Consider the following 144179-nt stretch of genomic DNA (forward strand, 5'->3'; position numbering starts at 1 on the left):
TCAATACATCAGGATCCTCTGTGAGCTGTATTACGGATTCACTACCAGGATCTCACCATTCTACAAAGAAGTAATCATTGTTGTAAAGAGAGGGATTCGGCAGGGTGATACCATTTCACCAAAACTCTTCAGTGCCACCCTTGAGAACATCATGCGACGACTGGAATGGGAAGGAATGGGAGTGAAGATAGATGGTCGGCCACTACACCACCTCCACTTTGCTGATGACATTGTTTTAATAACACCAAATATCAGCCAAGCGGCACAAATGCTGGCTGACTTCGACCGTAAGTGTGGAAAGGTCGAACTACAGCTGAATCTTACGAAGACAGTGTTTATGAGAAACAGCCTCATTCCTGACGCTCCATTCGCTCTTAATGGAACGACCATCTCCGAATGCAACAGTTATGTGTACCTAGGTCGAGAAGTTAACATGACAAATGGCCTTGCACCCGAGCTGCGCAGGAGGAAGAGAGCGTCTTGGAACGCCTTCAAGAGCATCGAAGAAATAGCTAAGAGGACGAAGAACCTCCGACTCCGGGCACATCTCTTTGATTCCACTGTTCTTCCTGCATTAACATACGCCTCAGAGACCTGGACCCTACACAAACAGGATGAGAATGCTATTCGGGTCTCCCAAAGAGGAATTGAAAGAGCTATGCTTAGAGTATCACGTTTCACTCAAATGAGAGAAAGAATCCGGAGTTTCGACCTCTGTTGACAATCAAGAATCAGGGACGCTGTCTCGTTTGCCAAGGTGTCAAAAATCAGATGGGCTGGTCACGTAATGAGATTTAGAGACGACCGCTGGATGAGAGCTGTTACGGACTGGATTCCATGGGATGTCAAAAGACCGCGTGGCCACCCACCTACCAGACGGTCAGACTTCTTCATCAAGATCATGAACAATCAGTTTGAGGCTCTTCATGTTCCTAGAACGAACAGACGCCATTGGGCTACACTAGCACGTGACAGGGACAAATGGAGACGTTACTGGCTCCCGCTTGAGCAAATCGACGATTAAGGGGAAGTCAAGTGATCAAGTGATGTATTAGATATAGCTCAGGTAAATTGCACGCCTTTATTGGTCTGTTTGTTGAAGTTCAGGTTTTAAGTCCGTGGTCAACCATTCACATAGCTAGTTCTGTTCAGGACTTTCGTTTCTCACCTATTTTTCCTTCCTCATTGTTTGGAAAGTCTTTGTAACACTCACCACTTCCAGTGTGGCCCATCTTTCCTTATTCACTGATCGCAGCTAAAACTCTTCACTTGTTGTCCCATAATGTTTTTGCTTTTTTTTTTTGGGATATTAACTATACAGACTCTATAGCTCTTGCATATTGAGATATAGATTGGAGAGTACTTTACTTTCTACCAACTATATCACATAAGCTGGGATATAGCTCAGAATTAGAGCACTTGCCTTGTATTCATTAGGCCCTGAGTTTGATCCTCAATGCTGCAAAAACATAAGCATTAACTTGTTGCTACATAGTATCTATGATTACACATGTTAAATATACAGTTTTTTAGAAACCAAGCATTAGAAATAATAATTATTCCTTATTAGTTGATGTAACTGGTTTATTTTTTTCTTATCAAAATATATATGATAGGAACAATTTTTTTCCTAGATGTGCCTGAGAAAAATGACTCAAACTGTACATTGAGAGACATAGATGAGCCCATTTCATGGCAGTTTTATCCATAATCTCTTGGTACCAGAAAATGGGGTTGAAGCGATAGCACAGTGGGTAGGGCATTTGACTTGCAAGCGGCCAACATGGCTGACCTGAATTCAATTCCTCCGCCCCTCTCAGAGAGCCCAGCAAGGTACCGAGAGTATCTCGCCCGCACGGCAAAGTCTGGCAAGCTACTCGTGATATATTCGATATGCCAAACACAGTAACAATTGTCACAATGAAGACAATGACATTCTTGATGAACAACGGGAGGACAGTGACAGTGACCAGAGAATGAATGGATGCCACTCAGTGTGGCAATGGTGTGAGAAGCAGCCTCAAAGGAAGCAGAATCTTGCTGTTCTGTGTGATGGATCCTCCTGTCCCACAATAACAGAGTACACACAGTTCCATACTGTTAAATCTTCAGGGAATGAAATGAGAAGGTTCTGCTGGGACAGGGTTTGGCAGTGGTCAGGCGTTGGAGCCAGGATCCGATGGGCTTTGCTGCTCTGGGTGTGACACAGCTGTGATGGCACAGGTGCAAGCCAGGTGGGACTTGGTGCTCCAGGGTCAGGCATGCTTCCGAAGGGGAAAAGGCCCTCTGGAGGGCAATGCAGCTATACTGGGAGATAGCCCAAACAAGTTCTGGCTGAGAGCAGCACATCATGGTGTAGCCCATGAGTCCCTGTGGGCTCCCACCTGCCCTCATCCCCTTTAAGTGTCCCTGGGGCTCCTTCCCTCTTTGAGGGCAGGTGGCATCCATGCCTGCAGAGCTGGTGGAATAGTCAGCCCCTTTTGGGTAGCAGAATGGTGTCTCAGGTGAACCAGAAACTCTAGAATCTAGGTCATTTTCTCTTTAAAAATAATAATAACACGTCTATCTCAGGCTGATATCCACTATGAGCTTCCTGAGACATTTCCACGCTATTCTGCATCATTTGTACTGAGCCCACTCACCTAACTGGCATGTTGTAGAGGAGAATAAAGCATCGCAGGGACTTTGGCTGTCTTTCCACGTTGTCTCTCTGAATTGCCAAGACTTTATTTCTTTCAGATCAAAAGGCCTTATTTGTTTTGTTTCCTCTGTGCATTTGTTTTTCTGTAGACTCCACTTGAGTGAAATGCTAGGTACCTGGCTGTCTCAGTTTGCACTCCCCACCCTAAGCTCCTGCTCTAGAGCGTTATAAATGGTTTAGCTGACCAGACAGTGAAAATCAGGAGTGGCAGCTTGCCTTACCCTGAAGCTCAGGAGCAGGGCTCTAAAAGATGCAGTTTCTTTTTCTTTCTCTGTTGTTGTTGTTGTTGTTGTTGTTTTGGTTTATGAACCATACTCAGTGGTGCTAAGGGATTCCTTCTGCCTCTGTGCTCAGGGGTCACTCCAGGTGAGGTTTGGGGGACCATTGGGGGTCTGGGGATGAAACCTGGGTTGGCTGCATGCCAGGCAAACACCTGCTGTGCTCTCTCTGTCCCGATGCGGCTCCTTCACTTCTATGTGAGATTTAAAAATAAGCAGGTCAGGTGCACTTAAGTTTTGTTTAGAAGCGGGTGTGCAGGGAGTGGCCTGGTTGAGGTCTGGAGTGAAGTTCCTTGTGTAGGACCATGGAGCCTGCTGGCTGCTTTGAGGACTCTGGTTTCTGCAGAATTCTCAGCAGTTACCAGTCATGACTGTTTGGTGGAGACCCTTGGTGTGGGGGCTTTCACCTGTCTGGCCACCATGCGCCATGGTCCTCACATCTCTTCTGGAGCTGCTCTCATTCCTCCCATTCTATCTCTGACACATCACCTGCATCTGCTAAAAGAGGGTCTGACAGGAGGCAAAACAGAAGCAGTCATTGAGGAGAAAGGAAAAGGGTGTGTGTGTGCAAGGAATTTAGTAAAATAGACTGTTTTAATAAATGGTGTTTGTTAAATTCAATATTCTGTGTGTTAGACTAAATACACTGGGTGTGTGAGAGTGAATAAGCTGACTGTGTATAAGTTAGAAAGACCAAGTTCTGAAAACACCTAAAGAAGCTACTTGGGCTGAAGATCTGGGGTCTTGTTCCCACCTGGAGTCCAGCCTTCTCGTGCATGAGGGTGGCCTGGAGCTGCCTGGGTGCCGAGCAGGGGATGGGGCACTGAACAGAGTGGCCGGCAGGCACAGCAGCAGACCTTGGAGCCTGCACCCTGCATTTGCAGTGACTTCCGCCTTGCTGCCTTGTGGGGCGCCACACCTGAGACCTGAGGCTCCACAAGGCCTGTTTCAGCAGTTGCCAGCACTTTCTGGGTTATTCTACCAGAGGCAGAGCTCACTTTCAGCAGGCTCCGGGGATAGGCTTCAAGTACAGTGTCACGGAATCACCAGACGATCTTGGAACTTGAACGTGTTTTAAATGGTTCTTGTTTCTAAGTCCTCTTTGATAATAACAATAAACTGGAAAAGGTGTGTGTATTTGTGTGTGTGTGTGTGTGTGTGTGTGTGTGTGTGTGTGTATGTGTATGTATGTGTGTGTGATTTCTGTTTTGGTATTTGGGCCACACCTGGTAGTGCTCAGGGCTTACTCCTGGGTCTGTGCTCGGGGATCCCTCCTGGCAGAGATGAGAGAGCATATGAGGTTCCAGGGGGTTGAACCTGGATCAGCTGCGTGCAGGGAAAATGCATTAGGCTCTGTCTTGCCTCTCTGGGCCTGTGATGGGAAAAGGTAAGGATGTTACCCAACATCAGTATGGGTCCAGCGTCTCCCAGAGGGGCTCCGAGGAAAGAATAGGGTCAGGGATGGGATTTGCTGTTGTTTAGGAACTGTTTCATCGGGAGATGCCTGGGAAACTATATTTGCCAACTCGAAGAGGGTAGTGCTGGTGGTTGTGGTAACGGAGTCACTGAGGGCAGAGGACAAAGCCCTGGGGCTCATCTCGAAGCAAATTGTGGGTGCTGATAGGCTGGTGGTGTGGGGACTTGACCAGGTGGCCTGTGAGGGATGGTACGTGCTGTCCACACTGAGCTTGACCCCCTGAAACTCATAAACCGAGACAGACCCATGTCGCCTCAAGAATGAAACGTTTGTTGCAGGCCTTGTCTTTGCTGGGTTTAGAGGCTGAGGATGATGAAGTAGTTGGGTAGGGGACAGGAGCTGTTAGCTTTGTTTGCTGGGGCAGGGGCGGGAGGATCCAGGATGCAGCAGACAAATTCAGTTCTCTGAGCCTGTCGTAGCCTGTGATTGGGCTTCTATGGTGCTGACTTTTGTGGGTCTGTAATCCCGTCTTTGAAATGGGGCTGCCCTTTCCATGAGCTATCTGCTCAGCATCCACCCAATAAGCTATTCTGTCTACTTGCGCAGGCAAAGAGTGAGTGTGTGGCACTTTTTCCAGAAGCTTCCTTTCTAGGGACTTGTGTGCCTCTCGTGCGTGAGACAAAGTCCCTGCAGAGCCAGATGCACCCTGAAACCTGTCCCGGCACAGCATAGGCGGTCAGCTGCTGCCTGGCTCTGCCCTCCTCTGCCCTCCTTTGCCCTCTTCTTCCCAGCTCTGCCAGGCTCCAACAGGCTCTGCCATGCTTTTTACCACACACTCGTTCTTGACATCGGACAAAGAGGAGGTCCGTTCCCCTGCTGGGGGAAGGTGTGCTTTTGTGCCTTGCAGACAGAAGACGGCTTGTGAAAGGGAATGAGGCGATAGTGATCATAGGTTCAGGAAATAGGTCGCTTTAGAGAAGATTAGAACAACACAGATGGTTTATCTTAAGCAAAAGATCCGCTGCTCCCTGCCAGTCTGCAATCGATGGAGACTGCAACTCCTGGCGGGAGGGAGGTGGGCAGGGCACAGCTCTTGGTGCCCCCCCCCCCCCCCCCCCCCCCCCCCCCCGTCCTTTACCTTGCTAGCTCCAGGGTTGGGAGGGAAGTGGAGGGGGAGGGGAAGGAGGAGAAAGAACTTAAACTGTTACTGAAAGATCATCATTGGGTTATTCTAACCAAAGAACCTCACAGATCCTCTAGAAGTTTAGATTTTGTTTAATTAATTTATTTTTTGAGGGGTTATGTTGGGTTATGTTCAGTGATTACTCCTGTCTCTGAAACCAGGGATAACTCTTGGCACTTCTCAAGGGACTAGATGGAGTTTTGGGGATCGAACCTGGGTCTGCTGTGTGCAAGGCAAGCCTCTTAGCTACTGTACTATATCTTTGACCCAAGAAATTCAGACTTTAAGACAAGCAAAACCCCAAATCCAATAATAAAGTTCTTCTAGGCTAGCAATTAATCAAACCAGCCTCAGACACATTAAGAGACAAAGATGAAAGGAATTTCTCATGTAGCCTGTATACTTTGGTCTGGACTAGAGAGCCCCAGTAAGACCAGGAGGACCCACACCCGTGAGACAAGTGTGGGGAGGGAGGGGAGAAGCCACAGGAGGCTAAAGGCCATTTCTGGGTCGGCCCAGGATCTCCCCTCTCTAGGGCAGGACATGTGGTCTCCAAACCAGGCTTCACATGTCTCCGTGAATGGCTCAGGAAACAAGCCTCTTAACAAATAGGTCTATTTTGGGGTGGCAGAATTTTGCACCCATGTATTTTTACAATCATGTACTTAAGAAATGACGCTGGATCATTTCCACTCTGACTTAAATCTCAGCAATCCAAACAAAACTGCACACTTTCTGAGACTCTTCACACAGGCCCACCACCCAATTTAATGCAGCAGGTAGAGTTATTTGTATCAGACAGGAAGATGCTGATGGATGAACTCGTGTGAGATCTGTTCTTCATTTGTCAGGAAATAAATCCATAGATCCCATATTTACTGCATCCCGATGATCCCTAAGTTATTAACCACTTTACCTGACCCATCATTAACAATATTTATTCTTCTTTACACCAGGCATAGATCACCTTCCACATGCAGGGATCCTGTATGATTTCCCCAGAGGTGGCATGGTAGTTTCTGGGATGTAAACTATTGCTTTTGTGGAAAACTCACCCAGGCAGTAACTCAGGCCAAGCGCTGTATTTTCAGTGAAAGATCTATAATAATACATGTGCGATGAATTGAAGCGATAGATTGCCTTGTAGAGCTGATTATCCCTCGGGAATTTGTGTCTGAAACTTTATTATCATGTCTCATCCCAGGGTCTTGAAACTTGGCTCTTGTCAAGCTTCTTTGAGAGACCCTGTCACTGTGTGGCACATCACGGCTTCCAAATCACTTCCAAGTGCCTTGAACCATTTGTAATACTGTACTGGGAAAGAGGATTTATAAATTAGGTTAGGCTCCTACTGCCTAACTGGACCCTCATGCTAATGAGCTCGAGCTCAGAAATCTGCTGGGAAATATTCTTCTCTATCCATGGAAATAAACATTTGACATGCTCCTGATGTATGTGAGGGAGAAGAGCTGCCTGCCGAGCATTGGTGGTTGTTGCTGGATACAGGGTAGGAAACTTCGTCTTCTGCTGCTGCAAGCCTCTAATACTTCTTGTTGGTCTAACTGCACGCTTACATAGCAACTACTTTTAAGAGAATACTTTTAAAAAGATCTATAATTCTGCCATTTTTTGGGGGGAGGATAGTATTGGGAGAGAAAAAAGTAAAGCATGTCTGGACTATTCTGCTCAATTTTGAGTTTAAGCTAGATATGTGTGCATGTATAACACCCATCAAGGTCCCCATCTATTTGTAATGCTGTACATCCCCAGAGACGCATATATATATGATACACACTTCTGGACACCTCTAGTTAGAGGTGGATTAAGAGTTCACCTGTGCCTGCATGTGTCTTGTTGTTGAACTCAGTGGTGGCAAACCGCTGAGTTAGGCCCTGATCTGGGTCCTGAGCTCAGAGCTCAAATCTGAGCATGTCTCAGTCAGGGAAGCCTGGAGAGCAGGGGCTGCCTTACAGGAGAGAGTTCCTGGGGCAACAGACCTTCCAGGGCTGTGGATCTCCCTCCTCAACATCCATCATGTCACACCCTGAGGACTGAAGTGTGGCTTCCTCCCATTGTGGGGACCCCACGAGAGAGACAAGGGCTGTTGAATTCCAGGCCTCTGAGGTGCTATGAAAGGTTTCACTTGCCAAGTCTCTCCTTACCATCCCCTATTGTTTAGGAAACTATTTTAGGTATCAAATCAAACTGGCTCACAGCCATGGGCTTCTGTAATTTGTGTTCTATTATTAGCTGGGCCACTTACAGTGCCGACAATGGTATAAGCACCTGGAATAGAACCTTCAGGAGTCTCTGAATTCATAATCATCTTCTTCTTCTTCTTCTTCTTCTTCTTCTTCTTCTTCTTCTTCTTCTTCTTCTTCTTCTTCTTCTTCCTCCTCCTCCTCCTCCTCCTCCTCCTCCTCCTCCTCCTCCTCCTCCTCGCGGTGCTAGGGGGACCACATGGGATGCTGGGAATTGAACCTGGGTCAGCTTCGTGCAAGACAAATGCCCTACCTGCTGTGCACTCGCTCCAGCCCAAATTCATAATCTTTTTATTTCTTTTTGTAAAAAACCCGTGCCCTCAGCAGCTCTACAGCCCCGGCCGGATTCCAGACAGAACCAACATCTACTTCTAGGGCAAAGGAGAGTGAGACGTGCCAAAAGAGGGTGAAGAAAATAGCAAAATAAACGCACAGAGCGCCAGCTCATGGTGTCCTGTGGCAGCTGGTACTGTGTGGCCTCCGTCCTTCCTGCAGCAGGAAGCTCCCAAGGGCAGGAAGTGGAATCACTCCCAGAGAGTGTGGCGGCTTCGGGCCCCAAACGGAAACAAAGTGCACTGAAAAGGGCCATGATGGGAACTAAAACCCCATGATTCACTCCGAACTGGAATCCCCCCAGGCCTCACTCCTTTTCGCCACCATTCGTCACCCCTTTGCTGCTAGGGCTGTCTCACGCGTTGCCTCCCTAACTCAGATGGCACCACTGACACTTTGGGGTTATTCAATAATGGAACTAGCCAGGGAATCGGATTTCAGATGATGTATTTCAGGAGTGAAAAGGGGAAAAAAATCTTCCGAGAAAGGCTGGTTTAGTTTAATTTCATTCACCGTGAGCATTTTCCCAAAGCCAAGCAGAATCGGAGAGCAAGTGGGCTAAATTACTGCTGGTGCGTCAGTAAGGAGCTGGTTGTGCACACACCCGTTATTTTATTTATTACAACTTAGGGCATTGCAGTGGCTTTGAAATTTATGGTATTGATGTAAAAACTGCTGCCCCTTCATGACCAATTGCTGTCACCTTCCACCACCTCCCCCCGTCACTCTTGGGCCACTAAAATGCCCAGCACCCTCTACCATTGTCCCCACTGCCCCCACCCTAGCCTCCTCTTACTCTGCTCTTTGGTCCTGTTTTAATTCCAGTACCAATGGTGTTCACTGTGCATTACTGCCATGATCCATAGGTGAGTGACAACGTCCAGCATTTGCCCTTTGTTCTCTGACTTATTTTGCCCAATATGACACTCTGTCAGGCCATCCACGTTTTTTTTTTCCTTTCTAAGAACTGGCAAAGCTATTGAAGGAAGCTCAGAATATGCCAACTAGCCAAGTCCCTGTGCCTTTGAGTCTCTAGATTTCCAAGTGGATTAGCATGGGATGAGGGAAGCAGGACAAGATGTGGGGTCTCAGAGAGTGGGGAGTGCAGAGCTGCTAGCAGGGGGCATCTGGCTGGGGAGGGGCGTCCTGCAGGGGCCCAGGAGACTCTGCCAGGAAGTGGCTTGAGGGACCTGTTCCGAGGGGCTCGACAGCGGCTGTGAGCCAGACTCTGAACTCCTTTCCCCAGGGAGCACCTAGCTGCTAGGGTGGTGGGTTTGTGTGCAAAAGACGAAGTGGCCCTGTCTCTTGGGGTCTCCCAGTCTTCTTCCTGTCCCCTTGTGCATCTTCATCAGCCCACAGCACCACCCACATGGTCTGCCCTTGCTCATCGCTGCCTCCTCAAGCTGGCCTGGATGCCAGCCACAGCCACTATGACTCCCGTGCCTGTAGATCAATCACAGGCAAAGGAAGTGGTGGACACTGAGATATTCTATCGGGTGGAATGATTGCATGGTGCAAACCTGGAGTAGGTGGTGCTATGACAGAGTATCTAGCCTCTGAAATCAGTTCTGACAACGGTTCGTGGATCGCCTTGCTGGTCGGCTTGGGTGTTCTTGTGTCACCACAGCTGCACAGTGAGTGCCTGGGAATGGGGACAGATTCAGGGAAGACCCGCTGGGGTAAGGAATCTTGCCTCCTTCACTGCAGGGCTCAGTTCACTGCTGGAGCGAGGCACTTATGGGATGCAGCAGGGCTTGCTTCTACCCTGGAACTCAGCTCTGCTGCTTCCTTACCTGGTTTTAGGGTGTGGGAAGAGGAGACAGCTGAGAGAACAAAATTGTTAGGGCCCTCATACCCCTACTGCTCCCTGAAAATAAGGCGTTTGCAAGGTCTTTCCTGAAGAGGATATAACAGCCTCAAACATTTAGAAGTCGCTCTTTGGGAAAGTGTACACTGGCAGGAAGCCCTGGACAGATGCACGTAGGTATCTGACTGAGACCAAGGCTGCCCTGTGACCTTTGACTCCCAAAGGAGAGCTTGGTGACACCCACAGTGTCTGGGCTCCCACAGGGTTGGTGGTGAGGGCTGGGGTGCCCATGGGACAGCCAGCACCCTGGCCCATGGCCGGCCCACATGGACAGGCAGGTGGTTGACTTCCCCAGGCCTAGAGCGCAGAGAAGGGGTGAGGTGATCCGGGCAGCCTCGTCGGATTTGTCTTGTCCGGCTGCTTTCTTCACGGGGAGCTGGAGCTAGTGCTGCCGGGTGCAGGGTGCAGGACAGGCCTGGACCAGGAGGAAGGTCCATGCTAAGGCTCAGCATCACACTCGCATCCCCTCAGCTGTGCCCACACCATCCACCCGCCTCCTTCCTCCTCCAGGGACTGGCAGTGGCACTGATAATCTAAAATCAATTAAAAATACATTATGGATAGGGTTGGCGTGAGGAGTAATTGCCGTTGTAATGATGTTTGGTCACAGCGCTGTAAGCTTGCTTTCCTGAGAACACACCTGTTTCATCAGATGCACAAGAGAGGTGGCGGCTGTGGGCGTAGAGCCTCCCAGAGTTTCTGCAGAGTCCTCCAAGACTGATCTCTCCGACCAGGGAGACTATCCTCCACTAGGAACTTGGGTGTCTCTCTACACCTCTGTGCTTTTCCCAGACTGTTGATTCTTTCTTCGGAGGTGGCTTGAGTGATTTCCTGGGCTTAATTGGCAAGAATTCGCTGGGAGCATGCAGTTCAAGGAGAGGGAGAAGCAGAGTGGGGGATGGGCTTGGGGGAGGATGTCCCCAGAGGTCAGAGGGTGTGAGGGGACAGTTAAGCACCCCCTGAATGATACTCACTAGGACTCAGGAGAGGCACAGATGGGCTCAGTGCCCAGAAACTTCCTGGCTCAGGGTGAGCCTCTGGGATCTCTGAGTTGCAAACTCAAAACCGCATTTTGCATTTGAATGGAGACTCATCCTTCCTTTCCACTCATCGAAGCAATATTTATTGGCCATCTATAAAGTGTCTGGTGGACATTGTTATTTTGGGATTCTCCTCATGGTACCAGCAGTAATAGAGTAAAATCATCTCATACAAAAATCATCTCACTCTTTCTGAAAATGAGCATGATCAACGCCAAGTAAAAATCAATCATATGTTCCAGTGGGTGCTAACTAGAGTTGGCTGTTGTGATGAGAGCATCTTTATTTCGGCTTTATGAAAGTGAAGTGAGCTTAGGGTGATTTTGCACGAAGACTCAGATTCTCCTTCTTCTCACCATGCTTTCCCTATTGCACCCGATGTGAGTTACTCTATATGGAGGTTTTCAGGAGGCAATTAGAGGAGGAATGTGGATACTTTGGGAGCAGGCGATTTCTACACATGGGTATCTTTTCTGCTTTTAGTACCTTTAGGGTTAGTTTATATTGAGATGTAGTTGATTAGCTGCCAGCCTAGCTAGGGCCTCTGGCCCTTACCCAGTGGCAGTTCCTGTCCTGTGGTGGGAGCGCTTCCCTTCTAAGCTCCTAGCAGCTTGGAAGTGGACAATTTCACATTGCTGTCTATGATCTCTGTGCTGGGCATTGGCGGTGCTGGGCTCATTTCTCTGTTATTCACATTTAATTTTTAGTGTAGGAGCTATTTTGTTGGACTCTCAGTCAGAATCGTAGGGATGCTTTGTGTGAGACCAGGCAAGGTTCATTGTCATGTTCATTGTCACTGCTCATTGTCTCTGTTGGAGTAGGGATTTCTGGTTATGAATAAGTGTTCACAAATGAGGGTGCACAGGCTGGCACTGAAATGCCAATTAATTTCTCTAGGAAAAAATCTCTTTGCTTTGATTGACCTCCCAAATGGAAGACAAAAACAAACCTCTAGTGTTTAAATGAAATATTTCTACTTTTTTTTATCTTCTGCAAGAATGCATTTGGGGAATGACTAAAGTCTTCAGGAGACTGTTCTTGCTCTGGAGCTTTGTGAATCTCTCTGATCAAACCAAATGGTTGGTTTTCACACATTTTATTAATGTGCTTGCTACATCTCTTTGAGTAAGTGTAATCAAGGAAGTACCTTGGGTATTGGATTTCTTTTGAAACCATTTAAATAAATAAATCTTTTCAGTGATTGGATTTATCTAAACCATTTAAAAAAGTACTTGTGCCCTTAGGTCAAAGACTTAAAAACCAATTGCTTCACATCTGGTCAATATATAATTTATCTTAGAATCTTTAAGGGAGAAACTGGACTCTCAGTGGGGAGGAAGAGAACTGGACCCTTCCAGGAAATTTTAGGAAAGATTTCATGCAAATCTTAACCGTCTTGTAAGCATGTTGTAAATCATGTGGAAAACTGGGGAAGAACCTCTTCCCCAATTACAAAGAGCTAATTTTAAATCTAAAGCCAGTCTACTGTACTTCTGAGTTAATTTTTAGTTTTTTGTAAGGTTAGCACACTTGCTTTGGAAGGGAAAAAAAGAGAGTGCGGCTACGATGGAAAATGTCCTGCTCTGCTGAATATGCATCTGTGATGGTACTGCAGAATCTGATGGTGACATGGTGTCTGGAGTCACTGAAATAGTATTATTCGAGCCTGCAGCTGTCCAGCATTAAGTACGAACATTTCATGGTGATGCCTGGGTGTCTTAAAACCAGTGAGGAACCTCAGTGTGGTGTGGTAAAGTTTGAAGAAATGACAAAACATACATCAGATATGGGCGGACCCACTCCAGGACCCACCAAGTTTTTGTGCAGTGAACTGAATAACCACGAAGTTGGCTGGAACTTGAATATGCTCACTTCTGCCCACTATGACCTGCTGAACGCGGCTGACTGCCTTCCCTTGGAAGTGCGAGTCAGTCGTGTTTTGGAACATTTGTAGAGCCTGTCTGGGAAGTGTCACATGTAGAAGCCAGCCGTGCTGGTTCTTTCTGCACTATTGAACCTTGGCACGTGTAATGCAGGTACTTGTTTAGAAGACAAATAAATGTCTTGTTGGACAAGAGATTTCTGTGGTTTGTCTTTCTCTCAGGTCAGTTTCAATCCAAGAGTTTCTGTTTTGAGATTAACTACAACTCAGTTTATGGTAGCTCACATTAACATTTAGGTGTATGTTGGCTTTGAGAGAGAACTGAAACATTCAAGAGATACTGAAAGGTATTGTAGTCATAATAGAATTGCAATATGTTATCTCAGTTTTAAAGAGCAGAAGCTCAGATTACAAAGATATGTATCAAACAGGGAATGAAAATTTAGCTTACAGTATAAATGAGGACACATATAAGCATGTATTAATTTATGATTCTGATAAAATTTCATGAAACATTTTCTTAATGGGTTTGTATCATGAAAGTGGAAAACTAATTTTAAATTTTTGTGTTTTACAAAGAAGAAAACCATTGAACTTGTGTTCAGTTGTAAATACTTGAAGTCTATAATTTATTTAGGATTATCCACTTTGTATTTCTTCCATTTTGCAGACTTGGTGAGTTGTGAGAAAGGTGAAGCATTATCACCTAAGCCTTGCAATATGGAGTTTGACCAAGTTTTCAAGCTTTATATTTCTGAGATAAAAGTCAGATGGACAAGGGTGGCCATCAAATCTTTGGGGTCCAGAGCACAGGGGTGAACAGCGGCCACAGCCACTGTCAGGAGAGGGGCCGGAGGCTTGCTTGCTCAGCAGCGATACCCAGCTCATGTGGGCAAGGACCAGAGTAACCAGAACGGGGCACCAGACTACAGGACAGCAAAGGGAGGAGAATCTTCTGATTATGATCAAGAAATGTTTTGTAATTTTCAGCATCAGGCTGGTTCTTCAGTGACAGCACACTCTTGCTATTGACTGAATGGATTCCCTTGTTATCAGAAGACTAAGGTGGAGTTGGATTAGGCTCCTAAAATAAATAATCAGTAATCATCTGGGTGGACTGATAGCCAAACTGCTAGTCTCCCGCTCCCTGGCACTCAGGGCCTGCTGCACTTGTCACCAAATGAGGCCGAGCAATTGCGTTTGCCCCAACTTTGGGCTCTAGGGAGCAAGTGCTCTTCTGTTGAGCAGAGTCAAGTGCTTCCTGCAAGCCAGGTTGAGTTCCTTCTTGCTGAGGCTACCTGTGCTGGATGTACCTATAAATAGCTCTGTCATTTGTAAAGGGTCTGACTAGTCTCTAAAGTCATTGAACAATGAAATCAAATTAGTTCCATCTATTAATGCAGTAGTATAATGGAAAGAAAATGGTCTTTGTTAATCAGTAATCTTAGATTAGAATTCAGACTTAGCTCCTTGCTGGCTTTATGGCTTTGACCAAATTACTTAAACTCTCTGAGCAGCAGCTTTGTCATGTATAAAATGGGAATTATAATACTTAACAGCTGCGTTAGCAGGACAAAATGAGATGAAATAATGCGAGAAGGGTCGATAGCAATGTTAGCTACTCACCAGGTACTAGACAGATGTTGTTTTGCTTTTCTTTGTGTGATGCTAGACCCCCAAACTTAAGTATACCTGCACACACACACATGCTCGCTGTTTGACTAAACTTTCTTCGGGTAAGTAAGTTGAAGTGATTAAATTGACTTGCTATGAGAACAAGCTCAGTAATTTTCCTTTGTGTGGAAATTAACCAGTTGTACTAATCTCAAATGGATTTGATATTGCTTCATTTAAAATTTTACACTAGCAAATGGAATGAATATAATATATTGCATTAACTTATGCTTTCTCATGAACCCTCCTTTATATCACTTGATATTGCTTGATATCCTGTTACTCATCGATTTGCTCGAGCGGGTGCCAGTAACTTCTCCATTCATCCCTGTTGCGTGCTAGCATAGCCCAATAGCATCTGTTCGTTCTAGGAACATGAAGAGCCTCAAACCAATCGTTCAGGGTCTTGACAAAGAAGTCTGACCATCTCGTGGGTGGGCGTCCACGCAATCTTTCGATGTCCCGTGGAATCCAGTCGGTAATAGCTCTAGTCCAGCGGTTGTCTCTAAATCTCATTACATGTACAGCCCATCTGATTTTCGATGCCTTGCAAACGAGACAGCGTCCCTGATTCTTGAGCATTGATGGAGGTCGGAACTCCGGATTCTATCTCTCATTTGAGTGAAGCGTGATACTCCAAGCATAGCTCTTTCGATTCCTCTTTGAGAGACCCAAATAGCGTTCTCATCCTGTTTTCGTAGGGCCCAGGTCTCTGAGGCATATGTTAATGCAGGAAGAACAGTGGAATCAAAGAGATGTGCTTGGAGCTGGAGATTCTTTGTCCTCTTAGTTATTTCTTCGACACACTTGAAGGCATTCCAAGGTGCTCTCTTCCTCCTGCGCAACTCAGGTGCCAGGTCATTCATCATGTTGAATTCTCGACCTAGGTATACATAACAGTTGCATTCGGAGATGGTCGTTCTGTTGAGAGTGAATGGAACGTCAGGAACAAGACTGTTTCTCATGAACATTGTCTTTGCAAGATTCAGCTGTAATCCAACCTTTCCACACTCATGGTAGAAGTTGCTCAGCATTTGTGTCGCTTGGCTGATGTTTGGTTTTATTAGAACGATGTCATCAGCAAAGCAGAGGTAGTGTAGTTGCGGACCATCTATCTTCACTCCCATTCCTTCCCATTCCAGTCGTCACATGATGTTCTCGAGGGTGGCACTGAAGAGTTTTGGTGAAATAGTATCACCTTACTGAACCCCTGTCTTGACATCGATGATCACTTCTTTGTAGAATGGTGAGATCCTGGTAGTGAATCCGTAACACAGCTCACGGAGAATCCTGATGTATTGAGTTTGAATGCCCTGATTGGCTAGGGCTTCTATGACCACTTCAGTCTCAACAGAATCAAAGCCTTCTTTAAATCAATAAACGTTAGACAGAGCAGCGTCTTTTTTTAAATTTTTAAAAAAATTTTATTAGTGAAACACCATGAGGTACAGTTTTAGACTTACACATTTTTGTGCTTAGGTTTCGATTATACAATGATCAAATACCCATCCCTCCACCAGTGCCCATTTTCCACCACCATGGATCCTAGTATCCCTCCCACCCCCATCCCCCCATTCCACCCTGCCTCTGTGGCAGGGCATATCCTTTTGTTTTCTCTCTCCTTTTGGGTGTTGCGGTCTACAAAAGAGGCATTGAGTGGCAATCATGTTCGGTCCATAGTCTACTTTCAACATGCATCTCCCATCCTGGGAGGATCCTCCCAACACCTTTATTTGGTGCTCCCTTTTCTATCTGAGCTGCCCTTTCCTCTAGAATGCCGGGCTGGCCTCTAAGCCATGGAGTAATCCTACTTGTACTGATCTCGGCTATTCTTGGGTATTAATTAATCAGAGCTGCATCTTGAACTCCTGAGAAACCTCAATGAGCTTGATTGTCATGTGGATATGGTTGATGGTGCTGAATCCTTTTCAGAACCCGGCTTGCTCTCATGGTTGTCCTTCATCTAGTGTTCTGCCAATCCTATTCAGGATGACTCGAGTGAACAGCCTGTAGATGACAGACAATAGGCAGATTGGGCGATAGTTGCCAATATCGTGGATGTCTCCCTTCTTGTATAATAGTACAGTCCTGCTGGTTTTCCATTGGGATGGAACCTTGCATTCAGACAGGTAGTGTGTGAAGAGCTGAGCCAGTCTATTGATGAGTACTGACGGTAGGTTCTTCAGGTGTTCAGGTCTGACCTTGTCTGGACCAGGTGCTCTTTGTTTCTTTACCGAAGAGATGGCATGTTGGATTTCTGAAGGGAGAACGTTGGGAATGACATATCCATCCTGCGTGGTTCGGGACTGGGCCTTCCAGTAGCTAGACAGTTACACCCACCAACTGCCGTGTAACTCCAACAACGGCCGGGATCCAGAGATTATAACACCAAGCTCCCGGAAGAGAACAAAGCAGAGTCCCTACCTCCATGCCTGACTGTTCTCACCAGGGCCCGACAGCTGAAGACCTCCGGGACCCAGCCAAAGCCATGCTAAGACCACTCTCCACATGCTTGGATGAGCCTCATGCATAAAGGAACCGGCAGAGGAACCCAGGTGTGCGGGACCCGGGCTGAGATCTCCAAGCCTGCACGGTTCCGGACTGGGCCTTCCAGTAGCTAGGCAGTTACACCCACCAACTGCTGTGTAACCCCAACAATGGCCAGGATCCAGAGATTATAACACCAAGTGGCCGCGCGACTTCTTATTCTCTAATTCTCACCCTCAGAGAACCAAGCAGGCTATCGAGAGTATCATACCAGCACATATTCCTGAATTCGAACACCTGTAAAGTTTATTTATGTTTTCAGGCTACCAAAAATATCCCACCCACACGGCAGAGCCTGGCAAGCTATCCGTGGTGTATTCGATATGCCAAATCCAGTAAAAAAAATGAATCTCATTCCCATGACCCTGAATATGGCAGAGTTGAGAAGGATGTGGAAAGAGAAAAAATTATAAAATCTCAAGGCCAAGCTAGACTGCCAAAATGAAGAAAGACAAAAATGTCTGTACTTTCAATGCACGTACTCTGGCATCTGATACATCCATCAAGGACCTGATGGTACAAGCACGAAAGATCAAGTACGACATCATTGGTCTGACCGAGACAAGAAGGCATCAATCACATCACGCCTTTTTCAACACTGGAAAAGAACTGTTCCTTGGAACATGTGACAAAAGAGGTGTGGTGGTGTTGGTGTCCTTGTCAACACAAACTTAGCCATGAGCATTGATTCATTCGAATGCCTAACAACCCGAATCGGATGATTACAGTTGAATACATGTGGCTCACTGCCAGCAGTTTCTATCTTCGTTGTCTACGCACCAACATTCAATTATGATGAAGGAGAAATTGACAAGTTCTACATGGAGCTGGAGAAATTCTATAAAGAAGACCACACCTTCTACAAGATCATTGTCAGTGATTTTAATGCCAAGATAAGACCGAGAAGATCAGCAGAAGAACTCCACATCGGGACCCATGGCCTAGAATGGAACGAACAGGGTGACAGACTGTCTGAGTTCATCATGTAGACCAAGACCATTCATGGTAATTCACAGTTCCAGAAGGCTGAATCTAAACGTTGGACATGGGAGTCTCCCGGTAGACGGTTCCACAACAAAATAGACCACATCATATTCAATTGACGGTTTTGCCTGACTGATTTTGCTGTTATCCCAAAATTCCAAATGGGATTGGACCACCATATCCTTTGTGCAAAATTCTATTTCACAGAGCAGGGAGAAAGGGCTGCAAAGTTTAAGAAGAGAACTCCCAGAACGACCACCAACTGGGAGCTCTTTGGCTCTGTTGTGGCAACATGGGAAGATGCTGTCATTGATAACATTGATGAGAAATACGATCAACTGGTTCAGCACCTCCATGATTGTGCGAGGAACGCCAAGAGAGAGATAACCACAAAAAAAACGCCTGTCTTCGAACACTCTTGAGCTCATTCACCAACATGACTTGGCGCATGCCTCAGGCAACCGCAAGTGCACGTCAGAGCTCGCAAAACAGTGCAGAAACACGATCAAGGAAGACCTCAAATACAGAAGAGCAGCAGTGCTGGTAGATGCGGCAGAAGCCTAGAAAAGCATTTGTAATGCCCGCCTGTCCTTCACCAACTACAAGACCAAGGTGATTGCCCTCTGATGTCCTGATGGATCTATCACATCTTCCAGAAGGGCAATGGAGAAGATTATTCATGACTTCTACTCAGATCTCTTTAATAGCCACGTCCACTTGCCCACATACCAAATTCCTCCTTTATATAACAAATTTTATCAGTTCAGAGAGAAACTACCTTTCTAAAATGGGAGTCCTATCCAAATTGTAGGCAGCTTTTTAGTGTCATGTATATATATTTTCAATTTTTCCAGGGAAGAAGTACTCCATGTGGGACTCAAGAGCTCTAGTGATTCCTAACAATTCCCAGCAACCCAGCCAGCAGGTCAGGGCCTGAGGGTGCTGGTCAGGCCCTGCCCTGCGAGGGTGGCTAGGCCACACCCATTGGTACAGGAGACCATGTTGATGCTGGGGTGGTGGGGGGGCACATGGTCCAAAAGGAATCAGACTGGAGTTTTCTGCATTGTCTGAGCTCAGGAACTCTGAGTTGGGTAACCCCTGAAATGTGACCATCTTGCTACCATTGTGCTCCCAGGGGCTTCCAGGAACCTAAGACAGTTTCTGTTGCGATTTCCTATAATAGTGAAGAAAGTCAACACTGGCCTTTCCAGCAGGAGACGAAGAGTGCACCCTCACCTCCCGTTTCCAGAGCTGTTTGGAAACATGGTGGGGTTGATTTAATTAACTGCTTAGTGGTAGAGATGGCACCCAGCAGTGGTGGTAGCATGGTATTTGTGATGAAACATGGCGTGGGAGATAAGGCAGCACATGGCAGGTGGCATGGCTGGTGATGTGGCAGGTTTGTGCCTTCCTCAAGAATTCACATATGGCAAGAAGACTGTAGGGCTCTTGATGTCCAGACTATCAAGATATCACAGAGAGTCGCCTTCCCCCCCCCCCCCCCACCCCGCCCCGTGTCCCTATGCTATGGCTGTGCTGTGCTCAGTGGATATAAAAGGCTGGACTGGTAAGTCTACTGGGAATGGTGTTCACTCACCTTCCACTTCCATGCTTGGTAACTGATTCAGTGCCTTTTTGGCTTGCCTTGCTTTGTTGTCATTTTTCATGGTTTCCTATCAGCATTTCCCCCCTTCCCCTCTTATTTTTGTTTTGTTTTGTTTCAGTTTTGTGGACACAGCTGGCAGTATTCAGGTCTTCAGTATTCAGTATTCTGTATTCTGTATTCAGTATTCTGTATTCTGGCTCTGTGCTTAGGAATCACTCCTGAATAGGGATCACATATAGTGCTGGGGATCGAATCTGGGTCTGCCACGTGCAAGGCAAGTGCATTTTCTGCTATAGTATCTCTGGACTTTTTCTTATTTTAATGCTAAAGAAACGTGTGTATGTGTGTATGTGTGTGTGTGTGTCTGACCCAGACTGTTTATAGTTACCTCAATTTTAACTTCATATAAAAGTATATTAAAATTATAATAAAGAAATATAGATCTTTATGCCTATGATTTCATTCTAACTTCATAAATCTGGAAATTTTTATCAGAAATCTGAATGTCTAATTAAAATACAGCTTGCAAATTAAACTATGCTTTAAATCTATTCCCATCCAGAAGTTCACTAAAATCATATATAAATATTTTACCTTCTAACATAATGTTTAATTCTTCATAAAAATCCTTTTGTATGCTTGATAGGACAGACTGACAAAGCTATGAGGCAAAATTTTAATTACTTAATTATGAGTAAATTCCCAAATTAAACTTGCAATGAACCAGGTTCTTTTAAATATTCTAAGGTTTGAATCCTCTTAGGATTTAATCTTCATATCACAAGTTTCCAATTGCAAATTTCAATTGTGAGGGTAATTTTCAGATTACTTAGTGTGCCTGAGACTCTTCATGTAGTCAACAAGGCAATTAGCACCAGTGAGTTTGTGTGCAGTTATGGGAGAGTGTGATTCTCGGTAGCTTGATCTACACCCGCAGCATGATCTTCCTTGCTTCTCCACTTTGGAGGGAGGGAACTGGACACCTTGGGAAGGAGGACCTTAGCTCAAAAGGCTGTGTACAGAGTCCTCACTGGCCCCAGTCCTGGCTCTGTCTTCTACAATGGTGGTGTGGGGGGTTGGACCTGGGTCAGTTGCATGCAAAGCAGAGCTCGCTGTGTGCCGTCTTCCCACGGCCATGCCCCATTTCCTGTTCACTGACACTGAGGTTGGCCAGGATACTTCAACACCAGCCCCACTGGTCCTGCTGGTCCTGCTCATTTCCTTCCAACTAAACTTTGCTAAGCTGCAGTTCTGAGCTGAATACAGACTCCCTTCACCTCATCTGGGGGACTTGGTCACAAGAATTCATTGTACATTGCCCCTACCCCAGCTCCACTTAGCATCCAGTTACGGAGCAAGATGTATACTAATCCCTTTGAGGCCGGTGTAGCTGCCCTCCAGCTGCGTGTTGCTCTCTCTTTCCTTAATCTGACACTTTTCATTCCCTTGCTTTTCAGAATGCATCATTAGATCCACGTCCACCAAATATCATGCCCTCTGCATGTCTTCCACTCCATAGATGACTCTGTACGCATTCTTTGGGACTTATTTTTTTTTCATTCATAATTATCTTCTTGAAACTCATCCATGTAAATGCCGGTAGCTATAGCACATTCATTTGCAAATGCCAAATTGTTTTTGAAACTGATTTTGCCAGTCCCATTTCCACCACTTATGTATGACTTCCCTTTGCTCCATATGCTCGCAATATTTTTATTGTCAGACTTGAACATTTTTGCCAATTTAGAGGTTGTAAAATATCTCATGGTGATTGTACTTTGTAATTTTCTTAACAAATGAAATCAAACATGTTTCAAAAGCCTTGTTCGGCCAGTCATATGCTCTCTTCTATGAAATGTCTGCTATTTTCTTCTTAACATTCTGAGTTAATAACAGATTTGATTCATTCTATATACTCATGGCTGTTTTTACTGCAAATATTTTCTCTGGTTTTATTAATGGAGTTTGATTATTTTTCAGGTGTCATTTGAACAGACTTAAGTTTTACTAATGTGGTTAAACTCATGTTCCTCCCATTTTTTAATTAAAATAAATGTTTAATTTTTTTGGTTTGGGGGCCACACCAGGGGATGTGTGGGGTTACTCCTGGCTCTGCACTCAGAAATCACTCCTGACAGTGCTCCGGGACCATATGGATACCGGGGATTGAACCTGGCCAACTGCATTCAAGGTACACACCCTACCTGCTATACCAGCCTCACATTTTACTAAACAAATAAACAAACAGGCAAAAATTGGGTCTGGAGTGTTTGGGTCATGCCTGGTGATTGTACTTTGTAAGTTTCTTAATTAATGAAATCATTAGCTAAGTTCAGGGTTTACTCTTTGTTCTGAGCTCAGGAAAATTGGGTCTGGAGTGTTACTCTTGGTGGGAGTTCGGCGACTGAATCCTAGTTGGCCGTGTGCAAGGTAAATGCCCTACCAGCTGTGCTATCTCTTTGGCTCTACCCTCTGATTTCTTTTATAAAGCTAGAAAGACATGCATGCAAAGACCTCTCTGGAATCAGCTGAGTGGATGAGGTGAGTTTGGTTTCACAGGGTGAGAGCATGAGAGCACAGGCCAACAATCAAGATATTATACAATAGTGTCCTGGCTGTGTGTAAGACACTGCACACTGAGAACGTGCAGTCACTGTTAAAGAATGACACTAGTTTCCCAAATGAAGAGAGATAGGAGCTGGGAACTTAGATTAGTAATGGAGCCTTTGCCTGAGGACCCAGGCTCCATCCCTGCATCTCTCTCCTCCCCCATCCCTGCACACACGCAAGAGAGAGGCTCAGTCTTCAGCACATAGGCCATCTCCTCCCCAAGGTCGGGGCATCATCAGAGACAATGCAATGAGGAGCATCTTTCAAGAACGAGAAGGTAAGGCATCATACTGGGCCACCGAGAGAGCAAGCCTTCTAGGGGGAAGCAGGGTGGCCACAGCATCTGGGATAGGGAAGGTTTGTTTGCTCAAGAAGAGATAGAAAATCAGAGTGAAAAGTTGCCTTCCCGCCTTCTTCCTGCGGGAATGGCTTGATGATGTACGTCGCCCTCCTGGGAGGCAAGGGATAAATCCTGTGAGCGAGTGAGCTAAACTTAGCACTGGGAGTACAATGCCTTCCTTCCCATTTTACTCCACAGAAAGGATGGGACAATGAGGTGTCACTCCTGGCCCGGGTGACAGGCATGCTTTTAGCTAGCTGGGAGGATGAGTGCTCTGAAGGGACCTTGATCCAAAGTGAAAATAACATCCTTCTACCTCAATATTTTTATTCTTAAAGAGTTCAGAATTGATTTAAGTACAGTCATCGATTGAAATAAATCATTTTAAGACAGAGTGCAGAGAGAAGTATTTAAATTGGGGAGATGGGAATGGTTCCCAGATTTTTAACTTTCTTGAAACTGAAAGGGTCAGATCCCAAGAGACCGACTTCCAGCACTCTCATTGCATGTGACTTTTTCAGATTATGAGAAGGCAGAATTTCTTGTTCCGGAACTCATACCTAAGGGCAGGTTAGAGGACAGTTTATTCCTGGCAACTTTTAATGATTAGTAGGAAATGTGAATGCCCCGCTTTCCCACACCTTAATTGTCTGCTACTTTAGGGCGCTTCTTTCATAGTACTTTCTGTGAGATTTTCAGGTCCCTGAGACTGGGGCACTTCCTCGGTCACCTGGGGAGGCTAATTACCAACTTTCTGAAGCCACAGGATGGGGTCTGGGGCTTCTGTCAGAAGGTGGGGATGGGAAGCAGGAGTGCAAGAGTAGATGCAGGTACTGCCTCTCCTGAGGAGGGGCTCCAGGTGGGATCCCAGAGGCAGATCTCAGCCAGCTGGGACTCTCACTCATGTTCCCTAGGTGGGATTCCACATTCAGATCTCAGACAGATGGGGCTCTCATTCCGTGCTCTCTAGGCTGGATTCCATATTTGGACCTCAGCAGCTGGGGCATGCTCCCTATGTGAGATCCCAGATTCAGATATCAGTGAATTGGTGCTCTCTGTGCTCCCTGGGTAGTATCCAGATTCAGATCTCAGCCAGCTGGGGCTCTCCATGCTCTCTAGGTGGGATCCCAAATTCAGATCTCAGCCAGCTGGGGCTCTCATTCTGTGCTGCCTAGGTGGGACTCCACATTCCTATCTCAAGCAGCTGGGGCTCTGATTCCGTGTTCTGCACACCAAAGATAGGAGGAGAGCACTGTGACATGAGACTCGCTTCTCCCCATCCCAGCAGTGCAGACCTGCAAGGAGTGGGTCTGTCTGACCACTTCAGGGAGATGCATTTGTCAGAGCAGCTCTTTTTCCTGACACAGCTCTGGTCCAATTTTGAGATTGTAGAAGTCTTAATATTCTTAAAAAATGTTTGAGAATTTCAAATGTTTGGCTTGGTTGGTGTAGCTACTATATTTTCCATAATAAAAGGCTAAAGGTGGGAAAGTCTGGGATTCCTGTACACTCATTAGCATCCTTTTTTTGTTTTCTTTTGCTGGTGGGTGGCTCCCCAGCTGTGCTCTGGAGTTCTGAGTGTTCTTGACACTCACCAACGGCCAGGAGTGAGGGCTGCTGGGGCCCTGTAATGCTGGGGATGCCGGACCAGCTCCACGGACCTTATAGTGTCGAGACCCAACCCAACTGGCCATTTCAAGATAAGGCCTCCATCCCTGCACTGTCTCTCTGGCTTGAAATATGTAAAGACACGCCTAAGTCCTTCCGTGCTTCCTAAATAACATACTTTTGAAAAAAATTGATTATTTTCCAACACAGAAAAAAAAAACTACTGAGGAGAATAGATAATTTTATTCTCTTGTCAACATTTTATACTTTTGCCAATTAATTGTATCACTAGATTCTGTTTTAATTGAATTTTGCAAAAAAAATCCTATGTCTCATGTATATGTATATGTATCTGAACCAGAGAGGAGCCTTTGATAGTCTATTCAGATAATTTTGGAAATATTTCTTTGACTATGGAATCTGAAAGCATCAATATTTCATACTCTGCTCTATAAAATATCAATCTTGTCTTATAATTTGACTAGATATTTTATTTATGCTGGATTTTGAAAGAGAATGCTATATCTTTGGGAAAACATTGATTGGCAGACCTGAATGGAATTTCTAATGCAAAATATTTAATTAGGCAATAATGAAAAATTACAGGTATTATTTCATTTTTCTCCCTTCTCAAAGAATCTATGAATCCAAAGAAAATGCTTAGAAATGGAAGCTGTTAGACATGAAGTGAAGAGACAGTTTGGACTGGATTGGCCAGGCCACTTGGGGAGGGTGAAACTCATCAGCTGAGGGTAGAGCCAGAGGGAAGGGGATCAGCATGGCCAAGTGGTCAAGCAGAGTCCAAAGTGAGGCAGATGCTGAGGGAGGGTGTTCCCGGGGCCCGTGGGAGTCGAGGGCATATCCCTGGGCTGACCTGGGCATGCTTCAGGAACTGCTCAGCTGGGGTAGAGCTAGTGTGGCCCCCACTAGCTAGAAGGAAAGCCTTGGTGTTACGGGCTTGGGTCAAGGATTCAAAACTCATGGCCTCACAAAAAAGAATCAAATACTTATTTGGTTTCACCTAAGGATGCTTAAAAGGAGACCTGAGAAATCCCTGCTGTTTCTGGCAAGCTGTGTCCAAGAATGAAGTTCAAGCTGACCCTATAACTATAAAAGCATTTCACAAAGTAAAAATCAGAAAGTTGCATACACATCAACACAAAATTACTAAGTTGGTAAAGAAATAGGGAGAGAATAAAATCTTTCATGAGGGGAATGAAAGGCAATTAATTGAGGCAGAGTCCGTAATCTCATACAGGATGAGATTAGTAAACAAGGCAATTGCAACAGTTATTATAACTCTATAGAGTCATTAAGCCAAAGGAGAAAATGGACTATCAGAAACATAGATGATATTATAAATTTATTTTTATTAAAGATTTTTAAAGTTGAATCACAGTGAGATACACAGTTACATGGTTGTTTGTGATTGGGTTTCAGTTATATAATAATCCAACACTCAACCAGAAGGTATTTTTTTTAAACAATGATGTTAAACTCTGAACAATAAAGACCAAGTGTTAGAGATGAAAATAGCACTCACCACAGTAAGTGGCAGATCACACGTGACACAACTGCAGGGACGAAACAAAGGAAATGAAAAGCAAAACAGAAATGAGAAGACAGTCAGTGAACTGTTGGCTTAATCAATGTGTGGACAGAGGTCTCAGGTCAAGAAGTCAAAGGAAGCTTCAGAAAAATTAAGGAATGATGGGGCTCACTGATTTCCAAAGCTGACAAAATCACAAAACCGCAGATACAGGAAACTTAGTGAATTTCCGAGTGTGGACGTGTGTGTATATGTGCACACACACGTACGCATGCACATGCACACATATGCACACACATACACTTTTCAGGCACACAAATGAAGGAAAACACAAGAAAGCACAATATGAACAAGTTGCTTCAAGTCAGGATAAAGAGGAAGATTGTAAAACATATGGCATAAAATTACCTTGTTTACTGAGGCAACAATAATCCCCTAATAGCATATTTCTTGCTTGAAACAATGAAAATCCAATGGCATAGAATAAACTAAAAGTCAATCCTCAATTCTTTACTCAATGAAATGGGTTTTTCAAGAATGAAAGACAAATACTTTCCCAGAGATAAAACAACAACAACAACAACAACAACAAAAAATGCAGAGATCACTCACAAGTAGCTCTTAGCTAGGATGGAAGCCTGAGCCAGACAGGAGGGTGGGTGAGAATCCCAGGCAGAGAGAGGTGTGGGGAGTCTGGGGAGGTCAGGAATATGCAGAGAGGATGCCTTCATTTTATGGTTTATAATTATAATAGATTATTTAAATAAAAATATGATTATCGTGCTAGTCAATGTGCGATGCATGTACAATTTACCACATGCCAGGATAAAGATCAGAAGGGGAAAAATGGAAGATCACCGTCATGTATGGCTTCATGTTATACCCAAAGTGTCATCATGACACTTTTTGGTAGATCCTGATGAGTTAAATATCTCAAGTATCTCAACCCTAGCCCCCAATGGGCATCCCCAAGTTAATGGTTCCTGTCAATTACTTTATGTGGGATAGTTTAATATTTGCTATTTAGCAATTCTTAATTTATACATTTCCCCCCTCAGAAATGATGATTTTCCCCTCTTCTGCTATTGCCACTAAACATGTTTTTTTTTTCCATAATCGACTGTGTGGTCCTCCTTGGGCTCAGTGGGAAGGAGGCCACAGGGCTTCATCGATTCTCCAAACTCCTTCCATGAGCTGCATCTGGAGACCTGATTCTCTGCCCTTTGCCAGTCTGACACTGTGCCCAATGTCCTAATGTGCCCACTATATATCTTTGGGGATGAAAACACTGTTTTCCTGCTTCTGTATTGTCAGGCCAGATCATCACCCGGTGGGTTAAACCTCTAGGCTGCATCTGGGTGTCCACGTGCCTCTCGCTTGAGTTATCGAGGGTTTAAATGCCCGCTGAAACATCTCGGTCATTTTGACAAGTTGAGTGCTACCGGAGCTCATTGTTAAAAAAGATTTTAAAAATACAAAAACAAAGATTTTTGAGGATCTAAAAAAAGTATTTCAAGTTGCAAGTTTAAATAAGTATCAATCACCAAGATATGTGATATTTATTTTTTCATCCCCTCTCTTAGTCTCTGATTTTTCAGGAATTTATAAATATGATTAGGTGGTTTGTGTCTGTGTCAGAGATCAGGCATGATGGACCCGGTAGAGATGCCTGTGGCCCCACCATCCATCAGACCAGGGCCAGCTCACGAATGGGAGGTTGTGAGAATAGTTGCTGGGTTCATTAGTGATTCTCTTGTTCTGCTTGTATTTCAAATACAAAGCTTTGCTCTATCTATATTTTCTTATCTTGCTTTTAAGAACTTCTAGTGAGTTCTACTCTAAAATAGTGCATTTATATCTCCCCCATGATTAAGGTGACACTTGCATACTGATGACCAGTTTCAGGGACTCTCCTTCAGAATCTGAGATCCGAGAAGAAACAAAGCGAGTTGAATTCCGAGGAGAAACTCACAGAGCAGAACTCCTGTGTGATCTGGACGATTTGGGGAAGACTTAAGCTCTGTCCCTCCCAGTGTTTTCCAGTAAAATCTGACAGGCCGGGGTCATCAGAATAGGAATGCTGGTGGTGCTGACCACCAGAGCTGTGGGTCAGTCCTCGATACCCCCTGCCCGCGCCTTGTCTGCTCCATGCACCCAGGATCAGCATTGCTGTGCGTGAAAGCAAGAGAATGACAGAGTGAAAGCGAGAGCAAGAGAGAGGAGAGAGAGAGAGAGAGAGAGAGAGAGAGAGAGAGAGAGAGAGAGAGAGAGAGAGAGAGAGAAGAGAGAAAGTGAGAGAGAGGAGAGAGAAGGAGAAAGAGACTTTTGGCATAGAAAAGGTAATGTCTGCAACGCCTGCATTGGAGCAAGACTGGGAGGTTCCTGAGCTTACTTGGTTGGACATATGACTCTCTGCTAGATATTTCTTTACCTTTGCTCCATAGTTCCAAAGGGATAGGGCCAGGGGCTGGAGTGATAGCACAGCAGGTAGGGCGTTTGCCTTGCACGTGGCCTGACCCGGGTTTGATTCCCAGCATCCCATATGGTCCCCCGAGCATGGCCAGGAGTAATTCCTGAGTGCATGAACCAGGAGTAACCCCTGTGCATCGCTGGGTGTGACCCCCCAAAATGGCAAAAAACAAACAAACAAACAAACAAAAAACCAAAGGGATGGGGCTAAGGGACACGTATGGGCCTGCGAGGTCCTGAGCAGGACTGTCCCTCATTCTGTCCTCCAGAATCTGCAGCCGTGGAACTTCGCTCTCTCTTCCAAGAACAGCTGATGTCAGGCCTTTTCTCCTTGAGGAATTTTTGTCTTTAAATCCATTTGTTCTCCAGCCAAGGGGAATCTGTTCTCTGGCTGTGAGGTGGTCTGTCAGGTCAGGGGCTGCCCTCCGAGTGGAGGCTGATTTTTGGTCCCCAAGACGCAGCCTCCAGCTGTCCTAGTGCCACAACCTCAAAACAACACATCCTTAGCCAGATTAGGCGCTAATAATGTCAGTAATCCATTTGTGGTGCTGAACCCTAAATCTGCCAACTCTGTGGGCCTGTGAGGAAGCAGTAGCCACTGCCTTCTGAGAGTGGAGTCGGGCCCGAGCTCTTCCACGCCTCTCTGCACCCTAGCGAGGCCCCTTGTCCCCGTCCCCACCAGGAAGCCAGGTATATTGACTAATATACCAAAAGACGGAAACATGACCAGTGTCAAGGGCAGCCTGGTTAAGGAGCTGAAGAGAGTGTCCTAGCAGCTGAACGTTATTTTAATACGTAATCACACATGCTGTTACTCGTGGTCTGTTGAGTCTTTGAGGCTCTGACAGGAATATCGAATGACCAGCAGTTCTGAAAGCATTTGTTAACTCTGTAAGCCTCCCTCTGCCCCATTCCCACCCATCTGTGCTGGCGCCTCTGGCCTAAGACTGCCTCCTTCGCCCTTACCCCTCTGAGACAGTCAGAGCCAGCATTGGAGTGCCTTGTCTAAACCCCTGCCCGCTCCTTTGCCCAGCATCGTCCTCCCTCCTGCCTTCTCAGACTCTTTGCTATAGACAAGTCCCCACAGCCACTCTCATATCTGACTGAAGCAACTCCGTCACCTGATTTTTCATTCTGCTGCAAAACCCACATGCTCCCCTGTGATGCTGCGGTGTTTGGGAAGAACCCTGGAAAAGTTTCCTGGCTCTGAATTTGGGAATCTGTCCTGGAGCTGCTTCTCCTTTCTGCCCTCACTTCTGCAGTGGTGCCTGGATCTCATCCCTTCCACAAGCCGCAAGCAGGGGCTCCCTCCCTCCCTCCCTCCCTCCCTCCCTCCCTCCCTCCCTCCCTCCCTCCCTCCCTCCCTCCCTCCCTTCTTTCCCTTCCCTTCCTTTTTCCCTTCCTTCTTTCCTTCCTTCCTCCCCTCTCCCTCCCTCCTTTACCCTCCCTCCCCCATTCCTTCCTCCTTCCCTCCTTCCTCCCTTCTTCCATCCCTTCCTCCTTCCCTCCTTCCTTCCTTCTTCCTTCCTTCCTTCCTTCCTTCCTTCCTTCCTCCCTCCCTCCCTCCTTCCTTCCTTGCTTCCTCCCTCCCTCCATCCTTCCCTTCCTTTTCCTTCCTTCCTTCCTTCCTTCCTTCCTTCCTTCCTTTCTTCCTTCCTTCCTTCCTTCCTTCCTTCCTTCCCTCCATCTCTCCGTCCTTCCTTCCTTCCCTCTTTCCTTCTCTCCCTCCTTCCTTCTCTCTCTCTTCTCTTCCCTCATTCCCTCCCTCCTTCCCTCCCTCCCTCCCTTCCTTCCTTCCTTCCTTCCTTCCTTCCTTCCTTCCTTCCTTCCTTCCTTCTTCCCTTTCTCCCTCTTTACTTCCCTCCGTCTTTCCCTCCCTCCCTCCTTCCCTCCCTCCCTCCCTCCTTCCTTCCTTCCTTCCTTCCTTCCTTCCTTCCTTCCTCCCTCCCTCCCTCCCTCCCTCCCTCCCTCCCTCCCTTCCTTCCTTCCTTCCTTCCTTCCTTCTTTCCTCCCTCCCCCTCCCTCCTTCCCTCCCTCCCTCCTTTCCTTCCTTCTCAAGCCCTTCCTGGGATTCTAATGGGAGTTGTTAGAGAGGGCGTCAGCTGCATGTGGGCATGCTGAGTGCAGAGCTTCTGACTGCAGCCAGGGGACAAGCAGAGAAATGGACACTTCCTGCTTTTGCGCAGGATGCCAACTCCTGGAGTTCTTGGAGTCCTGCCACAGCGATGTCAGCTCCACAGTTCTCAGAGTCAGCACTATAGGTGGGCCCACCTTTCCAAGCTGAAGGAAAGCTTTGTGTGTTTTTCCTGGTGCCTCACCGTGAGAGAAGTCGTGATGGTGTTTAGAATGAGGCACCAGTGCTGTGTTTTTACAAAACTGTGCTGCAGTCAGCTTGGCCAGACAGCGGATGCTTGTGACACGGGGTCCCTGGCATCAGTGTGCTGGCGGGCCCCAGAGGTGGCTCTGTCTGTGGGGACTCTGCTGTGGGGAAACCATGTGCGTCACAGGCATTTCATGGCCCATGTTAGCTATGGGCATTTTGGGGTCATCCAGGCTTCCCCCCCGCTCCTGCCCGATCACACCTGGCTGATCACACCTGACCACAGCAGCGCCCTGAGCAAAGCGGGGGGAGGGGGGATCTGTCTGTGAGAAGACAAGACTTAGGTGGAAGGAAACGGTGCTCTCCTATTCGTCTCTGTGGATTTACTTTTCCTACAGTGTCTTTCCTAAACAAAGCACTCAGCATATAATGCTCTTGGACTAATAAACTTTTTAAAAATTGAAAAGAAGAGCCCGAGAGGTAGAAAAGTGGATATCGCATTTGCCTTTCATGTGACTGACTATATTTGACCCTCAACATTGCAAAGGGTCCCCAGAGAACCACTAGGAGTAAGCCCTGAGCACCCCCAGGTTTGGCCCCCAAACAAACAAAATTTGAAAAGGGTCATGGAAGAAACAGAATTCACTCTATTTTCCCTTTCTATTAGTGTGGGATGAAGAAATTAACCTTATAATGGACTTGAGTAAGTTGCTGTGCTATGCCCTTTTGTGTTACAAAAATTATCTGTTACATAGGAGGTTAGCAAGTGTCTGATTGTGAGTCTTGCTAAATTAAATTTAGGAAACTTCAAGGAATTTGTTTTTATAAGCTACATTGTGCTAGAAAGCATGGTAAATATCAAACAAAGCTTGGTAAACTCAACATAAACCAGAAGCTGAATCCTACTCATTCACATTGCTTTCCGTCATGATTCTTGCAGAAAGAAAACTGTTCTTTGGCACAGTTAGCTCTAAACAATGATATCAAATTAAATGTTGTATCGAATGTTATGTTGTATAGCTCTGAGGATGATAAGAGGAAAGCATTAAAATTCTAATAATTTGTCCATGGTCATTGCTGAAAATTACATCTCAGATCAAATTTCCAATTTCTGTACAAAACAATTTCACTATGTAAAGAAATAACAACCCCCCTAACTTAAGAACAGGCAGGATTACTATTGTCTTCTTTGAAGATATGAAATATTTTAGATTTTATAATGCAGAGATCAAAATTGTTTGGTTAAGGAGCTCAATTTGTCAAGTGAGCAAGTCCCTCCCTGTCATTAAAAAGGCATTAAAGCGTAAGACGTCGGACATGAGCTAATTTGATAAAAGCCACGAAAGATACTGGACTCCTTCATTTTACTCCATGTCATCAAAACAGGGATTTAATCAGCTTCATAGAGCTCAACTGAGCCAATACCAAGTATCATTGATTATAATCTCCACAGAATGGTAATGGCAGTCATTTCTTACCCTATTGGCAGGCACAATTGCAGTTTCTCTCCGTCTCAGACCACTTACCTCCCAAAATGAGCAATTGTTAATGGAACCAGATCATTAGTTCCCACTGCACTGATTTCCAAAGTCATTGCCCTGGCACACCCACCTCAAGGGATGGAGAATATTCCAGGGCAGCTTCTTTGGGTGCATGAGGGGGAACACTGGGTCTGATTTGATCAATAGCTCCATGGGGAGGATGAGGAATAACCTCGTGGAAAATGCTGAACTCTGTGCTGGGGAAACTCATACTGAGAATCACAAGGCAAGTTCACAACTGCCTGCATCACAGGAGAAAATTTGAATTCCTTGAGGTAAGACAAAATATTAAGAATAATTAGACAGCAAAAGTGAATGATTTTATTGAGCACAACTGTGTTCCAGTCACAACTGTGTTCAACGATCTGATGGTTTGCATTTAGGGCTTTGATAAACTGTTCGGCGACACTATGAGTTAATACATTACTACTCATTAACACTCTGAGTTAATGCATTACTTCTCATTTAAAGGAACGGGGCCCAAAGGCAATGGCTTGCTTATCCAAGATCTCAATTATGTGCAATAAGAAGTGTGAACCCCACAATCCTGACTGGCCAAGAGGCCACTCTTGGTGTCTAGTCATGCCTATATTTCATCCTCTGTGTGTGTGTGTGCATGTGTGCGTGTGCATATGCGTGTGTGTGTGCACGTGTGCACGTGCATACATCTTGTTGATTTGCTGTTATTGATTATGGATGCAGCTGTGTAGCTGTGTGTCTCATCTGACATTGTCTTCTGTAAGACTGAAAATGAGCTCATGTGGAGACTCCCTATTTTTTTTTAAAGGATATGGCTGAAAAAAAATTAATGAATGTGTGGCTTCTAGTAGCCAGCAAGAAAACAGATATTATAGGACTTTCCTGGGATACAAAATAAATCCAGGAGAGTCAGAGAAAATATGACATGTGCTATTTTTTCAGGACATCTGTATATTGTATTGCTAACTTAATTGTGCTCTTAAATAGGCTACTAATTGCACTTCATATACACTTTCCATGTGTTCCTGAAAGTCATGAGTTATGTAAATTGTGATAAATTTAGTCTCATGAATATACAGAAAGAACCTTTTGGTGAAGTCTTTTGTTGGATGCAAACTCTTACATTTATTATGATTTCTTCTGTAGGCCACGACTTTGTTCTTAGTGAAGTATAATTAGCTGTATAAAACTACATATATTTTCTGAGTGAAAGAAAGTGTTACGGATTAAAAAGAAGGAAAGAACAAGCGACACAATGAAAATGAGTAGTATTGAGAGATTACACACACATATACACTCCATGTCCACCACTGTCTTACTCTTTTTGGAACTCAGAGTGTGGGTGGTAACCAGCTACAGGCAGATGAGAACACACCCATGCACACACACACACATGCACACACATACACACAACTGAGGAAAGGGAAAAGAAATAAATAAATGGAGGTAAAAATACAGATACAGAGAAATAAATCTTCGCCTATAACACTGGACTTTAAAAAGTAATTTTATTGAGTAATGCTGGTTTATAAGGCTGCATATGTTTGGGGGAGTAAGGTTACCACATATAACCCACACAAAAGTGCCCTTTTCCTTCTTCCTCAGTCCACTGGGCCCCTCCTTCTCTCATCTCTCCAGTGTCCATCCTTGGTCACCCCAGCTCTGAGGTAAGAGCTAACTGCCACAGAGTTCTCAGGAAAGTTGCCAAAGCAAGAATGAAATGTTGGTGAGTTAACTCTTCATCATATGCACATGCCCACAAAACAACAAAATCTTTTTTTAAAAATTTTTTTATATTTTTATTAGTGAAACACCATGAGGTACAGTTGTAGACTTACAAATTTTTGTGCTTGGGTTTCGATTATATAATGATCAAATACCCATCCCTCCATCAGTGCCCATTTTCCACCACCACGGATCCCAGTATCCCTCCCGCCCCCATTCCCCCATCCCACCCTGCCTCTGTGGCAGGGCATTCCCTTTTGTTTTCTCTCTCCTTTTGGGTGTTGTGGTCTACAAAAGAGGCATTGAGTGGCAATCATGTTTGGTCCATAGTCTACTTTCAACATTCATCTCCCATCCTGAGAGGATCCTCCAAACACCCTTTATTTGGTTCTCCCTTCTCTATCTGAGCTTCCCTTTCCCCTAAAATGCCCGGCTGGCCTCTAAGCCATGGAATAACCCTGCTGATACTGATCTCGGCTGTTGTTGGGTATTAATCTCCTATTTTGTTCCTTTATGTCCCCCAGATGAATGCGATCTTTTTATGTCTATCCCTCTCTTTCTGACTCATTTCGCTTAGCATGATACTTTCCATGTAGTACCACTTGTATGTAAATTTCATGACTTCATCTTTTCTGACAGCTACATAGTACTCCATTGTGTAGATGTACCAAAGTTTCTTTAACCAGTCATCTGTTCTTGGGCACTCAGGTTTTTTCCAGATTCTGGCTATTGTAAAGAGTGCTGCAATGAACAAACAAGTGCAGATGTCACTTCGACTACACATTTTTGCCTCTCTGGGATATATTCCCAGGAGTGGTATTGCTGGGTCAAATGGGAGCTCAATTTCTATTTTTTTTCAGAATCGTCCATACTATTTACCAAAATGGCTGAACCAGTCGGCATTCCCAGAAGCAGTGAAGGAGGGTCCCTTTCTCGCCACATCCGCGCCAGCATCGGTTGCTTTTGTTCTTTTGGATGTGGGCCAGTTTCTGAGGCGTGAGATGGTATCTCATTGTGGTTTTGATCTGCATCTCCTTGATCATTAATGATGTAGAGCATTTTCTCATGTGCTTTTTTGCCATTTGGATTTCTTCTTTGAGAAAGTTTCTGTTCATTTCATTGCCCCATTTTTTGACGGGGTTGGATGTTTTCTTCTTGTGGAGTTCAACCAGTACTTTGTATATCCTTGATATCAACCCCTTGTCAGATGTGTATTCGGTGAATATCCTTTCCCATTCTGTAGACTGTCTTTGTATTTTGGTCACTGTTTCTTTTGAGGTGCAGAAGGTTATTAGTTTAAGATAGTCCCATTTATCTATCTCTGTTTTCACTTGCTCGGCCAGAGGCGTGGCATCTTTGAAAATACCATTAACTTCAATGTCATGGAGGGTTTTGCCAATTTTGTCTTCAATGTACCTTATGGTTTCCGGTCTGATGTTGAGGTGTTTAATCCATTTTGATCTTACTTTTGTACATGGTGTTAGGCAGAGTTCTGAGCCCATTTTTTTTTCATGTAGCCATCCAGTTTTGCCAGCACAATTTGTTAAGGAGGATTTCTTTACTCCACTTCACATTTCTTGCACCTTTATCAAAGATTAGATGATCGTATGATTGAGGGGAGATGTCAGTGTATTCAACCCTGTTCCACTGGTCTGTAGCTCTGCCTTTGTTCCAGTACCATGCTGTTTTAATTATTACTGCTTTATAGTAGAGTTTGAAGTTAGGGAGGTTGATTCCTCCCATTTTCTTTTCCCCAAGAATTTCTTTAGCTATTCGTGGGGGCTTATTGTTCCATATGAAATTCAGGAGTGTTAGCTCCATTTCTATGAAGAATGTCATGGGTATCCTTATAGGGATTGCATTGAATTTGTACAATGCTTTGGGAAGTATTGCCATTTTGACAATGTTAACTCTCCCTACCCATGAGCAGGGGATATCTTTCCATTTTCTCATGTCTTCTTTTATTTCCTAAAGTAGCATTTTGTAATTTTCTTTGTACAGGTCCTTTACTTCCTTAGTTAAGCTGATTCCTAGGTACTTGATTTTCTGGGGCACAATTGTGAATGGGATTGTTTTTTTCATGTCGCTTTCTTCTCTCTTCAGCTGATCTTCTCGGTCCTATCGTGGCATTAAAATCACCTACAATGATCTTGTAGAAGGTGTGGTCTTCTTTATAGAACTTCTCCAGCTCCATGTAGAACTTCTCAATTTCTCTTTCATCATAACGAGATGTTGGTGCATAGACAATGAAGATAGAAACTGGCGGCAGTGAGCCACATCTATTCAAATGTAAATGTCCGATTTGTGTTGTTAAGCATTCGAATGAATCAATGCTCATGGCCAAGTTTGTGTTGACAAGGACACCGACGCCTCCGACACCTCTTTTATTGCATGTTCCGAGGAACAATTCTTCTCCAGTGTCGAAAACGGCACGGTGAGATTCGTGCCTTCTTGTCTCGGTCAGACCAATGATGTCGTACTTGATCTTTCGCGCTTGTACCATCAGGTCCTCGATGGATGCATCAGATGCTAGCGTACGTGCATTGAAAGTACAGATGATCATTTTTGTCTTCCTTCGTTGTGGCAGCCTAGTTCATCCTTGAGATTTTGTCGGCCTCTCCTTTCTCATCCTTCTCAGTGCTGCCATGTCGGTGAAGTCTTCAGGGTCAGGTGAATGAGACCCATTGTAATTACTGGTTTTGGAATATCGAATACACAACGGATAGCTTGCCAGGTTCTGCCGTGTGGGCGGAATACTCTCGGTAGCTTGCCACCTGAAGAACTTCACATCGGGACCAATGGCTTAGAATGGAACGAACAGGGTGAGAGACTGTCTGAGTTCATCATGTCGATCAAGACCATTCATGGTAACTCACAGTTCCAGAAGGCAGAATCTAAACGTTGGACATGGGAGTCTCCCGGTGGACAATTCCACAATGAAATAGACCACATCATATTCAATCAACGGTTTTGCCTGACTGATGTCACTGTTGTCCCAAAATTCCGAACGGGATCGGACCACCATCTCCTTCGTGCAAAATTCTACTTCACAGAGTGGGGAGAAAGGGCTGCAAAGTTTAAAAAAAGAACTCCCAGAACGACCACCAACTGGGAGCTCTTTGGCACTATTGCAGCAACATGGGAATATACCACTGTTGACCACATTGATGAGGAATACGATTGACTGGTTCAGCACCTCCATGATTGTGCGAGGAACGCCACGAGAGAGATAGCCACAAAAAAACACTTGTCTTTGAAAACTCTTGAGCTTATTCGCCAACGTGGTTTGGCGCATGCCTCAGGCAACCACAAGCTAACGTCCAAGCACGCAAAGCAGTGCAGAGATGCGATCAAGGAAGACCTCAAAGAGAGAAGAGCAGAAGTGCTTGTAGATGTGGCAGAAGCCGGGAAAAGCATTCGTAACGCCCACCTGTCCTTCGCCAACTACAAGACCAATATGACTGCCCTCTGACGTCCTGATGGATCTATCACATCCTCCAGAATGGCAATGGAGAAGATTATTCATGACTTCTACTCAGATCTCTTCAATAGCCATGTCCACTTGCCTACATACCAAATTCCACAGGATGGATATTTCGTTCCCAACATTCTCCCTTCTGAAATCCAACACGCCATTTTGTCGGTAAAGAAACGAACAGCACCTGGCCCAGACAAGGTCAGACCTGAACACCTGAAGAACCTGCCGTCAGTACTCATCAATACACTGGCTCGGCTCTTCACACGCTACCTGTCTGAATGCAAGGTTCCGTCCCAGTGGAAAACCAGCAGGACTGTACTACTGTTCAAGAAGGGAGACATACATGACATTGGCAACTATTGCCTGATCTGCCTATTGTCTGTCATCTACAAATTGTTCACTCGAGTCATCCTAAATAGGATTGGCAGAACACAAGATGAAGGACAACCATGCGAGCAAGCTGGGTTCTGCAAAGGATTCAGCACCATCGACCATATCCACACAATAACCAAACTCATTGAGGTTTCTCGGGAGTTCAAGATGCCACTCTGTTTAACGTTCATTGATTTAAAGAAGGCCTTTGATTCTGTTGAGACGGAAGCGGTCACTGAAGCCCTAGCCAATCAGGGCATTCAAGCCCAATACATCAAGATCCTCTGTGAGCTATATTGCGGATTCACTACCAGGATCTCACCATTCTACAAAGAAGTGATCGTTGATGTCAAGAGAGGGGTGCGGCAGGGTGATACCATTTCACCGAAACTCTTCAGTGCCACCCTCGAGAACATCATGCGATGACTGGAATGGGAAGGAATGGGAGTGAAGATAGATGGTCAGCAACTACACCACCTCCGCTTTCCCGATGACATTGTTTTAATAACACCAAACATCAGCCAAGTGGCACAAATGCTGGCCGACTTTGACCGTGAGTGTGGAAAGGTAGGACTACAGCTGAATCTTTCGAAGACGATGTTTATGAGAAACAGCCTCGTTCCTGACACCCTATTCGCGCTCAATGGAATGACCATCTCCGAATGCAACAGCTATGTGTACCTAGGTAGAGAAGTCAACATGACAAATGACCTGGCACCCGAGCTGTGCAGGATGAAGAGAGCGTCTTGGACCGCCTTCAAGAACATCGAAGAAATAGCTAAGAGGACGAAGAACCTCCGGCTCTGGGCACATCTCTTTAATTCCACTGTTCTTCCTACATTAACCTACGCCTCAGAGACCTGGGCCCTATGCAAACAGGATGAGAACACTATTCGGGTCTCCCAAAGAGGAATTGAAAGAGCTATGCTTGGAATATCAAGTTTCACTCAAATGAGAGAAAGAATCCAGAGTTTCGACCTCTGTTGATGATCAAAAATCAGGGGCGCTGTCTCTTTTGCCAAGATGTCAAAAATCAGATGGACTGGTCACGTAATGAGATTTAAAGACGACTGCTGGACTAGAGCTGTTACCGACTGGATTCCACGGGATGTCAAAAGACCGCGTGGCCGCCCACCTACCAGATGGTCAGACTTCTTTATCAAGATCATGAACGATCGGTTTGAGCCTCTTCATGTTCCCAGAGCGAACAGACGCCATTGGGCTACACTAGCACGCGACAGGGACAAATGGAGACGTTACTGGTGCCCGCTCGAGCAAATCGACGATTAACGGGAAGTTAAGTGATTAAGTGATTCTTCTCTCTCACTGTTTGCGTATAGGAAAGCATGGATTTTTCGATATTGATTTTATATCCTGCAACTTTACTATACAAGCCTATTGTTTCTAGGAGTTTCTTGGTGGAGGTTATAGGGTTCTCTATGTATAGTATCATATCATCTGAGAATAGTGAGAGCTTGATTTCTTCCTTTCCTACCTGAATGCCCTTAATATATTTTTCTTGCCTAATCGCTATTGCATGTACTTCCAGTATAGTACTGGAAGCAGTGGAGAGAGTGGGGATCCTTGTCTTGTCCCTGATCTTAGAGGGAAGGCTCTCAGTTTTTCCCCATTGAGAATGATGCTTGCTGTAGGCTTGTGGTTCATTTCATTTTTTCATTTCATCATCCTGTTATTCGTCGATTGCCTCGAGCAGGCCCCAGTAACGTCTCTTTCATCCTAACCCTGAGATTATATTCAAGGCTCTTTAAGAGAATGAGACCCATCATTGTTACTGGTATTTGGCATATTTGGTACGCCACGGGGAGTTTGCCAGACTCTGCCCTGTGGGCAGGCTACATTTGATAGTCTGCAAGTTTGTCCAAAGTAGGAATGAGATAATAAGATGTCATAAAAAGATGTCCTGATAAGATGTCGCACGGCTGCGAATGCGGCCGCATGGTTCTGGGATCTGGATTTTTATAGTCTCTGTAGGCTTGTGGTAGATAGCTTTAACTATGTTGAGGAAAGTCCCCCCTATACCCTTTTAAAACAACAAAATACTGTCTTCTACACATATTAGAAATTAAGACAAATACTGGACTTGGTGAAAATATTCCACCTTGTGTTCCCTGGGATAGGGAGCTCCTCTGTTCCCATTCACTGATTAGCTGGCTTCAGCCTCGTCCATCTTTTTGAGTGCTGTCTCTCCCACTGCTGCTACACTGTGTCTGATGCCTACCCTCAGAGAGAAGAAAATTCTTTCTGAATTTATTTCCTAGCTATTGGCACTTTTACCTTGTCACTACTTGCACTGTCAAGATGTTCCGTTTGGGATACAGGAACAGTTTCTGTGCCAGGGCCAGGCAGGCAGGTGGCAGGAAGTGGGTTCACCAGTCAGGGAGGCAGGCAACAGGAAGTGGGTGCATCAGCTGGAGAGGTGGGTGGCAGAAGTGAGTGCCTCCCATCTGGCATCTCTGTGATTGGACAGATATGTCTGGGCATATCAGGGAAGAATTGTGTAGCACATGGCAAGAAGAGGAACCAGGCACGAAGAGTGAGTATAGGGAACCAGCAGGGTTCAGAGTCACCGACTTGTTGGTGTTTAAGAAAGTCACCAGCCAACACCCTGGGGTGTCCTGGGTGCCCCTGAAATGTCTGAATGGCCAGAACGGCAGGCGTGTGTCAGATGGACCTTGTGTGTGTTTCTGTTCATCCATCTTTTCAGCAAATATAATTTGGATTGTGTAATCCAGATCAAACAACCCCTTGCCTCAAGGGACCCTATGGGGAATAGAAAAGTTCAGACACAGGCACCCCAAAATGAAGGACTCAAATGTGTGAGCCTCGAATCACTGGCTTTAGAAACAGGCTTTCAAGTTCTCTTCTGAGCTGCCTGCCCTATGCTCAAGAGTGAGGGCCCATCGACGTGCTTCTGAGTTTAATATCATTCTCTGGGGAAATGCCAAATTCATCCAAATGCCTCCTTCCTCCTGCTTTGTGGAGGAGCCGTGCTGACATTAGTACCCCAAGAGCATGGGCTAGCAATTAGCAGAGCTAAGATCAGGAATAATTAAGTGCCAGCAGGCGGCAGAGGTGATGCATGCTGCCAGTTCAAAGGAGAAAAAGGCATTTGATCGACACACAGGCAGTACTAAGCATGTGCTGATTAATTTCGAAGGCTGGACTCTTAATTTCCCGCTTGCCATCATGGTTATGCCAAGTTCAGTATTATATGCGGCATGTTTCCTTTTAGGTGATTTAGTAGGGGATGAACTTCTCTTATATTTTTCAATCACTAGAAGCTCCAATCATCATTATCCCCAACACATCCTCATTTCAACATTAGACTCAGTCATTCTGCATAATTAGAAGGTCCAGATTCTACACAGTCACATAGCACATGTCAATGACAAATACAAATAAGATCATTTTTTCTCTAGAGCTCATCTCTATTGGATAAGATGATGGAATACCAGATTGTTTTCACTGGGTTTATAAAGTCAATATCCTCGATAGCTTAATAGATTTAAAGCAGATGCATGGGGCAGCGTTACTAACACAGATCCTGGCCCTCCAGGCCTCTTTCCATGGAATGTACGAGATCATGGGGAAAAAAGCTTGTGGCACTTTGTGCTCCCAGCATCCAGACCTAGATTTCGATATTCAGCCCTGACCATTTACAAGTAGTAATGTGAGTTTCTGAACTGCTTAAATGAGTGTATGTGTATATATATGAGTGTGAGTATGTATATGATTGTGTGCTCATATTCTTATGTGTGTGTCAATGTATGTGTATATGAGTGTATATATGAATGCATGTGACTGCATCCAAATGTGTTTGACCATGTGTATGCATATGTGTGTGAGTGTGTGGATATGAACACGAGTGTAAGTGTGATTGGGGATGTGACAGGTGTTAGGGTCCTGTGTGCAGTGGGGGAGGGTCCAACTATCATTCTGTGGGAACCTGTGTGTCTTCTTGAATAGAACAATTCGTCTCAGTCCCATCTGAGCATCTTGGCAAACTGAGATCCCAGGCATGGACAGGATGAATCTGGATAGTAAAGTTTCTTTTTGTTTTAAGCTGGAAATGTAGCACGCACAGGGTCCTTAGGCCATGGCACCAGCGACTGGCATTTTTATAAGCCCCAATACTATTTTCTCTTGCATTCACCTAGTTACACATAGCAGGGGCAAAATGTGGTTGGGGTGGGAGGGCGCCTGGCTCCCATGAGCTCCTCTGCTCACGACAGTGTATGCTCTGAGGCTCCTTGAACTCCCGCTCGCCTTCCCGCTCAGCACAGGTCTATCTCCTGGGCACACACATTAACACATTAGTTAAGCACGGATTGCAATGTAATGGGCCCAGGTATATCCTCCAATGATGCCATCAATCTTTCTTGTGGAGGGAACAGGCTGCATGACGTGGAAAATCTCCAAGGGAGACTCAGCACTCATCCTCCTTTGTACAAGGGCCAATCAGATAGATGGATGGAGGAGGAGAACAAAGGGGGAAGAGGACTGGAAATGGGGGCTGGACAAAACCTCTGCAGGAGGGGGTGCTGGAGGGAAGGGAAGAGGCAGAGGGAGGGTGAGGCTGGAGGACAGAGGGAAGGAGAGGGGTGGAACTGGAGAGGGCCTGAGGGAAACAGTGGGTGAGAAGGGGTGAGTGCACGGAACTGCTCCTGCTGTCTTCAAGGCATGGGGATGACCAGTAGGCCACGGAAGAGGACCTGAGTCAGACTGTCAGCCAGTGGCTCTGACGTGCCCCCTCTTCTGAAGCAGATAAGTGACATGGGCCTTTAAGAGTCACACAGCAGGAAAGCTGGGGACTGTGATTGGTGGGAATCATCCATGAAATAAGGAAGGATCACTGCTAGCTCACCAGGTCATGAGCTGGGAGGTGTATTCTTCCTGTCCTCTAGGTTGTATTTGTTCTGGAGATGTGCCTGAAGCTGCTAGTGCCGAGAGCTAGGGAGCCTGGGGCACCCCTGTCCTGGGGGGGGGTGGTGTAGGAGAGGGAGCCAATCACTGAATCTACTCTTGTGAAAGCAGAGGGTGGGACCCTCTACTCTGCAGCCCTGTGCGACTCTTCACAGTTGTGTGTGTAGGTCTCTACAGAGCTATTGCTTTCATTGTGACTTTAATTGTAAACAAAGCAAGGGCCCAGGAAAACAACCCCTGGGTAAAAAGATTTTCAGATCTAGGAGAGCAATTAAATTAGTCACAAGAATGAGCAGGAGGCAGAGTCTCTTCCTGCTGTTGCTCTTCCCATCCCTGGCCTGACTGGGAACTTTTTCTGGCCTCCGGCAGTGCTTCTTCTCTTCACTGTCCATTTTTCTCTGTGCCTGGACTTGAAAGCCAGAATTGTTTCTATTATTTATTTTTGGTTCTGTTTCCTTGCATCAGTGGGCATGTAATTTCGTGGATAACTGATGTGCAGGGGATACAGGAAACAAAACCGGGGCATAAATTGTAGAAAATAAGCTTTTTAAGGCCAGGTACGTTTGACAGATTTATTTTACCTGTGGACTGCAGAGAAATTCCTAGTCACCTATTATTGGCCTTATTCCATAGTTCGGACGTGTCTCTGCTGACCGTAACACTGATATCATGGTGTTTTGAGGGGCATGAGGGGCCCTCTAAGCCGTGCTTTAGGAGGTCCAGAGACTCTTCCAGGCAATTCTTGGCCAGCAGGGCTGTGGCTGAGTGCAGTGCTGCTGGAGGCATGCTTTAGGAGACCCTCAGGGTTCTGGGAATGGCTAGGGCCAAGCCCATCATGCTCAGGGGACCAGGCAGTTCTGGAGGTGGAATGGGGTCATCTGCGTGCGCAGCCAGGCCTTAGTCCCTGCACTCTTCCTGGTGCCTGGCTGTCCCTGCTTGTTAGGAGCCAAGGTGGCATTTGCTATGCCCACTCAGCATGGATCTCCACCTCATCAGTGTGACTCGCTAGTTTTTACCCTGAAACTGTAAGAAGGAGAAGAGATTCGGAATGGAGCCATTAACAGCGATTAGAATTCTGTCAAACTGAAATTTCACATAGGAAGATAATGTGACTTGTGAAGCAGAAAGGGAGACATCTTGGGGAGAATTGGTAATGGATTTGCTTTTTGGGGTCTTGGGGAGGAGCAGCCCTGGAAAGAACAGAAGGAGGGCAAGTTCAAACCTGAGGCAGGAGCTGGCAAAAGTTTTCTCCTGGAACTCAGCAGAACTGTTCACAAACCCTCGTTGTCCCACAGAGCTGGTTTCCACTCCCTTGTCTCCAGTCACGCACACATTGGGCATCAGCACACAGAGGAGGCAAAAGGAGCCCTCAGCCTCCTTCCTGCAGCCCAGCGTTCCAGCCACTTCTGTGCATGTCTTGCCTTGAGTCGGGTCGTGAGTGAAGCAGGCTCACCAGCATGCGGAGAGGGTTCTGTGTCAGCACCTCTTCCTGTCTAGCTCCCGTGACTGAGTGTCTTAAAGGCTCTGTGGAAAAGACCTGGAAAATTCCTCCAGAGTGCAGAGCATGAGAACATATGATTGGCTGGAAGTCAGGGGGGTGTTAGAAGCACTGGGTGTGGCAGCAAGTAATGGATGTACTTCTCTAAAGAGTGATAGTACCAGGGTATGTGGTACTAATGCCACTAGAAGGTACCAGACTCAGGGCTGGAGGGGAGGACATTCTTCCTCCTTTTGTGGGAGGGGAACCACGTCAGGGAGGAGTCTGCTGACAAAAGTGAGTGGTGGTTTGTTTTGGCTTGTGAAGTTAGTCTGCAGCTGTCCACCTCTGGCGGAGTCCCTGGGAGCGAGCTCTGGTCTTGGGTGGATCCCTGGGTCTGGGCCTCAGGCTCCAAGGTCACCCATTTCTGGTTCAGTTATTGAGGTCTGCAGAAAGACCTCCTCACTCATTACCGTGTGAGTTTGGTGGGAGGGGGGTACCCATGGTTTTCACGGCTGTTGGCTGGTGAGCTGCATTTCTGGTCACCCCCACCCACAAGCGGCCAGTTGTGCACTGGAATCTCATCTGCTCCCACAGCAGCTCTCAAGGGCTGGCTTCGGGGTCTCGTCCTCTCTCAGCTAATCAGCCCCATCCTGGGCTACCAACAGCACAATGACTACTCTGTTAGGCAAGAGAGTACTTTGAGGGCTGACCCTCAGCTCAGATCCATTTTTGTGGCTCGTGGTATCCGGTTTGTATCCTGGTCCTTGCCTCCTGATTTAACCAGACACTGCCTTGATCACTGAAGAATTTTCATTTCTCAGTTTTGTGAAATTTATGACCACCAGATAATCAGTTGTCTGGGATTTTTGGCTGCAGACAAAAAGTGCTGTAAGTTCTGTTTTTTTTAAGTTCTGTTTTTTTTTAACCTCTGAATCAGATCAGGCAAGCAGCTGCCTCATTCTTAAAGAAGTTACTGAATTCTGCAAGAAATAGCCTGCTTTGCTGAACTGCATGTACACTCATGCACACATGCATGCATGCATACAAACATTTCTACTGAGTGTCTACATGTTTTTCCATGATACGTGTTTTGAGGTGAAATATTAGATGTGTTTTGCAATCACGCAATAAGAATGTTGAGACGTGAAGTCTGCATGGTAGAGAGGGACTTGTCCTAATCTAAGCAAACATGTAAAGCATGGCACATGGTACGAGACTGTTGGTTTGTTCTCTTCAGCTTAGCTCAGGGATGGAATAATCTTTCCTTACTCACTGTGTGTGGGAACAGACCCTTCCAGTGTATTTCTGAGTCCTTCCCCTCCTGTGGTGACTGTAAGGAAAGGCATAACCTCCCCTTAGAGAAGTGTTTATGGCTCTAAGTGCTTAGGAGCCATTCACTGTCATTTTCATCTCAAACTCTCTGACTCCTCCAGATCTCTGGGGGAGCCTCAACTGTAGTGTCTGCCCAGTGGAGAAGCTGTCTCCAGTCCCAACACAGACCAGCAGTGCTGTTCCACTGCAGTGGGAGTAACCCAGGGTGCCCCCACCCCCTCCCACATCCTGCAGAACAGAATCATCAAAGCCAGGGCAGCAACATATACCAGTGACAGCCAGACACAGGCAGGCTTGGGTGCGGCTTTCTGGGCAGGAACGGCCAGTCAGGACCACCATCCAAACCTTCTCTGGCGGTAAGAATGTTCTTCTGTCATTTATTCTCTTATAATAGATATCTGGGTTTAAAATAAAATTACAACATGTCCTGGGGAACATCTCTCATAGGAAAGTTTTGTCTAGCCCACGGTCTGAAGCACATACAAAAATGTCTCGTGTGGGTGATGGAAAGAAAGGCCTCCACGCTCCAATTCACCTCCTCCCTTCAAAGGCCTCGTTCTGTCTTTCTCTCTTTCTTTCTTTTTTTATTGAATCACTGTGAGATATAGTTACAAAACTTTCATGTTTGAGTTTCAGTCATAGAATGATCGAACACCCATCCCTCAGCCAGTGCCCATTCTCCACCTCTAATGTCCCCAGTATGCCCCCCCACTCCAGCCCTCCCCCTGATTCTATGGCAGAAAGTTTTCAAAGGCCTCTTTCTCCTACAGAGTATGAACCCAGTTTTATTTGAGTTGGAGCCTCTTAGGCTTAGCAGTGACACAGGAAATACAAAATTCTTTGGCCCAATTTCGTATTCCTCTAAAAGGCATATAGCATGAGTAAAAGTTTAAAGAAAGCATATTAAAAATTTGCTTTTAAACCAGGTTGATTTTCCCACGAATGATGGAATGGGAGCGATGGATGTGATGTAATACTGGGATCACCCAAGAAAACTCACCCGGGATAGCCTGTGTCCACAGCACGGTGAACAGCATCGGGGACACGGTCATGCTCTCCCCGGGCTCATCCTGATGTGATCTTGCTAGGGCGGAAACGAGCCAGGAGGGAACATTTGGATCTTCAATCTGATTGGTTGTTATGTGGGAACTCTGATGGTTGGAGTAACCAATCAGATCACTTGGTTTTCAATCCCTAGTTAGTATCTAGCACAACCAATCAGACAACAGATTTGGGGCTTCCCTGGGGTCTATAACCATCGGTCCTGTGTTCCTGGCTTTATGGATCCAGAAGAGGATGAAGATACTAGAGAAGTTTGTGTGTAGGGAAGTTGCTGGGCAGGAGGAGGTGCCAGGGCTGGGTGCTGATCGCTTGTGAGCTGTGAGCAAAGATCCCTAACAACAAAGACATCCAGGGCCAGAAGCTGGACATTTTATCCTTTACTATCTGTAAGGATACCCCCTCACTCCCCGTGCTCTTTACCTATATAGGGGTCGCTCAGGGTGGCCTGTGTTACAAGACCATGGTACATGCTAATTACGTGGGCCATAGGGGTTCACATCATCCTTATAAAAATGTTGCAAATACTTGTAAGAGGGTAAATGTTCAAACTCCATGTGATTAAATTGGGTGAATCAAAATACCAGATGCTATTTTGGTCTTCCGCAGCACCAAGGGTTTATTATTGCTCCTGACACACACAACAGCTGCAAAGATAATTTTTATGTTCATTATATTTACTATGTTACTGGGAGGATGAGAAGCCCCCGAAGTACATCTTAAAAGGTTTTATGACTCTCTAAAAGACTCTGCCGCTTTAAACCCCATTAGTGGAGCCAGCTCTTTGGATTCCTAATGATTTTCTCAGGGAGGTGTGGAGGGGGCAGGAGTGACCCGGTGACCTGTGTCCTACACAACTTACCAGCGTGTGCTGGGGTGTCCAAGGGAGAAGGGCTAGGGGACAGGAACCTAGGTGGGATAGTTGTCATTCTGCAGTGTCCCTGTGTTTTCACTCTGAAATATGCTGAATGTGAGGGAGCTCTGTCCACCAGGGATGGTGGGACAGAGGGGCACATCTGGCTGGATCTAAGGCTGTCCCTGGGTGGAGGCCACTGTTGGTCCTGTGTGGTTTACAGTAGGTCTTTCTGAGCTCAGAATACTTTCCTTCCACTGTCCTGCAGCAGTCAGTATGTGTTCAAAATGAAAGAACCTTCTGTACCTATTAGAGACACAGTTCAACACATTTTAAATTTGGATGATTTAGGTTATAAATCATACAAAACTTACAGTCTTGTTTCTCTGTGCATTTAATTTTTTCTATGTGGTGTATTTAGTATGAGACATAAAATTTAATAGTTTTATTAATTTATTATTTTGATCAATAGTATTTCAATACTATTATTTTATATGACAATGTTAAATCTATTATTTAATATTCTTAGCTGTTAAAAAATAAAATTAATTTATTAATGCATATAATAAATGAATAAAAATTTAATGTACTTGAAGAAATTTAATGTACATAATCTTTTCCACTTGAATTATTTTGCAAGCCTGCAGTTAGAAAGATAAATAAGGAAACTTGGTAACATGCTTGAGTCTGAGAATCCTTTAATTGTAGAATCCAGAAGAGACCTAGCAAAACACCCATGTCTACAGAAATGATTGGCATGAGATGGATGTGTGGAAACTCTAAAGCATCATTGTGCATTTTGATGTAACGGCTATCATGATTTACCAGAGGGAAGAATTTCCTGGGAAAATGGACTGATTTTCCCTGAATGGTTCCAGCTTTTTAGAATCCTTGCCTACTAGCTGCATTTAGCTACAAGAAGATCTTTTGAAGAACAAGGCTACTTCTAACATAGGGAAAGCACAGGTGGGCTGGGTGGACGCAGAGAGACAGGATAACTGCAACAGCATGTAGCTGACTCTGGCTAGATCCTCAGGACTGCATGCAGTCAGTCCTGAGGGCAGAACCAGGAGTAAACCCTGAGCATGGCCTGGTGTGACCCCAACCCCCTTGATGATGATGATGGTGGTGGTGGTGATGGTGATGTTGATGGTGATGATGATGGTGGTGACGATGATGATGATGGTGATGATGCTGATACTGATGCTGATGTAGAAGGCACAGTGGCAGCGGTATAGCAGGAAGCAGACCCCACTGCCTTTTCCTGGGGAGAAACAGACAAGAAGAGGTGTGGTGCTGAGTCAGAGGGAATGAGGAGGTTCAGTGCACTGGTGCTATGACCCAAAGGAGGAAAGTTGTAGATTCATCTTCAGGACCAGTCTATGCTAACTAAGAACACAAAGCATTGAGAAAGACAGTATTATCTGGGGGCTGTGTGTTCAGGGGCCTATGTGGAAGGGCCTGGATCCCCCATGATGTCCCTGTTCCTGCCCAGTTCCTGCCCATGAGGCTGCTGTCTCAACCACCCAAGAAGCCAAGAGAACCGGCACATACAGTGTTTAACTTGAGAGCCTGTGCCTTCACCCAAACCCAGACACTGGTTGAAAGGATATTTGAAACACAAGGAAATAAAATATTCCCAGTGGAAAATTCTGGTTTCAAAATAAAATGAAAAACAACAGTTGTTTTCTCCTTAGCAAGTTCCATTGTGTGAAGACCATCAGGGGGGTTATAGGAAAGAAAGTGTTTTCTGCAATCTTAGCTGTAGTTCCCCAGGCTGTGCAGAGATGTCACTGCAGACAGTTTTCTTCACTGTGGTGTGAGCTGAAAGCCTGAGCAGGATGGTGTTCTCCAGCCACAGAGAGGACGGGCCCTGAAGCATGGATGGAGGCATGATGTTCTTGGGAAGAACCTCAAATGCATAGCTCTTAAAATAACTACATGTATTCAGTTGGCAATAAAATCAAGCACAATGCTGATGCATTCACAGGAAGAAATGAACCAACTCATTCCCTGGAGCTATACTACTTTGCAGAGAGTTCTTTGAGGAGTCCAAGTTTTCTAAGAGGAATCTGAATTCTTTTGTCTTTCTATTAATATCTCATTGTACCTTCTGCAACCTTCACATTTACTTTATTCATATCTTTTTTTTTTGTGGGTCTTAAAATAGGCTATGATGCAGCCAGCTGTTCAAGAAAGCAAAGAGGGGAAAACGCAAACTCAGGAAAGCACAATGCCTGCTTAGATTTTTGCATAGTTGCTATACTAATCAATATCACAGTAATTAAAATCACTTGTGATTAATGGCCTCGCCTTTTAACAGGCTCTGTGGTCTGCAAAAGCATCTCACACTTTCTGTTGTCTAGCCTGCCTTTTGCCCTTAATTTCCATCGAAACCACTTTTGTCTGTGGGAGAATATCTTACCTGCAGATGGCAAGAGAAGATCTTGTCTTGAAAATGCAGACTGAATTGGAAGGACATGGACTAGAAGGAAACTGCCTCTGCCCGCCCGTGCCACACAGAGGGTCGCTGCGGGCAGGGGGTTGCCAGTCTGTGTGGGTGCTCCACCAGGCAGGGAGGCCCACAATGATATTACCTCCTAATTAAAGGCTGTGAGACATTTGTTTTGGGGTGTGTGGATGCCCAGGGGTCCACCAGCAATTCTGAGCTCAGTGGACTGCCGAGGGCTCAGTGCCAGGTCTGAGGAAGCCCACTGTGGTGACCTCGTGGGACTGGGGATTATCCGGGTGAGTGCGGGGGACCTTCCATGCTTTGTGACGCTTGGGGAAACCGTGTGCACTGGACACTAAGCCCAGATGTGGGTGTAGCAGGTGGCACCTGAGCCTCTGCATTATCTTCTGGCTCTAGATTGGAGACTTCCACTCTCGAGTTGCAGACCTGGAATGTAGACAAATGTAATGTGAGAAATTCGCATTTTAGCCACCCATCCAAAAAAATGGGCTGGTCTTTTTGGGAGACAATTTCTTTATGGAGGCTGTAAGACCAGGCACTCCTGGCAGTCATTGACATGAGCCCCAGTGCTTGCCTTCTCCTTGGACACCATGCTATGTTACTAATATCTCTTCATCTGTCATACGTTTTCAACAAAGTGTTTTGTATTAACAACTGAAGAGAAGGGAACAAAGATGAAGGTATTTTGAGGCTTTCCTATCAGTACTTCATCAAAAAATCCTCCATTAAGAATCTAAATTTTTAATTTTAGATACAGCACGTCTCAGGCATGAATATCAATGAATAGTCAACTCAGTCCATTTTAATTTTATTCTTTGATTTGCACATTACTTTTCAGGCTGTGGTATTCTCTCTTTGGATTTTCTTTGAAATGTTGTTTCAACATAACATGAGGCTGACACCTAAGGATAGTAGATACATGGGACAGGAGGATTGCTCCATAGCTGGAAGCCTGCCTCATGAGCAAAGGGGAGAAGACAGCTGGAATAGAGAAGGAATAACTAAGAAAATGATGGCTTGAGGAACTGGTCAGGATGGGAGATGTGTGCTGAAAGTAGATAAAGGACCAAACATGATAACCTCTCAGTGTCTGTATTGTAAACCATGATGTCCAAAAGTAGAGCAAGAGTATGGGGAATATTGTCTGCCATGGAGGCAGGGGGAGGGTGGGAGAGGGGGCATATACCAGGGATATTGGTTGTGGGGAATGTGCACTGGTGGAAGGAGGGTGTTTGATTATTGTGTGATTGTAACCCAAACATGAAAGCTTTTAACTATCTCACGGTGATTCAATAAAATTTAAAAAAAAGTTCAAGGCAAAATAAAAAAAAATGTTTCAGAAGACAACAGAAATGGTGTCACCCTAGAGCTTAATTAAGATGCTCTGGATAATTTGCTAGAGGATTTTTATGCTTTCAGATCAGTCCTGTGAAGTATGATAGGTTATCCCTTTGAATAAACATGCATTTCATCCATTGCTTCACCCACCAAGTGTCTGCAGACCTTCTTTTCTTCTTTAAGTCGTTGATTCCATTGATTCTGACTCAGAGAAATGGAGCTGAGACCCTCCTTTGAGGCAGAGCTGGAAAGAGCTCTTGCCCTGGATGGCTCTGCCAGTGTCTCTGGGCAGGGAGTGCATCTCAGCATTGCTGGGAAGTTGGAGCATCTACTTGCAGGTGATGATGCATTCAAGGCAGGGGCTAGAATTGGCTCAGGGAGAGATTATGACTTTATACTTGATAACTGCTGCATGTTTGTGCAAGATAGAGTGTGAACCTCTTGGAGACTTGGGGCATGAATTCCTGCTCTTTGCTAGGTTCTGTTGATAAACCAAACTATTTGGTGTATATTAAGTGGTTTCCTGGAAAGTTTTTGAAATGAACATTGAGATAATTTGCAAGGGGTGTCTTCCTGGGCAAGAGAACCTGACAAATACTTATTGGCGAGGGTGTTTCCATTGTCAAGGCACACGATCATTGGCTAGAAATGCCATGGCCTGGATGGTACAAGGCCAAAATAAACAGCAGCAAAAAAGACCATTCAGATAAGTCATTTAGAAAATAAGATCAATAACATTAAGGATAAAGACAAATATAGCAATGTGTGTCGTTTATCTAAATGGCACGAAGAAAGCCGTAGCTACAGATGCCATCCATGTTGCCTCATTCTGCGTTTGGGATTCTACCCGCGTTTCCATTCTACACACTTGAAGCTCCACTTCCAGCACAGCTTCTGTGCCTCCTGGCACGTGCCACCTCTGACTCGAAAAATGCCTCCTGGGAAACACAGAGAATGCGGGCCTGGCTTTAATGCATTTCCTTCTCTCTAGATCCTGGATGAATAGAAATAGAGCTCTCTTTTCCCAGAATAGACAGTCTCTCTTGCCACCCCGATGATGTGATCGGCAGGCAAATGGAGACGCTATAATGATTTCATGCCATTTTCCCAGTGCAAGGCTGGATGTAGAAATGCTCTCCGAGTCAGCTTCCTCCTCTCCCAGTGTCTGGCTTGAGAAACTGACTGCTGAATTCTCTGCACGTTTCTCTTTCTCTGTTTAGCGGTTGGTGCTAGCCCCCAAGTCAGTCTCTCCCAGTACTGGACAGTCTAGCTGATCAGCGACAAGGGAGCTGCTCCATCTGACCCCCAGAGATCTCTGGGGTCTTCACAGGAACACCTTGCATGTGTGAGCCAGCCAGCAGAGTGGTGATCCTGTCCGTTTGCAAGGGAGAATTGCTTTGAAGGCTAAGGGAGCCTTGGGGGAGCAGATCCCACTGAAACTCCAGCCAATCCTCCTCCTCAGCCTTCTCATGGCCTGAACTCACATATCTGTGGGGCATTTCCATGAGACAAGCCACTAACTCTACTGGATGCTTACATCAGTTTTGATGGAATATTTATGAGGACAAAATAAAATAATATGATTCCAAATGCTTTCAGCCATACCGAACATAAACTAGAGGCAACGGATATATTTGTTTCCTTTTAAAATTCTTTCCTGGATGCTATTCTTCATTTGAATGGAGACTATGATATTTCTTCATGCTAACTTAGCCCACTAAAACAGCACACGTATTACAACATGAACCTTTGTCTCTATAGGGAATTAAATCACTTGAGTACAACTTGAAATCCATTTTCCCAACTGTCTTATTTACATGAAAGAAGCTGATCATGAAAGAACCTGAAGATCAGAAAGTAAATTGATCACTGATATAAAAATAACCGAGTCTGATGTAGGAATTGGATTTCGGTCTCCTGCCCCAAGAATGAATGTCATTTCCATTATGTCATGCCAGTTCTAATATGGTTCCCTTTGACATACCAATGTGCTTTTCTTTATTTTCTTGCTGTGTTTCTTTCATAATCATTTCCAACCTTTCCTCATAGACAAAGATCAAAGTTAACTCCTCTCTTCTGTGTCCCAGGCAGGGCCCCTGAGAACACGGCGTGCCTCTGTCTGTGTGCTCACGAGCACCAAGCTTCCTGGGCAGGCAGCAGCAACAGGAAATCAGGGGCTCAGGAGAGGGCTGCAGGAGGACAGCTGTGACTTGTAGGTTACAGACCAGGATCTATCCAATGAAGGCCCAGAGAGCTACACCCCAAGCCTCAGGAATCTGGGGGTGCCTGTTGAAGCACACTCATGAGTTCACAGCTAGGAAGTTATATTGAGATTGGTGTGCAGAGTTTTCCTTGAGATTTCATGGTGTGGACATGGTTGGTTGAATCCTTGGCCATGTGAATGAACTCAGGTCCAGAGGCTGAACTCATACCTAGTGGCCCTGAGGCCCAATATCCCTTCCCATGGCTCAACCTTTTGGCATGTTCAGCCTTGTCATGCTCTGCAATTAAATCCAGCTGCTCCTGGGGGCAACTATGAACAGGGGGTTCGTTACCATGAGGAAATCCTGAACACTCCAAAGCCATTTTGCAGGACCTGGGCACAAAGACCAGAGAGTTTCCTTGTGTGTTACGAGGAGACTGGGATTGGGGGTGTTTCAAGGAAAGAAAAAAAGATTTGATGAGAGTGCAAGTGGGTAGCCTGGAGAATGTGGTCACTTCCCCTTGGCACAGATATCCATGAGGCCAGGGGCTCCTGCTATGACTTCTGTGCTTGCAATCAGTTATGACTATTACATAGTAGAAATTTATAGGAAAAATAAGATTGGACAGGCACGCAAATAATTTGTGAGACTTTTTGTTGGTAGTCACTTGATAACTTGACACCCCGTTACTCATCGATTTGCTCAAGTGGGTGCCAGTAATGTCTTCATTCGACCCCGTGGCATGCTAGTGTAGCCCAATGGCGTCTGCTCGCTCTAGGAACATGAAGAGCCTCAAACTGATCATTCAGGGTCTTGACAAAGAAGTCTGAACATCTTGTAGGTGGTTGGCCATGCGATATTTTGACATCCCGTGGAATCCAGTCTGTAACGGCTCTAGTCCAGCAGTTGTCTCCAAATCACATAACATGTCCAGTCCATCTTTCGACGCCTTGGCAAACAAGACAGCATCCCTGATTCTTGATTGGTGACGAAGGTCAGAACTCCGGATTCTTTCTCTCACTTGATTGAAGCATGATACTCCAAGTATAGCTCTTTCGATTCCTCTTTGGGAGACCTGAATAGCGTTCTCATTCTGTTTTCATAGGGCCCAGGTCTCTGAAGTGTATGTTAATGCAGAAGAATAGTGGAATTGAAGAGATGTGCCTAGAGCCAGAAGCTTCATCCTCTTAGCTACTTCTTTGATGCTCTTGAAGGCATTCCAAGCTTCTCTCTTCCTCCGGCGCAACTCAGGTGCCAGGTCATTCGTCATGTTGACTTCTCGACCTAGGTACACATAACTGTTGTGTTCAGAGATATTTATTCCATTGAGAGTGAATGGAACGTCAGGAACGAGACCGTTTCTCATAAACATTGTCTTCGTGAGATTCAGCTGTAGTTCGACCTTTCCACACTCATGGTTGAAGTCAGCCAGCATTTGTGCCACTTGGCTAATGTTTGGTGTTATTAGAATGATGTCATCAGCAAAGTGGAGATGGTATAGTTGCCGACCGTCTATGTTCACTCCCATTCCTTCCCATTCCAGTCCTTGCATGATGTTCTTGAGGGTGGCACTGAAGAGTTTCGGTGAAATGGTATCACCCTGCTGAACCCCTCTCTTGATATGGATGATCACTTCCTTGTAGAATGGTGAGATCCTGGTAGTGAATCTGTAATACAGCTCACGGAGGATCCTGATGTATTGAGTTTGAAGGCCTTGTTTGGCTAGGGCTTCGATGACCGCTTCAGTCTCTACAGAATCAAAAGCCTTCTTTAAATCAATGAACGTTAGGTGGAGCGGCATCTTGAACTCCCGAGAAACCTCAATGAGCTTGGTTACCGTGTGGATATGGTCCATCGTGCTGAATCCTTTTTGGAACCTGGCTTGCTCTCATGGTTGTCCTTCATCTAGTGTCCTGCCAATCCTATTCATGATGACTCGAGTGAACTGCTTGTCGATGACAGACAAGCTGTTGTTGGTAGTAGTCCCAGGAATATTCCAGAAAGAGGAAAACAGAATGAACACACATACAAGATCTAATAGATCTAATGATTTAATGCTTTGCTAGTTCTAGGCCCGCTTTTATAGTAAGGATGCCTCTAGATTCCTGGAAAGTGGAAAGATTCAAAGTCAAAGGAAAAGAAAAGAAAAGACCAATCTGTCTCAAGAAGTTTGGGAAATTTTATGAAGTGCACTCGAATTTCCAGTTCTCTTAAACTGGAACTTTTACTCTCTCTGGACTAGATCTGGGCTTGATTGTAATTAATATTTATATAGAAAGGGTTTTAAGTTGAACAAAGAAAAGTAAGTGAACTTTGTTCCAAGAATGGGAAAATTTCCTGTCGTTTCCCTATTATTCGGGTAGAGTACCAGACGGAATTACTTGATGAGAACTATAGAATGGTTAGTGGGAAAAACAAGAAAATTAAGCATTAAGCTTATCTCTGTGTTTCTGCTTCTAACTCTTCCATGTCTATCCTGGAACCCCAATTCACTTCTGAACAGGAGTCTTGTGATTTTCTACCCCAAATATTGAATAATTACTCCCCACGTCCCCACAACACATCAGCATTTCAGTTGAGTGTATACAATTATATTGATTCATTACAGCCATGGCAGAAAAATGAGATCAGGGTTCCTCAAGACAAATGACATAGCAGATTACCTCAGAAACAAAGAAAACTTTTTTTCTGCAGATTACCATGCAGAAAAGACAAGAAAGTTCCCCTTGGAATGGTGACACCGTAACTAGGAAAAAAAAAAGCCAGGAAATTGCCAGTTCAGCTCTTCACTGTACTTGGAGGTACCTCATTAGAATTTGGGAAGTGGTGTCAGGGAGATTGTACAGTCAGTAAGGTGCTTGCCTGTATGTGGCTTATACAGGTTCGATCCCCTGCACCCTTTATGGTCCCCTAAGCACCGCCAGGAGTGATTCCTGAGCACAGAGCTAGGAGTAACCCCTGAGCATTGCCTGGGGTGGCCCCAAACAAAAAAAAAATAGAATCTGGGAAGTTCTTGAGGAGCTCAGACTTGAGTAGAACATATGAAGGATGCAATTTATGGCACCAGAGACATTTGGTGAAAATATAGTGGGGGTGGCAGCTGAACCCTGGGAAAGTGAGAGCCAATCACTGTCCCTCAGCTGACCCTGGAGTGACTGGGCAGTGGTGCTCACATCAGCTGAGACTGAGGACTGGGAGAGAAGAGAGAGGCCATGGTTGACCACATGTGAGAACCGCAGGACCCCAGGATGACCAGGACATGGTGATGCCCAAAGTAGGAGGTGAGGGGGTGACTTGGCTGAGGAACGGTAGATTTATGTCCCCTGGAGCAATAATTACTGCAATTTCTGGCACCAATGATTCCCCATAAATCTAGTTTCCTCTGCACACTTCTGCCTGCTGAGACCCCCCGTATCCCTTGTAGTTTCTTCTCGGGGAAGCATCATTTATGCCGTAGCTGGTAGCTTTTCCTGTGGGAGAGGCCTCTTCTTGCACTGTTTCCTGGTAACACGGGCCCACAGAGATGGCATTTGCTTTCCTTCTGCACCTCTTCTGTTTGATTTTCTTTCTTTCTTTTTTTTTCCTGAGTGGATTGGGTTGGGTGAGTTTGGGCTAAACCCGATGGTGCTCAAGGCTTAGTCCTGGTAGTGCGTGGGGGACCATACATATTGCAGTGGGTCAAACTGGGCAAATGCTTGACCCACTGTGCTCTCTCTCGGCCCCTTGCTCTGTGGCTTCTTTTTGGACAAACTAAGAGGCAGGGCATTGTGGAAGTTCCCATGCGGAAATGTCTGATAAGCTTGGTGCTCTGGATTTGAAGAGAGATTCTTTAGCTCTGAGGCCCAGAGAGTTTCAATGAGCACTGGTTAAAAATGGAATGTGAGCACCTGGTGTCTTGCAATTTTGCATTCTTCTCATGGTTCTTAAATGAAAGGCCAATCAAATGGGATGGTCTGCACTTCAAGGGGATGCTCTCTGGCTGGACACACTCTCTCTGAGCCAACCTTGATTTCCCTCTGCATGGATTATTGTAATGTTGGTATATCTTCCCATAATATTAGACCTCACTTCTCCTGAAAGTACCCCTCAAGCAAATACATGAGCCTGGACCCCCTACTTGGTTCCAGGTCCACCTTCTCTGACACCTCTTCAGGCACTGAATGCCTTACATCAGTCTTTATCTGTGTCTGCATTTTCTAGCTACTGCTGTGTGCTCCATTTCAAGAAGTATGTGGTGATGTTCACAACATTTTTGTTCTCTTGTAAGGCATTAGGTCTGATGGTCTGATAGCCACTTTACTGCTGATGCAAGTGTGAGTGGTCATGCTTACGATCTCACAAGTGTACCTTATCTGCAGAGAGGACCAGTGGGGTGTTTCCAAACATGTGCTCAAATGTCCATATCAGTACCATGTAAAACTTAGAAATGCTGGCAATAACATGTCACTCCTCTCCTTGCCTTAGAGACATGTTGGGACTGTCAGCAGTCTTCCTGGCCTAATCTCCCTTCCTGAGCAGTAACTCAGGCCACTGACCACCCCACCGTGCTTCAGAAGGTGCTTTGCCTGTAAGCCTGAAAGTCCCCTAAAGTCCCCTGAACGCCCCCTGTAAGACTGTATTTATCATTGGTGATCAGAGTCAGGGCAGGAATGCCTGGGAACTGCAGGGGCGGAGGGGAGTGGGTGGTGTCAGGATGGAGGCTTTGGGGGGCAGGGAGCTCAGCTGTGGCCCCACCTGGCCCTCCAGGTGCTTCCTTAAATGGCTTCATCAGGTGCTCACTCAGCAGAGTGTTGGTGCAGGGGAGTGTGACTTTTTTTTATAGTACACGTCTTTTTATTTTATTTTATTTTTTTAATTGGAATGTGACTTTTGTTGTGTGAATTCAGTCAGGCTGCTCAGGTCCACAACCCAGCAGGGAGATGGGGACATGAGGGAGGGAAAATTAGCTTCACAATAGAGAAGGAGAAAGGAGTAGGAAGAAACCACTGCTTCTCCACATTCTGTCTCTCACATTCCAATACTTTCTCCAATCTTGCCAAGTCAGAGTGTGAACTGGTGCTCCGGGTAATGAGATGCTGGATTCAATGGGCCTGAGCTTTCTGCTAGCTGAAATTCCTCAGCATTTACAGCAAGGAGGTACATGGATCAGACTTTATCCTAAGGCTGGGGTAGGCCTTACGTGAGGAGAATGATGCTGTGTGTTCGAGATCTGAGCCCTTCTGAGTAACTCTTTCCTTGCATCACAAAGAAAGGGAAAAAAGAAAAGCAAATCGTTCCCAGCTTTTATCTAAAAGTATCTTTAGATCAAGATCAGCTTCTGTAAAGTCTTAGAGATGCCAAGCAGAGATGTGACACTCTTCAGTACGTGGATGGGGGAACAGCTCTGTGTGCGCTGCTGAGTGCTATTTGGACAATAGCGTCTGTGCTGGGAATTTCCTTTATATCCGTGTGTCTGGGAAGCAGGGTGGAGTGGCCTCTCACGGTACCTGCCCAGCTGGCGTTTATCGAACAAAAACTGAATGAGAGTGACAAGAGATGCCCTTGGCAGACACAGAGGCAGAGATTCAGTCAGGGCTGGGGGAAACCCATGAGGGTGGATTTGTCCTTTCACTACACTGCAGTGTGCGTGGAGCAGCATTCCACATGAGCGTGCAGGGTGGGGTATGTGCATGCCAGGAGGAGATGAGAGACCCCAGTGGAGGGCAGCCGGGCTATTGCAGCGAGCCAGAGTAGGTAGACTGAGGAGCATCTCAGCCTCATGCCCTTCACCATCTCCTAGACACCGTTTCCCAAGCTTAGGGCCCTCTCATGGGCAGAGGTGATACGATATTCTTCAGACGGACAATTGTCACATCCTCAGGGTTAATTAGTGCCTTTGTCCCAGTACCGTATTCTGACCTTTTTCTGGGGAAGTGTTCCGGCCTCTCAGCGGAGGGTCGGCAGTGGTTTGAGAACAGAGATCACCTCAACTGCTCATGCATCCATCTCCTCCCAGCATCTGGCCACGTTTTAGTCAGCTGAGTACAGCAGGGACCTCCTCTACCTGCTTGTTTCTGTCTGTTTCCCAGGGACATTTTTATCTCCACTGGTCACAGTTGATATTAACTGAGCCCAGATTTGTGTTCAAAAGCTGTCATCTGTGTTTCTGCGTGTACACGGTACTTCCTTTATGGAATTTGGGTGCCCACACTGCTGCAGCGTTGTCTGTTTAGACTTTGGGAACACCAGCATAGCCTCTCCTGATGTGGCACAGGGACTCTTTCAGAGCTGCACCCTGGCCTCTGGCAAGCGGCAGCCTCCCATGCTCTGCTCCAGCATCCCACCTTGACATCCCAGTTCTTGGCTTTGAGACCCTTCAGCAGAGCTTTGAGAAGGTGCCTCTGAGGACACACCCTGTCAGCCCCCTTGGGGGAAGGAGGCCTGGCAGAGACAGGCGGGGGTGGGGGGTGGGGGGGGTACGGGGAGGCTGCTCTCAAGAGACTCACCCTGGCAGTGAGTAAGCAACAGGCAGAGACACTTTGAAGGTGTGAAAACACTCTGCGGGGATCCTTGGAATGTCCCAGCAGAGCTTGTTCCCTTGGAAAGTGCTCTGTTCCCGGAAGCTCCCTGTCTCTTCAGCTACCCCACCTGTGGGCCAGCACTAACCAACCACCCCGTGTCTAAGCAATGGCTCCCAGCCTTAGAGATGCCCCTTCTTAATCTGGTGGCTGTGGGGGGTGGGGTGGTCCCAGCTGACCCTCAGGGACTCCTGGGCTTTTGTGTTCCAGCAGTTTCTGACTGTTAATGCTCTGGGTTGTCTGGGTGTTGAGAAGGCCCCGAGGACACAGGGGGTCCCCCTTCTGCTGCTCCGTCCCCTTGGGACACGTTCCCCTTCACCTTGTGAGAGGTTCTTAGGACAGTCCTATCCAGGGCCTGAGAGACAGCACAGCAGCTGGGGAGCTCGCCTGTGTGCAGCAGTCTTGGTTTCATCCCCGGCACCACCTATGACCCCCGAGTCCCGCCAGGAAGTGATTCCTTAGCATATAGTCAGGAGGAAGCCCTGGGCGTGGCGGTGTGTGCCTCCCAAACAAAACAACAGCATCAACAATAGCAGCTCTTTCTAGAAGTGATGATCTGCCTGGTATGGGAGTCATTGGCAGGAACCCACATCTGAGCCCCTGGCATCTGTTCCTGCCAGAAGATGTCAGTTTCCTGGGCATGCATGTCCATCAGATCTTTCTGTCTACTCTCAGCCCAGCACATGCAGAACCATGTGCAAACACATGGCAGAAACCACGATGCCATGCCTGTGCCTCCAGCTGACACACCCACACACTTGTATCACCCTTGTGTGTGTGTTTGTGTGTAACACCACACTGGGTGATACTCAGTGCTCATTCCTGGCTCTGCACTCAAGAATCACTCCTGGAGGGCTCCAGGGACCAGAGGGGGACCTGGGGATGGAACCCGGGTCAGGCACTGGCAAGACAAATGCTCCGCCCATTTTGTATCTTTAAAAAAAAATTAAAGATTTTTATCCAATCACCGTGAGATATACAGTTCCAAGTTTTTTCATGTTGGCGTTTCAGTCACACAAAGTCCCAATATCCATCCCTTCACCAACTGCACATTTCCTGCCACAAATGTCCCCAGTTCTCCTCCTCCCCTTCTCCCCCACCATTTCATATCTTAATTTCTGCTTCAACATCAATAACTGATTTCTTGAATTTGCACCTATAAGAGTGCTCTTGATCCTTGTAAGAATAAGAGTTCTAGGATTGTTTTACTCTATGACTGAAATTTGCCAGGGTCACTCTCACCAGTCCAGAATGTTTCTGGGGAGGTCATTGCCTCACTCCTCCAGAACAAGAAGCTCTACACCAAAGAGCACATTACTGAGGGCAGTTATTTTTCTTCCCTTATTGCTTATAATGTTCTCCTGAAAGTAATTATATTTGTTTCTGATTTTCTTCCACTTCTTCATTCACTTTTCCCCCCATAATTATATACTATTTTTAATACACAGTACATTTATGCTTCAAAAGCCCCCAAATATCTCTACTATTATATAAAATTTTCTTCTAAAGGATATTTTAACCATGATATTCAAAATCTGTAGTTCATGCATTGATTTTGCTATATAAAATAGTTAATAAATTTGAGATTGTTGATTGCAAGTCACATTATTATACATTGTAATAGTTCTAATGAAAAGAACCATCCATGTATAATCTCTGAGTGACTTCTGCTACCTGGCTTGGCCTCATTGTTCTTTATACTGAAATATATCACATGAATTTTGCTAGAATGTTTGCAGATTTTCCCAACTCCTTCCTTTAGATGAAATATCTAATCAAAACTTTTAACACAATACTCTTGTGTTAAATATATAGCCTTTGATTATTAGTCATGGGAACGTTTTTACTAAGTGTAAATGTTACAAAGCAATAAACTTCCATTTCACTTTATCCTGGACAGATTATAAAGTCTTCAGGCAGCTTGAAATCGTCCACAGTTCATTATTGAGACTCAGTCTTTGTTTAATTGGTTCCGTTTCTCCTTTGCTTTTATACAGACACATTTTATTGCTTTCTGGCTGCAAACATTTTCAATAACTCACCGTGGCTAACAGCTTTAAATTCTGAGGTTTGTATGGCCAGCTATTAGTTGCCTTTGGGGTGTGGGATCTCCCAAGCAGTGCTCATGAGGCTTCAGGTGCCTCCCTGAGATTGTGAGGTATATGGGTTCGATGCATGGAATCGAACCCGGGTACACTGCATGCAAGTCAGCAGTGAGTGGTAACCTCTGACTGTCTTTGTGTCTCATTTGCTGAATATTTTGCTCATTTTTGTTTGGGGTCTCTCCCCATGGGACCCAGGGCTCAGTACTCAGGGCTCCATCCTGTCAGTCCTTGTGGGACTTCACAAGGTGCTGGGATTGACTTGGGTTGGTTACATTCAAGACAAGTGCCTTACCTCCTGCACTGTATCTTGGCTCCTCCATTCACTGAATATTTTAAAGATTTGTCACTAAAAATTTCCCTTTTAATAAAATGCGTCTAATATGTTGAATAGTTAATTACATCTTGGCGTTAGCCCCATTGTGGAACACCCAGGTTGATCTAAACAGTAGTTATGTAAATAAAAAAAAAACTAATTCTGTTTGCATGTTTGTTTAGCTTTTTACTTTGTACAATTCATCAGTCTGAAGTGAGACTTGTTTACCCATCTGTATAATTGCTTTAAGTATTCTTACTTATGTTTTAACTTTAAAACTTCCTGATGAGGGATGGATACCGGGACTGAAAAGCACTGTGAATGGAATGCGGTTGCCCCTTCTTCCCACTTATGAGCGGAATTGACATGGGTCTCCCCACCCTTCTGTCTCTCTGGAGAGGCATCTTTAGGCCATGTATGTGTGTGTCTTGCTTTCTTTCCCCAAGTACATGCAATTTCTTCTTTGTGGAGGATGTCAGTCATTGATTCCATTTCCATGTCAGTTCACGTTTGATGCTCCTTTTCCATGACTTTATTTCCTCTCTCCAACCTCGGTACACCCCTGGCAGAGGAGAGAGTCATTCTGTGATGTGCCCTGGACTGGTTCCTGTTTCTCTTGCAGCCCAAAGCTCTGAGGGGGGCAGGGGGGCAGGCGGGATGGGGGAGGGAGAGAGATGCTGCAGGCTCCAAGTGTCTCTTCCTTCCCACAGGCTGCGCCTGGTGGGGGGAGCTGGTCTGCTCCTGGAGGGCAAATTGTGGACTCTGTTCCTTACGACAGCTCAGAAAAGACCAGAACATGATGGGACAGTACAACATTGACGGGAGATGAACTTTGCTTGTCTAGAATTCTTGTTCAGGCAGTGTTGGTCACTCGCCAGTGACCAATGACTGATCATATCTCTTCCTGAAAGATGCTCTCTCTCCCCCTCCCCCTCCCTCTTTCTCTCTCTCTCTCTCCCTCTCTCTTTCTCTTTCTCCCTTTCTATCTCTCTCTCACCCTCGCTCTCTCCCCACCCCCAAACATGCACACAGATTTTCCTTGAGAAGATGCGAGACCACAGGCTATATAGGTGCTGCAAAGACCTCACACAGAGCCCTCTTTTGTGGATGACTCTGACCACTTTCCCTAGAAAAGTCCCTCCCCCTCACCCCACATATTTCGATGGGTTGCCAACATAGCCCGCGGTCTGTGTCTCAGACCCTCTACGTGGAGGTCAATGGCCCCCGCTCCCTTCACACTGCATTTCTGGACCCAGCAAAATTTTCATTGGTAATCAGGATCTTCATGTTTCTTGAAGCAAATGGAAGGGTTGATTCCTTATATCTGAGTTTCCAAATTTTCAGGATAATTTAAAAGGTAGCAGGTTAAGTGAAATTAGTCTTAGAGAAAAGGACAAATACTGGGTGATCTCACTCAGGTGGACATTAGGACAGGGCCAGGGAACAGACCACATCGAATGGTGACAAGCCTGTCCTCATGACAGCAGGAGGACAGATGGTCATTAAGATGGAACCAGAGGTAACATAAGTTCAGTGGTGGACAGCCGCGGGCACTTCAATGGTGGAGGCTGCAGTAAAATTGTGCACCGATACCATATGCTTTGATACAATAAAAAAAATCCAAAATTTGCCAACGGTGGCTGGCATCCTCCAGAGGTCGTTGGACAGTCAGGTTTGGGCCTGCAGTAATGAGACATTCGGGCCCTCACAGGATGGAAGTGGAGCTGGATCTTTCCTCCCTGACCCAATCAGACCCCGAGTTGCCGCCCACAAATGGCCTCTCTGGCTCCTGATCAAGCTGCTTAACGGCCATGATCCCAGAGACTCAGGAACAAACCTCAGAGCCCAGCAGGTTTTGGCAGAAATCCCTCCAGATTTAATTGTTAAAATTTCAGAATTCCAAAATCACGCAGCCACTACTGTGGCCACGTGAAATCATATGTTATTCATAATCAGCAAAGAAAACAAATTGTCTATGGTTTCCTTTTTGGCAGATCTGAGTGTTGGGGTAGTAAAATCCCAAATAATAATGGTGGGTCTGGTGTCTAAAAATTAAATGTAATCAAAGTAGAGAGAGAGTAATGTGGAGAACATCTGCCCCACAGGTAGGGGGAGGGTGTGGGATGGGGAGTATACTGGGGTTTTTGGTGGTGGGAAATGGGCACTGGTGAAGGGATGGGTTTCATCATTGTATGACCAAGATGTAAACCTGAAAGCTTTGTACCTGCTCTCATGGTGATTCAATAAATAAATTTATAAAAAAGAAAAAATAAAATCTGCTAAAGATTTCAGGGAAATATGGCATTTTGGAGTCATCAAGGAATTTTTAAGCAAGAAAAATAAAGTATCTTCAGGGGAGAAAAATTTTTGGCTCTACATACCCTGGACAATGGCACCCTTTTCCCAGGGCCTGACCCCTGCTGTGGACACAGAAGGGAATTGGGGAGAATGTGTTTGCAGCTTTGACCATCTGCAGGTGGGGCTCCCGGGAGCAGGGGTGGGTGGGGTGTAGGGAGTACTATCCTCCGGGAAAGGAGATGAATCAGAGCGACCAGTGGGGACACAATGTTCAGTGTCAGCTAACAAGAGCATCAGTGTTTGGTCTCCTTGGGAATATAATTTGATTAATCCAATCTAAGCCTTAACGGTGGCTACCTGGCTCTGTAAACATGCAGCTTGCTGAATCGTCATTTGAAGTCCATTAACTCCACAGACTGTCAGGAGGAAGGTAGGTGATGAGTTTGCAGGAATGTGCCCGGAATTGAAGGGTCAGCTCGTGAATTAGGGGGTGGGGGAGCTGGCACCCTCCTCCCGGAGGTCTTGGGTGGGGCAGCTGGCCCTGGTCTCCTCTGCGTGTCCATCATTCCTGCCCCCTGGGAGAGCAAGGGGCAGGTCTGGATTTGGTCCCGCTGGCAAAGATGCTGACTCCACACTAGAATCTGAATACATGAATAGGAAATGGGCCCAGTTGGCAAAAGCCATTAGAAATCTTGAGTACCTGATTTCTTCTTCTTTTCAGATCTTCTCTGCTCTTGAGATGAAAGTGGTCTTCCATGGCACCCCAAACCCAGTTGCACAAAGGAGCCTGTAAGGTCCTAGGATCGAGCCATCATGGGTGACGGGGACACTCAGTGTCCCTTCCAGCCCTCGGGCAGGCTCTCATGCAGTTTTCCTGGGGCCCAGAAACTCGGGGTGACCTTAGGACCAGATTTGAGCACTTGGGTCAGAGAGAGGACCACTGGGTGCCTCTAAAGACAAGGGTGGCCCCCTTCATCTGCCAACTGGCCAGCTGGCATGGCTGGACCCTTCTGGGAGGACAGAGTACAGAGCTGGAAGCATCCAGTCCTGGGGGCATAGACAGCCCCCTTTCTGTAGCTGCCACTGGGCAGCTGATTAGGGAGAAAGTGAGATCCAGATCATGACCCTGGTCAGTGAGGAAGGGCTGAAGCTCCAGCCTATAGGTCAGTTTCCTCCTCTTCTTATACAGTGCAGGAGCTGGTCATTCAAAGTGGGGGACTTGGGGCGGGTGGAAGATAGTACAGCAGACCAGGTTTGAACCCCACCCCCGGTCTGTTCCCCAGTATACCACCAAGAGATATCCCCGAGTGATCCTTGCACACAGGGTTTCTGAGCACCACTGGGTGAGGTCCCAAGCACATGAAGCCCAATAAACAAATTAAAGTGGAGAAATTGGAGAGGTTAGTGAAAGGGACATGCCAGGGTCTCTCAGTGTCTGGAGCCACACTGCGGGGGAGGTTTAGACATTATTTCCTTTCAGTGGTGCTAAGGAGCAGAGATTTTGCAGACTGGATCCAGTTCATTCTAGCTGCTGACGGTGCTCTGCAGCACGGAGCACTGTGACTTGGATCCACATGGCCTGGGAGCAAGGTAGCTTCTCCAAAACCCTAGAGTCCACGCTGGAGTTTGTCTGTGTCTTGCTACCCACCACTGGCATCACTTTCTGGCGCTGCCCCCTGCCCTGCATGTGGAATACCCAAAGTCCAGGGACCTCAGGACAGTGGGCGCCAAGTCTCACTGTAGACATACCCTCAGCAACTGCTGGCCCCTGGCTTTCACCTCATGTTCCTCATCATTATTCCCCAGGTCTGTCTGTTCGGTCCCATCTTCCAAGACAGCCTGAAGTCCACTTCTCATGGCCTCCACTCTGTCACCCATCTGGGAAAGGGCGGCAGCCTCTGCGACCCGGAAACAAAGTGGGCATCGCACTCTGGGCACACGTCTGGACTGCCCTCACTGTCTCTCAGGCAGCACCTGCCAGTAGTTTGGATATTTGTGACCTCCCATTGTTTTCTTTGCCAAATGAATGCAAGTTTTGTTCTTATTCTTATTTTTACCTCTTTGGCTGTGATCATTTGTCATCAGATTTTTTTTTTCAGAATAAAAGTGTGATTGCTGCATGGGGTATATGGATAAAGTGTGCCATGGGTCCGACTTCAATAATTATGAAGTGACTTTCTAGCTGTGGGGAGCTGAGGGAGATGCTGCAGTTCCAGATGTGATGATCCAGTATCTATTGTTCACTTTCCCTTTCTACCTGGGCTTTCCTGGAGTCAAGGCTTCCCAAACTCTCCCAAGAGTCTCCCTGTTAATATTGAAACCTATTTTCTCCTCCACCTCTGGCGTTCTCTGCTGGGGATATCTTGGAATGAATCTATTTGTGAGCTGGACAGGTTGCTGGTGCTCAAAAGGTTCCATTTCATCATCTGCCACTGAAGATTCCAGCACAAAGAGACTGTAAAGTTCAGTGGGCCTCTAAGTCGAGACCCCTGTGCTGCTCGCTGATGGACACTGTGCTCTGGGGGGTGGGAGGGTCAGGGCAGTAAAGACCCCACCTGTACTTTGTGCTGAAAGTGCTGATTGTTGATTATGGCATAGAGACTTCCACTTCAGAGGAGAGAGAAAGTGTTCGGACCCCCGGAGAGAAGCTGTTATAAATTAGGAAGATTATTACAACGATGACTTTTAAAAATGTGATTGATAGGGAAGTGAGCATTTTATGAGGCTCGACTGGAGAGAGCTCAGTGCAGCTTAGGGTCTCTGACAGGGCATGCCTCTTCAGGAGTCCCCCGAGTGTTCTCTCAGGGTCTCTGCCAGGGCATGCTTCTTCAGGAGCGACCCCGAGTGATTTCTTAGGGTTTCTGACAGGGCATGCCTCTTTTAAGTGTGACTGAGTGATCTCCCAGAGTCTCTGCCAGGGCTTGCCTCTTCAGGAGTGACCCTGACAGGGCATGCCTCTTTTAGGTGTGACTCTGAATGATCTCCCAGAGTCTCTGCCAGGGCATGCCTCTTCAGGAGTGACCCTGAGAGATTTCTCAGGGTCTCTGACAGGGCATGCCTCTTCAGGAGGCACCCTGAGTGATCTCTCAGGATGATGAATGGTGTGATGTGTGACTCTCCTCTTTTTAGGAGAGTCCCTGCACACCAAGACCACAATAGCATCATTCAATATGTACAAGGATTTATATGCAAATTAATAAAAAAAGCTTCTTTTTAAAAAAAAACTTATGACTTTGTTATTTGTTGAAAGTCAACTTGAAGTTTCCTTCTAGCTCTGCTTTTGTAAAAATGCAGAGAACCTCTCCAGTAACTTTTCTAGAAAATTTATGACTCAAAGTTTCTTTTCTAACACAAGGGAAGCTCAATCACACAGTTCTGAGTGCTCATGACTTTCTGGTAGTTTAACAAGACTTAGTAGCAAAATTGTAATGCCCAGAAATCAGGACAAAAGGGACACTTTCCCTGTGCCCAGTGTAATTATTGAGTCTTAGGGAAATAAATCTGGGGAACCTCTGACACGGTGCTCAGGACTCCTGCCACTGAGATCAGCAGTTCAGTGCATCATCAGGACCAGGATTACTTGGGCCATGTTGGTGGTGCTTGAGGGTTTCCTGGGCCAGGCCCAGTGGTGCTTGGGGGGCCAGGTGGTGCCAGGGATCCGTCCAGGTTCAGGTTGGTGCTGCCTCCCCATTTGCTGACTGAATCCTCCACAGACAATTCATCATGCAACTTCCTTCTCCAGGCTGAGCCCCAGCTATGCTGAGAGGTTTGTTTGCCACACTTGGGAATGCGGGCAGGAGAGGAAAGTGCTGAGTCCCAGGCACACAGAATTGGGATGGAATTCACACTCCCCGTGGATTTCCTCTATCCCAAGTCCATGGGGTAAAGTTAAGAGGCCCCAGGTAGACATTTACTGCAGCTCACAGAATTTTCACCCCATTAGATGTCCACAAGTCCACATAGGTGGGGGGGGGGGCGACTTTATGTGTCTTAGAGAGTAAAAACCCACTAACAACTAACAAAAAAACCCAACGAGGAACAGTGGAGTGTGTCTCTGTGCTGAGGAAGGATGGTCTCGGCCCCAGCCTAGCCCTGGGCCACAGTCCACGCCCCAGCGGGCCTGGCAGTGGTTGTGCAGGAGAGCCAGGTAACCATGGAGAATTATTTCTGAAGAGCTACATAAAAGCTATAGTCTCTTAAAAGGGTGTTCTTATTTGTTTAGGAGAAAGAGGAAAACTATTTAAAATCACACCAAATCTTGTTTTCTTGTGCTCTCAGACTCTGGTGAGGATAACCAGACATGGGTACTCTTGACACTAAAGACCTATCCAGAAAAATCTGCTAAGAACGGAGGACCCTGTGGCATGTTCTCAAACCCCACAGGAGTCCTCTGAAAGTCGAAGAGAAGCAAACAGCTCAGAGCATTACCAAGCTTCCCTTTCAGGTCTGAAAGCATAGACGCTCCAGGCTGAGGCATTCACAGGGCAGCCCATCTCTGCATCTGTCATTAAGAAGGGCTTCCAAATGACAGTTCCCTGGGGAAAAAAATGATCCCTAAATATTTCCCATCAGTAAAGCGATTGCCAAGCCTACTGCATTGCCTGTTCCCCATCGTCCGCTGTAGCTGGGCTTAGTGCTGTCCAGCTAGATACCCATGGTTTGAATTCTACACAGTGGGGGCTTGAATTATAGCTATTTCTGTTTCATGTGTTTTAAAAATATCCGAAGATTCAAGGGCCAGAAGGATAGTGGAGCAGATAGGCTGTTTGCCTTGCATGTTGCTGAGCCAGGGTTGATCCCTGGTACCCAAGATGGGCCCCTGAGCCCTGCTAGGAATGATCCCTGGGTGCAGAATTGGGAGTAAGCCCCGAAGACCACTGGACATGTCCCCAAAGCCAAAAAGAAAGAGAACTTTTCTAAAGGTTCTGTAAGTGGTGCATGCAGTGCCTTTATAAGCATAGATTCACATGTGAAAATCCAGTGGGACTGGACCACAGATTTGGTGCGGCCCATGTTTCTTATTTTAGTCTTGAGGGATGGCCTGAGTGGTTCTGGGCCCCCGTAGCGCAGAGCACATGGGCCACAGATGCCTGCTCTGCCTCCCTTTGCTCCTCAGCCCCGACTTTTTCTTAGTCCTCTCACAGGCTGTGTCATGCTCCCAGGGTGCCTCAGGTTTCTGTGGGGTGCAGCAGTTTGCGCTCCAGACCCGAAGCATTTGGAATGCAAACATCTAACGTTGTCCACCAGTGGCACCTTCCGCTGCCAAACTCTGGTTTCTGTCCGGAGCAGCTCAGAAACACTACCTGAAGCTTCTGTGAATGGCGTTTTTGTGGCCTGGGGGATCCCAGTGAGGGAGCGCAGAGAGACAGGGTTGAAAACTGGCTTCACAAGATAGCAGATGGGAACCTTCAAGGGTGTTGATTCAAGTTGGAAAATTGATAGACTAGAAATAATGGCTTTAATTTGGAGTAACATAAAAATCAGTTTAAATAGCAGCAGGGGGAAAACTTTTAAAGAAGAGCTGGTTTTAAGAACCACCAGGGACCAGAATAACCCCCAAGTCTGTGGAAACAAATAAATGAACTTCCACTCTTAATCAAATCAGATATTAACAAATACATTTTAAAGGTGATTTAGGGGCACATGAATCATTGAAAACCCTGTTGAAAATAGGAAAACACAGAACCAAATATAGATGACTTGAACCACCAGCTAAGTCAGTTTTATTTGTTTATAAATTATAAGAATACCAAATTAGTTTCAGAAAGGCATCCTATTTTTTAAAGTACAAGCATAAAAATTTCAAACATAATTATGAAAGAATCGTTCAATGATTGTGAGTATATAGATCAGTTAGATTTATAAATTCAAATAAAATTTTAGATTTAAAATTCTAGCTTAAAATATATAAATTCTATGGGCTGGAGAGAGAGTACATGGATTAAGGCACTTGCCTTGACTCCAGCCAACCCCAGTTCAATCCCTGTGAGAGATTAAAGAGCCCCGTCCGGTGCAGACAGAGGGACAGACACATAAAATGAAGGAAACAAGAGAAGTTTATTGGAGTGGGCTCCCGGACGGAACTCTACAGACCTCGGATGACCAGGGTAGAGCTGAGCTCTGGAGAGACTAAGGGGGCTTTTAAGTTGTCTTGGGCTAGCAAAGGAAATAGAGACCGGTGGAATCGGTGCACTTGGTCTAGCCTGTTATCTGTGGAGAGTGAATGTGAGAAAGCATGGATTCAGCCTCGTGGCTCCCTGTCACAAGCTGGACCATAAATCCTGTCCTCTGCTCTGGGGACAGGGCAGTTCTTGATTCTGAGAATGTCATTTCATCTGCCAGCTGCCATTCGGTCCTGAGAAAACCTTACAACTGGCACCATATATGAACCCTGAGCACAGCCAGGAGTGATCCCTGAACACTGCCAGGAGTGATCCCTGAGCACAACCAAAAATGATCCTGAATACCTAAGCACAACTGAGAAAGTTAGTGGTACAGTTGTGCATCTCTTCGAAGTTTGAGGCCATACCTCCCCCACCACTAAGCGTATCCCCCAACCCCTCCATCCCTTTGCCCATTCTCCACCACCCTCCAGCCACTGTAGCTGTGGCTGGCTCTAAGGGGCAGTGGCCAACTCTAAGGGGCAGTGACTGGCTCTATGAGACTGTCTGTATCCAATAGTCTGTCCTGTGCTTTCTTCCCGGGCCCTGAGCATGGGCCCTCCAGTATTTCTTCTGCTCCTGCAGGACACGGTTTAAGCCAGTCCCACACAAGTCTGTTTTGTGCCTGGGCCTACCCCACCAACACCCTCTGTTTCCCAAACACCGTGGCCATCTGAGGTTTTCTCACATCACTGCCTGTCTTTCTGTTGTGTATGTTGAGCACCCCCATTTTTCTGCCCCCCAAGCTTCTCTCATTGTTGTTGTTGCTTATTTTTTAGTTTTTGGGCCACCCCCGGTGGTGCTCAGGGCTCACTCCTGGTGGGGCTCAGAGGACCATGTGGGGTGCTGAGGATTGGCCTTAAGTCGGCTGCATGCATGCAAACACCTCACCTGCAGTATCTCTCAGGAACAGGATCTCCTTCATGAAGACCAACCTAGACACCCCGTACAGAATCCTTCCTCTGCCAAGGGGACAGGAAACAGTAAAGCACACACAGCACAAGGCAGGGAGCTGCTGGGGGTGTGGTGATCAGGTCACCAGGATGAGGCTAGTGGCCTCGGGTAGGTTTCCGGGCAGGCATTTAGGGGCCCTGGTCAGGGTCATTTGGTCACTCCATACCACTTTCTCCAGAGCCACCTGCAGCAATGCCCTGAGGAAATGGATGAGGGCACATTCCGGTGAGACAGCCCTTGGTCCACTCCCCACCACTCCCTCACAGGGGACACACAGCCCCCAGCGGTCCCCTGACATTGGCAAGTGGACATGCTTGCACTGGCGACAGGTCCACGATGGCCGGCAGCCCACGGGGCCAGACAGTCCAGTTCAGGGTCAGGTTAGCTGAAATGCAAGCTGTCAGGGGTGGCACCAGATGCCGTGACCTGTTCCCAGGAGAGCTGGGATCAGCCTTAATTGGTCTTGAAAAGATGATCCCATTTCAGAGAGCTGCGACTTTCTCTCCTAACAGCGGGGAGACTTTATTCCTATTGACCCCAGCCTTTGACTGTGTTGGCTCCTGCTTGTATCTGCTCACAGAAATAAGTGCAGGTGAGCACGACTTGTGCCATGGAATCAAAGGACAGGGGAGGGCACTGAACACGCCCCGTGTGCTCGCCCTTCGGCTGTCTGCTCTGCGCACGTGCATTTGCTTGTCATCGCCCATAGACCTGGCACCATTTCACTAGGACATGGATATTCCCATTGACCCTCTCTTATGCTCAAGCATTTTATTTCACTGGATAGTTTACCCTCTGGTTGTCCAAGCCTGGGGCTTACTCACAGGAGCACAGATGCAAATATATTCATTGTTAGGAAGAAACCTCAGCCACATGGGCTGTGGATGGTTAATTGAGCAGCTTCAGGGATGCTGACGGTGCAGTGATGACACTGCGTTTGCTTCCTTACCCCCAGGACCCCGATTTTGATGGATATTTCCAAGACTTTATATGTTACAGAGGTAGCACTTTGGTCTCTGCTGCCTTTCGGAGAAAGGTCTGGTTGTATGAAATTCTCTTCTCTTTGGAAGAGAAAATGGAGGCTGATTTGAGGAAACGGATGAGGGCAAGTTCCAGTGAGGCAGCCCTTGGCCCACTCCCCACCACTCCCTCCCAGGGGACACACAGCCCATGTGTATCTCTTGAGAGAGGAGCATAGGAATGAGGGGAGCTCCGGTCCCCTGGGTGCTCGTCTTAGCGGGACACGAGCACAAACGTCTGGAGCCCATCTTTTTAAAAGAGTTCCATGATCACCCACAAAATTAGAGACACCTCTGTATCTAGAAGCATACCCCGGGCACTCTACACTCCTGGACCCCCTCGGTATTTATCCCTAGGCCCCTGACATGTCATGCCCTCCCCAAAATTGTCTCTCACTTGTCTTTTGCACGTGTCCATGCTCAGATTCAGGCCGGAACTGTGGGGTTTGTCCCCACAATAGAAAATGGCATTAGGATTCACTTCCCATTGCTGTGGATCTGTATGTGTGGAGAAACTCTGCAGGACCATAAATGGGGGTGCACATCGTTCTCAACGAAACCGGATTTCACAAAACATTAAAGCCCAGAGGACTTGTGCGCAGGACAGAACCTGGAGGGATAAGGTCCGAGGCAAACCTGCTCAGGTGAATGAAAACTGTACCTCATGGTGTTTCACTAACGAAAATTTTTAAAAAATGTAAATGATGGAGAATGGGCACTGGTGGAGGGATTGGTACTGGAACATTGTATAACTGAAACCCAAGCACAAAAATTTGTAAGTCTACAAGTGGTGTTTCACTAATAAAAATTAAAAAAAAAAAACTGGCTTTGACCTTGTCCCTTGACAGTCAAGGGTTGGGGTCTACACTGTGAAAGTCGGGAGCAAAGGGCGGAGCCCTGGGAGTCATGGGAGGGAAGGATGTCGGGAAGGGGCCACGGCTGGGGTAAAGTTGGCAGAGGTGGGGCTGGTGCCTGGCCCTAGTGCTGTCCTGACCTTCCCCAAAGCCTGCAGATGGGGCAAGGGCGCCCTTCTGTCCAAGGGCACTCAGGAAGCAGGCTTCCAGCCCCCGGGGTGGGTGAAAAGGCCTCTCATTCTTTACTTTTGAGATTAACGTGTGCGTGCATGCGTGCGTGTGTGTGTGTGTGTTCTCAGCGTTTCTGCACACCCCCAAAAATTCAGTTCACAGGTGAGAGTGACAAGTGTGGGGACACTGTAGAGCCCGTCCTGGCCAGCAGGTGGCAGCCCTGCTCTGCAGCCGGACACAGGGAGGCCCTGGGAGTGAGAGGCTTGAGGGGCAGGGGGTGGGGGTTGGTTCAGGGCCCAGAGCTAGAACCACCCCCTCCCCCCAGGCAGGACTTTCTCGATGGTGCCACTCACGTGCTGGTTGAAATATAGCACCCGGAGAGAAGAGGCAGTCCTGCTGGGTGTGGCCGCAGCTGGGGGCTCAGGGCTTGGGGGCAGAAGCCTTTCCCCCCTCTCCAGACGAGTGGCATCACTCGGGGTTTAAACTCCGCACAGCCCGCCCTAGAATCTTGTGGGGCAGTGCCCCACGCTGCTGTGTGTGCTGGCAGGTGCCACTGCCTTCTGCTTCTCCCCTCCAGTGAGGCTGGTGAGTACCCTGGAGAGACTCGCCAGGTAGGTGGGATGTGGTCTGGGTTGCAGTGGTGGGTGGGAATGCCTCGGGGTGTTTGCTCAGCCGAGACCCCTCGCTGTGTCATACACACAAGGAAACACAGAAGTGAGCGTTTAACGCCCCCAAGACCCCAGCCACTGCGGAGCTTGGTTGTCCAGCCTTGGCAGGACCCAGCCCATTCGCTGAGGACACTGCAGGGGCAAGGGAGGGCTCAAGTTGGCAGAGGCGAGTCCCCTGGGACTCTGTGGGGTGAGGCCATGCAGGGAAGGGAGCCTGAGAGGCCTGGCCTGAGGAATATGGTTCTGCCCAGTCTGGGGGCAGCTCCAGTGTGCCCGTCCAATCATTAGTGCTCGTTGGGAATGGGAGCAGGATTTGGGCAGAAACAGCACTCCAAGAACCTGGACAGGCAGTGGATTCGACATTGGTTGGGTGCGTGGGGCGCCATGTCCTTAGTTGGTGGTGCTCCTTAGAAGGTGCTTCTGGGTTGGGGGCCTGGCGGGGGCCTGCAGCGTCTTCATTGCCTGCAGAAGTGGAGGTGTGGTCCCCCTGGGCACCGTCTCTGGCTCCAGAAACGGGCACAGTTCTTGCCTGCCTCTCCCCCACCCTCCTACACCCTCCCTCGGTATTTATCCAGCACTGCATGAGGGATGGCAGCTGCTGGGGGTGAGGAGGGGCCAGCTTCTGGTCCATTGCAGACGGAAGGCAGTCCCAGAGCGTTCTGGAAAGAACCACACTTCCGCTCGTGAAGTGTTTCCTTAGAGTTCATGCTTCCAGTTCTGCGCCCACCTTGGGTTGTCATTGGCAGGAGGGTTCTAGCTGTGTCTACCTCACATCCTCGGCAGGCTGAGGTCCTGCTGGTGCCTCCCGCGCCCCGTGCATCAGTGAGCAGAGGTGTCAGCTGTGTGCCAGTGTGTCAGTGTGGCAGGTCTTCTGAGTATTTGCCACCCAACGGGCTGTTCAGTCTACACTGTCCTTAAGAAACATGAGTCTTGCACCATTGGCCACTTTGGGACCTACCAAATGTACTGTTCCAGTTTTTGATGGGTTGATCCCAAGAGCCCAACTCTCTGGCATTTCTGAGGACTAGACCCAAACCCAAACTGGTGTCAGCTTTAGATATTTGAGTCCACTGAGACAACAAATAAGAGGCCCTTAAGCACTGGAACTGTGCCTCAGAGCAAACACTTCCCAAGTTCAGCAGTGACCCCTGGTTCTGCATGAAGAAATGAGGCTCTATGTTGTGACCGGGGGGGCACACAGAACAGTTTCCTGTGGAAAGTCCCCTGGACCTGGCTCTTCCTTTGAGACCAGCTGGCGGTATCAAAGTTGTGCGGATGTTGCAGATGCTGAGGTGAGTGGTCAGAGGTGGGACCCAGAGGAGCACATAGATCGCTGCTTGCTGAGTCTGTCCCTGGGTCACCCCTGCAGACACGGCTTTGAACTGGTGGTGTCTCCACAGAGGTGAATGCATCGGCAGAATGGAGAGCCGGTGAATCTCCCACAGAGACCTTGGAAACACGGAAGCTCCCAAGGACAGAGTGGCCCATCCTTGGCCTCGGGGTTTCTGCACGTTTCTGATGGTCATGGTGGGGAAAGCCTCAACCTTCCTTTAAGAAGCGGGGAGGGAAACTTCACTGTTGTGCTCCCCAGGAAGAACGATTCACAGTGTGTGGAGGAAGAGAGAGAGTTGCTGCCGGCTGAGTGTTGCACTCTGGGGGCCCTGCCTGCTCTTAGGCCGGTGTGGGCAGGTGGCTCAGGCTTACCTCTCCCTCTCAGCCACCCAGCAGAGGTGGCCAAACGGGGACGCATGCATGCTCTGAGCCTGTGTGAGATATCTGTGGGTCACTCAGCACGGTGAGTGCCTATGCTCAGTAGGAAATGTCAGCTGTGACATGAAAGTTGCGTGAGTATCTCGGTTGCATTTGTGTCCCCAAATCTGAGCTGAGAAAGTGAGTCTCAGGAGAGGCATTCCTGCCACCACCGGCCCATGTTTCTCCTCTCTGGTGACTCAATGATTCAGGGTGGGGAAGGCCAGTCTTTGAGAACTTTGGTGGGTGCATGGGGCGCCATGCCGCACGCAGTGCTGCAGAAACGCTTGGTCTCTGAGGGTCTCTGGCAGTATTTCAGGGGCAGACAGTAGTTGCATGGTCAGAGGGTCTCTTCAATGGTGATAATATTAGTCCTACGGAGCCAGCGAGGGCCCCTGGACAGCGCCTCAGGCCTAGTGTCCCTCCTCCCCCCTCTGCTTTAGAAATAGGAAACTTCTCAACATTTAGAAAGGACAGTGTCATAAGTTATGGCAAAGAAATGGTCAGAGGTCAGCATGAGGGAGAGGCATTTAAAGCTGATGGAGAAAACTCCTTGAAAGAGATGACAGCAATGCTCATTTAATCAATCAATCAATTTATAGATCTTCAGTTGGCTTTGTTGGGAAGTTTTCAAGAAGACAGATTTAGTCCCTAGTATCATGGAGACTCTATCTTAGAAGACTCGAAAGATGCATGGAGTTTGTTAAAAACAAAACAAAACAAAACAAAACAAAACAAAACAAAACAAAAGAGCTCTAGGCCGAAAGAGGGACTGTGGGTTCCAACAAATCTGCAGCGCTCAGGTTTGGGAGCAAACTGGAGACAGGGATCTGCTTTCATTGCTGATTTGCGGGTTTCATCCTTATTCCTAATGTTTGTGTCCCCAGAGGTAGCAGTTTTTATTTGTGTTTTGTATTTGGGCTACACCAAGTTGTGCTCAGGGCTCGTTCCTGGTTCTCCTCTGAGGGGTCATTCCTGGTGGGTCCTGGTGACCATCTGGGGGTTCTGGGGGGTTGTACCCAGGTCAGCTGCATGCAAGGCAAGTGTCCTGCCTGCTGTACTGTCTCTCTGGTCCCTACGAGCATCAGTTCTTCCTGCAATTTTTAATTCAGGAACAAAGGAGGCTGGTGGGAACAAGGTGAAGGCAGGTGAAGAATGTGTGCCCGAAATCTAAGTGACCAATTTAGGGTGATGAGGTTTATTTATGTGTATTCAGCAATGAAAAAGTAAAGCACTGGGCAGGTGCCGGAAACTGCGTGTGTGTAACAGGAGAGATAAGCTGTTCCTGTGGGGACTGTCAGTGTGGGCATAGACACTTCCATTGACAACAGAGAATCCTAGGCGAGGAGCTGGCGAGAAGATGGAATTGAGCAGGAAATGATCGAGGAGCAATCACAGGTGGGAGGATTTGATATGTTTCTTGTTTTCTTTTTAAGAGACTGGTATGTGACCTAGGAAATTTAACCAGGTGTGTTAAAATTGACCATCTGGTCTTTATTCATGAGCCTGGCCCTGCCATCCCTTCCGGTTTCTCCTGGATTCTGGTGTTGGAAGCACCTCAGAATGGATTGGAGGCGGCTCCCTGGATGGCCACTCTGTTCTCATCTTTACCAAGCTGCTCTCTGTTCTCACCCTCCCTAACGCTGTAGTGGTAAGAAACAAACCCCCAGAGTCGGCCAGACGGGGGCTCGGCCATTTCTCACGGAAATGGCTGGTGACCCAATATTCTTGCTCTCCACTGATGATGGGTAGCAATTTGGAGTGAAAAAAAAAATCCTATTACTGTGGCCCAGCTCCCAGTAGAAGCATTATGCCCAGCTGGCCCGACTTGTGTGACAGATTCTGTACATACCATGCTGCTCGCTGCCAGGGGCTGACTGGTTAGAGAGTTTCTGTTCTTTTCCTTCACAAACTGAACTTTGCTCATCATACGTGTGTTCCTACACAGGACACACAGATGAGTGGGTTCACATACACGTAAGTGATCGAAATGGTGACCCTTTTTCACATTCTGTGTTTTATTTAACCCAGAACGAAATGAAATGGTGTCCATAGTAAGGCAGCATCTTTGTATACATTTTTATGAACATTTAAAAGCTATTTCTTTGAGGTCTGTCTGAGAAAAATATTTCTTTCGAGAGAAACTACAGCGAGTAGGGTGTTTGCCTCTCATGCAGCCAACCAGTTGGATCCTCGGCATTCCATTTGGTCTCTGAGCACTGTCAGAAGTAATTCCTGAGTGCAGAACCAGGAGAAAACTTGAGCATTGCCAAATGTGGCCCAATAAATTAAAAAAAATTTTAATGTAATTGCTGATGAGGGAAAATATTAGCAACATGAACAGCCCACACAGATGAACTGAATAGTTTCCTTGAACCCATGGTGAGAACTGCAGGATTTAAATAGCAAAAATTTATAAAAAATTCTTCAGTAAAAAGTTCTTTTCATTAAAAGTACACATACATGATAAATGCATTTCATATATATAAAACATATTTTTGTGAAGTATATATATACACATATATATTTCAAAAATTTCACTGACACAGCTGCTACCTTAGAAGATTGTTTCTTGAGGGTACGAAGTGATAGCTCAGCAGGTGAGCATTGGTTTGCTCTGCATGTGGCTGCCTGGAGTCCATCACTGGCATCCCATATGGTCTCCCAAGCTTGCCAGCAGTGATTCCTGGCACAGAGCTAGGAGTAACCACTGAGTACCATCAGGCATGAGCCAACAACATATGTGTGTGTATGGGCGCATACATGTGCGCGCGCGCGCGCGCACACACACACACACACACACACACACACACACACACACACACCCACACCCCAAACCCAAGAAGATTGTTTCTTGAAATTTTTCGGACAAGCATTATTGCTGGAGCCTGTGTATTCTACAGCCAAGGGTCATTCACTTCTAAGCCATAGCAGTTAAGGATAAACCTGGTGCTTCCCCTTTACACTATAGCTCTTAGGTATTCTGTGTACACGAGTGGCACACACAGCGAGACAGAAGGGTTGGCGCCGTTAATATTTGTACTAAGACAAAAGGCCCCCACAGATGGACCCTTCTCATGAAGTGCCCCAATGTGTGTGAAGAACTCTGTTTACCAGGAAGCTGAGTGCAGCGTCTGCGACGTCGGGCCTATGGATGGTATTTAGGGTGGTCATAGGCCCCGAGAGCTGGGGATTGTTTCTGAGCACTCTTCAGTTTCTCAAGGGGTCTGTGAGAAAGAAAAGCCAGGCTAGAGCCTAAGGAAGACCACCTCCCCCCCGCAAGCACCCTCCTTGCCCCGGATCGCCCTTCTGCTTGCCATCTCTGCAGCTCTGCCTCCGCTGTCTTCAGCATTGTCTGGTAACAGTATGATCGGGACATAATCCAGATTTGTCTGGTTATTTGGGGTGTTCCTAAATTTGGGGTGTGTGTTTATGTTTTGTATACTCAGGCAGGCTTTTTGACCTGTATTTTGTGGGGGGGGGTGATATTCACGGCTTCAAGTACGAGAACTTTGCTCCTGAACATCTGGATGCATTTCACTGCTAGTTGTCATGTGGGATAAAATTTAATTTTTCTAAATAAATGATTTTTCTTTTTTAACATAAAATGAATTATATGATAGCTGAGAATTTATACCATTTGTACTAACTATGAAGATTAACGTTTCCATACTGAATTTCATTTGGTTTGGCTTTTTATGGGATTATCATGATTGATTTCTTTATGTTAGACATAAAATCAGGAAAAAAGGTAAGGAATTACAAAGTCCATCATCTATAATCTAATTGGAAACTTTTTTTTATTGTTGATTTATAGATGCGTTTGTAAGTACCAGTCAACTTTTGCACAGTCTGGTCCAATATATCTTTGATAGGGGTAAATTGCATCTGCAATTTATTAATCTCTGATAATTTTCCATCATATTTGGAAGCTATACATCCTATTCTTGCACTAAACATTTGACTCTAAAGTAGTATTTATTCAGTAAATGTAAATAGCCTTCTAAAAATTCAAGAGAATGTTGACATAGAAGTATAAAGAAACTAGTACAGCGCCTGGGATCGATATGTTTAAGCAACTGGTTCTAGCATCGTACTGAACCACAGCGGCCAGAGAGCAGCAGGGTAGAAACATTAGTGCTGACCTTGGGGCCACTGTGGAGTGTCAGAATGTGAGAACACCCTGCTGGCCCAGAGCCATCGTTGTCCCCTGTGCCTCTCTGGGGCTCACTCATTTCCTGATGACCTTGAGCTGCCGGGGGCTCAGTATCATGGCATGGAGCACCATGGTGTTGACAGAGATGCTCCTGTGTGTATGCGTTGGGGAGGGGAGCAGGAGGGAGTGCTCAGGGGGCAGTGCTCAGGGACCTGACCATCTAGCTACACCAGAGGACTCAGTTTCGCTTGAATAGGAATGCGCTGCTTGGGCCCAGGGGTGCTCGGGGATGACAGGGCAGCCTGGCGGTGCTTATTCTGCCTCCAGGTCTACACCCAACGGAGTTTGCGGGATCGTGTGGTGTTAGAGATTAAACTGAGACCCCCTGTGCCTGCAAGGCACGAGCCCCTGACCCTGGGGATACTGTTCTAGCCCTGAGTCATTGCTCTTCCAAGGAGGGGTGGAGAGAAATGACTCCAGCCTTCGTGTCGCACCACCTTAATAAGTACAAGGGACATGTCCGATCTGTTCCTTGCTTCCTGTCTGAGTTTCACAGTGTCAGGCTTCCTGGGGGCAGCGTTGAGAAATGCTAAGGAACAGAAAATGAAGTTTACATCGGCTGTGACACTTGGCTTCCGTGACTAGGGAAACATCACTGTGAAAACCCCAGTTTTGATGATTTTAAAGTGATGTTTTCAAATGGGTCACAGCTCAGATGCCTCATTCCTCTGAGGCCCACAACAGCTCACGAACCCCTCCAAGTCCTGGGAATGCCCCCGACACCATGTCACTGGAGAGGTTTGAGTCTCTAACCTTTGCTTTGATCAGAGTGGTGGGCTGTCAGCGATTCCACATGGCTTGAGAACCAAGTGTGCAGGGGCATATTAACCCCAATCATCCTTCCTTTGCTCGCCTTTCCAGAGGACTGTGAAGAGGACACAATTGCAGGTCTCTTGAGCCTGAGTATGTCAGCAATTGGGACAAGAGATGAATGCACTCCTGCCTCAAGCACACACCAGCCTTCGCCGGCAGCTTGTTCTGGTGTGGCAATTAACAGAAAATGAGAGCACGTGATGGGTGGGGCGTTGAATGAAATATGCCTGGTGTCATTTATACCCTGCTGGGACAGACAGGGCCTGGGAATGGGAGTTAGGGTGGTCGCATTCTGGAGAAGACCTAACAGAGAAGAAGACCGCTGGATGGTGTGGGAACCACTTAGTGCATATGCTGTTAGGAACAGCTCACCCAAGAGCATGCAGGTGGTAGTATTGCCATGACACTGTTTGGGCATCATTTCACACTTGAGCCAAGAGAGACAAGACGGAGAAGAGTTAAGTGTTCTTTCACAAATACCCAGGTAAGGGGGAGGACTGGCTGAGGGCTCAGGAAGGCTGAGACCCCTGCTTTCCTCACCTCAACTTTTTCTGAAAAGGATCAAAGACAATGGTTCTAGGCCTGGTTTGTGCTACTCTCTGTTAGAATGACCCAGAGGCAACTAGGACTCGAACTAGCAGCCTTGTCTTGTGATAATCTGTCACTTCCCAGACAGGTAGCATTGTTCACCATCTCAGAGCTGGGGTTTGTGGAGACCCTGCTGAAATCCATGGCCACCAACAACTGGAGCAGTGTTGAACACTTTTTGTGGATGAAGAAGATGAAGTAGAAATTCAGGATGGGCTTATCCCTGAGCTGTCTGATTTCCATCAGTTGGTCCTTTTCTTTCTTGTTTCCATGGATACCAAAACATTAGTTTAAAGGATCAACTGAGCCTTGATCAGGATGACTAAGAAGGACTCAGATAATTTAAAACACACATCCTTAATACTAAAGGACAGAGGGTAGAAGAGTTGTCCCGGCTACCCACCCTCACAGGGAATCAGAGTGAGCTCTAGCTCCATCTCAGGGGCCTGGCAGCCACAGCCTCCCTTGAGTTCTGAGTTATCCTCTGACTTCCCCAAGTCAGGTATGCAACTGGAAATGCCCACACCAACGGCTCTCTGCAGCCTATACTTGAGTTAAAACCAGAAATGGTAAACTTTATTGGCAAAACAGAAAGCTAGAGTGATAAGTCACCAGCCTTCCAGAATGACAGTTCTCCGCTGAGCTTTTAGATGGCATTCTATAAATAAAAGATAGGACTTGTGAAGGCTTAAAGGCTAAGAGGAAAACTCCTGTTGCTAGGGACACTTGGTGAGGACAGCAATGGAGAGCCAGAGATTAACTGTCCAGCTGAGCCAGCAGGGAGAGGACCCAAATGGAGAGTGCTTCCCAGTAGCCCACCCTGCAATTATCCTTTCTACTCTGGCCTGCCTTTGCTCAAAGCTATCCATCAAACCCCAATTTTAAACTTAGGGGATAGGTTTCCTTTGAATGTGGGTGTCACTAATCCACTACAACTCCTGCCACCTTGTCATTCTTCTAAATCAAAATCCCATCTCCACGTTGCTGCCTTCACCATCTCATCAGGATCCCTGATGGGTTTTGCTTTTAGTGAGCTAGTACCTAGAGCCTATGGAGAAAATACTTAGTTATTTAGTTTGAAAATAGAATCTGGTCATCAGATTGGTTATAGTGACCATAGCAAACTTGTTTCCAGCAGAGGAAAACTAAGTTGTTCTAAATCCACAGTCAAAATTTGTTTCACCAGATCCCAGTTGAACTTGGAGGTGGTGTCCTGGGAGCCTAGGATCTCAAAAGTGTTAGATATATTGTGTGTAAAATCAAAGGAGGGCTCACTCAAGTCACCACTGACCCCCTTAAACCATTTGTCACACTGCCTCAAGGCTGTGTCCATAAGGAAGGTCAACGTGTTCATTTTTCTATTTCTCACTGATTCACATTTCATAGATCAAGAGTGTAGACAGTTGTGCCTGTATTTGTTGTTGCTGGCCATGATCCTAGGACTGTCTCAGGGCTGTAGGGACAGAGGCTCCTGGTCCCAAGTCTCCATCTCAGCAATAGGGCTTCGTTCCTGCTGCATCCCACCTGTGGTTGGATCTCTTTGACTTTCCTTCCTGTTCTTAGCTGAGAAAACCTTTGAGCTATGGAGGGCTCCCATGCTTGGATGGGTCTATCCAGAAAGCCTCTCTTCTGCCATGTGACGTGATTTCATGATGCTCAAGCTATTTTTTTTCCATCATGTTGTACAAGGTTCCACTTGTATTTCAAGGGAGATCAAACCCAGGTGAAAGACATTGATGTCATTCTTAGAATTTTACCTTTCTCTTGCATCTCCAAGAGTCCCACCTGATGTATAGCTGGTGGTCCACACCCAGCCCAGCCCCATCTCTCTAAATGGACGATTGGAAGACAGAGACACCTTTTATGTCCATGGTTGTGGTCACACCACATCAGCAAAGTGAATTGGGTGCAATGAAAACTATCTCACCAAGGAACTGAAAGAGTTTCACTATACTTCCCTCCAGAAACAGAAATATAGCTCTCTTGTCCTTCATACAAAACCTTTTATTTTTATAGGAAAAATAAACAAGGTGTCATATATATAGAAGTTACTTATGTTTGGCGAAAAATAACAACACCCACACCACAGCCTAGGAGATTGCTTTGTTCGGCAGCTCATTAACTGAATTGTCTTCCCACACTTTATCATTTCATGCCCAAGAATGTACCCTGTGCCTCTCCTCTTAATAATGTTTATTTCACAGCAGCTGACACCAGTTTAGGCTTCAGCGGAACCCCTGTTCACTCTGAGAGACAGAATGTTCGCATTCACAGGATAGATAAGACAGAGAGCTGCACAATTACACCCCCAGGCTTCACTTCAGGCCCACATAATTCTCACAAATCTTCAACCATGAGCTACAGAGCAAGTCCTGGTGTTTCACTCTTAGCAGCTCAGGGTGAAACCAGGCCTTGGGTTGACTCCCTGTTAAAAGGAAACACAGGGGGGCAGCTACAGGAAATGCTTTGAGGCATACCCAAGCAAGGGAGCCACGTGGCCATGTGAGGGGTGATTCTTTATCCCAACAAGGGAGACACGTGACCACATGAGGAGTAATCCTCTATCTGCAAGTGACATGCTTAAGAGGAGAAACTGCAGGTAAAGACCTCAGGATTAATATAGATAAACTAAGGATTCAGAAAGTCCATTGATCATAGTATTTGGGCCCAAAGTACCTAGAATGACTGTTTTTAAATATGGCAGATATGTGGTTAAGTTTTAGATGTTTTTGGTAAAAGAAAGTCATCCAGATGATGTCCCCAGAATCCCAGGCTTTGCATCCATTGGAAGCTGAAGTGACTGTCCTGATGCACTACTAGGCATAAGGCCTGCATCTCTGGGCTGTATCCTGGGCTTCCTTCCATCAGATCGAGGCTCAGTGCTGTTGGAGGGTGACCAGTTATGGGTCTTTGTTGGTCATCACAACCCCAAAGTGAAAGCGGACTGCGATTCATATGTAGTTTCCCAATCGATCTCATTTGTCGCCGTCCTGCTTGTTGCATAGAACTCCAATATAGATTTATGATATATTCTTCTACAAATATGCTACAATATAGAAATAGGATTCTTTGAATAAAGTTTTTCCCCCTTTTTGTGAGAGTTTTAAAACATTTATGAGGAGTAATGCATATAATATACTATTTTAAGGGCATACCAGCTGTTCTTCACATGGAGTGTCTATAAATACATATTTTTAGTATGAATTCAAATGCTTTATTATGTCTGGTAAAAATTAAGGAGATAATTTGGGAAGCTGGTTTATAGCTAAGGGAGGTAGGCTGCGTGTGGTATTGTGTTTAATATGTAACATTCGATGATCTCTGGAGTTTATTTTTACAATATTCCTCTACTAAATAAGCAAGAGATGCAAATGATAAAATTATTTGCAGGTTGATGACTGTGATGCTTATTTAATTTGATACGCTATAGAGTTTGAAAGTTCCCAAAATGATTTCTCACATGGTGATGCCCTAGCTAGCAGGTGTGTGGTTCAGCCATGACTCACCTTCCACCACACCCTTCCCACCAAGCCTTCTCCCCACTATGGTGGTTCTGATGAAATAGTCAGGTGAGCCTGGTGCACTGTGGTATGTGCCATGCTTCAGACTAATGCCAGCTCTCTGGCCCATTTCAATGTGCATTATGTATGTTTATAGATGTAAGTACACTTTACATGGAGATTTTCTGTAAAAAAATAAAGACATCTAAATATAAACAGCAATATCTCATACATTTATGTTTATGGAGTGATTTTATGATGTAAAGTACATTTTTAAAAAAAACACTGGTAAATAGAAAACAATTTGTTTCCTTGTGAGAAGAACACTTAGGGTTTCCTAACAAAAATGATAATCTCCCTTTTCTGTTCTACAAGTGAGAGGATCACTGTCACTGTCACTGTTCTCCCGTTGTTCATCAATTTGCTTGAGCGGGCCCACTGTGAGACTGTTACTGTGAGACTGTTGTTACTGTGAGACTGTTGTTACTGTGTTTGGCATATTTAATACGTCATAGGTAGCTTGCCAGGCTTTGCCGTGTGGGTGAGATACTCTCAGTAGCTTGCCGGGCTCTCCGAGAGGGGCAGAGGAATCGAACTCGAAGGAATCAAGCTATATATATATATATATATATATGTATATATATATATCACTTAATCACTTAATCACTTTATCCCCGTTATTCATCGATTTACTCGAGCGGGTGCCAGTAATGTCTCCATTCATCCCGGTTGCGTGCTAGTGTAGCCCAATGGTATCTGTTCATTCTAGGAACATGCAGAGTCTTAAACCGATCATTCAAGGTCTTGATGAAGAAGTCTGACCACCTTGTAGGTGGGCATCCACGTGATCTTTTGATGTCCCGTAGAATCCAATCAGTAATGGCTCTAGTCCAGCGGTTGTCTGTAAACCTCATTATGTGTCCAGCCCATCTGATTTTTGATGTCTTGGCAAATGAGACAGTGTCCCTGATTTTTGAGTGTTGACAAAGATCAGAACTCCGGATTCTATCTCTCATTTGAGTGAATCGTGATATTCCAAGCATAGCTCTTTCGATTCCTCTTTGAGTGACCCGTATAGTGTTCTCATCCTGTTTTCGTAGGGTCCAGGTCTCTGAGGCATATGTTAATGCAGGAAGAACAGTGGAATCAAAGAGATGTGCTCATAGCTGGAGGTTCTTTTTCCTTTTAGTTATTTCTTCAACGTTCTTGAAGGCATTCCAAGCCGCTCTCTTCCTCCTGCGCAACTCAGGTGCCAGGTCATTCATCATGTTGATTTCTCGACCTACGTATATATAACTGTTGCATTCGGAGATGGTGGTTCCGTTGAGAGCGAATGGAGCGTCAGGAACAAGGCTGTTTCTCATAAACATTGTCTTCTTGAGATTCAGCTGTAGTTCGACCTTTCCACATTCACGGTCAAAGTCGTTCAGCATTTGTGCCGCTTGCTTGGCTGATGTTTGGTGTTATTAGAACGATGTCATCAGCAAAGTGGAGGTGGTGTAGTTGCCGACCATTTATCTTCACTCCCATTCCTTCCCATTCCAGTCGTCGCATGATGTTCTCGAGGGTGGCACTGAAGAGTTTTGGTGAAATGGCCGAACCCCTGCCGAACCCCTCTCTTGATATGGATGATTACTTCTTTGTAGAATGGTGAGATCTTGGTGGTGAATCCGCAATAGAGCTCACGAAGGATCCTGATGTATTGAGTTTGTACGCCCTGATTGGCTAGGGCTTCAATGACTGCTTCCGTCTCAACAGAATCAAAGGCCTTCTTTAAATCAATGAACGTTAGACAGAGCGGCATCTTGAACTCCCGAGAAACCTCAATGAGCTTGGTTATCGTGTGGATATGGTCGATGGTATTGAATCCTTTTCGGAATCCGGCTTGTTCACATGGTTGTCCTTCATCTAGTGTTCTGCTAATCCTATTCAGGATGACTCGAGTGAACAGTTTGTAGACGACAGACAATAGGCAGATTGGGCGATAGTTGCCAATGTCGTGGATGTCTCCCTTCTTGTATAGTAGTACAGTCCTGCTGGTTTTCCATTGGGATGGAACCTTGCATTCAGACAGGTAGCGTGTGAAGAACCGAGCCAATGTATTGATGAGTACTGATGGTAAGTTCTTCAGGTGTTCAGGTCTGATCTTGTCTGGTCCAGGTGCTCTTTGTTTCTTTACCTACGAGATGGCATGTTGGATTTCGGAAGGGAGAACATTGGGAACGACATATCCATCATGTGGTATGTGGGCAAGTGGACGTGGCTATTAAAGAGATCTGAGTAGAAGTCATGAATAATCTTCTCCATTGCCCTTCTGGAAGATGTGATAGATCCATCATGATGTCGGAGGGCAGTCATCTTGGTTTTGTAGTTGGTGAAGGACAGGTGGGCATTACGAATGCTTTTCCCAGCTTCTGCCACATCTACCAGTACTGCTGCTCTCCTGTTTTTGAGGTCATCCTTGATGGCTTCTCTGCACTGTTTTGCCAGTTCGGATGTTCGCTTGTGGTTGCCTGAGGCATGTGCCAAGCCACGTTGGCAAATAAGTTCAAGAGTGTTCGAAGAAAGGTGTTTTTTTGTGGTTATCTCTCTCTTGGCATTCCTTGCACAATCATGGAGGTGCTGAATCATTCGATTGTATTCCTCATCAATGTTGTCAATGATGGCATCTTCCCATGTTGCCGCAACAGAGCCAAAGAGCTCCCAGTTGGTGGTCGTTCTGGGAGTCCTCTTCTTAAACCTTGCATTCTTTTCTCCTCGTTCTGTGAGGTAGAATTTTGCACAAAGAAGACGGTGGTCTGATAACGTTTGGAATTTTGGGACAACAGCAACATCGGTTAGGCAAAACCGCCGATTGAATATGATGTGGTCTATTTCATTGTGGAACCGTCCATCGGGAGACTCCCATGTCCAACGTTTAGATTCAGCCTTTTGGAACTGTGAGTTACCATGGAAGGTTTTGGTTGACATGATGAACTCAGACAGTCTGTCACCCTGTTCGTTCCATTCTAGGCCATGGGTCCTGATGTGGAGTTCATCGACTGATCTTCTCGGTCCTATCTTGGCATTAAAATCACCAACAATGATCTTGTAGAAGGTGTGATCTTCTTTATAGAACTTCTCCAGCTCCATGTAGAACTTCTCAGTTTCTCTTTCACCATAACTGGATGTTGGTGCATAGACAACAAAGATAGAAACTGCCGGTAGTGAGCCACATCTATTCAAGTGTAATCGTCCGATTCGGGTTGTTAGGCATTCGAATGAGTCAATGCTCGTGGCTAAGTTTGTGTTGACAAGGATACCGACACCACCGATGCCTCTTTTATCACATGTTCCAAGGAACAGTTCTTCTCCAGTGTCGAAAATGGCATGATGTGATTGATGTCTTCTCATTTCGGTCAGACCAATGATGTTGTACTTGATCTTTCGTGCTTGTACCATAAGGTCTTCAATGGATGCAGCAGATGCCAGTGTACGAGCATTAAAAGTACAGACAATCATTTTTGATTTTCTTCGTTTTGGCATTATATATATATATATATATGTATATTTACATCGCATTCAGATGGGAGTTGGTCCAGCATTTGAAGATCACTTCAACCTATGGGAGGATGAGGAAGTGAGAGCAGAGTTGGGGATCAAGAAGCCTGGGGTGTCACAAGGTCATTACTAGAGTAACCGGTGGAGACGGGGATGCAATGTGGAGGACGAGTGGGAAGGGTGGCTGTGCAGAGGCTGCTGGATGATCAGGAAGGAATGCCCACAATGTCCACAGGACTCATGTACAAGATCACAGCTTTTTGGTTCTTCACAAGTTTGTCCATCACTTGAAATGATGTCCTCACGTCATTTTCATTGAGGTCCTGGATGGTAGACCTGGTGAGCCCTTCCTGTCTCACAGACGGGGAGTGAAAGTGACTTTCCCGGCCTTCTCTGCTCTCTCTCTGTTGGTATCGTCCAGGTGTAAACAAGTTGACGTGGTCTGAAACCTAGGGAGATCACTTCATTTCTAAGTTATTTTTGACCCACCACTGGTACTGAGTTAGATTTCAATTTTTCAAATTTCCATTTTTCCTTTTGAGGATATAATTTTTCTAGCAGTGTCTATATCAGGTAATTCAAGGCACAAAATTACTTCATTATTACAGAAATGTGTCTCTTTGGGCAAAGGGAGTGGAACTAAACAAGATGAGAGGAGGGCTTCAGGGAGAGCACCATCAGATGAGGAGAACAGTGGGGCTCAGAATGCTAAGGGAGGACCTTAGCAGGGGTGACCAAAGAATATCAAAGAATATCATGGGAATGGCAGGAAGAAATTACTCTTCTAGCTTGAGTGGTTGGACTGTGGCAGCGCATTGCAGGAGAAAGTCAAGATGATTGAAAACAGAAGGATAAATATACTCCTCACTCAGAGCCTGCAGAGTTGCTGGAGCCTGGAGGCAGTCCTGGCCGACCACATATCCATCAAAGGCTTTATCCGAACACCAGACACACCAAGGTCAGGACAACAAGGAAACATCACACAGCCATGCCAGCATCCGCAGTGATGGATGACTTAATTATCCTGCTCCCCAGATGAGTGAAGAGTGGAACCATTTCCAGGAGATGTTTTGGAGTCCCTGAGTTGACAATGCCTAGTTAAGTGGGGGATATTTCAACCATAATCTGATAAGATAAAAACATTTCAAACACCTACAAAGCGTCAATGGTTTGCCCTTAGCCAGCTGTCCCATGGTTTGACAAGGAGCTAGTATTGAGACAAGACAGCTGCTTGTAAGTGGATGCCATAGGAATCTGTTTGGAAATGTGTTCAGAGAGAGATTTGTTATTTGCCTCTGCAGAAATTTCCTCAGAAGTTTGCAGGGAGGCTTGGCTGTTTGCATTCCTTGCCCAAAGCACCCCTCTGCACTCCCACAACTGCTCATTGCTGGTTCTGGGCATTCGAAACAATGGAAGACAGACTTAAAAGTCAGAAGTGCCAATTAGCTCTCAATAAAAGCAGATATGCTGCATTAAAATTGAGACATACCTGTGCCATGACTCAGAAGGGGTGGGTAGTTGGCATTTCTAGATTAGAATTTTATGTTTAGTTGTAACCACAACTTTCATATACTCACACAGCCACACTACCCATGGTCTTTGTGCCCTTGTTTCTCCTCTACCCTTAATAGGGAGGTAGATGGGGGAGAGAGCTGCAAATTTTACACACAGACACATTTCAAGCACAGCGCTTAGAGATTCTTGTCTCTGTAAATCTGTAGATGCTTGTAGTGAATTTATGGTCAGTAGCCTGAGAAACGCCCACATTTCCTGGGATTTTTAACCCCCCCCCAACAAATCATCATGTTAAACAGAAACCTTCGGCGAATTTGGGAGCATCCTAGGCTGGACCCTCCCCACCAGCCCGAGCTTTAGGCTGTGTCTGGCGACTGGATTCAGCTTCATGCTGTATCCCCTACCGACAGATCAAATGTTTACTTAAATATAAACCCCAACATGCCTCCATTGGGGGGTGGATAGGTGTGGTAATAATCTTAATCCTATAGACAAAGTGGTAAAGCTAAAATTTTGATTAAGAATTTGACCCAGCAATACAGCGACTTGGGAATATAGCATGGGGGCTTTGACACAGTGGAAACACCATCTGCATTTCTAAGCTCATGGCACAAGAAGCAGAATCTGGAAACAACCAAGTGCCCGAGAATAGACGACTGAATAAAGAAGCTGTGGTACATCTACACAATGGAATATTATGAGGTTCTTAGGGAAAAAATGAAGTAATGAAATTTGCCTATAAATGGAAGGATATGGAGAGTATCATGCTGAGTGAAATGAGTCAGAAGGAGAGGGACAGATAAAGAATGACTGCACTAATTTGTGGGGTATAAAAAGCAGCGTGAGACTAATAGCCAAGGCCAAGGAAAATAGGGTTCAGGAGGACTGGTCAATAGTTGGAATCTACCACAAATATGTGTGGAGTGAAAGGTTGGAAGATAGAGAATGGACCAGTATGACAATAATAGTGGGAAATGGTCACTTTGGACAAGAACTGAGTACAGTATCTATATTGAAAACCAAAAAGCAGAGAGAGAGAGAGAGAGAGAGACAGAGACAGAGACAGAGACAGACAAAGACAGACAAACAGAGAATGGGGGAGTTGGCGATGGGTGGGAGGAAAACTGGGGACACTGGTCCTGGGAAATAATGAATAACTTTGTAATGGTCTATCAATAAAAAAATAAAAAGAAATTTGGTTAAGAAATAAGACTGAGAGTTTCAATTCACCATTGAATTCTGAGTGTTTTTTCAGTAAAGTGTATATGATGCATATAGCATTGTGAAAGTAGAAGGTGCACAGGGCGTTAGTTTGATACATTAGATGTCAGAATGAGGCTCATTGTATGAGAATCAGCATACCAGAATTCTATCCCTTTTCAAAATTATTTCTTCTTAGTGATTAGAGTAAGTTCTAGTCTCCTAGCATGTTTGATTATAAATCCAGATTTTTACATATGGCCCCCTTACAAAGCATTAATTCTCGGTGATTTACTTTTTACCCATTGCAACTTTGCATACCACCTGTCTTCTTCAACGCTGTCCCCTGGCAACCAACATTTCAGTCTTTATGAACTTGGCTGTTTTAGATTCCATGTGCTAGGGAAATTTTTTTCTTCCTCTGTCTTTCTCTACTTCGTATAATATTCTGAGCTTCCATCCATATTACAACTGTCCTTCTAGAACTGTATGAAACAATAATGATACTGCATCTTCTTAATCCATTTATTTATGGATGGGATCACGGAATCATGGAATTACGGTCCTCCCGTTGTTCATCGATTTGCTCAAGCGGGCCCAGTAACGTCTCCATCATGAGACTTGTTGTTACTGTGTTTGGCAAATCGAGTACGTCACAGGTAGCTTGCCAGGCTCTGATGTGCGGGCGAGATACTCTCAGTAGCATGCCGGGCTCTCAGAGAGGGGCGGAGGAATCGATCTCGAGTTGGCCATGTTGGCTGCGTGCAAGGCAAATGCCTACCGCTGTGTTATCGCTCCAGCCCTCGGAGAGCCCAGCAAGCTACCGAGAGTATCTCGTCCGCACGGCAGAGCCTGGCAAGCTACCCATTACGTATTCGATATGCCAAACACAGTAACAACAAGTCTCATGATGGAGACATTACTGGGCCCGCTCGAGCATGGATGGGATAAAAAATTTTAATCCACTTTTTCATTTCCTGTGTTTTGGTTGTAGAGCTTAAACTGTTTATATTTAGAGTAATTGCTGATAAGGATGGACTTGTGTCATTTCTCTCTTTGTCTTCTGTAAGCTCAGCAGATTGTTTGCTCTCTTTTCCACCTTATTTTGTCTTTCATGTTTGGTTGATATTTTGGTAGTGAAACATTTAAATTCCTTCTCTACTTCCATTTACATGTGTTTTACAGCTGTTTCTATATGGTCACTATTGGGGTTATCTTAATATCTTAAATGTACTGTGTTCATTTGAATTTATAGCAGAGAAACTTCAGTAGTGTGGAGCCCTCTGCCCCTTTACGGGGTCTTCCTTCCTTTTAATTTTGATACCCCCCAAATTGACATCTTTATGTGGTGTGTGCCCAAGTATAATAGCACTGTATCACTGTCCTCCCGTTGTTCATCGATTTGCTCGAGTGGATACCAATAACGTCTCCATGGCGAGACTTATTTTTACTGTTTTTGCCATATTGAATACGCCACGGGTATCTTTCCAGGCTCTTCCATGTGGGCGGAATACTCTTGGTAGCTTGTCAGGCTCTCTGAGAGGGATGGAGGAATCGAACCCGGGTGAGCTGCGTGGCAGGCAAACACCCTACCCGCTGTGCTATCGCTCCAGCCCAAGTATAATAGTTCTTTTAAATTTTATAAATTCTTTAATCATTTAAATTGAGTAGTTTCATTTACTACTCATTTTCATTTGCTACAAAATCATTTCAACTTGGTCATTACAAACCAGTGATGAGAGATTTCTTCATGATTAGAAACAGTGGTTTAAAGCTGGTGAGATGAGGCGGTTACCTTGCCCATGGCCCTTTGTTCTATCCTTTGCACCAAATGTGGTCTCCTAAGCACTAGCAGGAATGTTCCCCGGGTACCGGGATATGGTGCTCAAAAAACAATGACAACAAAACCCAGTTGTCTATGTATGAACATATGTCAGAGATTAATGTGCATATTAACCAATGTCTCAGGGACTCAGTGAGAGTTGCATCTCCTCTCCTGTGGTCACTGTCTGTGTTCCATATGCTCCTGGGTGTCCTCAACTGTACCCTGAAAGCCAGGGGATGGTGAGGAAGCCTTCCAGTCTTCAGTGCAGTTAATAGCTGTGCTTGCCTGTCCTAGATCTTTTGCCTCTAGAACCCCTAAGGTATAAATTGTGGTTAGTTTAGATACCCATCTGGTACTTCACCAATATGAGACACATCTTGGTCAATTTTGACACTGTTTCTTCATACTGTTTTAGTTTTTCCTTTCTGTTGTGTCTTGGCATGACTTTTGTGGTTAGTTGAACCCCAGATGTACTATATTTATTTAGTTCTAAGGACTGAGGCGAGGGTGGGGTGATAGTAGGAGGACTTGGATACCTGGCTTGCACCTGAAGTCTGTGGTCTGCCTGGTGGGTGATCTGTTTTGTGTCTGCTGTGATGGCCAGGGTCAACATGTTTTTCTTAGACAGAATGTGCTTCTCACAAAATTTTTTTTTCATCTTTAAAAATTTTTTTAATAGTGAGACATCACGAGGTACAGTTGCAGACTTACAAATTTTTGTGCTTGGGTTTCTATTATACAATGATCAAATACCCATCCCTCCACTGGTGCTCATTTCTCACCACCACGGATCCCAGTATCCCTCCCACCCCAGCCCCCTCATCCCACCCTGCCTCTGTGGCAGGGCATTCCCTTTTGTTCTCTCTCTCTTATTGGGTATTGTGGTTTGCAAAAGAGGCAATGGGTGACAAACATGTTTAGTCTACAGTCTACTTTCCGCATGCTTTTCCCATCCTGGGAGGATCCTCCCAACACCTTTATTTGCTCTTCCCTTTTTTATCTGAGCTCCCTTTTCCCCTAGTATGAGTGGTTGGCCTCCAAGCCATGGAGTAAAATTCCTGGTACTAATCTCAGCCATTCTTGGGTGTTAGTCTCCTATTTTGTTACTTTATGTTCCCCAGATGAATGCAATCTTTCTATGTCTATCCCTTACTTTCTGAGTCATTTCGCTTAACATGATACTTTCCATGTAGTACCACTTGTATGTAAATTTTGTGACTTCCTCTTTTCTAACAGCTACAAAGTACTCCATTGTGTAAATGTACCAAAGTTTCTTTAACCAGTCATCTGTTCTCAGGCACTCAGGTTTTTTCCAGATTCTGGCTATTGTAAAGAGTGCTGCAATAAATAGACAATTGCAGATGCCACTTCAACTATACTTTTTTGCCTCTTTGGGATATATTCCCAGGAGTGGTATTGCTGGATCAAATGGGAGCACAATTTCTGTTTTTTTGAGAATCGTCCATACTGTTTTCAAAAGGGCTGAACTAGTCAGCATTCCCACCAACAGTGAAGGAGTGTCCCTTTCTCACCACATCTGCGCCAGCACTGGTTGCTTTTGTTCTTGTGGATATGGGCCAGTCTCTGTGGTGTGAAGTGATATCTCATTGTGGTTTTGATCTGCATCTCCCGGATGATTAATGATGTGGAACATTTTCTCATGTGCCTTTAAGCCATTCAGATTTCTTCTTTGTGAAAGTTTCTATTCATTTCGTCTCCCCATTTTTTGATGGGGTTGAATGTTTTCTTTTTGTGAAGTTCAACCAGTACTTTGTATATCCTTGACATTAACCTCTTATCAGATGGGTATTTGGCAAATATTCTTTCCCATTCTGTAGACTGTCTTTGTATTTTGGTCACTGTTTCTTTTGAGGTGCAGAAGCTTCTTAGTTTAAGATAGTCCCATTTGTCTATCTCTGTTTTCACTTGCTTGGCCAGCGGTGTGATATCTTTGAAGACACCATTAGCTTCTATGTCATGGAGGGTTTTGCCAACTTTTTCCTCAATGTACCTTATAGATTCCGGGCTGATGTTGAGGTCTTTAATCCACTTAGAACTTACTTTTGTACATGGAGTTATGCAGAGATCTGAGCCCATTTTTAAGTATATAGCCATCCAGTTTTGCCAGCATAATTTGTTAAAGAGGCTTTCCCTGCTCCACTTCACTTTTCTTGCCCCCTTATCGAAGATTAGATGGTCGTTTGCTTGGGGGGAGATGTCAGTATATTCAACCCTGTTCCATTGGTCTACAGCTCTGCCTTTGTTCCAGTACCATGCTGTTTTAATTATTACTGCCTTGTAGTACAGTTTGAAGTTAGGGAGGTTGATTCCTCCCATTTCCTTTTTCCCAAGAATTGCTTTAGCTATTCGTGGGGGCTTATTGTTCCATATAAATTTCAGGAGTGTTTGCTCCAATTCTTTGAAGAATGTCATGTGTATCCGAATAGGGATTGTGTTGAATTTATGCAGTGCTTTGGGAAGTATTGACATTTTGACAATGTTAATTCTCCCGATCCATGAACAGGGGATATTTTTCCATTTCCTCTTATCCTCTCTTATTTCCTGAAGTAGCGTTTTATAGTTTTCTCTGTACAGATCCTTTACTTCCTTAGTTAAGGTGATTCCTAGGTACTTGATTTTCTGGGGCACAATTGTGAATGGGATTGTTTTCTTCATGTCACTTTCTTCTCTTTCACTATTCGCATATAGGAAAGCCGTGGACTTTTGGGTATTGATTTTATAGCCTGCAACTTTACTATATAAGCCTATTGTTTCTAGAAGTTTCTTGGTAGAGGTTTTAGGATTCTCTAAGTATAGTATCATATCATTTGCGAATAGTGAGAGCTTGATTTCTTCCTTTCCTACCTGGATGCCCCTAATATCTTTTTCTTGCCTAATCGCTATTGCAAGTACTTCCAGTACGATATTTAACAGCAGTGGAGAGAGTGGACATCCTTGTCTCATCCCTGATCTTAGAGGGAAGGCTCTCAGTTTTTCGTCATTGAGGACAATGCTTGCTGTAGGCTTGTGGTAGATGGCTTTAACTATATTGAGGAAAGTCCCCTCTATCCCCATTTTGGCTAGGGTTTTCATCATAAATGGGTGGTGGATCTTGTCAAATGCTTTCTCTGCATCTATTGATATGATCATATGATTTTTATCTTTTCTTTTGTTGATACCACAGCGGGTAGGGCGTTCGCCTTACAAGCGGCCAACATGGCCGACCCGAGTTCGATTCCTCCGCCCCTCTTGGAGAGCCCAGCAAGCTACCGAGAGTATTCGATATGCCAGACACAGTAACAACAAAGTCTCCAATGGAGACGTTACTGGGCCCGCTCGAGCAAATCGACGATCAATGGGAGGGCCTTTACCTTTACCTTTACCTTTTGTTGATATGGTGGATTATGTTGATTGATTTCTGAGTGTTAAACCAGCCTTGCATCCCCGGGATGAATCCTACGTGGTCATGGTGTATGATCTTTTTGATGAGTAGTTGAATTCTATTTGCTAGTATTTTGTTGAGAATCTTCGCATCTGTGTTCATCAGGGATATTGGCCTGTAGTTTTCTTTTATTGTGGTGTCTTTGTTTCCTTTTGGTATTAGAGAGACATGGGCTTCATAGAAACTGTTTGGGAGAGTTTCCATTTTTTTAATTTCCTGGAAAAGCTTGAGAAGGACTGGCAGTAGGTCCTCTTTAAATGTTTGGAAAAATTTGCTAGTGAATCCATCTGGACCTGGGCTTTTGTTTTTGGGAAGACTTTTGATTACAGTTTCTATTTCGTTGATGTTAATAGGTCTATTCAGACACTCCAGATCTTCTTGATTCAGCTTTGGGAGATTATAGGAGTCCAGGAATTTGTGCATTTCTTCTAGGTTCTCTTGTTTCGTGGCATAGAGACTTTCAAAGTAGTCTCTGATGATCTTTTGGATTTCTTTGGTTTCTGTTGTGATATCCCCCTTCTCATTTCTGATTCGGTTTATTAGGGTTCTCTCTCTCTGTTTCTTTGTGAGTGTTGCTAGTAGTTTATCTATCTTGTTTATTTTCTCGAAGAACCAGCTCTTGGTTTCATTGTTCATTCAGATTGTTTCTTTGGTTTCCATGTCATTGATTTCTGCTCTAAGTTTTATGATCTCTTTCCTTCTGCCTGATTTAGGCTCTTTCTGTTGAAGCTTTTCTAAGGTCTTGAGCTCTGAGGTCAAGTTGTTTATGTGCATCCTTTCTACAGACCTAAGATATGCTTGCAGAGCTATAAATTTTCCCCTTAATACAGCTTTCGCTGCATCCCATAGGTTCTGGTAGCTCGTGTCTTCATTCTCATTTGTTTCCAGGTATCTTGATTTCATCCTTGACTTCATTCCTGACCCACTCGTTGTTCAGCATTGAGTTGTTTAATTTCCAGGTGTTTGATTTGGTTCTCTGTGTCTATGTGTGATTCACTTCTATCCTCAGTGCATCATGGTCTGAAAAGATGGCTGATACTATCTTCCTGATTCTGTTGAGGTATGTTTTGTGTTCTAGCACATGGTCTATTTTGGAAAATGTTCCGTGTGTACTGGAGAAGAATGTGTATTCTTTCTTTTTGGGGTGTAAAGCCTTGTATAGGTCTATAAGCCCTCTCTCTTCTATTTCTTCTTTCAAAGGCAATGATTACTTGCTGGGTTTTGTTCTTGTTGATCTGTCCAGAGGTGATAGGGCGATGTTGAAGTCTCCAAGTACTATTGTGTTGCTTGCAATGTCCTCCTTAAAATCTGTTAGCAGTTGTTTTAAATATTTAGCTGTTCCCTAATTAGGTGCGTATACATTTAAGAGTGTGATTTCTTCCTGTTTTACGTCTTCTCACAAATTTTTAAGTATTGATATTATCTCACTGGTTTCTTTTGGATATCTTGTTAAATTATGTAATGGGTCACATTAAATAATTATATGATTAAATCTTAGTCCTTTGGGCACCACATCCTGGCTGTGTCTGTCTCATTATCCCCATTCTTCAGGAAGACTTGGGCAAGTCAGGTGGGGTTGGGTCAGTTTCTTCTTCTGGATCAGTTCCTTATTCCAGGTCAGATAAAGCCTTGTTTGAATTATTCCTGGCTCTCAGGTATTAGTAGAAGATTGTATTGCCCTAATTTTGTCTTAGCGAGGAAGATCAAACTTTATTTTTCAGAATTCATAAATTCACTTTTGTATTGATAGCATTAGCAATTGGTAGTCAATCAGTAATAAGTTTTAGCATACATGATTTTACATGTAATTTCCACATAAGATATTGTCAGGTGAAAGTAAATATTTTGATAGATAATATTATAACAGAAGCATTAATGTAGGGAGTAAATCAAAGAGAATATGTACAACATGAACGAAGACTCTTCTGTGACCTTCCAGCTTTCAGATTTCTCTAAATAATTAAATTGATGCAAATTGCAAAGTAAGGAAAATGAATTGTTTTCATCAGGATAAAAAAGCACTGACCTGATCAGAGATATGATGTATTATCTCCTAAGAATCTCTTCTTATGAGTCATATTAGCAAAGACAAGACAGTTTTCTGGTCAAATGCTTTTCCTGTTTTCTTTTTTTAATTTTTTTTTTTACTTCATTCCTGCTAAGAAATATAAATCAAAAGTTAATTTTTTACCAGAACGTATATTATGATTTGGAGAGATCATTTCTAATTTTCCTTGACATTTCTCTTTTCTTTTTGTGTACTTAATATCATTTTTCATAATTGCTTTTGATTCTATAGCTTTGATGTGATTGTAATGACAACTCAGGATTTCTTTCATTCTCTCTCACACGCAAACCATGTCTTTGTGCTGTGTTCAGAATCTTTGTTACATTAGGAGGGCCCCTACTTTACTCATAAAAGTTTTATATCATATTGGCATTTGCTTTCACTAATATGACAAAAACCTCATTAGCCGAGACTCTGACTAGCTTTTCACTATGGAAAATAGTTTCTTTATTTTATGTTAACAGTGTAATATGAAATAATAATTGACTACATAAAATCTATGCAAATGCCCTGCCGGATCCCTGGAGTTCAGAAATTTAGGTGCCGTCTCTGCTCTCCTTTCCATGAGATTTGGGAATGACATCAGTGACAGGACAGCAAGTAAGCACCACAGTTGCACACCAGATATTGTCTCTACCTTCTCTGCCATCTTGAAGTGCTGTCCTTCTGGACCCTCATGTTTGTTTATAGATGCGGTGGATAGTTTGTTCATAGATGTGTAAATTTCTGAAAAACACAAATTCACATTTAGGTGCTGATTTAGTAAGGCCTTTTGAAAGTTTGCTTCTGTTTGCTACACCATTAATAAAAACACATAGGGAAAGAAATGTTCACTCACCTGAATTGTCTGGAATTGAGACTATTGCCTTCAAGGGGATGCTAAAAGGGGAAAAAGCTCCGATTCATTTATACAAATCACCCACTGATAAAAGATAACATCTATGTGACTTGTTTTATTGGTTCTCACATACCTGCAGAGGAGCAATTATTTTTAGGTAACTCAAAAGAATAAATAATTCCATTTAAAAACTGAGTGTACAAAAGAAGCACAAAGACAAAGGCCATCAGACACTAAAAGCTAAGTGTCTGAGTCAATATATCTTGAGTTAGTTCCCATGGTGATCACTAATTCAAGCTGGATGTGGTCTGGCTCTGTCTCTTTACCTATCTCACCTATGGAATGTAGATAATATTATGTTTGCACGATCGGAGTTGCTATTAGAATGAAATGAGATTGCACATGTAACATCATTCATAGATTGCCTGGTATTAAAAAAAAGTTGTAAATAAGTATTTTACCCTTGGTAATTTTACCAACTGCTAGATCAATATATTTCAGGGTTGAGATGACCCTTCTAGAGATTATCTAGTTCTATATTCTAATCCTTGATTAGATGTTTAATGTGCTTGCTTGTGTACTTAGTAATAATATTGAGTAGGGAAGACATATAATTTTCAATGTAATTTATGTTTATACTTGTACTGAAAATGTACTTCGAACTATTTCTATACAGACATATTTTCTTAAAACTTTTGTTTATGCAGGTACAAAAAAAGCCAGCTGGAAATTTAATGGCATAATTAAGTTCATGCCCAAAGATGGGAGAATCAGGGAGTCAGTAAGATAAATCCTAGCCAAGGGCAGGTGTAAACGAACTTTTGGAACCTGGGAAGAAAGGAAGAAAAGGGAGAAAAAAAGCGATTTTCTCTGTCTTTTGTTCTATATTGGTTCCCCAAGGGATGGAATGATGTTTATCCTCCTTAGGGGAGGAAAATAATGTTTAATCTGGGTTTACTGGGGCCATCAAGTTAACACCCAATCCATCTCAAAGGAATGATGCTTTATAACTTCGAGGAATACCAGGAACTGCCCCCAGAGTGGATGTGATGAGAGGGCAGAATAAGGTCGCTTCTCACTGTCTTAGGGATACGGGGCTGGATGCCTCCACGCTTCATTTCCTTTCTTCAGTCGCTTGACCCTGAGCTTAACACTCAAGTTTATGACTGAGTGAAGGGAAGCAGCCAGCTTCCTTTTTCATAGGTTAAGAAGTCCCAGAAGGACACAGACATCCCTGATCAAAAACGGGTGGCACCTCTGACAAAACATGGGGAGACGTCTTTGGGAGCCATCATCACACAACACAAATCTCAGAGCTGTGAGAAGTACAGGCGACTGTCATTTTAGCTAAATAGAGCATCATTTTAAAGTCACTTGCGTTTCAAACTTTGCATGGAATACATCCCTTCAAAACATATTAATTTCAGTGATAAATCCCTGCGTGGAAGTTGATAATAGTGTATGTTGTCCCCTCATGAATATAATATGCAAAAATAGATGTCATAATTTTCTCTTTAGCCATGCATAAGCCTTTATTACAATAACCCCAAATTTTAATTTAGACTTTTTTACATAACATATTTAAATTTGCGAATGAAATATCTGCATTTTAATTATAAAACTTAATTTAATTAAGTCATCCATCTGATAAGAGTATGTTTACAGATTTATACATATTCAAGTAACATCCAAACTGATGGGATGGGTACACTAAGTTTTCACCTGGCTTCTTCTATTCTTGGCTTTCAGAAGTTAATCACTTAATCACTTAACTTCCTGTTAGTCGTCGATTTGCTCGAGCGGGCGCCAGTAACGTCTCCATTTGTCCCTGTCACGTGCTAGTGTAGCCCAATGGCATCTGTTCGCTCTGGGAACATGAAGAGCCTCAAACTGATCGTTCATGATCTTGATGAAGAAGTCTGACCATCTGTTAGGTAGGCGGCCACACGGTCTTTTGACATCCCATGGAATCCAGTTGGTAACAGCTCTAGTCCAGCAGTCATCTTTAAATCTCATTACGTGGCCAGGCCATCTGATTTTTGACACCTTGGCAAATGAGACAGCGTCCCTGATTCTTGATCGTCGACAGATGTCAGAACTCTGGATTCTTTCTCTCATTTGAGTGAAACGTGATATTCCAAGCATAGCTCTTTCAATTCTTCTTTGGGAGACCCGAATAGCATTCTCATCCTGTTTGCGTAGGGCCCAGGTCTCTGAGGCACATGTTAATGCAGGAAGAACAGTGGAATCAAAGAGATGTGACCGGAGCCGGAGGTTCTTCATCCTCTTAGCTATTTCTTCGACGTTCTTGAAGGCGTTCCAAGCCGCTCTCTTCCTCCTGTGCAGCTCGGGTGCCAGGTCATTTGTCATGTTGACTTCTCGACCTAGGTACACATAGCTGTTGCATTCGGAGATGGTCGTTCCGTTGAAAGCAAATGGGGCATCAGGAACGAGGCTATTTCTCATAAACATTGTCTTTTAGATTCAGCTGTAGTCCTACCTTTCCACACTCACGGTCAAAGTCGGCCAGCATTTGTGCCGCTTGGCTGATATTTGGTGTTATTAAAACAATGTCATCAGCAAAGTGGAGGTGGTGTAGTTGCCGACCATCTATCTTCACTCCCATTCCTTCCCATTCCAGTCGTCACATGATGTTCTCGAGGGTGGCACTGAAGAGTTTCGGTGAAATGGTATCATCCTGCGGAACCCCTCTCTTGACATCAATGATTACTTCTTTGTAGAATGGTGAGATCCTGGTAGTGAATCCGCAGTTCAGCTCACGGAGGATCTTGATGTATTGGGCTTGAATGCCCTGATTGGCTAGGGCTTCAATGACCGCTTCCGTCTAAACAGAATCAAAGGCCTTCTTTAAATCAATGAACGTTAAACAGAGCGACATCTTGAACTCCTGAGAAACCTCAATGAGCTTGGTTATCGTGTGGATATGGTCAATGGTGCTGAATCCTTTGCAGAACCCGGCTTGCTCGCGTGGTTGTCCTTCATCTAGTGTTCTGCCAATCCTATTTAGGATGACTCGAGTGAACAACTTGTAGATGACAGACAATAGGCAGATCAGGCGATAGTTGCCAATGTCATGGATGTCTCCCTTCTTGAACAGTAGTACGGTCCTGCTGGTTTTCCATTGGGACGGAACGTTGCTTTCAGACAGGTAGCGTGAGAAGAGCCGAGCCAGTGTATTGATGAGTACTGACGGCAGGTTCTTCAGGTGTTCAGGTCTGACTTTGTCTAGGCCAGGTGCTGTTAGTTTCTTTACCGACGAAATGGCGTGTCGGATTTCGGAAGGGAGAACGTTGAGAACGACATATCCATCCTGTGGAATTTGGTATGTCGGCAAGTGGATATGGCTATCGAAGAGATTTGAGTAGAAGTCATGGATAATTTTCTCCATTGCCGTTCTGGAGGATGTGATAGATCCATCAGGACTTTGGAGGGCAGTCATCTTGGTCTTGTAGTTAGCAAAGTACAGGTGGGCGTTATGAATACTTTTCCTGGCTTCTGCCGCATCTACCAGCACTTCTGCTCTTCTCTCTTTGAGGTCTTCCTTGATCGCATCTCTGCATTTCTTTGTGAGCTCGGACGTTAGCTTGCGGTTGCCTGAGGCATGCACCAAACCACGCTGGCGAATATGCTCAAGAGTTTTCGAAGACAGGCGTTTTTTTGTGGCTATCTCTCTCTTGGCGTTCCTCGCACATTCATGGAGGTGCTGTCCCAGTCGATCATATTCCTCGTCAATGTTGTCAACAATGGCATCTTCGCATGTTGCCGCAATAGTGCCAAAGAGCTCCCAGTTGGTGGTCATTCTGGGAGTTCTCTTTTTAAACTTTTCATCCCTTTCTCCCCGCTCTGTGTAGTAGAATTTTGCACGAAGGAGACGGTGGTCCGATCCCGTTCAGAATTTTGGGACAACAGCGACATCGATCAGGCAAAACCGTTGATTGAATATGATGTGGTCTATTTCATTGTGGAATCGTCCACCGGGAGACTCCCATGTCCAATGTTTAGATTCTGCCTTCTGGAACTGTGAGTTACCATGGATGGTCTTGGTCAACATGATGAACTCAGACAGTCTCTCACCCTGTTCGTTCCATTCTAGGCCATGGGTCCCGATGTGACGTTCTTCAGCTGATCTTCTCGGTCCTATCTTGGCATTAAAATCACCCACAATGGACTCTTTATTTCCTGTTCTTTGTATTGGATCCTGAGTGTCCTGGATCCATTTTTCCTCCTTCTCCATTATCCCTCATTTTAGAGGAGATCATACTCCACTAACATCCACCAATGGCGCTGTCAGGTGTTTTAAGGCAGTTTTGAGTAGACTATTCGAAAGAACTCGTTGTAAGGATCCTATGGCGTGGTTCATCATAGTGCCTCTGTATTCATCAGAACTGAAGGTATAAAGAACCAGGAGGAACAGAATCTTTGAAATTAGAAAAGGACTTGATTACTACACCATATAAAGCTGCATGCCTGATTATATAACTTGATTCTTCACCACCTCATCTAGGTCAGCACAGCTGCCGGCTCACGACCCTGGGACCTCCATCTTTCCCTGCAGGACCCCAGGTGTCCCCCGAGATGCCTGAAGAGAAGCAGTTTTGAGCGGCTGCCCTGCCCTCTTCACTCCTGACGGCGGTGCCCATCTCATCCCAAACCCAGGGTTTTGTAGAGGCGTGGCCTCCTCAAAAGTGGGCGTGGCCTCAAAAGTGGGCGTGGCTTAATTTCCAGTGGGCCAACGCTCACGCGGCCGCAGGTTGTTTTTCCATACTAAGGAAACTAGTCCCCAAGGAATCTAGTTCCCAACCTACTCAGCAATATGAAGAAACAAAGAAAATCTCCAACACAAGGGGAGAACAACGAAAACAATCTAGACCATTCTGTCAATACAGCTCACCTAAGGGACCTCTCTGATATAGAATTCAGATACGAAGTCATCAAGATGTTCAATCAACTCAATGAAACAGTCAGACAGACAGCCAGTAACACCACAGAAAAAATCGACAAATTACGAGAAGAAATGAGGGCAGAAATGTCATGATTAAAAGATTCCATAGATGAAATGAGAAACTCAGTTTCTTCTCTTAAAAATAGAATGACCGTAGCTGAAGAGAGATTCAGTGACCTGGAAGATCAGCTGCAACAAGCCAACACGCAACAACAAACAGTGGCAAGGGACCTCAAAATGGCTCTACAGAGAATCAGAGTCCTAGCAGATGATTCCAAGAGGAACAATATTAGAATCATGGGACTACCTGAACCTCAGGGAAACAATCCCAACGAAAAAAACACCGTCAAACAAATCATTGCTGAAAACTTCCCAGAGCTGCACAATGCAGCCATTCAGGTTCAAGGAGCCTGAAGGGTGCCAGCTAAAAGAGACCCCAACAAAAACACTCCAAAACATATCATAGTTAGAATGATTGATACTGCCGATAGAGACACAATACTGCAAGCAGCAAGAGCAAAGAAGGAAATCACATACAAAGGAGCATCCCTTAGATTCACAGCAGACCTATCAGAGGAAACCCTACAAGCCCGAAGGCAGTGGCGAGATATAGTCAAAAAACTCACGGAAATGAATGCTTCCCCAAGAATACTCTACCCGGCTAAACTCTCCCTCAAAATCGAAGGAACAGTACACTATTTTATAGATAAACAGCAGCTCAGGAACTTCATAGACTCAAAACCAAATCTAAAGCAAGGCCTAAAGGGGCTACTATAAGAAAAGACAAACCCTACAACCACAACACACCCGCACAGAAAGATGACACAAAACCCCATAACCATTCTCTCTCTCAATGTCAACGGTCTAAATTCACCTGTTAAGAGACACAGAGTGGCAAAATGGATACAGAGACAGAACCCAATATTCTGCTGCCTACAAGAAACTCACCTCAACAGCCAGAGCAAACACAGACTCAAAGTCAAAGGATGGAAAACAATCCTGCAAGCACACAACTCCCTCAAAAAAGCTGGGGTGGCCATACTAGTATCTGACAACATTAATTTCACCTTGAAAAAGATTAGAAGGGACAGTGAAGGCTATTTTCTCTTCATCAAGGGATACGTACAACAGGAAGAAATCACACTCTTAAATGTATACGCACCTAATGAGGGAACAGCTAAATATTTAAAACAACTGCTAACAGATTTTAAGGAGAACATCACTACCAACACAATAGTACTTGGAGACTTCAACATCGCCTTATCACCTCTGGATAGATCAACAAGAACAAAACCCAGCAAGGAATTATTGGCTTTGAAAGAAGTAATAGAAGAGAAAGGGCTTATGGACTTATACAGGGCTTTAACCCCCAAAAAGAAAGAATACACATTCTTCTCCAGTGCGCACGGAACATTTTCCAAAATAGACCATGTGCTAGGACACAAAACATACCTCAACAGAATCAAGAAGATAGAAATAGTATCAGCCATCTTTTCAGAACATGATGCACTGAGGATAGAAGTGAATCACACAAAGACACGGAGAACCAAATCAAACACCTGGAAATTAAACAACTCGATGCTGAACAATGAGTGGGTCAGGAACGAAGTCAAGGATGAAATCAAAAGATACCTGGAAACAAATGAGAATGAAGACACAAACTACCAGAACTTATGGGATGCAGCGAAAGCTGTATTAAGGGGAAAATTTATAGCTCTGCAAGCATATCTTAAGTCGATAGAAACGATGCACATAAACAATTTGACCTCACAGCTCAAGACCTTAGAAAAGGATCAACAGAAAGAGCCTAAATCAGGCAGAAGGAAAGAGATCATAAAACTTAGAGCAGAAATCAACAAAATGGAAAACAAAGAAACAATCCAAAAGATCAATGAAACCAAGAGCTGGTTCTTCGAGAAAATAAATAAGATAGATAAACCACTAGCAACACTCACAAAGAAACAGAGAGAGAGAACCCTAATACATCGAATCAGAAATAAGAATGGGGATATCACAACAGAAACTAAAGAAATTCAAGAGATCATCAGAGACTACTTTGAAAGTCTCTATGCCACGAAACACGAGAACCTGGAAGAAATGGATAAATTCCTGGATTCCTACCATCTCCCAAAGCTGAATCAAGAAGATATAGAGTACCTGAATAGACCTATTCACATCAAGGAAATTGAAACTGTAATCAAAAGTCTTCCCAAAAACAAAAGCCCAGGCCCAGACGGATTTACTAGCGAATTTTTCCAAACATTTAAAGAGGACGTATTGCCAATTCTTCTCAAACTTTTCCAGGAAATTGAAAAAACAGAAACTCTCCCAAACAGCTTCTATGAAGCCCATATCTCTCTAATACCAAAAGGAAACAAAGACACCACAAGAAAAGAAAACTACAGGCCAATATCCCTGATGAACACGGATGCGAAGATTCTCAACAAAATACTAGCCAATAGAATACAACAACTCATCAAAAAGATCATACATCATGACCAAGTGGGATTCATCCCAGGGATGCAAGGATGGTTCAACATTCGGAAATCAATCAACATAATCCATCATATCAACAAAAGAAAAGATAAAAATCATATGATCATATCAATAGACGCAGAGAAAGCTTTTGACAAGATCCAGCACCCATTCATGATGAAAACCCTTGCCAAAATGGGGATAGAGGGAACTTTCCTCAATATAGTTAAAGCCATCTACCACAAACCTACAGCAAACATCATCCTCAATGGGGAAAAACTGAGACCCTTCCCCCTAAGGTCAGGGACGAGACAAGGATGCCCACTCTCTCCACTACTGTTCAATATAGTACTGGAAGTACTTGCAATAGCGATTAGGCAAGAAAAAGATATTAAGGGCATCCAGATAGGGAAAGAAGAAATTAAGCTCTCACTATTCACAGATGACATGATACTATACTTAGAGAACCCTAAAACCTCTACCAAGAAACTCCTAGAAACAATAGGCTTGTATAGTAAAGTGGCAGGCTATAAAATCAATACCCAAAAATCCATGGCATTCCTATACGCAAATAGTGAAAGAGAAGAAAGTGACATCAAGAAAACAATCCCATTCACAATTGTGCCCCAGAAAATCAAGTATCTAGGAATCAGCTTAACTAAGGAAGTAAAGGACCTGTACAAAGAAAACTACAAAACGCTACTTCAGGAAATAAAAGAGGACACGAGGAAATGGAAAAATATCCCCTGTTCATGGATGGGGAGAATCAACATCATCAAAATGGCAATACTTCCCAAAGCACTGTACAAATTCAATGCAATCCCTATAAGGATACCCATGACATTCTTCAAAGAAATGGAGCAAACACTCCTGAAATTTATATGGAACAATAAGCCCCCACGAATAGCTAAAGCAATTCTTGGGAAAAAGAAAATGGGAGGAATCAACCTCCCTAACTTCAAACTCTACTACAAGGCAGTAATAATTAAAACAGCATGGTACTGGAACAAAAGCAGAGCTGCAGACCAATGGAACAGAGTTGAATATACTGACATTTCCTCCCAAACATATAATCATCTAATTTTTGATAAGGGGGCAAGAAAAGTGAAATGGAGCAGGGAAAGCCTCTTCAATAAACTGTGCTGGCAAAATTGGACGGCTACATGCAAAAAAGTGGGCTCAGATCTCTGTCTAACACCATGCACAAATGTAAGATCAAAATGGATTTATGACCTCAACATCAGACCAGAATCCATAATGTTTATTGAAGACAAAGTCGGCAAAACTCTCCATGATATTGAAGCTAATGGTATCTTCAAAGATGTCACGCCACTGGCCGAGCAAGTGAAAACAGAGATAGACAAATGGGACTATCTTAAACTAAGAAGCTTCTGCACCTCAAAAGAAACATTGACCAAAATACAAAGACAGCCTACAGAATGGGAAAGGATATTCACCAAGTACACATCTGACAAGGGGTTGATATCAAGGATATACAAGGTACTGGTTAAACTCCACAAGAAGAAATCACCCAACCCCATCAAAAAATGGGGTGAGGAAATGAACAGAAACTTTCGCAAAGAAGAAATTCGAATGGCAAAAAGGCACATGAGAAAATGCTCTACATCACTAATCATCAGAGAGATGCAGATCAAAACCACAATGAGATATCATTTCACACCACAGAGACTGGCCCACATCCACAAGAACAAAAGCAACTGGTGCTGGCGCAGATGTGGCGAGAAAGGGACCCTCCTTCACTGCTGGTGAAAATGCCGGCTGGTCCAACCCTTTTGGAAAACAGTATGGACGACTCTCAAAAAATTAGAATTTGATCTGCCATTTGACCCAGCTATAGCACTCCTGGGAATATATCCCAGAGAGGCAAAAAGGTATAGTCGAAGTGACATCTTCAATTGTTTGTTCATTGCAGCACTCTTTACAATAGCCAGAATCTGGAAAAAACCTGAGTGCCCAAGAACAGATGACTGGTTAAAGAAACTTTGGTACATTTACACAATGGAGTACTATGTAGCTGTTAGAAAAGATGAAGTTATGAAATTTACATACAAGTGGTACTACATGGAAAGTATCATGTTAAGCGAAATGAGTCAGAAAGAGCGGGATAGACACAGAAAGATTGCATTCATCTGGGGAACATAAAGCAACAAAAAGGGAGATTAACACCCAGGAATGGCTGAGATTAGTACCAGGAATTTTGCTCCATTAAAGAAGGCCAGCCACAGGCTCTAGGTGAAAAGGAAGCTCAGATAGAGAAGAGAGTACCAAATGAAGGGTGTTGTGAGGGCCCTCCCAGGGTGGGAGAAGCATGCTAAAAGTGGCCGATAGACCAAACATGATTGCCACTCAAAGCCTCTCTTGCAAAACACAGTACCCAAAAGAAGAGAGAGAGAACAAGGGGGAATACCCTGCCACAGAGGCAGGATGGGAGGGGGGGATGAGGGGTGGGGGGGGATGCTGGGACCCGTGGGGATGGATGACGGGCACTGGTGGAGGGATGGGCACTTGATCAATGTATAACTGAAACCCAGGCACAAAATTTGTAAGCCTATAACTGTACCTCATGGTTTTTCACTAATAAAAAAATAAAATAAAATAAAGAAAAAAAAATAAAAAAAATCACCCACAATGATCTTGTAGAAGGTGTGGTCTTCTTTATAGAACTTCTCCAGCTCCATGTAGAACTTCTCAATTTCTCTTTCATCATAACGAGATGTTGGTGCGTAGACAATGAAGATAGAAACTGCTGGCAGTGAGCCACATCTATTCAAATGTAAACGTCCGATTTGTGTTGTTAAGCATTCGAATGAATCAATGCTCATGGCCAAGTTTGTGTTGACAAGGACACAGATGCCTCCGACACCTCTTTTATTGCCTGTTCCGAGGAACAATTCTTCTCCAGTGTCGAAAACGGCATGGTGAGATTCGTGTCTTCTTGTCTCGGTCAGACCAATGATGTCGTACTTGATCTTTCGCGCTTGTACCATCAGGTCCTCGATGGATGCATCTGATGCTAGCGTACGTGCATTGAAAGTACAGACGATCATTTTTGTCTTCCTTCGTTGTGGCAGCCTAGTTCGGCCCTGAGATTTTGTTAGCCTCTCCTTTCTCATCCTTCTCAGTGCTGCCATGTCGGTGAAGCCTTCAGGGTCAGGTGAATGAGACCAGTTGTAGTTACTGATAGTTCAGAAGTTAGTTTTGATATATAATAGCAAAGAGGATTGTGAACCATGCATCGTGTAGTGGAGAAAATAATCACAATCTATCTTCCATTGCTCACAGTTGTCTTAAATTCCACATCTTCAGAGAGGTGCTGAAGTGAAGCGTGGTAATACCAAGTCAGGAAACTGGCCTCAAAGTTGAGTCTTTGCTCATCTACTTGTTTCTGAAAAGCCCAGAGCATGTCTATCTTTTCAAGTTGAATGATTTTTCTAAAATATACCTTAAATCACATTTAATAGTAAAAAAGGGGGTACTTGTATAATAACCCCCTATTATTGATTATAACAAAGTCAACTATGAAATTCCATTAAGAATTTCTGGCATAAGATGAATATTTAAAACATTTTACATATAGTATCAGAGAAAACTTTTATAACAAACTGGTGAAGTAGACATTGTCATTGATCTCATTTTTTCTTCATTGAAAACACAAAGGAGGGGGCTGGAGGAATAGCACAGCGGGTAGGGTGGACCCAAAAGGCAAAAAAAAAAAAAAAATCCCACAAAGGAAACATGAAAATTTCCCAAGTTCTGACTAGTTGTAAGCGAGTAGGGATACAGCTACTTCCATGTAGACCGATTTGCCCCAATTTGGGAATTTTGAACTAGAGAAAAGTTTAAAATGCATTTATAGAAATTGGCGACATTAAGTATAATTGGTGGAAAATAAAAATAGGGCCTGTAATTCAAAGAGTTTAATAAACAATTGTGATGCTTGGTTTTCATGTTGATTTTGTGTTAATGTGCTCACTTTTCTACATTGCAGCATTTTAATAGAATGCACTGCTTAAAGGTGTTGTTTGTTGATTAAAATGACTTAATGAGGGCAATGCATAAACATGAATGTTTCCACTCCAAATCTGATCCTATATAATAGGCTAAAAATAAGTTGACTTTTGTTTAAAGCTCCAAGCCCTTGCTTGACAGTGAGGTAGAATTCTCATTTCTTAAAACTTTACGGAGGTGGACTTCAGTTGCAGTAACTAGACAGCCTCCCACAAAAAGCAGTCCCACGAAGACCAGAATATGAAGTGCAGATAAGCTTCTGCACTTCAGCCAGTTTCTCTCAAGCATGCAAGAGGACAATGTGAGAAAACAGGTCACTCGCCTCAACTGCTGCCAGTGGACCTGAGGAAAGCAGATTTCCTGTTGGGATGCCAGTAGATAGACTTGGGGACTCATCATGTGTGTGACATTGTAGGGAGCCAAAGTCAGTGGCTTCCTACCAATGAGAAATAAAGGCCACTGGATAAACTCAGTTTATGACATAGAACACTGTCCTCTCAGGGAGAAATTACCCTAGAAATTGGAAACTTTTAAATTTAACTTCAATGTTTAATAGGGATGATCTGGCATTATGCATTATTACTAAACATGTAGAGCAAATATGCATAGAATATGCATTTTCATTACATTAGGTCTGATACAGAAAAATAAAATGAATGAAGCTGGTGTTGTATAATCTACCATTTTACATTGACTTTCTGAAGTTAATTCAAAGTAAATGTTACTCTCCATTGCCACCGTAAGCTTTTAAAAAAATTTTTTTATTTATTTATTTATTTGTATTTTTTTTTATTAGTGAGACATCATGAGGTACAGTTGTAGACTTACAAATTTTTGTGCTTGGGTTTCAATTATACAATGATCAAATACCCTTCCCTCCACCAGTGCCCATTTCCCACCACCAGTATCCCTCCCACCCACCATCCCCCCCCATCCCACCCTGCCTCTGTGGCAGGGCATTCCCTTTTGTTCTCTCTCTCTTATTGGGTGTTGTGGTTTACAAAAGAGGCAATGGATGACAATCATGTTTGGTCTATAGTCTACTTTCAGCATGTTTCTCCCATCCTGGGAGGATCCTCCCAACACCTTTATTTGGTGTTCCCTTCTCTATCTGAGCTCCCTTTTCCCCTAGCATGTGTGGTTGGCCTCCAAGCCATAGAATAAAATTCCTGGTACTAATCTCGGCCTTTCTTGGGTGTTAGTCTCCTATTTTGTTACTTTAGGTTCCCCAGATGAATGCAATCTTTCTATGTCTATCCCTTTCTTTCTGAGTCATTTCACTTAACATGATACTTTCCATGTAGTACCACTTGTATGTAAATTTCATGACTTCGTCTTTTCTAACAGCTACATAGTACTCCGTTGTGTAAATGTACCAAAGTTTCTTTAACCAGTCATCTGTTTTCAGGCACTCAGGTTTTTTCCAGATTCTGGCTATTGTAAAGAGTGTTGCAATGAACAAACAATAATTTTTTAAATTTAATTTTAATTTTTTATTTATATAAAGTTGTTCACAATAATGTATTGAATTCAATATTCTGATACCAATCCCACCACCATTACACCTTCTCAGCACCAATATTTCAAATTTTCCCAACTACCACCCAAGCCTGTCCCAATAGCAGGCCCTAAATAATTTATTTTGTACTGCTTGTTATAAATAATCTGCTAATAATTATCAAAAAAAGTTTCCTTAGAAGAAAGTCTGTAAAGATTGTTATATCTCAGCCTGGAGCCATAAAGTCCTTGTACAAGAGATTTACTAACATGCTATTACAGATTGAAGCTTGTGTGCATATATATATATACACATACATATATATATACACAGAATATATATATATATATATTAATTGAGAACAGTTGTCTTCTACTTTACACTCCATCCAATGTGGTGTGCTACTTCTAGTGTATCAGTGGTGTAGAGTATGAGATGTCTCCAGGAGTTCTAAATAGGGTGATACAGCTGGAGGTAAATTTTTAACTGGATGGTGACTTTGGGGTCTGGAGGCATCTCTACAGCTTATTCCTCTTTTCAGTCTGGATTATTAAACCATATGAGCCCATTAAATAAGCTCATATGGTTTCAGAGGCAGTTCGTGGACGTCACTGCCAGGTGCCAGGAAAAACAGGGTGATGGGGGGGCGGGGAAGTTGCTCATCCTGACTCTGGGGGAGCTTAGAGATTTCGATCAAAAACCTGCATATGTGAGATTTTCAGCAGATTCACTCATGGATGATGCTTGTCTGAGCCTGTGGAGATTGACTGTGAGCGTAGCAGTGATTGGGCTCTGGAGGTTTATTCGCTGCCAGGATTCTCTTGGGGCAGGTGAGTCCCACCACGTGCCCGGCTCTGGGCTGCCCCAGATGTGAGGCTCAACCTGGGCGAGGTCTGGAGGCATCTCTAGGGGCTATGGTTCTCATCTTCAAGAAATACTCCACACGAGTCCAGACTTTGGCTGCTGCTTCTCTCCCCTCCTCCTCAATGCTCTCACCTGACTTCCCAGATTCCCACAGAGAAGTGCACTGGCTTTGATTCTGCAGTGCTGACTCGCCCTCATGAACAGTTGTAGTAGAATGCTCAGATCATGCATGTACTAGATCTAGACCCTCTGTCTTCTTCCTTCACACTAACAGCATGGCCCCTTCAACCTGATTGTGACAGGGCCCCGGCCCTCACTGCTCTTCCTCATGTTGGGGTATGACATTGCAGGGACTCACATCAGTGTAGCTGCACTGTGTCCACTTCTCCCATCTTTGGTCTCAGGGTTCCTAGACACCAACATTCCGGCTCAGCTCTAAGGGATGACGGGTGATCTTCTCAGCCCACTTAACCTCTCTCACCTTGAAAACGAAAAAAAGCAAATTGGGGGCTATCGACCTAGATAAACCGTGCCTTTATCCTGTGTTCTGTTTCTCCAGGGAAACACGAGGGGAGGGCAGCTGGGTCAGGAGGCGTCTGTGCCCTTCACACGAATGCTGAGTGTCTCCTCTGCTATCCTCTGCTCAACTAACAGCACTCTCTTGAACATGGCATGGGGGTAGGCTGCTTGCTTGTTTTTTAGCCTCATTTTCTCTCAGTTTCACATTTGTTACTATCTGGGTATCAGCAGATTTTGATGAGTTTCTGCAGAGTATTTTGATGAGTTTCTGTAGAGTTAGTGCAGGTCACTAAACGCCCAGGAGTCATGGCTCATTGGGGATGTGCCATTTGGGGGTTTCTTGAGAAGCTGTAGAGAATGTCACCAAGTCACAGCAATGGCCCTTGCAGGGAGTGTCTGGACACAATTTACCAACCATACACCCGCTGTGGGCTCTCTTGCAGCCTTTGTGTTTCCCAGAGTCCTAGGTTAGCAGCAGGCATCAGCCTGCGGTGAAGGGAAACACACAGCCCTGTAAGGGACACTTTTTGTGCCTCCCCCTGAGCCACGCCTCTCTCAGAATAATGAGAAGTCTACGGAAACTGAGAGAGGTGTGGGCAAGAACCCAGATGACTCCAGAGAACCTCTGATCCGATGGCTGACTCCCCCTCCAGCAGGTGCCAAACTCAGTTTAGGTTTAGCTGAAGAATCACGGGACCTGGCAATGTCTGCCAGAGGGAAGACAAGAAACAGTGTGCAGTGAGTGGATGGTGTGTGGAGGGAGCGGTTGCTGTGGTTGCATCTGCTCATCACTTCTAATAGCTGAGGTCAGTCCGTGTCCTGGGTGCTCTATTCAAAGGTCCCCAACTTCAAGAAGCTCAAAATGTCAGTCTTATTATTTCTATTTTCGCTCACTTTTTTTCTCTGGCACGGGGCAAGGAAAAAGTGTCTTTAATAAATCTCCCTGAAGAGACTAATTGGAAAGCGGGACGTGCTTGAATCCAACCTGTGTCATGGGCGCCTTGGGGAAGACTTTGATTTCTGTAAAGATGGGCCCCCCTATGGGAGACTGTGTGGCAGGACCAAAGTTTCTGATAAACAGTTTTTCTCCGGTGCCACTGCGGTGATCAGTGGCGGAAGCAGGAGTGAGAGGGTGCACCAAGGGGTGCTGGGTGAGCATCTACTGCCATCCTGTATACGGTTCCGAACAGAAATCTCCCTGCTCACTCCCTAACAATGCATGAAGTTGGCCAGCAGCTGTAGCTCAGGCATGGTCCTTACAATGCCGCTGAGTGACTTATTCCCCCTGGGGAACCACCACCTCCGGGCCAGATGGTGGATGAGCAGGGTTAGTCCCAGAGCCAAAAACAGCTTCCTCTTCCAGCGGGGGTTCAGTGGCAGGAGCAAGGCCAGGACTGGGGAGATTCTATGGACAAGAATGGCCTTGGGGGTGAATGGAGCTCTGGACCAGCCCCTCCTGAATATGCCAAAAGCCAAGAGGGGGCTGCTTGGTTTGCTGGTTTGGCTTTTGGTTTGGGGGGGTGTCACACCCATTGTGATAGTCATTTTCCAGAAGGGAGTACATGCCAGATATGGCAGGACCGAGCAAAACATGGCGAGGCTCAGGGCCGACGAGCTGTTGGGGTTTGGAGTCATGTCACATACGCAAAGAGTGAGCTCAGCATTTTGGTCAAGACACGCTCGCATGTGGCACTGTGGCTTGTTAAAGTTCCTATATCATAACCTCGTTGCCCCTTGTTGCTGGAGGATGCGGGAGATGAGAGCGCCCAGCACGTCCATTCCTCCCTCACTGCTGTCTTGTTCTGACCAGATCTGTCGTCTGAGGTAACAGGCACCAGGACCAGCAGGTCTGAGGGTTGACCTTGGTGGCAAGGGTGCTTTGTGCAAAGGCTGATAAAACCATTTCTTTCCCCACCCACTCAGCGCGTGACCTTGAGCCTCTCTCTGAGAAAGTTCTGGTCTGTGTTCTCTGTTCCAGAGCTGCTGCCTGGGGTCACAGGCACCCACGCCTCACTCACACATGTGTTCCTGATCTCTGAGTGGCGGCACTTATTCCTAAAGCGATTTCTGAATGTCATGGTGGCATTTAACATTTGAGAGTCCTGCTGATGGACCTTTGCCATCCACTTACCAGGGCCTTCTCAAAGGTGAAAGAGAATTTAGACAAGCGAAGGAGAGTGAGCTAAAGCTCCCGAGGAAGCAGGGGGTGATTAAATGAGAGGAATTGGATTGGAAGGGAGGAGGAGCAGAGGTAAAAGAATGAGACTCACTGTCGTGTCGCTGTGTAGAGGGGCAGGTTCGTTTGGGTTTCACAGGCGACACATCACAGAAATCACCCGAAGGCAGGAATCAGAGTCCTTCAGACTAAAGGTCTGATCTGAAAGCTAGTTTTCTTCCCTTATTGTTCTTCACACACAGTTTCTCTCTGTGAAAGGACTAGAAAACGTAATACCCTAGCCCCTCAGTTGCTCTTGTGCGCTGCTTTTGTGGGGTGTTTATTTATAGAGAAATCACAAAAGCCTCTGAAAATTTTGTTCTTCCTAAAAAGCCACATTTCCATTATTTTAGAAACATGGAGTAGATGGCTCTCTTTATTTAAATAGACTATTTTATTTCTTCCCCTGGGAGCCATCAGTTACACCCTTCACAGGCAGGGATTCAGCAGGATGTAAATGAAGCAGAGAGGACCAGAAAACGGAATAAACAATTTCCAAGATGTGGGCACACTGCAGTGGCTGCTGATCTGGCAGTAGCTGTATGGAGAGGGCTGGGCGTGGAGGCCAGCGGGCAGGCCGAGTGCCCAGGATGATTGTACTCTCTGGCTGTTGTCCAGGCGGAAGGGTTTCAGTTGGGAGTTTAGGGGGACCCTGAGTGTATGTTCCAGCTCTGATGGGGGAACGCTGGGCGCGTAGGAGAAATGTGCAGAAGGACGAGGGGGCACAGCAGCCTGGTGTCAGTGTGTATCTGGGGTGATGACACCTGATGTCACGATAAGGGACCCATCTCTGCACCACCAGGTCCTGGAGCTGGGACAATCATGGTTGGCTGCTCCCCAGGGAGAAGCAAGAAGGAAAGCTGGCAACCAGGATAGGGTTTGAAAAGCAGTGACAAAGGACTTGCTAGAGCGATACTGGAGACATAGAGAAATGTCAAGTGAGACTAAGACCCTTTTTAAAGTCATGCGATGCCCAGCGGAGCCCCAGCTCTGTCAGAGACTCGGTGGCCATGTCTGCAGGATGTGCAGAGAAAGTTGCTCTTATGATCCTCTGTCGTGGCTGCCGCTGTTTGAACTTTATTCATGATAAGCCTTTCATGATGAAGCCAGTTACTCGAAGAACCCTCAAAAAATGGTCTCTGGATTCACAAAGGAAGTGCTCTCGACATATACTGCAGGCACTGTCTGTGCACCTTGAAATCCATATCTCTCCATATCTATGCAGATTAAAGTGGTATTATTGGAGGCTACACCCAGTCCAGCGGTGCTGAATATGTTATTCCTGGCTCTGTGTTCATGGATCATTCCTGGTGGTGCTCAGGGGACCCTGTTTGGTTTTGGGGTTTGAACTGACCTCATGCCAGGCAAGTGCCTTCTCGACTACACTATTGCTCTAGCCTGGGACTAACACTTTATAGAAATCATCGTTTTATTTTGTTATTCATAGATGGAGTATCTTCTATAATACTGAACTTTTTTCATCAAAGATAATGATTTTTAAAAACAAAAGAGGTTATACAAACAGTTAAGACCAATAGTGTTGCCGTGACAGGTGTGAGTAGGCTTTGAGGAGAGCAGAAGGACTCAGCAAACTTTTTTGAAAGCACCAGTGATGATCAATACTTGATTTCCAGATACACAGTTCTATAATTTCTGGGGTGTGGCCCCTGCTTCAGATTTGCGGTATTAAAGAGAAAACAGACTCGGGTATCAGTAGCATTTAATGAACTCACCGACAGTGTGAATTATTCAAAGGTGAGGGAGTTGAATAAGCTGGTTTCATAAATTCCAAATGTGAAGGTAAAAAGAGAGCGTCCAAATGTGGATTTAATGAAGTTTTCTGCTGAAGGCACAGCCGTGATTTCCCTCAGCATGGGGGAGCCTTCTGTTAATGAGCCAGACGTCCCTTGATGAAGTCAACAACTAATAATCTCTACCTTCAGGGCAGATGAATCTATTCCTTGGGTCCTGGAGCACCACACAGAGGTGGTATAGAGCAGGAAATGGGAAACCATTGTGTCTCTTAAAGGAAACGCAGCTTCGCCCCGATTCTGTGAGGTGGAAAGTCTCTCCCCCCCCCCCCCCCCCCGCCGACGCCATGACTGTTTTTTGTTTGGTTAATGCGTCAGGGCACCAAAGAGCCAGGGGTGCAGTTCAGCAGAACCCGCTTCTTCTGGGTGGCATGGACTGAATTCATAAGCCAAGCGAGTCTGTATATATCTTCCAGCTACATCTCATTCTTAATACTAATGATTTAAAAATGTATTTTTAAAACTACTGATGACCTGAAGTTCCCCCTTTGTGTGTCTGATCTGATTGGAACTCAGCAAGGATATGAACTTGAATTCTGTCTTTATGTAGGAATCACTTAATCACTTAATCACTTAACTTCCCGTTAGTCGTCGATTTGCTCGAGCGGGCGCCAGTAACGTCTCCATTTGTCCATGTCGCGTGCTAGTGTAGCCCAATGGCATCTCTTCGCTCCGGGAATATGAAGGGCCTCAAACCGATCGTTCATGATCTTCACGAAGAAGTCTGACCATCTGGTAGGTGGGCGGCCACGCGGTCTTTTGACATCCCATGGAATCCAGTCAGTAACAGCTCTAGTCCAGCGGTCATCTTTAAATCTCATTACGTGACCAGCCCATCTGATTTTCGACACCTTGGCAAATGAGACAGCGTCCCTGATTCTTGATTGTCGACGGATGTCAGAACTCCGGATTCTTTCTCTCATTTGAGTGAAACGTGATATTCCAAGCATAGCTCTTTCTATTCTTCTTTGGGAGACCTGAATAGCATTCTCATCTTGTTTGCGTAGGGCCCAGGTCTCTGAGGCATATGTTAATGCAGGAAGAACAGTGGAATCAAAGAGATGTGCCCAGAGCCGGAGGTTCTTCATCCTCTTAGCTATTTCTTCGACGTTCTTGCAGGCGTTCCAAGCCGCTCTCCTCCTCCTGTGCAGCTCGGGTACCAGGTCATTTGTCATGTTTACCTCTCGACCTAGGTACACATGGCTGTTGCATTCAGAGATGGTCGTTCCATTGAGAGCGAATGGGACATCAGGAACGAAGCTGTTTCTCATAAACATTGTCTTCGTAAGATTCAGCTGTAGTCCTACCTTTCCACACTCACGGTCAAAGTCGGCCAGCATTTGTGCCGCTTGCTTGGCTGATGTTTGGTGTTATTAAAACAATGTCATCAGCAAAGCGGAGGTGGTGTAGTTGCCGACCATCTATCTTCACTCCCATTCCTTCCCATTCCAGTCGTCGCATGATGTTCTCGAGGGTGGCACTGAAGAGTTTCGGTGAAATGGTATCACCTTGCCGCACCCCTCTCTTGATATCAACGATCACTTCTTTGTAGAATGGTGAGATCCTGGTAGTGAATCCGCAATACAGCTCAAGGAGGATCCTAATGTATTGGGCTTGAATGCCCTGATTGACTAGGGCTTCAATGACCGCTTCCGTCTCAACAGAATCAAAGGCCTTCTTTAAATCAATGAACGTTAAACAGAGTGGCATCTTGAACTCCCGAGAAACCTCAATGAGCTTGGTTATCGTGTGGATATGGTCGATGGTGCTGAATCCTTTGCGGAACCCGGCTTGCTTGCATGGTTGTCCTTCATCTAGTGTTCTGCCAATCCTATTTAGGATGACTCGAGTGAACAACTTGTAGATGACAGACAATAGGCAGATCAGGCGATAGTTGCCAATGTCATGGATGTCTCCCTTCTTGAACAGTAGTACGGTCCTGCTGGTTTTCCATTGGGACGGAACCTTGCATTCAGACAGGTAGCGAGTGAAGAGCCGAGCCAGTGTATTGATGAGTACTGACGGCAGGTTCTTCAGGTGTTCAGGTCTGACCTTGTCTGGGCTGGGTGCTGTTTGTTTCTTTACCGACGAAATGGAGTGTCGGATTTCGGAAGGGAGAAATGTAGGAATACTGAACAAAACTCAGAAATGCTAAAGGGTTCCTGGAAGTGCAGGTTCAGAGATGAGGCTGGGTGGGTCCTGGAAAGAGGGGTGCAGCCTGAGCCACCCTCTTCAGCCCCAGGACCTGATCCCCAGAACACAGCTTTGGGCATTCGCTCAGAACTGGTTTATGGTGTCTGGTGCCCCCTGCATGACTCAGTTTCCCAGATAAACCCAAACTGTCCAGCAAGGCCCGCCCCCACCTTTCTGAGGTGAATATTTGGTGCTTTTATTCCTCTCTGCGTGGCCAGCATCTTCAATCCGTGTCCAATGGGAGGAGAATGCTATCCAACATTTTCTGTTGGTGCCTTCCCACTAATTTTGTTGAGCCCTTGTCATCACTGTGGAAAGCACAAGGGGAAATTAACCCAGTTTCCAAGCTATTTTCAGTTCCTAGGAACTCGCTGATTTACATGCATTTGAACTGAAGTGATGAAGGGAACAGAAACTCACCTCAAGCTTGGTACCAGACTCTCCCTGTAATTACCACTTAGTTCGAAAGATGGTCTGGCAGTCAGTTAGCATTGAGAGCAAGTGGGAATTGGACAGGGTCTGATTTCCCCTTCTCCTGTTTCTAGTAAGGAGAACCAGAGAGACCGTGAATCCTGATTTAACTGGCCTGCTCCCAATACAGGGTGGTACCATCTTGGTGTTATTTGGTTATTTTCTTGTATTAAAATTTTAATTAAAAACCAAATGAAAATTTAATAGAGAGAGTCACATCTGCTACAGTCAAAACCCCAATATAATCTAAATTATCGAGTGTGGTAATTTAAAATAATATGAAAATACTGTGGATGCTAATGGGTCTATAGAGCAAGCCAGAAGATACGATGCCTCCTTTCCTGTTAATTCCTGGTGATCTTGAACTTAAGTCCCACTTGGTCGACCAAATGTGTTGGCTTCTTCACTAAGCCATTACAGCTTCTGAAATGATCGCTTTACCAGCCTTAGGACAGCAGTGGTGTGGGGCCGTGACAGGCAGTAACTCAAGTTGGTGAAATGAAATTTCAGTCCTGATTGCTTCCAATACTAGCCTGAAGCAATCCCAGTGCCGCTGGTTTGGAGACAATGAAACTGTATTTTGCAGTCTATGGCTGTGTTGAGTCACAGACCTGGATGAGGCATTTATCCCATGATGGTGATTCCAAAATAAGCCCAAACAAATCATCACAATACTTGTGCTTTTTCTTACCATCAAGACTTCGCTAAAATAATAATTATGTGGTTCTAGATCATCTTGTCCACCCCACTGCTCCCTGGAAAACTATTTTCCATATTTTCTCCCTACAATATCTGCTCAGCATTTGATGAATTCTTCTCTTATCTTTAATAGTCAATAAAGTGCCTAATTAAATTTCAATGTTTCGCTATCATTATGTAGACAAACTAAACGACTTTGGAAAAATAACATTTAAATAGTTTCCAGAATCAGCAGAAATAATAATGCCTGTTCTTTCAATCTTATTCATTGCCTCTCAGGTCCCATGAGTGTGGTGTGTGAATTTCCTGGGTGTGATGGGGGCCCATGGGGAATTACGTGTTTTGATAAACTTTGTGCTTACCTCACAACCACACATGCTCACACTCAAATACATACCACCACCAGGTCTACCACACGGACATTCACACATACTCACATGCAAACACACACACACACTCACACAGAGTCACGCCACCAACTGCTTTCTCTGAACTGACAGATTCAGATTCAAAATATCTGATAAGTCAGACTTTGAGTCATAACTTAATCTAGACTAAGTGTGTTTCCAGCCTCTTGAGTGATAGCTTTCTGATGCTGTGATCCCTCGTTAAAGAGGTGAGGATGAAGCCTAGAAACCACATAGAACTTTAAGTCAGTCCTAAGAGCCACAGCCAGCTTCATCCAATGGGTTTTAGTGAAAAAAAGGGTAAGTTTTGCTGGCTTGTGTTATGTAAAAATCTGTAAAGTTCTTTCAGCTTTTGTTTATAAGCCTGAAAATAAAAAGTCACAGAGGACAAAGTTCATAAATATATACATATAACATGTAGTTCACATATATATACATATTTACATACTCGTAGTATATGAAGTACCTAACTTATACAAAGAACACAAAATAAAATTCTCAAAAAAGCACATATCTATTGCACTGTCTACGGTATAGTAACAGAATTCGTATTGATAATGATTTTGTTTACAGTCCTTTGATAGCTACATTGATTACCTTTGGAATAATGAATTGCTTATGTTAATCACTTAATCACTTAACTTCCCGTTAGTCGTCGATTTGCTCGAGCGGGCGCCAGTAACGTCTCCATTTGTCCCTGTCGCGTGCTAGTGTAGCCCAATGGCATCTCTTCGCTCCGGGAACATGGAGGGCCTCAAACCGATCGTTCATGATCTTGACAAAGAAGTCTGACCATCTGGTAGGTGGGCGGCCACGCGGTCTCTTGACATCCCGTGGAATCCAATCAGTAACAGCTCTAGTCCAACGGTCGTCTTTAAATCTCATTACGTGACCAGCCCATCTGATTTTCGACACCTTGGCGAAAGAGACAGCGTCCCTGATCCTTGATCGTCGACGGATGTCAGAACTCCGGATTCTTTCTCTCATTTGAGTGAAACGTGATATTCCAAGCATAGCTCTTTCTATTCTTCTTTGGGAGACCTGAATGGCGTTCTCATCTTGTTTGCGTAGGGCCCAGGTCTCTGAGGCATATGTTAATGCAGGAAGAACAGTGGAATCAAAGAGATGTGCCCGGAGCCGGAGGTTCTTCGTCCTCTTAGCTATTTCTTCGACGTTCTTGAAGGCGTTCCAAGCCGCTCTCTTCCTCCTGCGCAGCTCGGGTGCCAGGTCATTTGTCATGTTGACCTCTCGACCTAGGTACACATAGCTGTTGCATTCGGAGATGGTCGTTCCATTGAGAGCGAATGGGGCGTCAGGAACAAGGCTGTTTCTCATAAACATTGTCTTCGTAAGATTCAGCTGTAGTCCTACCTTTCCACACTCACGGTCAAAGTCGGCCAGCATTTGTGCCGCTTGGCTGATGTTTGGTGTTATTAAAACAATGTCATCAGCAAAGCGGAGGTGGTGTAGTTGCCGACCATCTATCTTTATGTTAATAGTAATTGGAATTTGCTTATTTAAATACCTATCAGTGCTAATTTAAGTTACCCGATAGTGGTAAAATTAAAACTGCACAATTAAATGACTTTATCCTGCTTTATTGGGGGAAACACTCATTCATTCTGATATGAAAGCAGTTTTAGTGCCAGGTTTATTTTAGGTTGCAAGTTTATTTAAATTAAATGATAGCTGTAATTATTAAAAAATACCTTTTAAGCATATGTGTTTTGTTTTAGTATGGTGTACTTCCACCCTCCAAAACTTTGTTTTTCTAAAATACTTTTAGATAACTTTTATGAGAGATGGTTATAATAACCACGGGAGGTGGGTTGTAATTGTATTTTCATTGCCACTGGTAGACATACAGGACATCAACAACCAACTGGGCTCCACAGAGATAAATGCTCAGGAATCATTTCTGTCCAAACACCTAGTGTAAGGATAGATTTGCACTGTATCTGGTCAAGGGTCTGTCACGGCAGACCCACTAATTGGGGAATGCACGTGTGAAATCAGCTTGTGTTCGTCTCAGCTGAGGCTGGTCTCCTTCTGGCCCCTGTGTGACAAATTCAGATCCCTGGGAAATATCCATGTGTGGTATAGCAGGTCCTATCCATCTCTGACCAGTGGTGCTCCTGAGGGTATCCCAAAGGCAACCCAACCCTCTCTGTTGAACTGTGCAGCAGGGCTAAGTACTTCTCTGTTCCACAGTGTGTCTATCTCTATGATGTAAATATTGGTCAGCAGAGCAATGAGGAATTCACAGAACAAAGCATGCACAGCGCTACATGTGTGCTTCTGGCTCGAATGCCGCAGTAAATTCTACAGTGCCAATTAACTCCTGTCATTGCTTAATCCCACAGTGGCCTGGTAAAATCCACTGTGGGTATTCTGGCCACATTTACTTGACGAGATTATTTCAAATACTTTATATAAGGCATGCTGGACAAACAGAACCAGAGAAGCAATGCCCACGACTGTTGATGACTCTCTGCTTCCATCTCCTAGCTGGCCTTGATTTGCCAGACTTGTATTTTGCATGCTCGACATCTGTAAATAGCATCCTATTTTAATTGACTCAATTAGTTGTTTCCATGCATTTTAAAGGGAATAATTGTCTTATATTTTCTGGGCATCATATTACCTCTTCTGTGAAACACCCTTCACTGGCATTTGCCCATTTTGTAAATAAATAAACATATAAATACTGGAGAGATACTATAGGATAATCAATTCTCAGTTTGAAAGATCGTTTCTTTTTCTTTTTTTTTTTTTTAAGATGCTCAGTTACCACTTTTACCATTGGGATGCTGGACTGCCATCTTTGAAAGCTACATCAAGGTGTTGTAAAACTTATAAAGAATTGATATCCTCCTTACCTCCATCAGTCTCTGCACAAATTTTCTTTCCCCTTCCTAACATTGTTTCCTGCAGAAACCAATTCTGGGAACCCATCCCACTGTAAAACCAAAAATTAAAATACTATTGCTCCAACTGCAATAGGCCTGGGTCAGCTAATCCCAAATGTAAAATCCCAACTGACTGCCTTTTCATCTCTGACTCCATTCGGAATTGGACTCTAACTCATTCTCATGAATTTTGTAGCTACATAAAAAATAGAGCCGTGTGGCCAGGGATACTGCACAGGGTTGGAGGCATCTACCCCACTTGTACAGAGCTCCCAAACTGTCCCCAACCTCTATGCCCATCACAGCCCTGGGCATCCCAGGAGCACCTCATCGTGGGACCAGAACATCTGCATGGCCCGGGATCCCTGGGGATAGACCTCCAGAGACCCAAAGGGAACACTGCTGACATTTCCAAGACTGAGCTGTCAGAACCCAACACGGGACTCTGGTCACTCATAGAAAAATACACAGCCCTTCTCTCTGGGACAGCCTCCTGGGTTGAGGACCCCAAGGCTGTCTTCTACCGGTCGCTGCCTGGCTCTGAAACTACAGATTTTGACCTCAGGTGCACAGGCCCCTCCTGGGAGAGTCCAGTCAGCCCCAGGGTAGCTGCAGCTCAGCCCAGAGGGCACTCACAGCAGCCCTGGGCACTGTCTGCCCGTTTATAAAATCCATATGTCTCGCTTGGCTGTGTGTGGAAAGCCATATTCACAATGTCCTACTCACCCTCCTGCCCCCGGTTTGGGGTCAGAATTGTGGTAGGGGCAGCAGAGATGTGTTTCCTGCTCAGCTCTGCCCAGCATTTCCTCCGGACATGCCTTTGGCCCCTGTCTGGTGCTCGTCTGTAAGGCATACCCCATTAGGGCTCATCAGACACTCCTGACAACTGGAAAGTTTCTTTCAAGGATCATGAATGATTCAACCGTTAGGACAGTTGCTTCCAAATGATCCCAAAGCTGCCTCAGATGTTTGCTGCTTCCTTTGCTGTGGGCACTCACGCTGTTGATGGGCTTGTCCATGGACCTCGCTCTTGCAGGGGGTGGTCACAGGGGGCCACAGGAGGAGCTGTCCAGCCACATCCCCAGAATAAATAACTCCTTTTTTTTTTAAGTCCTGAATCTCCTTTCTTTTTCACACAGCTGGTTGAAAGTTTAGACACCAAACAGTCAGCTGGGGGCTCCCAGGGCTGACTTCGCAGCCTGAACTGAGGTAGATGAGCCTTTCTTTTCTTTGCTTGAGAACCTGAGAAGCTTCATGGGCTTTCTTTCTTTTAATTTTTAAAAATCTTTTATTAGTGAATCACCGTGAGGTACAGTTACAGACTTACAAACTTTCGTGCTTGCATTTCAGTCATACAATGGTCGAGTACCCATCCCTCCACCAGTGCCCATTTTCCACTATTAATGGTTTCATGGCCTTTTCTTCCTGTGCCACCCAATCTTTCCTGGAGGCAGAAGAGTCTTCTCTGAAATTCAACTCTCCAGCTGGGATGAATCAAGAAGGCATTTGGCTACCGGCTCCACGTTGCTGAGCTGGACCCAGAACAACTCTCCTGGCACAGACAGACAAAAGGGCTGATGGGGATGGGCGCCCTCCCTCTCTCCTCGTCCTCCCGAGTCTGACGCAGGAGCTGGTACACTTGCTGGCTTTCTTTCTACAGGCGGCTCCTCAGGCAGATATTAAATGGATACTCTATTCTGCAATTAAGGGAAAAAAACCAATAGAAACTTTGTTCTATTTTATTTTTGCACAAAGATCCTATGTCAGGGAAAATTTTTATTTCCCAGTTCTCTCATAAATTCATTCTTCCATTTTTCCTGCCATATATAGTTGATTGATTCTTGATCTATTTAGCATGATATCATTTGAATAGTTCTGTGGCCCAATATCTTCATTAGGATGAAACTGTCTGAAATCTGGCCTAAATGAAGAATAAGAACTCCTTAGTGCCCCCCATATACCTTGTTGAAGAAAACAAACAGGAAGCTCCCCAAATCGCAAAACTACCCCCACCCCACACCCACCTGGGCCCCTGGGAGAATGGCTGCCCCACTTGGAAAATACTGGACTGACACTGGGAAAGACTTCTCAGATATTCCATTGGGATGAAGAGGAGACTCCACTGAAAGTTCTCTGATTCTCCATCAAGACGTAGCAACCAGCATCACTTACAGTACTGTGTGCAAAAAGAGAGAGGGAATATTGCAGGGTCAGTGGGGGACTTTTATGCCATCCAGCAGAAGTGAGGGGGAGGATGGCATCTGTTCCATGCATGAGCAGATCGGAATTGAGTTTCATGGCTGACGCATCACACCTGAGTGTTGACCAAATGAACACCACCTCAAATGCTGAGGTTTGAGACCAGGCCAACAACATCCAAAAGGCTGGAACTATTCACAGCACCGTCTTGGACTATCAGTAAATTACAAGAGTGATTAACTAAAAAATTAACTAAAAATTAACTAAAAGTGATTTTTTTTTGGCATTTGAACTTTTCACTTCGAAGCAACCCAAGGTTCAAAGAAAAAAACAAAGCAGAACTGACAGGTGAGTGATGTCTTCTTTCATCTCTTATATTTCTGCATTCTCTGAGTCAGTATGTCATAGAAACTATTTAACCAATTAAGAGTGAAGAGAAAGTCAAATATTCAGTGCAGTTTATGTGGCGTCTGGGGGCAGAGGGATTATAACTTAGTGAAGAAAAAAAGTCAGGAAAACATTATATTTAACCTTGGTCAAGCAACTCAGGAAAGAGCCAGCTAAGCAAAATACAGTGGATATAGCAAAGGGCAAAGAGATATAAAATAAAGAAAATCAACCAGAGTTCATGCTTAACTATGATTAATGAAGATTAACCGTTTTGTAGTATTGCTGGAAAAAAATGAAGAACTCACAAATTGCTCGCATGTGAAGTGGAACAGTACAGACATTAGAGATATAAGATGCAGAAAAATATCTACCAATTAATAATATATGCTAAATACATAAGTCCTGAGAAATTAGTGAAGCTATGGAACCAGGTGAAAGTATAACACTGTGTCTTGTGTCAAAGTTATTTCAATGTTAGAAAAATGTATATATCAGAGGCAAATGTGCTACATGATTAAAAATAAGTTCTAGGCATTTGGAATATTATTCAACAGAAGTTCATCTTAATGTTACCCCTTTTTGTAATTGCCACCCTTTATCCCCTCAAAATATATGAGTTTCTATGAAATGAATGGAATAGGGATGGCCATGGAGTGATGCAACAATCACTGGGATGTGAAGTTCCATGCAGTACTACGACTCATCTCACTAGCACAGTGTTGGAGAGAAGTTTCACTCAGAGTGTGACCCTCCTAGAGATGAGGACCAGTGCCATTGGGGATAGAACAAGTGGCCTCATGCAGTGTGGTGGATAGTTCTGTGTTGCTGACCTTGTTGCTGGTTAGATACATCTGTTCAGTGTCAGAAAATCCACAGGCCTCTTTATTTAAGATCCACCTCCTTAACACCCTCAAGACCATTTTTATCGCAAGTGCTTCTCTTCACTAGAGAGTTAAAGACATCTCCTGTGTTCAGGTTATGCTGATGCTAGATATTGGGGATACGCAGAAACGGGGTAAACTAAAGGTCATCTCTCATCAAGCGACTGAACCACAGATAAAACGGCTTCTCCCCAAAGCACATGTAGGAACACAGGTCTCTCCTTTTAGGCAGGTGTCATTTTTCAGAGCAGACTGAGATTCTCAGCAGAAGGGCACAGAGAGTTCAAGCCCCCGCCCTCTATCCAGACATATCTTCCCGCCAGTCAGAGGCTCGGCAGATTCCTTACAGCCGATGGAGCTTCCTCTGGCACATCCTTATCATTCACAGCCTCCCTTCCACCTGGCAATTCTCCCCGAGTGCATCAGGTCGTGTGTTTTGACAAATGTACTATACTAAGTATTACCAACAAATGTACCATGTGATGGCGGCATATGGAATAGCTTCATTGCCTCAAAAGTCCTCTGGGAACCACCTTTCCCTCCTCCCCTCTCCAGGAACTCTTGGTTCTTTACTCGCTCTCTACAGTTGGCCCCAGTTGCCATTTCTAGCCTTAACTTTCTAAGGCTCTTTCAGATTTATTTTCATACAATGCCATTTTACATTTTCACCAGTGTTGTCCAAGGGTTTTCTCTGTTCCATTTTCCTTCTAACATTTATTATTTCTTGCTTTTTCTTTAAAAGACCTGGTTTGATTAATCTAAAGTGAGATATCGTTGTGGTTTTGATTTGCATTTTCCTAATGTTGAATGATGCTGAGAACCTTTGAAGCATGTGTTGACCATTTGTGTGTCTTCTTTGGGAAAATGTCATTTAAATCCTCTATTCATTTTTTTCTTGATTTTGGATTGTTGCTGAGTTGTATGAGTATACATACACTCATGTTTTATTCTTGTAACACACATGTACAATTTTCAAACACATTTCCTCTTCTGTATATTAACTTTATTATTATTATTATTATTTTGGTGGTAATTGGTTTCTCTGTGCAGAAGATTTTTTGTTTGATGTAATCCCATTTGGTCTTTTTTGGGAGGAGAGGGGGTTATCTTGCTTGTCAGAGATGAATACACAAAGGCATAATTAAGGTTTATCTAGAATAGTTTGTTTCCTCTGGTGTAGTTTTTGGTTTCTGGTCTTATTTCTTTTTCTTTCATGGTGCCAAGATAGAACCCAGGTCTCATACATACATGAAACATATGCTTTGCTGTTGGCTAAACTGTGTCCCTGGGCCTCAGATCTTTCTTTGAGTCTTTAATTTATTTTTGATTTTTACATATAACATGAAAGAGTGGCTAGTTTCTTTCCTTTGCATGTGGATTTTAGATAATTTTGATTTATTGAGAGGTTTCCCTTTTCTATCATATATATTTATCTCCTTTATTGTAAATTAATTGTGCACAACATATGACTTATTTTTGGGTGTTCCATTCTCTTTTCTTGATGGTTATACCTGTTATTATACCAGTACCATGCATTAATATTATGTCTCTGTAGTATAAATTCAGGAACCTTGACATCACAGTTTATATTTTTCAGTATTTCTATGGCTATCTGTGGTCTTTTGTCTTTTCATATAAATTTTAGATTTTTTTGTTCTGTTGATATTCAGAATGTCACTGGGTTTTATTTCTTTCTGCTGTGCCAGGGATTAAATCCTGGTCTTCACATACACAAGACATAAGCTTGGTCATTGAGCCCAGCCCAACCCCAGAGAGAGTATTAAATTTGTATGTTGCTTTAGGTAAAATTTTAGTAATGTCAATTCTCTTGGTCCCAGAACATGAAATGTTTTCCCACTTGTGTTCATCGTTTTTAGAAATAAAGATACAGTGGTGGGCCTCAAAATAAGCATGCAAATCTGTTGCATTTCTATGTGCAAACAAATATTGGGAAGTGACACAGAGAAAACAGTATCATTTATCTTGCATGAGATAGAATGAAATGACCGGAAATCGGTTTGACCTGGGAGAGACCTTGGCACCTTCTAGTCTTCAGAGACAGATCTCTTGGCCCTGGGCCCTCAGAACACACCCATGCCTGTCTAGGAAACTGACAGATCTCTGTCTTGTGCCTGTTTGAACATTTGGGTTTTGACGAAGGTGTGAATTTACCTGAAAACAAAGGGCAGGTGTGGTCTGAGTCTCTTGCACCCACTTTTCTGACTCTGTGTTCCCTTCCCTTCCCATTCATCATGGTCTGAGAAGAAAGGAGGGAGGGAAGGAAATAGAAGTGTCCACTCCTTCTTCTCAGTTTTGCTCACCTCTGCTGTCCTCTCTGTGTCCGGGCATCCATTGCTAAGGGCTCCCCATCCAAGAGCCACCTTGTATTCATCCCCCCAAACTGTTCTCTATTAGGTTCACTCTGTCAGTCCGAGCTCCAATGGCTTGGGTCTTCTGGTGTCCACTGTTGGGTTGGTGGCTGCTGTCTGGCCACTGTTCCATTTGCTGAGGAAACCCAGGCTGCCTGATGGCACCTCACTGCCCATGTCTCCTCTTCTCCTCGGGGTTCTGTCTCCTTCTCAGAGCCATTCAGGTGCACCATGAACCCCCAAGCACAGATACCAGTGGGTGCCACAAATGAGCAAGCTGGCTCTGGTGGTGGGGCCGAGGGAGGCTAGGCCAGGGGGGCTGTGACTGGTGATGACCATGGATGGAGTTCAGTTGGGTGGGGGGGGGGGGGGGCTGCAGGGGACGCCAGTGCCCAGGAGCAGAGGGAAATCGGCCCCGCATAGCTTCCCCTGTCTTCCCCGGGTGAGATGAGAAGCACCAAAACTTCAGAAGGTCAATCCAGGCGGTGGCTGCAGCCCTGACCGTGAGCTGCTCTTGGTGCTCCGGGGGTCTCAGTATCTGTGTGTCATGGAGACTCTGGGGCAGAACTTAAGTTCCAAGGAGACCCCCAGGGCAGAACCAGGCTGGCCAGGCCGGCTTCTCAGGCCCAGGGGCTGTGTCTCCCTCTTTCAGGGGCAACATTGGCAAGTTCAAAAGCACCGTCCCGCAGCTTGCTCTTCCAAACAGTGCTGTTCACTGAGTGAATCTGCCCAAGCTTCCCCAGTTAGACCACGGAGAGAGAGTTAGGGGAGGCTCAGGTTTTTGCTCATTGGCAGGGGTGGGGAGGGACAGAGCATGCTGCCCCACTAGGGAAGCAGCCGACAGCAGCTTGGGTGCTGGGTTCTGCAGCTCTTGATGAGAAACAGTTGAATTCCACTGGCTCTCCCGGCCTTCACATGAAACTTGTGACTCACAATTCCAAGAGGGAAAGATTCATTCAACATTTTACACATGCGTGCATGCACACACGCACACACACACACACACACACACACACACACACACACTATTTGAACAAAACTTTATGCCAAAATGTTTGCAGCTTCCACCAGCAATATAAGCACATCGTTAGTATACTATGGAGACACTCTCCTCATGGATTTGAGGAAAATTTTCTCCATTTAAGTCATTATACAGTGATTCACACCCTCTTACTGCTAAATCTAGTTTCTGTTTTATCTCACAATAAGAAATGGTTAGAGATGATGTAAAATCCTTGACATGAATCAATCCTGCTCTAATGGGACTTTTTCTTTATTTACAATCAGTTGTGTCACCAAAAGCAACATTTACAGGCAGAACTGTCCCAAAGAAGCTTGTTTTGTTTCGTTTTTAGAATTATAGTGCAGCACTGGGATTTTTAAAATAGCTAGACAAGGGGGGAAATATTGCCCAGTAGAACTGTGGACTTCCAATCTCTATCCCCACTGTCTGTCTGAATATCTGCAGTGTCTGTCTGTCTGTCTGAATACCCATCACAGTCTGTCTGGCTGCAGATGAGCTTCTCTTAGCATCACCATCGTCCAAACGGTAACCCTTGTCCTGTCTTCCTGGGCCTGCCCTTCCTCTCTTCTCTGGATCAGCTTGTGGTGCTTCCAACCTTTTGGTTACTTGACCCACATCCCTGCCGTCTTTCTTACTCCTCTTTCCCACCATATACCACGCGAGACCAGCAAATACTGTTGTGCTTCTTTAGAGCTCTATTTTGAATCAAATCTTCTCTTGCCATTTCCAAGAGAGGTTGTGCTTCCCTTAAAAAAAGAGTTCATTTTGAAATTTATTAATATTTTATTGATTAATGATTTATTAATTTACTGATAATTAATACTTTCTTTAGTTGCTGTCTTTTCTAGGTAAAACTGGATTGATACTATGCTTGTAGTCTTTAAATTTGAATAGGAGAAATGTGAAGTGAGAGATGAAGTTTGTTTGGCTAAGTATTTTATATGCCTAATAATGATTTCCATAAAAATGTTCACTCAATTTTTTTTCATTTTATTTTGTCAGTTGAGACAGAGTATTTAATAGAAAAGCAGTTTTCTTGAGATCTTGATTTGGTCTTGGAATGAATGTTTGTATTTCATAAATAGTAACTCTTAACTTTCCTACTCTTTGTAATTAAAAAAATAAGTTATTTTCTCTACTAATTTTTAGATCTGAATTATAAATATAGGTTTTTGTGAGTTCTCTGGAAATACTACCTCAATATTTACCAGATACTAGTAATAAAGATGATTTTGCTTGATTATACCAAACATGTTTATCTATGTGGTGAATCTTGTCTTTAGAATTTTATGCTGGAATAAAGTTAATCAAGATTCATGAATTATCACAAATGAAAAATAAAAATGATTCTTAGATTCTTTTTCCTTCTTCTCAGCCTTGAGGCTGAGTGGGGCTCAATGCCAAGAGTCCCCTGGTCCCTCTGCCTCCTGAAGATCCTGGAGCCTGTGGGTGCAGCAGGCCAGGCCCCCCTAGTGAGCACTGTGAAGAGAGTTCTGCACCTCTGAACCGTGATACTGGCAGGGTCCCCTCCTGGCTTGGTGTTCCCACCCAACCCTTCACCATCAGCTGAGGACTATCCTTAGCTCAGGCCTGGGGCAGAGACGAGCTCTGGGCCCTGGTGGGCTCTCCAGTCTCTTGGCCTAATGTGGCACTCATTCCTCCTTGGTCCACTGGTGGGTTCCCTCCCTTAGCCCTGATGGGCTTTCCTACTCTATTCTCATCTCAGAGAAAGAGTGGTTGTTCCCGTTTCAGATGCTGAGTCTAGGAAGGGTGTGGGACTATATTCCAAAGCCCCTTCATCAGTGTGATTTCCTCCTTCACATACCTGCAGTTCTCTCTTAGTTTTTCTTTCTCTGCAGAATGCTTTGAGCACATTTCTGAAGGAATGAAATACTTATTTTGTTTTTGTGTGTGTTTGGGGTGGGGGCACACCTTCTGATACTCAGGGTTTCCTCCTAGCTCTGCACTCAGGAATTACTCCTGGTGGGGCTCAGGGAACCCTATGCAAAGCCTGGGATGGAATTCAGATCTGCCATGTACAAGGTAAACGCTCTCCCTGCTATCCCATCACTCTGGCCCACAAATGTGACACCTTTCACAGCTCAAGACAGTGGCTACGGTGAAGTTCCTGCTCCTCTGCTGTCCTCTGAGTCCTTCTTAATCAAATTGGTAAATATACTTTCTACTTTGAAAGAGCTCTGCTTCTGGGCAGCCTCTGGCCCAGAGTTTGCTGGTCATTGTCATGCATTCCAAGTCTCTCTCTCAAAACCCATGGTGGGGCTGTTTGTGCCTGTTCTACTTAGTTTTTTAAAATATTTGCGGTGACGATTTTATGAGATAATGAATGTGAAAACACTTTCAGATATAGCAAGAATAAAATGAGCTAAGTTTAATTTTCACCTGCTGCCAGTGCCCAGGGCCGTGTTTCTCCACGAATATCGTTGACTCAGAGGAGCTACTTTATTGGCCCCCTCAGCCCTGTGGGCACCTGAACTTGCATGAAACAGGTGCGCTGCATGGTTAGAAACTGCTCTCCTGGCATTTGTTTGCTGCTCTCCTGTGCCAGGCTCTGAGATGGCTGGTTTTGATGTGACTCAAGCTGTGATGAGGAACTTGTTAGGCTTAACTGAGACACACAGATTCTCCTCTGGGTATACTTGGAGTCCGCAGTCCCTTGGCTTCATGGGTACTTCAGAGCCGACCTAAGCATCCAGGGCGCCAAATTCTTACCACCTTGCCAAAGTGGCTAATCGCCTGCCTTAAGACCGTAACTGATCTCGGTACCCTCTGCATCTCTGAGTCTGCTCGGGTAAGCAGAGACGCTTGGTCCCCTTGAACTTCTGTGTGAGCTTCAGTGTGTGGGGGCTCAGGAATAACACTCACAAGTGTGAAGAACACACTGCTTGCCATAGGCGTGGTCCCCGCTAACTTCTTACCAGCCTCCTGCATCTTCCTAGAACATTCCTGCCCTCACCTCTGGCTCCAGAGCCTTGGAGATGACAGACCAGGACTCCGATGTGGTCACTCACCCTTCCAGGTCCAGCCTTTGCTCTTTCAGCCCATGGAACCAGGATCCTCCTCCCGGGGTACTTGGCTGTGACATGAGAGGGCTCTGCATTGTGCTTCTGCCCCGATGCTGCCTGTACTCATAGCTCCACAGCCTGGGGCTCCCTGGGGTGAGCAGGGAGTTAGCAGGGAGATCCTGTTAAAAGGTGCCCGTGGGCAAGGGCTGGGAGTGCAGGTGGCACTGGGAGGTGGTGTGAGAGCTGGGAAGGAGGATATGGCCTTGTGCAGGACCCAGCACCCCAGGGGAGCCCAGAGCTCCACAGTCATCCCGACAGCTGTCTCAGAGATTGGTGAGAGGGGAGTGTGGACTGTCAGGGTTCCATTATCACAGCCCTGCGTGCATGGCCATCACCCCTGGGGGCTTGGCTTACGTTTCAGGGTGGGGGGTGTGCCAGAAAGCACCCGTGAGAGCAGAGAGGGAAGTGGGACCGATACCCACCCTGCATCCACAGAACCCTGCGGGAGCAGGACCCAGTGCTCCCCCACACACTGACGTCTGCCTCCGGCTCTGTGACCAGTCCTACCTACAGCCTAGGTGCCCGCACACAGTGGGCGCTGGCAGGTGGAGTTTGCTACTGCCGGATGCTAAGAAAACAGGCCAGAGCAAAAGCACCAAAGGCAGATGAGGAGCCAAGATGAGCATGGGGAGGGAGAGAGATACTCTCATTTCGTCTTCAAACTTCTGCTTCTTCACCGTTGCCAATACATTTTCTAGGGTCGTTGTGGTTCCTGTATGCTAAGCATATAAGATGCAAATGAACATGTTTAAGTGTGCCAGGAAAATAGTACTGAAAAGTAAATTGACTTTGGAAGACACTTGTTCTTGCTGAAAGTTCTGTGAATGCTCTCTCAAACACGGCCTGGCCTCCCACGCGGGGAGGCGGGGCTGCAGAGCACGCACCCTTCCTTCCCACTGTAGACCAGCATCTGTTTCTGTTGGATTTATTTATGGCCTTTTCTCCCGGTGTTTCTGTGTGTGGTGCGATGCACAGTGAACGGCAGTTGGGCTCTAGCATACTATTTTCCTTGGAAAATCTTTGACTTTGAATCATCGACGTGAAGGAAATGCTTGTGAGAGCTTTCTATGCATGAAATGGTTTCCTAATGATTATCGATAACTTACTGACCTTTCCCCAAGGACAAGCAGCGCTTCTTCCTGAGGTCAACCCATCCCCCAGGACCTTACAAGTTCTTAGAACTGTTGGGAACTGCTAGAAAGAGAATGAATTTTTGACTTGATGTGCCATGATTTACAATACTGTTAATGACAGGACTTCACATCCCAACGCCATGCTCTCCTTCCTGCCACCTGCAGAAATGAAGTATGTTATACAGGACATGGTTTATATTTTGAAATGGTTTCTATTTATTTGAGCTCATTAACCTGGATGAATTTAGATTGTCATTTGCTCCATCATAATGATCACATCCCCCCACCCGGGAATAGTACGGAGCAAAAACCAAGTAGCATCTGTCTGTCTCCTGGCACCGGGGAAGGGTAACTATGGCGTGAGCCATTGAGCTCTGTCGAGTAACAAAAACATTCTTCTTTTTACATTACCCCACCCCCATCTTTTTATTCAAAGGTAATCTGGTGTGGTTATATTCTCTGCTCACTGGCAGGCTAAAATCGGAGGTGCTGAGGACCAGGAGATGAAGGCAGTGCCTTATTCAGAGCCTCCCTGGTTATGAAGGTCACAGTGAACAGGCCAGGGAAGGTGCAGTCAGTTAGACTTGGTGTGGGTCCTCCTCATCTCTGCCCAGAGCCCACGCTGCCAGAGCTGGCCTTGGTCTCTTCCTGTATTCTAGCAGCAGGACGGGCTCTAGGGCGGTCACTCAGCATTCTCTGGCACCCAGTCCCACTCTCTGGGCTCTTAGGGAGCCCCCGGAAATGTGGCCACTCTGAGCCACATCCCAGCCACTGTGCAGCTCCCTTCCAGCCTTCCTGCAGAGTGTCAAATTCTCTGGCAGGCTCAGGCCTCAGTGAGTCCCAAGTCTGCTGGAAAGGCCAGTCCAGTCTCATAGGTGCGGCCATGGTATCCCTTAGAATACACCTGAGGTCCCTTAGGGACCAGGGTTGGGGCCCCATCCATTCTTCTTCAAAGGTGTGTGTGTGTGTGTGTGTGTCTGTATGCTTGTGTGTTAGTATGTATATATCTGGGTGTATGTGTTGGGTATATGTGTATGAGTATATATGTGTTTGTTGTGTGTGTATATGTGTATGCATGTGGATGTGTTTGAATACACATGTGTGTGCATGTCTCTGTGTTTGTGTGACACATAGCAGCCTACAGCAACTGCATTCCCCAAAGCGTTTTCTCTGGCACCGATCCCTAGAAGAAACCTTCATCCACTGTCAGTTTTACACATAGGATGGCGCATTCTTACTCCTATCTATGGAGGCATCCTAATACCTATTTCCAGTTTATTCTTTGATGGAAATTGAGGTTGAAAGGACCTGCTACTATAATAGAAACTAAGATTTTATTCATAAGTAATCAGGAGATGGTGACATCTTCCTCTCCATATAGTCACTAAAATCTTGTTTCTGTCTCTCAGTCTTCTGTTGAAGGTGTTGAAAGTTGCAAAGATGCTGAATTAAGATGTTATCTTTGTGGCTTTGGGCCATGAGATTCAGAAATACCTGGACATGAATGTGACTTCAGTATTTCCTGTTTCTGGCAAGATCCCTGAAGCTATTAGTACTAACAGCTATATACATGTTTGGAAATCCTGAGTAGAGCTTGGCTATCAGAGAAACAACAGCATGAAACCAGCCCAATGTCCTCACACAAATGTCAGTCAGACCTGAGAATTCAGGTCCTGGGAAAAGTCAAACTGTCAACTAGCAGCGAACAGAGCTGGGGACAGGTGCAGGCATATTGCTCCAATGATTTCTGTGAGATTTTGTACTTGATTAAAAGATTATGCAACATGTACAAGAGAAAAAGATGCCAACCACTGAATCGTCCCAGGAAGACTGACTTCCAGGCCAAAAACTCTGAAGCCTTCTCACAGTGAGGGTGGGCAAGTCCCCCAGCCCCATCCCCCCACCAGTTCCAGAGAGGCCCAGTAGTTACCACACTCCACCCCCTCTGACACAGCTTCTGGGGTGGACACCCTTGCAGCCATGTGACCACAAGGTTCTATTTCATAGCACTAACAGCCCAGGAGGAGCCTGGCAAGTTTGATGGGAAGGTCCTTTAGGCAATATGACCACAACGGTCCCGACCTGCAACCCCACTCAGGGTGTCCACGTTCCCCCAGGCACTTCTCATCTGCCACAATACTCCCAGCCTCCCCTAGGCCAGCTGAGAGAGAGAAGAGAAAGGTGTCAGAGAAGAGGAGAATTCTCACTGCTGACACCAAGACTTGCAGACAGACACTATCTACATCCAAACACAACTCCCCCCTTTCTTTAGGTTCACTTTGTTTTCTCTGTGGACCCCTAGTGTGACTTGATCCTTGGCTGTAACTAACAAATACTCATTATCCTACTTGATATAAATCACTTGATTCCTATTTACTCTGAAATCCATTTTTAAATTGCCTTCTTGATTTTTTTTTTAAAATTCTAGGTGTATTGATCTGTATTTTTCTCTTACTATCATTTATCTTCGGAGAGCTGACTGCCTAAAGTGTGTGTTCAAAGACAGCCATTCCTAACATTCTCTGGAGCATTTCAACCCACAATTGTCTTTCCAAATCAATGACTTTAACTATCTTCAAATCTCTGCAAATCCATTTTATTCCTATTAACTTTCTAACTCTGTTTAGTGTATTGAGGAATCTTGGAAATAGCTGATGAAACATTTCAGAAGAGCTGAATTATGAATTTGTTCATGAGCAGCTCAGAAGGAGAATAGAGTTCCGTCAATTTATGGTAGAGGCCTATTTTATTAGTACTATTAATTATATAGAGAGGTACTTCAATTACGGGACTGGGAAACAAAATAAATACAAGCATTGTAGGATGATATCCTAAATTTTTTCTCCTTGTGAACCATACCCAAGCCCAGTGTGTAAAGTAAGAATAGGGTTTCCTGACTTCTTACTGTGCAACCAAATCACGTGACCACAGAGCAGAGCGCCTGGCTTGGAATCTCCCCCTAGTGGGCAGGTTTCAGACTAGTGGTCTGTTATCACTGAATCCCCACCCCATCCCACCCCCACCCCCACCCCCAGCACTGACTCATGGCAGCAAAGGACATGGCACATGGGATTGTAAAAGGTTGTTTTTAAAATTTTATAGTAAAGGAAGTAGAAACCCATAGACCTGTTTTGGTCTGTATTTATTGAACCAAATTAAATTTTATTAGTCAAGATAGCACAGCAGGTAGGGCATTTTCCTTGTACGCGGCTGATGCGGCCAACCTAGCCGACCCGGGTTCGATTCCTCCATCCCTCTTGGAGAGCCCAGCAAGCTACTGAGAGTATCTCGCCCACACGGCAGAGCCTGGCAAGCTACCCTTGACGTATTTGATACGCCAAACACAGTAACAACAAGTCTCACAATGGAGACATAACTGGGCCAGCTTGAGCAAATCGATGAACAGGAGGACAGAGCTACAATGCTACACTGCTAGTCAAGATAGAAGTACAATGGATGGTTCTAACATAGGATTATAAAAGAAGCTAATTAAAAAAAAAACACTAATAAATGTATGACATACTTTTGGAGTGCAGGCTGCAAACCTCCCAGATTAAATTCATCCCTGAAATCCTGGTACCTTTGGTGACACTGAACATTTCATCATAAGCAAGAGCAAAGCCTCCACCTGTCAGTTCCTAGCACTCTGCAATAGGGTTTGGTGTTGTTGATGTTGCTGCTGTTGTTGATGTTGTCGGATTCTACCATAGTCCTACCTCACACCTCCGCCTGAGTTCTGTGTCTCACCAGGCCTCAGATGTTCCTCTCCTTTCATTCCCAAGCAGGTTTCACAGTAAGGACAGTCATGTCTGCTGGCAGCATGTGGTACTTTGCTGCTTTGGTTCTCAGGACTAGGCTGTGGGTCTGGGGGGTTGGAATGATGGGTGCCCCTCACACGGCCTTGCAAAGGCCTCAGCATAAAGCCATTTGCCCCCATGTCTAAGCTCTGAGCGAGCCTTGTCACCTCCAGCAGTGGCATTATCTAGGGTCACCCATCAAGTGAAAGGACAGTGTGAGAACATCCTGCTAACCCCACCGTTCCCCGCTCTCACAGCTCAGGACAGCCCTGGCTTATGCCACGAGTGCTTTTCACCTCCCAGTACCCCTTTCCCTTTCCACTGCTGCCCCTCAGCACTCTCTCTGGCTCAGCTGATTCTACGTTATTCTAGATTCTTCTCAGCCAATTCATCTTGGTAGATAGCTAGAGAGGACAATGCCCTCTAGGAAGCAATTGTAGGTTGGACCCACGGAGAATGCACCTTTGCTGTGGAATCCTTGTTCTTTGTCCCTTAGGCAGCCTAACTCTGTTCCGAGGGCAGCCGGGAGGGGAGCTGGGGTGGTCACATTGTCTGCTGGGGGACATAATTATACATTCGTTTTCTGCATAGGTGTTCCATGTTTATAAAGGTGAGAAAGGGCCAGGTCCTTAGGTCCTGAGGGGCCTAAAAAATCTGGGGAAGAGTTATCTGGGGTTCTGTACACATACACTACCCACCATCCTGTCATTCAGAGTCCTTGGTTTTAAGGATGAGAGCCTCGAGATTCAGGGTCTTCCTGCGCTAACATGGGTTTTTGTGGCTGCATATATTTTAGTGGCAATTTTCATACTTCTTTAAAACATGTGTTTCCACACTGCCCCCAGCTTTGTGTGTCCATTTCCTCCAGCACGGCGTGCTAAATGTCTGCCCATGTCTCTTCAAGTCTCCCAGAGTCCAGGACTTATGTTCACTGGAAATGTCACCCTTACTTTGTCTCTTCACATGTCCCATGTTATGTTCACTGGAAATGGCACCCTTAATTTGTCTCTTCACATATCACATGCAAGTGACATCATCAGTATCTGTCTTTCTCCTCTGATATGGCCCCCTCCTGCCCCATCCGTGGGCAGCAGACAGTGGATTTACCTCTCCTTGGTGCTGAGTAGGATATCGTCGTGTCTGTCTGGGGACCACGGCTTCTTGGTACATGCATCTGGGGTGGGACGTGTGGGCAGTTTCCAGGTAGTGCCTATTGTCAGTGCTGCCCGGCCATTAAATGGCACATCTAATTGGGTCTTCAGTTGTCCTGAAGTCATTGTTCTCTCGCTCTTTCTCTCTCCCTCCCTCCCTCTTTCTCTCCCTCCCTCCCTCTCTCTTCTTGCATAAGCTGAAGGCACCAAAGGGTCTCTGTGCCTCATGCTAAGCTTGAAATTGTTTAATGAGCTCGGGCTTCTAATGAGCTGCCTGGAGACAACCAGGCCGCTTGGCAGTGACCGTCCAGTTCATTATCCTCACATGCAGCCTTGTGCCCGCTAGGTCATACTGGCCCAGCCCCCAGCAGATCCAGGGACAACAGCTGGGCCGCTTCTGTCTTCCCTCCGCCCACTTCCAGCCTATCTCGGATGGCCCAGTCCATGGGCCTGGAATGCTGCTCACTTTTGCTCCCCAAAACTAGGTCTGAGCCTGGAGGCCTCTCTGGGCAGCAGACACCCAGGGGAGTACAAGTGCTTTCTGGGAGAGTCACTGAGATTTCAAAAATTGTTCCTGGTACAGCTTATAGCTTTCAATGTTCCAATACCAAGCCTACCACCAGAGTAAACCCCTCCCCATTGTCCTCATTTTCTCAACCACCCCCAAGTCTGCCCCCATAGCAGATACCAATCTATCGTATATTGCTTGTTTCCACTAGATGGCTGATGAAATTAACAAAAATACTTTAGTAAATGAAAATTGATGAAAGTGGTTCTATCTCACCATGGGGTTGTTAACTTCTTGCCCAAGGATTTGCTAAGCTAGTTGGGCCCCTGCGTTGTTTTTTGTTGTTGCTGTTGTTGTTGTTGTTGAGTTGGCATTTGTGTTACTTTCCCATTGAATCTGGTGTACTCCCACTGGAATTTTAGTAGTATGGAATTTGGAGGTGTCAGGAGGCCGCTGAAACTTCATGATCTGTAGAAATGGGTCTATGCATCGACACGGTGGCAGCTGTGGGAGCTAAGTATGGCTTCTGGGGCATCCAGGAGTACAGTAGGGTAAGGGGAGGCTGCCTGCCCCAACTCTAAGAAGATCCCAGAGCTCTCAGCCTGGCACTGGAGTACCTGGAGTTTTTGAGTCTTGGTGTCTCTGTAGAGATTGTCAGTGAAGTGGTAGAGCTGATCCCTTGCCGTGGTAGGCACATGGGGATGTGGGTGCAACTGCAAGGCGTGGACAGGGCTAGGATGCAGTTCAGCTCCTCCTCTGGGCATCCCAGTGTTTCCAGCCAGGATAGCAGCATGTTCATGAATGTTAGCTGATTGGCTGGCATCTCTGAGGAGATTTTGTCATGAACTGGAAAAGCAGGGCTGGTGGGGAGCCCTCGTGGAGGAGTCTGCAGGAGTGGGTCTCCATCCTTAAGGTTTTATGAGGATTTTGTAGTTTTTTTTTCTTTCTACAACTTAATTCCATTCGTACTGCTAGTTGCAGTATGACTTCATTCTGAGTGCATAAATGAAATGCATTGGCAAAGAACCCAATGGAATATTGAACTGGGATCTGAAAACTGAGCATTCATGTCTATATTCAGATCTTAGGGGGAAATGCGTAGGCTTTCTGGTGAAATTGTGAACCCCCAGGAATGGAATCTGATCATCTGCTGTGCAGCTAAGGTGCTTGGATCACCTGCGAATCTTTTGGTGGCAGTTCTGAATTTGAAGGTGGGACATGGTCTTGCAGCTGCTGGTCTTAGGACACACTCTTAGCAGTACGGGTAGTTTCTTCTCTGGAAAGCAACGTTCAGGCACATTTCCTACCTCCTGTCAGCGCTCCTGACACGTGACTCCCGCCAGAACACTTTTTACGTTCCTTCTGTTCTTCATCTGAGTACATTAAAAATTGTGGACTTCCAGATTCACACGCACCACGTTTCTGGTTTTCATTTCCAGCCATGTGTGATGCAGATGGTTTAAGACCAGGTAGTTTAAGTAAACTGCATGCTGGACTAAGTCCCCTGCCCTTGCCCACCTGTATCCGAGGTGAAGACAGGTAAGACCAGTCTTCGGTTGCCAGCTCAGCATCACCTCAGCAGGAGCCCACAAGCCTGGGTTGGCACTGCCATCTCATGTGGGCTTTGCTCCATTCACTGCAGATGTGCATGAAGCCCACGTTTCCCAGTTCTCTTGTGAGGATGACCCCCACGATGTTAGTGGCCTCCTGTTAGAAGCCTTGCACTTGGGCTCTTACAGCTTCCAGCCAAGAGCTTTGGTCAAGTCATCGTTGGAAGTTGTACATCTGCTTCTGCTTACAATGTAGGTACTTAATCAGCTTAGGATATATTTCTTAATACTCAAAACAGTGCAGTGAGGCTTTCTTTATTAGAAGAACTTCTCTGCAAGTGGAAATGATGTAGGCTGGACAGAGTTAAGGTTTGATAACTGACCAAGCAAGGCTTTGGAGGGTCAGGATCAATGAGCTCTAAATTGCCAAGCTGCAGGCTCTCCCCTCTTTCCTATCTACCTGTGTTCACTCCGGGACTCACTCCTGCTGATTTGGAGTCATTCCCTGTGCCATTGGTACTGCCTAGACCTGGCTTGCCTAGCCATCACACAAGATGTAAGGTCTGTTTTCTTCTTCCTGTTAGGGCTGGCAAGGTGGGAGGTGGCCCAGGTTCTATACTTGCCAGGTGCTGGGGTTGTTACTCTCCACTCTCCATCCCCTGCGAGGTGAATGGGACCAATTACTACACCGCTCAATCTTCACTCTACTCTTCTGTGACATATTCCAATAACTGTTATAGTGTATAATAACCACTTCATTGTATAGATTCATTTTCTCCCATCTGTTTATTTTTTTGCATGCATGGGTGAATGGTTTCTGCTAGCCACATTCTACTATCTGCAGTCATAATTTTTTAAAATCTCTTTTCTGTGTGTTGTCTAGAGATTGTAAAGTTAGATGTATGTGTGTTTATGATAGCTGTGTCTTAAGATTGTTGCTTTTTATAATATTAAAAAAACTTTTTTTCTGATATAGTTTATCCTATGTCAATTATTAATGTTTCCATTCCAGCATGCCTTCATGTATCTTTAATAAATCATTTTTGTCTTTTAAAAATCTTTATGGTATAAACATTTTATTTAAATTTCTTGGCATTTTTACATTAAAAAATCATATCTGTGTACGATGATTTTAATGAGTGACAAAATGCTTTTTACTCTGGGGTTAATTATTAGGATTCATTTGTAGTTTAATATATT

The sequence above is a fragment of the Sorex fumeus genome, unplaced genomic scaffold, assembly GCF_029834395.1.
Source record: "Sorex fumeus unplaced genomic scaffold, SorFum_2.1 ptg000028l, whole genome shotgun sequence".
Lineage (NCBI taxonomy): Eukaryota > Metazoa > Chordata > Mammalia > Eulipotyphla > Soricidae > Sorex > Sorex fumeus.